Below are 144,179 nucleotides of genomic sequence, written 5' to 3' on the forward strand. Positions count from 1 at the left end.
TATTAGCATTATTATTAGCATTATTATTATTATTTTCTCTTCCTCTGGTGTCCTATTAAACCGGAGGAAGAGAAAATAATAATAATATTTATCACAACCCACGAGTTTTATTTTTTTTTCCTATTCTCTCCCCCATCCCACCGGGGGGGGGATGTGAGCAAGCAGCTGTGTGGTGCTTAGTTGCCGACTGGGGTTAAACCACGACAGGTACATTGTATTGCTTGAAAGCATAAAAAAACCCAAACCACCTGCGGTAACAGTCTGTATTTTTTATCACTTACTTATTACTTGCATAATGTACAAAAGGAATTGTTGAAAGTATCTAACACGACCAGCCTCATGATAATTAAAAAAGCTTTTAGAAATGAAATTGCAGGATGGTGGCTTGGTGAGTAAATTTGTTTGCAGTTTTCAAAAAAACAGATGCAAAAAAACCCCAGAAGAATAACATAAAGGGAGTGAAAAATGTTTATCTTTCTAGAGGAAAGGAAGAAAAACAGTCACTATTAATAATCTGATTAGCTCGAACGCTCTAACACAGAGCTGTTCTGACCTATCCTCCATAGAACTGTTGTATCACTGAGGTTAGCGAGAGTAAGGAAGCAGTTTTCTGATTGAATTAAAGAAAATTGCATCAGTATTATAGTGGCAAACCACTTAAGGCAAATGATTTTAGAATTTTCTAATGCATTAAATTTTCCCTGACACACAGGATCAGATTGCTTTTTGCATGAAATATGGTACATGAAAATGTTTTTAGCTAGAGTATTTACACATTTTGGGTAGCTTTTCTCCCTGTTGTTTGAGTACACATATCATCACAGGTCCTGATTATCCCAGGCCACATTCTGAAGGCAATGGTCTACAGGATATAAAGGTTTTGCAGTACTTGAGTCCATAAATACAAGGCAGAAAACCTGGCCTCTTTGACGTCAAGGGTAAGAGTTTCTAAGGGAAGTCTTCTAAATTTCGGAGCCTCAGATTAATGCTGCTGTCCTGGAGCCAGCAAGACTCATACTGTTCATTTCAGTAAGAGCAAAGCTACAGCAGCTTTAGATATGTCTAGACTATGCTGAATGACCAGCCAGCCAGCAAATCTGCTAGGTGCCAACCTCAAGAGCACATGAAACTTCGTTGACCTGAATACGGCTTAATGCTTAGTCCCCTAATATCACAGGCATAGATAGATGACATATTGATGGGCAGTTCAGTTTCCAAGCCATCCATGGAGACTTGTTTAGGCAGGATGGTGAGAAACCAGCAGAGCACACTCATGGGCACGTCCCAGAGACTGTGCAGGCACAGTTTAATAGAGCTAAAAATGATCCCCTTGTTTGTTGCTCCAACAGATCATATGGATCTGTGTCTTTTGATCAGCAGATTGTTCCTCATCTGTGAATACAGTGCGGTTTGCCTGGCAATTTCTTCTAAAGAAAAAAATGTACTTATATGCTTACTTTTTGCCACTAGAAAAAAGAATTGTTTTATGGATATATTTTTAATCTATTAAATTTGACCTGAAAAAATCCATTTCCTCTTTTTATTCCCTTCCCTTTTCTTCTTCTGTGTTTTATAAATACTGGTGAAACCCCTAAACCTTTCAAATAAATACATTGTCATTTGGGGAAAAGAGATTTATCATCACTATAATATATTATTTATATTTATTTGGTTACCTGTTATTGTATTAATAGTAATAATAATACACTCTACTAGAACATTTTCAATCAAATTTAAAACACCCTTGATTTCTCAAGTTTAACACTTTTATTTCAACATTACTGTTCTTATGTGTTTAATATGATTCTGTGTTATTTCCATTCTAAAGCTAAAGGAGGAGATTCTCAGTCCATGATTACAGGCCATGATTATACTGTGATTGTTAGTGTATGAAGAGAAAAAAGCAAGATCTGACAGCCTAAGTGTTGAACAAACTGAATTCCCAACATAGTTTGTATTTTTTAAGTGAATAAAGATTAAGGACATGGGCATCATAATTCCCATTCAGATTTGAACTTTCACATTTTGCTGTGCTCAGTTCCATAAGTTTGGTCCATATATAACAGTTGAGCCTTCATTTGTAATGTGGTAACTCTAGTCAGGATTAGTTGAAAAAGCAGGTGGAAGTCATGTATATGAAATATGAAGAAATGAAGACATGAAAAGGCACTGCAATCTTACCTATGTAACAAAAGAATTCAACAGAGAAAGGTGTATAACTCTTGCCACCTGATTTTATACTGCTTCCAGGTCCAGCACCCTCTTTAAAATTATTTAGGCATTCTTGAATAACCTGTTCCCCACATCATAGTCCATGGGGAGTAAAGAGGACTACTCAGGGTTGATCCCAAACCAAGTCAGAGCCACTTTCTAACTTAAATGGAAATTACATAAAAAGTAGATATGTTAGACAAGAGTCACAGTAAGAGTAACAAATATATTAAATTGTACAACTTGGTTCCAGAACAATTTAAAAGGACCCCAGTCCAACCTCATGCATCCTTAAGTACCTAGAGAATAATACATAGTTTCACATTGAACTGATGATGAAAGTGAACATTACAAGCTAGAAGCAAAGTTTTCCACTAAGTCTTATGTTAACTTGAATATTAAAGAAAAAACTCAACCAAACTGAAAAAAAATTGTCAGAAATTGTCATAGCCTTCACCCTAGGTGAAGGATAAGTACAGACTTGTACAAATTCTCCTCCCCAGCACTTGATAAGTAATTAGAAACATTCTGGAGGTATTCAAGCAATGACATTTGCACAGACCACTGGGATCATGCACCCTTTCTGTTTAACAGAGAGAAACTTTATCTCTAAAAGCTCCCTTATTTCAGAGCATCTGCAACTATAAGGCATAATTTAACAGATTGCTTACCCGGCTTGTACTGTATAAACCAAAGTCTCAAAAATCTATGTCAGTATTTGGTCTAACAGTCAATAGATGGAATACAAGTAGAAAAACTGCTGAAAACAGTCAAAGAAAGTGTATTATGGATTAGTTTTTGCTTTACTTTTGGACAAAAATGACTTCTTAACAGCAATGGAAATGTTCTTGAAAAATCCTAAGGTTTTGCAGAATTATAATTGACTTTTAAAGTAGTGTTCTGAGTCAAAGAAACAGATTCTTGTGGGTTTTATTCTACATTTACATCAAAATAAAATTGTGGAACTAGATAATTCTAAAAAAGGGAACAATTTTTTCTTTAAAAAAAGCACAAAGATGAGATGTGGAAGGAAAAGCTTAAACAATTCAAGCTCTTCTTTTTTCTTTGAAATCTTTCAAAGTGAGTAAAATACGTCTCTAAATTTCCAATAATTAGGAGATTGTAGAGATAACGGGAGGAAAATCTGTGGTGTGTGATTCTCCTCTGGTACCTCTGCTCTTATCAGCAATATTTACTTACCACAATTAACCTTAACACTGACTCAGGAAAAATGAGTCATGATTGAAATCACAAGCATTTTCAGTGCTGAAAAGGACTGAGACCTTTACAATGACATCTAACCAAGTTGTTTTAATACTGACAAATGTAAATCTCCATAAGCTGGTCTGGCAAACAGTAACAACAAACATATTTTTAAAAGTTAAGTGCTATTCAAATTGGTTGTCTGATGTGCAGTCGTACCATATATCAGCTCTCCGGCATACGACAGCACTTTTACAACCTATGATGGGTTGGAAATTTGAGGAATTCTGGAAATGGAAAGAACATAAAAGATTTTCATTTCAACAGGGATTGCTTTGGTTCAATTCACTGTCTATGGCTGGACATCAGCAACCACGGAGGAAGGCATATATACACCTGGTTTCCTTGGAATGGCTATTCAAATTGCCTTTAGCCAAGTGAAACCTTCATAAGATACTGTGTTTTGCAGCCCCTCCCACACCATCTCCCTGCCAAGAAGCACATGCATGATCATAATTTGGAAGAAATGAAGAGTCCACTATTTTTTATCCCATTTTTGGAAGTGCTGTAACTGCTCAATCAGTTTGCCATACCACTCCAGAAATACTGTCCCATTGTCTCCTGGGACCAAGTTAAGCCACAGCTAACAACAAAAATTCTGGTCTTAGAAAATGTTGATTTCATAGGCCCTCTGGAAGGCCAAAAGGAAAACCTTCCATCTCTTACTTCTTCTTCCTGTTTAGCTGTCCTTTCTCGTTACCTTCCTAGCTAACATGAACAGCCAGAAGCAGTTTCTACAAGCAGCTATGAGTGTAAGATATTGATGGGAGCTCTTTTGTGAGCTTTTACCACTGCTAACTGTAGGATGTGTAATGTCCATGATTTAGTAAAAATCGCATAAATTAAGGTGAAAAAGAGACTGCTAGATCATCCAGATCCTCCTATAAGCCACAAGAAAATATATTTCATCAAGACGTTTATTACAAAGTAAATGATAAGAGAAAGATCATGGACTAAATAATACTAAAGAGTCAAATCCAGGGAAGTCAACTGGACTCCTGTTCAAACTGGATCAGTCCTAAAATAACGGGAAGGAATAGCAAGGATCCATTGATCTTCTTCTCCAGACAAACATTCTGTCAGCAGGCAACACATTTCATCATGCCCTATAAACAGTGAGAAACATTCACTGACAGTATGATCCTGGTTCATACTGTAATTGACTAAGCTCAAATTTTGTATGTATTTGTGTTTCTCTCATCCTTAGATGTCATCTTTTAAGAACAGATGTTATCTCTTGTGTGTTTCAAGAGTTAAAATAAAAGTACATTTCATTAGTGAAAAGGCAATGTATATATTGCAGATAATACTGAGGGGTTTATTCCTTGCCTCCCAAAGAGAGATTAAAAGCTGCAATGCACATAAATTACATCATAATTTAAAATTTTCCTCAACTACCAAAAATGTGCCTAGAGAATGTTGGCATAAGCATTTCAGTGTGTGGTGTGTACTCATTTACATAAATAAGGAATCTCAAACAGATTGATGATACGCATTTGTGAACATTTATGTTCATATGCAGGAGCTAGCAACAACCCATTTTCCTTTTAAAAAATTATTGACTCTATCATCCTATTCTGAAGAGGGCCAGCAAATGGAATCTTGTCTTTATGAGGTGATTTTTGGCATGCAAAGCACAAGATTTAGGTGTGTTACCTTTGTCACTTAGGCCATCCAGAGCATTTCCAGTGGTAGATATTAAGACTTTTCTTTAAATACTACTATCATTAGCAACCATCATGTATGGAAGTTAAGAATCAGGCAGAGAAAGTGAAAGACACATTGGGTAGATTCAAACTAGATATAAGGAATAAATTTTTTACAATGTGGGTGGTGAGGCACTGGCACAGGTTGCCCAGAGAGGTGGTAGATGCCCCATCCCTGGAAACATTCAAGGTCAGGTTGGACAGGGCTCTGAGCAACCTGATCTAGTTAAAGATGTCCCTGCTCATTGCGGGGGGGGGTTGGACTAGATGATCTTTAAAGGTCCCTTCCTACCCAAACCATTTTATGATTCTGTGATTCCATGAATGATGAATCATTAGACAAGCAGTCCAAGTCTAACCTTTGTCTACAACCCTATGATACTTTAAAACTATTCAAAACAGCTATAGACTTACAAGAATGAATTAAAAAGTGGGACCACCTTCATTTCTTTCTCCCTTTTTCCACCTATCAGTACTTCCCAACATTTTATGCACATCCTTGGTTACAAGATACAGTGCCGCATCGGTGCGGCCCCTTTTCAAACCACCTATTAGCTGAATACAGCCCCTCTGGCAGACTGACAACCTAGCTGAGCCAGGTGCTGTCATGATTGTTATTTCAAAGGTGTTCCCAACAAAAGCACACTCCACTGTAGTCTCTCAAAAAACTTGGAGCTCAGCAGGGTATTTACTCAGTTTTTCAGTCAATTTTGTTACATGGGCTGAGTCTGTACTAGTAGCAATATAGCCACAATGGTGTTTACTGAAAGTACGGGCACAGAACAGGCAAGGTAAATATATTCACAGTAGCTCTGAAGAAGCTAGTTTAGGTAGCAGAGGCGACATTACCTGCATTAGAGAGATCCTGGCTAATATATCTTGATCCTATCTTTCAACTTTGCCAGGATTTACACTGTATTGATCTGTCTTTTTAGTAAGAATGATTGATCCGCTCTTCTGTGCAAATTCACAGTATCACTTCACCTTTGCATTCTGATCAGCTTTTCTAAACCATGCTCCCCTCACCTGTCGGTTTTCCTTCTATTTGTTTTTGAGCACATTCTTAGAACTGTACCCAGAATACCTGGTTACTGCCAGTCTTTCTTTAAAACTCTGTTTATATAATCAAATTTTATCACTAATATTTCTAGGCAAAGTTTTTATATACAGTTTTATTTAATAGAAAATTTTATATTTCTTTTTAAAACTTTTTTTACCAAGAAAAATTTGAAAACTAAGACAAATAATGGTGTTTTGTGACTCAGTGAAACATTGCATTTTGTTATGTGGTACTGCTTTAAGCGTGTTATGTGGTACTGCTTCAAGCCATAATAGGCTTGACTGTTAGCCTATTTCAGGTGAACAAGAATACCTTTTATTCAATTAAGAGTGAATGGAACCTTAGATGGTAACATTGTTCATCATCTGTTGAATCCAGGGCTATTTCCCTGAAATGGAAAGTCCTCCTAATATTCTAATTACAGTTTAAAAAACATCGGCTTTTTTACTGGAATATTCTGAAAACTCACTTTTAGAAACAGCATTTTTAAGTATTGTTAATACACTTATTCTTTATCCTGTAGAACATGAATGTTATTTCTATGAGTAGTCAATCACCTTTCTCTTATAGTTTATTTTTGAGAGAGCTTATTGTAGGAGTTAAGGTTTTTATACATTATTTCCCTGTTTCAAGTTGGAATTTCTTTGGTTAATTTTGGGTGGCTTTCCCTGGTATACAAGAAAAAACAATATGTTGAAAAAATGCAAGGAAAACTTATTTTGTTGCTCCCGTAAATAACAATAACCAGTAATTCCATCTCTTAATTTGATTTTATAAGCTGTTTGTATTTGTAATTACTGTTAATTAATAACTCCATTTATTTCCCCACATTTTGAATCTTGGAAAGCGTGTTGGTACAGTATTAATGGTACTCCACATCATGAAAGGCATTCTTTCACTGCACAGTATAACTTTGATGATGTAACTTTATACTCCATATCAAGACTCTGTCACCACTTGCTGAATAAAAGAAAGTCTCTGCTTCCAGTTCCTGATAGTCTTCACAAAGGATGGAGAATTCATACGTTGACAAGGTAGGCAATATCGACCTGTTACTATTAAGTCCTATTTGATGTAATGCATAGGAGTGTCATTTTATGAAAGGGCAGAGATCATCAGTCCATCAGCTCCTTTTATGCACCTGCTTGCTACATTGTACATAGCAGAAGTGACCTTCCACATATGGCAGAAACGCTTCTAGTATCGGTGCCAGCTAACTGGTGACAGAATAAAGATCAGCCGAGTGAGTGGGGAAGGATGGCTAGGCACAGAGTCCAGCAGTCTCTCTATTTTAGACAGTGGTAAAAAGCAGTAAATCAAGAGAGAAACAGGGGATTCCCAGGAGCAAAACAAAACCTTTCAAGGTTTTGAGCTTGGAGTTGAAGGCTCAGGAGTTAACAACTTTGAGGACAAAATTTCAGCAGGTCAAATTATGCAAAGCATCACTAAGAGAACCTGTGTTACAATGAGGATTCAAAATTGTGAGCTTCTAAAGCCAGTGAGAAAGGTATCACTGAAATCAATAGAAACACAATTCAAACTTTTCACACTGATTTTTTTAAAATATCCAACTCCCTCCTCTCCAATCCTCCCACCAAAGACCTTTTCTGAAAGTCTCTGCAGAGGTGGTACCCCTTAATCAACCTCCTTTACTTCTGGATGTACCCTGCCAGGTGGAGGCTCACTGCTCTTTTACTTAGTAATACGTTCCATCCCAAGTGATGTCTGTGGGCAAACTGCTGTGTTAGTTTGTGCCTTTGCCTTTTTTTTTTTTTTTTTTCATTTCTGGCTCGTACAGTGACATGTTGCACAAGTTCTGCAGACAAACCTTTGATGCATGTTTTGCTGCAGTTTTCCACTAGCATAGAAGTACATAATTAAAGCCCTGTAAGCACAGTAATCTGCAGCTCCAACTATCACCACAGGCCCATTTATCAGCACTGCTATTGCTTTCAGGCTTTTTTTTTTTTTATACGAGAAGCTGATAGCTTCCATATTTCTGAAACACCTTTAAAACTGAGAATAAATTCATCTGAAAGGAGGGAGAGGGGAAAAACAAGCAAGAAGAAACTTAAAGGAAAATAAGAGAAGACAGCAAATCTGACAAGGTTATAAGTGTGCAATGGTAATTATCCAGCTTTTTTATTAGCCTCAAGCCTATAATTCTGGACATTTCTTTCTTTAAAAAAAGAAAAAAACCCTATTTCCTAAAGAATCAAGGTTTAAGCAGTTTGCCCATTCACCTAATGCTTTCTACCAAATTGCATCGAAGCCAGGGTGTTGCAAAAATGCTAAATGTGGAACAGAGTTGTAAAAATCAGTGGCTAGGGGGAAAGGAGGAAAATAATTGAAAAAAAGGCTACAGGATGTTTGCAATAGCTCTTGGATAGGTGTGACCGACTCACTGCCTGCGTAGTCTTCTGCCTGTCTTCTGCCTAGCTGGTACTAGGAAACACAGAAGGGAGATGAAGTACTGTGGCAGGGTTATGAAACAATGAAAACAATGCAGCTGGAGAGCAGCTTTGCAGAAAATGCCCTGGAGGTCCAGGTGGACAACAACTTGACCTTAAGCCAGCAATTGCCAGCAGCCTCCTGGGCTGCATTAGGAGGAGCGCTGAAGCAAGTCGAGGGAAGCGATCCTCCCCCTCTACTCAGCACAGGTGAGACACATCTGGAGTACTGGGTCCTGTTCTGGGCTCTCCAGTACATGGACTTGCTGGAACAAATCCAGTCCATAGCCACAAAGATAATTAAGGACTTGCTGTATCTGTCATACAAGGAGAGGCTTAGTGAGCTGGAGTTGTTCAACCTGGAGAAGACAAGGCTTAGGGGAGATTTTATCAACGTGTTTAAAGACCTGATGGTGGGGTAAAGCTGAAGCCAGACCCTTCTTAGTGGAGCTCAGTGAAAGGACAAGAGGAAATGGGCAAAAACTGAAATACAAGCAATTCTGTTCAAACATAAGAAAAAATTTTCTTACTGTGAGGGTAATCAAACACTGGAACAGTTTTGCCCAGAGAGATTGTGGCGTTTCCAGTCTCAGACATATTCAAAACCCGACTGGACGCAGTCCCATGCAATCTGTCCTCGCTGACCCTGCTTAAAGCAGGGGGATTGCACTAGAAGATCTCCAGATGTCCCTTCTGAACTGAAATATTCTGTGATTCTGTGGGTTCTGTTCATAGGCAAGATGCCAAAGGATGAATTAGGAAATTATTAAATTTATTGCAAGCAGCTGGTCTTAAGAATTGCGACATAGATCCCCAGGAAAAAAGACTTTACCAGTTCATAAGTTAAAGAACAATCTGATTAGAAATGTAAATGGAGTTTGGATGGAAGTCACCATCTCACCTTGTCTGACACTTTTAGTTCAGCAACAAAGGTTCCAAAGAGCAGTGGAAAGAAGCTTCAGTCAAGGAACTACTCAGCTGGAAACAAGAATGGTTCCTTAACACTTCACTACTCATTACTGCCCTCTGGGATGTTGGTACTGGAGGTGGCCAAGATCAGCTGAAGTGCCCTTAGCCTTTGGATATTAGCAGTTTCCTGAATTGTTTCTAGGATCTGTTAGAATTTAAGTATTTCTAAAATCATTCTTTATTGCTCTGGTCTTCTTGCTACCTAGAAGCTAGAAGAGCAGCTATGTGTCTTAGATGAGCAACAGCCATCTTTGACCCTGAACATTTCCAAGGTCTAATGGGTTTAAAACAGCTGTTTCCCGAGTATTTGCCTTTCTAAAAAATAGCAGTAATAATGTATCTCTTTCAAAAATAATTAGCTATTTGGGAATTGATGGTTTCTATATTTAAGTAGTTGAATCAAATCCATTGTGATTTGCAGAGAGCAGAACATTACACGTTCTGGTAGCTAGATAATAGGATCTGTACACTGAGGACTTTTCTGTCTGTCCCCATGCACAGATGTTCTCATGACAGGAATCACAGGAGGTATAAAAATCATCTGTTTCACAGGAACACCAAGAAATGAATAGGCACAAAGGCCTGAAAAACAATGTTCCTAGATCAAGATAATGACTCACTGACAGAACTGCATTTGGGTAGAAAGAAGTGATAGCTTGGAGTATTTCTGTCCAGGGATTAGAATGTCCTTGGTTCTGTTCCCAGGGCTGACACTAGCCTTCTGGATGACTGTCAGTCACTTCGCAGCTATATGTCCCAGTTTCCAATTTTACAAATTATTCTAGTTCTTTGTAACACACTCATTGAGATCTGCTGATAAAGTCCTTTTATTCTTAGGAATAATTGCAGACCTCACATTATCATCTTGTGCATGTGCAAAATTGCCGTACCTCACTGAATGACAAGTTTTTGTCTAGCACTGCGTGTAGTAACTTTCCCTGAATGTGTTACCACATCTTCCTGTTGATCTACCTCTGTCATTATCTCATTGTTTAATTCACGAGGGCCTAATTATGAAAACTTTTATTTCAGTTTATGAGAAAAAGAGTTGTTTTCTCTGATGATGGAGATCCTAAATTTTGTTTCTACTTCTAATTTCAGTGTTTTAAGGTTCATCACAGTTCATCAGAGAGGTTTGTATTAGGGAAATGCCAACATATTTGTTCTAGTTAGATCTTCTGTACCCTTCAAAATCACTACTGTGCTGATCTGACAGCCTGGCTCTTGAGATATCTTATTTGTCCTGGTTTTGGCAAGACTGAAACCTGATGGTCAGACCAAGAGAGTAAAGTGGTAACCTACAAATGTTACAGACACTCTTTCATACTTCAGAAGTATTCTTTACTGGCTTTTCTTCTAGTTTCAGTAAAGATTTGGTTTTTTCTAAGGTTCTTTTGTGAAGGAGGTAGAGAGTAGTGCTAATGAAAACTAGGCCAACTAGCCAACTGATACAAAGAAAACGGATTCCTCTAATGTTAATAATTGACATGAATCTACTTTTTAGATTTTCTGTATGTACATATTTAATAACGATATTCAGCATGTATAGTCCTCTACTGCAGTACAAAATGGACCCACCAAACTGAGCTTGAAACTCTCTTCTTCGGACACAAATACCAGTAACACAAACATTACTAAGGTTACTTTAAACCAGTCAGCTCCTCATCTCACTACATTATATTTTCATGACCGCAATGTAAAAATGCCTTCAATCGTTGGTAGTGACTGTCAGTATCAGCATATCTGCTTTAAAGAAAGTGAAACAGAAAGTGGGAAAACAATATAACAGAACCAGATGCTAGATATAGAGCAGCAGGTAACTGCACTAATGAGATCTATACATTCTCTGTGCAGCAGAGATTAGCTTAGTGAGAGACTTAATTGCTTCTTCCAGGTGTGGCCAAGCAGCCAAGCAGGAACAGCTGTTATAAAAGACAATGTTTGATCAACCGATGTTAAACAAATTTTGTTGTTACAGAATGTAGTAGTAAAATCCAATGTGGGAGGGGAGAGACCAAGCAGTGAAGTGGGTCAGGGAAGTAATCAAAAGTAGAAGGGAATGAATCTCTTCTATATATTTTTAAGCAAACATGTAATGGAAGGTGTAGGTTTGGCTTTCTTTTATTTTTCACTCTTGAGGATGTAAAGGTCAGTAGGTGATAAAAAAAATTCAAGAATAATTTACGTATTGAAAATTACTTCTGAGGATCTCCTACTTTAGACAAGAATACAGATTTATCTTGTTTGTCAGCTCTGTGCTTGTTACTGGAGCCAGTGATGACTTATCTGCAGGACTTCAATAAGCTAGAATAGTGTAATCAGCGTTCACTTTAGTAGAGGGCTTCCAAAGTTTCTGTCTTCTTAATCTTTAGTAAGATTTGGGTACTTCTGGTATGTAATCAAAGATGGAAAAAACAGCGTTCTTTCTCTGTGGTCATAGAAACCTTGACTGATTAGTGACCACACACCCTTCTTAATGCAACAAGAACACCCTGATACAAGAAAGGCATGAACACACTGGAGTCCAGCAAAAGGCTACAAAGTTTATTAGGGATTGGAGCATCTGTCATTGAGGAGAGGCTGAGATATCTGGGACTGCTCAACCTGGAGAAAGGAAGACTCAGAGGGATCTTTTCAATGCATATAATTACCTGATTATATGCATTGAAAGGAGGAGTGAAGAAGACAGAAGAGACTCTCCTCAGTGGTGCTCAGTGATGGGACAACAAGCAATGGGCACAAACTGAAATACAGGAAATTCTGTTTAAACATAAACCCCCCACTTTTACCCATGATGGTAATGGAACACTGAAATGAGTTGATCAGAGATGTTGTGGAGTTTCCAAGCTTGGAGATGTTTCAGACCCAACAGGTCTTAACCAGCCTGCTCTAGGTGACCCTGCTTAGAGCAGGGGAGTTGGCTAGATGATCTCCAGAGGACCCTTCCAGCCTCAATGGTTCCACAACGACATTGGGCAGGAAGGTACCAACTAGCTTGAAAAATTGTAGGTTACACATTCACAGCTATACTAATGGAAATATATCTGATGAAGCCCAGCTTATGTCCACTGAATGACTTCACTCTGGCTTGCTGATGGCCAGGGTGCTCTGTTTCCAAACAATGTTCTGTCTTACATGAACAGAAGTAGCTCTAAATGATGTCACTGGCAAGTAGATACCTTGCTAATAAAGCTCTGAATTATAGAAAGCTTCCCTCATCTAGCTTGTTGCACATACAGTGACATCAAAGCCAGCTTTTTTACTGCATGTATCTCGTGTTTTGTTCCACATGCAGTGTCAGAGTTTGTTTGACACAATTAAAAAAAAGTGTTTCTAGAATCTCCAAAAAAGTCAAAAGCTAGGTTCACCACATTGAACTGTTTCGGTTGAAAAGATTCGGGGTCAGGGAGATGAAAATGTAAACCGTTTCCTTTCTGAATCTCCTTTTTTTTTTTCCTGGAAGTTGCTTGGCTGAATTGATAAAGATACAAAATAAAATCAAAGAATAAAATGTCTGTTTAACTCCAACAAGCTGCTGATGTGCTCAGGGTGTCTTCTAGACTTGCCCTCAGCCAGCAGCGCTGAGGCTGGAGACCAGCTGGTCATGCTGGTCACTGGGGGGGGAAACTGCTCTAGAAATAGTGGCAGCAAGAAATGTGAGGGAAAGAGTGAGACCTTATGAAACATAGTCCTTGACATTAGCAGAATAACATGAGTTCTGGTGGCTTGGCTCCCACTGTAGTTTATTAAGTGACTGAAAAATGATGAATTGCTTTAGAGATATTCAGAGTGGATCAGCATGGATCCAGCCCTTTTCATTACACAGAAAGTAATTACAAAATCCCAGACCTCTAGTTTTCTTAAATCCAATGCCTGTTTTGGTGTGTGTGTGGGGAGTTGTGTTAAATCAATATGTACACTGAGGGTAAAATTCATTACACCTCATAGAGCCAATAACTGAGAATGTTAAAGAAAGACTACTATAGATGTGTGTTTCTAATATACAATTTAATTTTTTTTTTTACATTTGTATAATTATGTACTTTTTAGCTTCCACAGTCTCATTTTAACTTAAATAAGTAGTTGAAGCAATGTAATCCTTCTGGCTTTTTTTCTTTCCTAGATTCTCTTTCAAACAAATTGATTTTTTTTTAAAAATGAGCAGTATGTACAGAAAGTTAAGCTAGATGTTTACTGTAGGTAATGTGACTAAGGAAAACACAATTCTACTTTTTTTAAAAATATAAAGTCACCTTAAATGGGAAGGGAAGCCTCTGGATTCTGTCGTAATCTTCAACCAACTAAACCAGGCAGCATCCTGTAGATCTGTCCTCAAAGGTATACTTTCCTATAATCTCCCCGTTTAATGCATTATAGTCAGAAACTATGGCACTAATGCCACAGACAGCTTAAGAGACCTGAACATCCACAACATCCACATGCAAGACTTCCAAGAATGTCTTTTCCTTTCTCTTGTTTTGCCTAAGCCTTTCCTGCCTCACTGCAGGGCTGACTTTTTTAGCCTATCCTATCAGGAAAAGTTGCATAGCTTTAAAGGATTTGCTGAATGTTTGCTCAAGATTTGACACCGCTATATTAGATCTGACAATAAACATCACACCCAGACCTTACTTCCATATAGTCAAATAAACAAGATCATAAAGACCTTTACAATTTTCCCACTTGTCTAACTTCCCCGTGTTTGAATTATTGCTATGCACTGTGTTTGCTTTACTTTAGGCAGTCAGTTAAGGATTATATGCATCAGTGCAAGACATTTGAATTTCTTTATAACTACATAGGGTGGGTGTCAATACTACAAATCAGAGTTGTTCTATCTGCAGAAAACTGACCCCCAGACTCCTAATGATGAAACATGTCTACAGAAAGCACGTGCAGGACTGCTTACCAGTGTGTTTTCTTATGCTATTAGATGCTCTTTCCTCTCTCTACTAGACAGTTTTCACATAGGTAATTTAGTTAAATCAACTTTTGTCCTTCTAGAAAGGGGATTCATTTATCCAGCTGGTGCCTTTGGAAAATAAGTTTTCTGGCCTCTGTCCATAGCTGGTGGAGACACAGGAACAGCAAAAGAGACTCTCACAGGCTGAATCATCTGATTTGTTTTTAATGGATTGGATCAATATATGAATGTGTCCCTCTCTGAGATGAGGGCACTTAGGGACGGTCCCCTCAGGGAGGGTCTAATGACCATGTCTAACTCTTTGATAGCCAAGACAGCACATTTAAGTTAATCTTGTGTCCTTTTCTGTCTGAGTTGTGGAAGTGCTCAGTATGCACGGCTGCAGCTGGAGGCAATGAGCTGTACTCGGAGCGTGGAGAGTGGAGCTTAATCCCAAATCAGCCAGGCAGGATTTGTAAGGAAAGGTAATAAATATCTCTTATTATATATGCTCACATCTGGGAAAAACAAGCAAGTGTTCAGATAGGCAAACCTTTCTTTGGATGTGTGTGTGTAAGTTTGTTTTGTTTTGCTTATGTATTAGAACATCTAATACATGATATTGCTACAGCCTGAAAATCTGTTTTTATTTATACCTTAGACCATCAAACTGCAAAGCATCACTGGAAAAGCATTACTGGAAAGGTGGTATCATTTTCAGCCGGGTTACTCTATCAGATGGATTCTACCCTTATAAAACTACACAAGTACAGATGGACAGTGAGGGGAAGTGATTAAACAAGTATTCAGTCAAGGGGTGTGACCAAGTCTGTAATTTAAATTATGGCATAACTTGATTTCTGTTTTTGTCTTTGTGGCTTTAAGACACTATGTTCCTACTTAATTATTAAAGCTATTTTTTACAATTAAGAGGGAAAGTCTTTTCTTACAAGTGCTATACTGTAAAATGTGTAACAAGGTGAAGAACCTTGAGTACCTGTTTTGGAAGCTGGTCTAAAACTTAATCCATTAAATTTGCCTTTTATTTCTATTGCTATAACTATCAAACACACCTAGTGCTTCTGATGGAAATGCTCTAAACTTCCTTTAAAAATTTTCCAGAGTGCATATTATTTTATTTCTACATAAATAGTTATAGCAGCTTTCAATCCTAAATTACAGGAGACGCTCAGTTTCAAAGCTACCATATACCAAACTTAACAACCCATGCTAATGGTTACTTTGAAGCCACATTCTTGACTTTCTGAAAAACGGTAGAGAAAGGACTTCCATTTTCTTTGACGTAGCTGTAAAACATGCATGTGTGATGTAGACCAGCAATTAGATTAAGTTATTGAGAGGAGGACAGTGTCACTCTCTTCTGCTCTTGTGAAAATCCTTCAAATATAGCTCAACTTTGATCCACCATCACCAAAGAAAATTGCACATTTATGGGGGAATTTGGATGCCTGGATGTTACTGCAATGAGAAGTGGGAGGGATAGCACAGCTGCCCTCAAGACATGTAATTTGCGGAGCTGCAGTTACAGTGTGGGCATCCCATCACAACGGCCACTCATCTGTGTGGTACCTGCTCCTTCTACACGCAGGGATCAGCATCAGCAATTCATCGGCAATGCCTTTGCAAAAAGCAAAAAATTGCTAAAAAATTCTGTTCGGTAGGATGTTAACTGGTTAACATCTGCTTTTGCCTGCTGTATGCCTAAATATAAACAGTGAAATAGGGTACAAGAAAGTCAGTTATCCACACCTTGGTTACATCTATAAAGCCAGAGGCAGAGTCCATAGATTTTTCAATTATTTTCCCTATGTTTGTGGAAAATGGGCTTCTTGTTCTGCATTAAGCTTCACACATATATCTTCATTATAATTTTTAATTTGTATTTCAAGCTTTTCTAAACAAACTAAAAAAACCTGTTTCACTTCAGAACAGCAAATGAATATGTTCAGTTTTGGAACCAAAAGGCTATCATGGAGATACCCTTCCAGTCTGACAAACATTCGTGTAGAACGAAAAGGCATGTGTCAAAGGGTTTCTGTTTTTACAAAAATGCAGTATTTCATTGTAAACGTCTTTTGATAGTGGAATTTCTCTATGGGCCTCAATCCACATCTAAAAGTTTCCAAATGTGGTAACTTCTACTACAACTACTCAGCTGAGAAAAAATTAAAAACCTTGCTTGTGCTTCAATCAAAACTAAGTAAGGATTTCAGGGTCCAGACCAAAGAAAATGCAAAGTGGAATATAAAACTTATTACTTATCCTCACTTCCTTCATCAGGACAAAATATAAGGCATCTCATCTGCATCTCTTTCCTGTCTCACACACTTTTCTTTTAGCATTTCCTTCTGTTTTCTGTATTTATCATATTCTACTTACCCATGTTCAAAGTGTGTGACGTGCATTTTGGCAAGCCAACATATCAGGTATCTAAGCAGGCAAGCAGCTCAACAGCAGGGTGTCTTTCTTTCATCAGCAGTCCAGTAAAGGACTTCCATTTTCTCCTTCTGTACTTAATTTTTGTGCTGCGACTCACAAAAAATTGTGTGCACAAAGTAGTGTTTCAAATACAGTTTTAGAAGCTAAGGATTAGTAAATCACTTTATTTTGGAGAATTGCGAAGGAGGCATTTTCATATGAGATTTGAAAAATAATTATACGGGTTTCCTAATATTATCTTACGACCATTACAACTGTTCGCAATTACTGAAACATGTTTAGGTATGCTGCTGCCTAAACAGGTATCCTTTATTTTGTGTTCTCATAGTCTAGAAGCCCCCAGAAGAGATCAGGGCCCCATTCTGCCAACTACAATACTGGCACATAATATAACAATGCTTTGTCTTAAAAGATTAGTACATGGCTGTAACACAAGAAAGCATCTGGTTAAGAGCTCTTGAATCAGTATTTAATCAGCCAAGAAAGGTAATGAGGGAGAGAAAATAAATATCATTACCTCCATCTTAGATGGGGATCTAGGAAAAAGAAACTAAGTGCCTACACTTTGCCCACAGAGTCTCGAGCAGTATTTAGATGTCCTGTGGATCAGACCAGCACCTCAATTAGAAAACAATCCCTTCTTTGACTGCAGTGAAAGGGTATAGAAAAAGCCACTTCTTTCATCAGGATTTTCTGGAACTGATCTGTGAATTTAATTTTTGTGGAGAACCTTTTCATTTTAAGTGGCTAAACTGGGTTAATGAGTAAAACTGAAAATATATGCCAGGTAGCCTGAAGCACTAATTTAATGTTGCTGGGTTTGGGTTTGTTTTTAATTCTGGTGGGATTTTTTTTTCCATTGAAGTGTATTTTATTTGCTTGACATAAGGAAAGCATAAGACTTTTTAAATGGTTTTACTACTTCTACTACTTCTTAATAATATTATCAATTCTAAAAATGAAGGAATTTCTCTGAAAATGAAAAATAATAGCAAAAAATATTGGAATAAAATCAACCTTCTGGTTTTTTTTATTTCCTAAAATTATTTAACCAATGTTAAATCCTCCTATTTTTTCCCAGTTAAAAAGCAAACACATCTTTAAAAAATGCTTTATCTTTTGACCAAATGACTATTAACTGTCACAAAATGACCTCCCCAAAAGCTAGCTTTACTACAGTCATTTTAAGACTGATGAATTAAAAATATGAGGAAATTTTTATGGCATTTAGTCTCATTTTTTATCTGACTTCGTAGATCTTACAGACCATACAATCATAGGGGGTTTTTTCACAATGCCTTATGTTTGTCTGAAATACACTCTGTCTTCATCTGAAGCAATCAAGAGATGTAACTTTGTTGTGGTTTAACCCCAGTCGGCAACTAAGCACCATGCAGCCTCTTGCTCACCCTTCCCTCTCCCAGAGGGATGAAGGAGAGAATTGGAAAACACAAGTAAGAAAACCCATGGGCTGAGATAAGAACAATTTAATAATTGAAATAAAACATAATAATAACAATAATAATAATAAATTGTAATGAAAAGGAAAATAACAAGAGAGAGAGAGAGAGACAAAACCCAGGGAAAAACAAAAAAACAAGTGATGCAACCGCTCACCACCTGCCAACTGATGCTCATCCAGTCCCCAAGCAGAGATTGCTGCCCCCTGGCCATCTCCCCCCAGTTTCTATACTGAGCATGACGCCATACGGTATGGAATAGCCCTTTGGTCAGTTTGGGTCAGCTGTCCTGTCTGTGCCCCCTCCCAGCTCCTTGTGCACCTGGCAGAGCATGGGAAGCTGAAAAGTCCTTGACCAGTGTAAACATTACTTAGCAACAACTGAAACATCAGTGTGTTATCAACATTATTCTCATCCTAAATCCAAAACACAGCACTATACCAGCTACTAGGAAGAAAATTATCTCTATCCCAGACAAAACCAGGACAACTGAAAACTTTGGTGGCTAACTTGCATTTTTAATCATTGTCACTTCTACAAAATTGTTACTTATTTATAATGTTATGCCATATTTATAAGTTCAATATACAAGCTCTAACTTGTAGCTGCTTGTTCCTGTTATGTCTGTCTTTGTTATATTTGAAATGAAGACATGAAAAAGGTAGGGGAAAGCCCTTTCAGAGTTTATTTCCTCTTTATTATGGTATTTAATTATACATTACAATCAACTCACTTCTTGATCTTAAATTAGAAGTCTTAGAGTTCCATTCATTTAGCTTTATGTTTAGCTTTTTGTTTAGCTAAACGAACGGAACTTTAAGACTTCTAATTTAAGAGCTATTTCTTAGTTTTAAATCTTTTTTTTTCCTATTTTTTCTTCACCTGTATGGATTTTTCGAATTATCAAAACTATGACAGAAGTCCTGGTTCATGCCTGTGTTAGCAGCAGTGTATGCAGAGGAGAAATCAGCTTATAGTGTGGTAATATAGTGTATTCCCCAAACATAATGGAAAAATAAGCCATAAATATATCCTAAATAGAGCACAAAAGCTGCAGGAGTTGTACTGGAAAGTATGTTAAGCGGTTTTCACAGACAAAGTGGTATGTGTCCCAGAGTCTGTGCCTGATTACAGTTTATTAATTTAACAATTAATAATAGATGTCCACTTCATCTTGCTAAATGGCTTGCATATATCTCAATTATTAACTGTGAATACATTAATATATGTACAATGCCAAGAGCAGTGACATATGTGTGTAGGTAAGCTAAACTTTTCTGCTTTTTTTTCCCTTTAAATTCCAAACTTCAAAGTTTTCTTGGTACAGAGACGGGTCTGTGCTTTTGTTAGACTAAAAAGAGAAGTTGTATTTCTTTGGAAAGCAGGAGAGCCTTTGAAGCTGTCTGGTTCAGAGGCCATGATGGGGTTTTCAGAAATGCTCTACACTGGGCTAATTCTGTTCTGAGTCAAAGCGATTCAGCACCCATAGTAGAGTAACTAGGCAAATGCTGAGTCCTTTTGGAGCAACTGTTTTGTGACATGGAGTCTGTTTCACATCCATGGAAACAAAGAGACCCTTCAAAAGGCAACAAGAACAGCATTGCTGCATCAGAGAAAAGATCAGTCTAACCCAGGGCGCTGTTTGTAGAAGTAGCCAACAGCAGATGCCTGAAGAATAATTTTATAGCAGGGCAAGCATCTGGTGATGCTTTCCAATAATATTCTTCCAGCCCTGAAATTATTTTCTTCCCAGACCTTCCCGAATTAAACTGTTTAAAGGCTTTCATTGTACTGCTTGGAGGTACAGCAACAGAGCCAATGGGGAACGTGTCAAACATGGTAGTATACTGAGAATATAGTTGTCTTCTAAACCTGCAGAGGACTTCTGCCCTCAGGGTGTGTTTGGCAACTACTGAGACAAATATGGATATTGTTGCATGCCAAATACAGCAATAGTCTGAACAGTAAGGAGAGGAGATGCACCCTATCAAAATCAAGCAAGTTACCCTTCAGTGGTCATGGCATACAATTATTCATGTAGCATGTTCCTGATGTATTGATTACACAACATCAAACTGAGAGAACAGTTAGTATCCTGGAGGATGGGGCTGCTATTCAGGGAGACTTCAGAAAGCTGGAGAAATGAGCTCACAGGCATCTCATGAAGTTCAAAAAGGTAAATATAAAGGCCTGCATCTGGAACAGAGTAAATCCTTGCAATGATCCAAACTAGGGATGAGGGAAGACCTGGGACTCCTGGTGAAGGACAAGCTGAACAAGAGTCAGCAGTGTGCTCCTGCAGCAAAGAAGACCAACTGCATTCTGAGCTGTTAGGTTCACAAGACAGAATCACTCCAGGAAATCGATCCTTCCCTTCTGTGTGGCATTTCTGAGACCACATCTGGAGTTTTGGCCTGGAAGAGTACAGTTTTGGGCTCACAGTACAAAGAAAGGCATTGGCATACGGGACTGAGTCCAGCAAAGGGCTACTAAGATTTTTGCTGAGGTTGACTTGACTTGCAGGTGTCCAAAGACCCTGGACAAGCAGCTGCTAGGCCTGTGCAGACTGACTTTGGAAGAGAGTTAGGAGTGTTCTGTGACTAAATCAGTGCCATGTGACTGGCAAGTTTTACACACAGATAGGCAGATTCTATACAGAAATGTGGAAGGACTACTTCCACTCTTTCCAGCCCATAGAGGAGAACACACAGATGATGGCTCAAGGATCACTATCCAGCAATACATTCTAATAATGGCCTTTTGGAAGGAAAATGTTTCCACCTCCCAGCAGTATTTGAAATATTCCTTGCTTCATTCCCAGTGTTCATGTCAGAGCTGCTGATGGCTCCATCTCCTAGGGAGACCAAATCCCAGGGGTGAGGGGTGGTGGACTCCTTGCTGTTCATGTCTTCTATAGCTGCTTCCATGGATCCCTTCTAATCCTTGTGAATAAGCATTGATACTGCTACTGGCATTTGATACATATTTGCTTATCATACTCCTGTCACTGAATGGTCCTGGTTAAATGAAAGATTTTGACAGAGTAAGAGCCGGATTAGCAATTTTGTGTGCTGCCCTGTTGCTTAAGGACTTACCTACCCTTGGAAAGTCAAAGCATTCATACGTTTAATGTGATTTTTTTTATCTTTGACCATGTTTTTTTGAAACATTTTCTAATATTCAGATTTAATGATTTGTAGCTGCTTAGATGGATTTCGTCTAGGGTTCCTAAAGGGGAAAAAGCACTACATGAAACTTTGCAATAGTTTATCTTTAAGTGATTTAAATTACCTAGACATAGTCGTGCATGAAAATATCAAAAAGAAAAGGCAAGAGTGAAGTGTCATCATCCCCTGAGACAGCAAGATGTCACAAATTATCCTTGTTCTTTGAATAAGAGATAGGACATTTTTCATGTATCATTAACTTTCCTATAGACTGAAAAAGAGATGTTAGGGAAGGATTTGGGTTCTAGGTAGCTAGAATACTGATTGTGTAAAAAATGGTGATAGATGTAAAACCAGTAGGAAATGTGAACAACGTGTCAGAGCACAACCCATCCAAACCACAAAAGGCGTAAAGTATTTTTTGGCTGTTGCACCCTTTCAATATGTGATGCCAAATGTTTCTTTTTTTACTGAAGTTGATAAACATCCCTCCTGCTAAAATAAGATTGCTGTTAAAATATCTACTAAATCTTTCTTTGAATTGGAAATATTCAAAATTTTCAGTTTCTAATGAAGCATTTTTTTACAAAAATACATTTTTTCTAATAGTAAAAAAAATGGATCTTAATAAAAATGAGTACTTCTCACAGCCAATCTAAAACAAAAATCACAGAAAGTATAATTGAGAGTTGCTGCTGTAAGCCTACTGTCGTGACAGCCTCCAACATATTTGGGCAGGAGTCGAGTGTTTGTGTGAACCAGTCTGAGACCAAACGAGATCACACTTCACAATTGAAAACTGTTATGAATCCTGCCAGTTTCCATGGACTGAAATTCAATGAATGCACAAATTCAATGAATGCACAAAGAGCAGGTTTTAACTGATCACTGTGATAAAATACACAGCGGTAGCGTGTACAAATTAGGCAATTCTCTGCAGAAACTTCCAGTCCTTTTGAAAGGAATGCCACTTTTTTAGCATTAGGGCTCATACATTGTTAATGAAGAAGAGAAACAATTAAATGGGTAAAGGGGACTATTAAAACAACACTTAATTCTGACAACTTGATAAAGTATCCCACTAGCTAATCAATACAGCTTCTGGGAGTCTAACAGGCTTTATCAATGTTACTGATGTCTGCATATTTGCTAGTTTTAAGTTCCTGTGCTACATCAACAGAGTGCCAGGGGAGAAGTTTTTTATTGTAAATGAGCTGAGAGAAAGGAGAACCCAGTGGACAGGAAGTTTTCCTTGGGACAGATTTTTTGAAAACCATTTGTATCATCCTGGTTTGTTCTCAATAAGGTTTTACCCTTCTTTTTTTTTCTTAGGAAAAAAAAAAAAGATCTGGATCAAAGCTAAATGGGTGATTTAATCTGTAATTTACTCTTTTGTAAGTAAAATTGTACTATTAAGTAAGCAAAACTACCATAAACACAACTGCATGTTGGCCACATAGATTATCAGAAGAAAGGTAAGAAGCTGGTCATATACAATGAAAAACCCATGCTGGTGTTCAGTGTACTTCAACACCATCAGCATCCATGACAAATCACCTTCCAGTTCTACCTCTTATTTCCACATTACCAAAGAAAGTGAAGTTGTCATTTAGTAAAACTACAAAGTAATTACTCAATTAAGCCATGTTCAATTGTAGTATATTAGATTTGGATCTTCATCAGTTTTGCATTAATTAGTCTGTCTGGCTATGTTAACAGACATTAGTTTAATGGTAAAAATGTTGTTTGGTATAGGTGAGCAGTGGATACAGTTAATAAAAAAGGAAGTGATGCAAGAGCGATTTAAGCCAGCAACAAGACTCAGGTGGACATAACATGAGATTTTATATTTGTTTGCATGTGAGAAGTTAGGGCAAGACAAGCATAACAAGCAGACTTTTATGCTTTAGTCTCATTTTACCTAAGGTCTCTGAAAAACAAAGCAGCAGCTCCCTTACTGTATTAGTGGTAACTATTTGCAGATTCTACCTTTTCTAGAAAAGCATAGGAATGATTATGAAGCTTGTTAGATTCAGATGAAGATTTTATTACCCCATGAATTGCAGACATCCAGTTCTAGTATCAACTTTACATGGTATTTGATAGTACTGGGATGAGACTACAAGAATCAACTTCTACTCATCTTCATTTTTTCTAGAAGACTTTTCCTAAGAAGTCTTAAACTGACTTCAAGATCAGAGTTTTCCATTTTGAGAATTTTCCAAAAATTTTTCTGTTGGGTCTCCAAATGTACAGGTAAATGCAAATGTTCAGCTTGATGGTAGAGTTAAGAGAAGGAAATAATCTGGGTCTGGTCCAAGAACAACATGTCATTTTTCTTCAGTATTCATTAAAAGTGATATTGATGATGGCAAAATAATTTTCATAACAACCTCTCCAAACTCTGATTTTATTGTATATTGATCGTAATTGTATTTTTTCGCACACTGTCATCTGAGTAGATGTTTCTATTTGCCAAGGTTTGTTGCCCCCTCTGTTACATGGGTATTAAAAAATCTCTGTCCCATGGGAACTAACAGCATGAGCATCTGTCACACTGTTGATATTTTCCCTGCTCCACAGTAGGGAAAGTTTCTCAAATTGCCTAAGTACATTAATTAAGGTAAACCAGGAACAATTGTTCCTAGCCTGTACTTAGCTTGACATTTGCTTGTGTCCCAGAGCAGAAAAAAGGCTGATGTGCTCAAAAGTTTTCTTTTTTTTTCCAGTTTTATGAAAAGCTATGACTTCTCTTTACAAATCTACACATTCTGGGTTTTAATTTAATTGAATGCAAGACTTGTTAGAACAAATTGTGACAGAAGAAATATTGAAGACATAGAGTCAAATAAAAAATGTTCAAGAATACAACAGTTCATCAAAGGTTGCATACAGATTAAACTATTGTATCTCTTGCTAAGAACTGATAGGTTAAATTTTCTAACTTTCCCTTGTATAAGGCTTTCCAAAAGGAATTTGATACATCTGTTTAACACTGTGAACCAAAAGAAGGCTGATTAATTTATTACAGTGCACATCTCTAGTGTATACCTTGATTGATTTTTGTGCACACCTAGCAGACTAGGAATACAGATGGAGGGATTGCGAAAATACAAGAAGTCTTGTTGATACTTAATCTTGAGGGAGAAGGGAGAAAATACACTGATACAACCCACAAGAGAGCTTCTTTTGATGGTCATCACTAAAATTACATTCCTAAATACCTTCTACAGGAGGAATAAATAAAGTGTTTCATAAAAGGCAAAAGTCTGAGATTAAAATAATTTCCCAGGATTTAAGATATTCTATGTTGCTATAAATTTTGAGTCTTGATGTGTAACCCTGGCCAAATGACTGCTGATAGTGTTCAGTGAGATGGCTGAGCTGATCTCACAGATCCCTGCTGTGGTCCTGTTTCCCTGCCCTTTTCCCATTCCTTCCTTTTGATTACATTTTCCTGCAACTTCCTTTGTAGCAGCTCTGGTACTCATCTGACCTTCAGTGAGCCTTTTCAGTTCACTAGACGGGCAGAAAACTAGGCCACCAAGAAAAAAAGAAGAAAAAGGAATAAAAAAGGAAAAAAAAAAAAAAAAACCAGAAATAGTTTTCTGCTGGTTTAGTAAGTTCACATTCTGTAGTTTTCAGGAGTCAAGTTAGCTATGCCTATCTGTTCTGACTTTCACTTATATTGATGTCTAGTTTGGGAGTCAAAACTCAGGAGGGAATTGAAATTAGAATGTGGGCATCCAGACACCTCAGACACATTTTAAATTGTTCAGCCCTACTAGTTTTAATGTATAATGTTTTTGCTCTCTTTTGCTGACTGCTTATGGGAAAAGGAGAAAAAGAAATAAAAGTAAGCATTACTTTATTCCGCGGGGTAGTAAATAGGAAGCAGAGAGCTTCACCAGTATCTGTATGGGAATCAAAATCACAGGTACAACTTGAGCACATTTCCTAAGTGGCACACAGCCATAAGGCATGCCAGTTAGACATAGTGAGGCAGGAATTCCCCGTCTTGGAGAAAAAAATGGTCAGGAAGGTCACAGGTACAAGCAAACCTTTCTGGATGCCTTTTCTAGCCTGCTCAGCAGCCTCCAGCACAGAGGCAAGCAATGCTGTAGAGTCAGGAAGAAATCTTGCAATAGCATGATAATATTGGTATTTTTACCCCTTGAGCACTATGATACCTGGTTTTTCTCATATGTCTTTTGGAGTCACTAAAATTATAAGCATATATTTGGAGAACATGCGAACGGAAACACATGCAAGCTGAAAAGGGAAATAGGAGGAAATGAAGAAAAGGAGTGAAAATAGGGGGGGAAAGTGTGCTCAATTTTATCACAAATACAGGAAGGGAAATGGAAATGTCTTCAACTGCTCATTTTGGTTGGAAATATCAGAAAAGACATATCACATGTGTGAGCTTATGGCCTTTAAGCTTGGAAAGATGCCTAAGTTCACTGTGGGAGCAGCCGGAGTAAATGTCATTTCCAGCCAGGTGAGGTGAAAGAAGGAAGACCTAATATGCTATGCTTAGTCTTAAAAGGAACTGTCACTTAGACACACTTTCTCATACAGTTCCTGATATGTGTACTAAGATGTTAGAAGTGTACAGGGTTCAGAAGCAAAGGCAAGAGGACTAATTTGCAATGCAAGATTTAATAAGAAATACAAATAGAGAAAAACGGATTTTTTGCTAGTAGTCTGGCAGCATATTCCATCAGTGGTTGCGTACTCTGGGGTTTCCCTACACATCTGCAGAAAATAAATTACAGCCCAATATTGGAAAGAATAGGTTTTTTTCTTAACTGGCTGGTTAAAAGTATACATTATTAAACAAACAATGAAAACCTATTTGACAATACCTATTTTTCATGACCGGACACTGAGAAGCATTACATATATCCTGTTTTCTGACTGTGAAATCCATTCTTTTTCCTCCAGACTGACCTTCCCAGTTCCCTGATCTCCCTCATTCCCCACACACAGGGTTTTCAGAACAATGTATTTTTTAAATGAGTGGTTAAATTGAACCAGCTGTTTTCTACAGCACTTGTGGGTGCACATTACCTCAAACAATTGATTCAGGAAACATAAAGCTTTATTCTATGCCAACTTACATCTTCTTCCATTCGAACAGAGAAATGTCTGTTTGATTTATCACACAGATTTTATGCATCTTCTGGCTTTGCTCTAAATACTGAATGTAAAATGCCTTCAGTGTTTTGCTTTTCCTTTACCGTTCCTTCTGGTTTTTGTCCTCTAATAAAGCAGGGTGTCAGGGCCTGTAACACAGCTTTTTCCTTAGTCATATGTGATCAAATGATTCCTTTAACTTTCCTCACTGATCACCTACATGAGTAAGGTTGCAATTTATATTCACTTTCATTAACTTTGTCTTTTCCTTTTGCATTAAACTCCACATATAAACATATGCAATAAATTCTACATGTTGGCATGCACATGTGCTCACATATTTTTATTAGTTCCCTCCTATCTCTTATTAGCTAAGGTGGAATTTTGCCGAGATTTTTGGGGGGATTTTTTCTGGGAATCCACCTGGCTGAAGTGTCTGCTGGCTTGTAACACTTCCCTTCTAACCTTCCAGGCTGGCAATTGTTTTGAGCTTTGGGAAATGGCCTTTTTCAAATTCCCAGTACACATGAGGCTCTTGGGGATGCCATAGCTTATTTCCACTGATGCAACCAGGTAGCACTATCTAGATAGATAAAGGAACTATTTTATTTTCTGCTAGAAGCTCAAATCAGGTACTTTCTTTAAAGAATTTATTCCCCAAAGGTAAAATAGAGTTTTATTGTCTATTATGAGGGGAGCTATATCAATTCTTTACAGCTAACCACTTGATCCAGACCATCTGTTCTTTTGCAAAGTTTCCTTGGCAATACGCTTTCCTTTGTTCGGTTTTCAGAGCACTCAGCTGTGCTCTTGTGCCACAGAAGCTCTGAGCAAGGAAACATCACGTCACACACCGGTACACCACTGGCCATTAAGCCTTTTTGATAATTTCTCTTCTGGAGTACTGAGTCTGTGTGGCTACATCAAAACTTTCCACTGCCACAGGGCCAAACACATGGGTTTAATTCTAATCCATTAGTTCTCTTAGGAAACGTCTGATAAGGCTAAGTGCAAAAGGGGCCAGAGATTATACCTAATATTAGTAAGAGCAAGGCTACCTTCTCCTGGAAGGAGGTGTGCCATGTTACTTGTCTTTAGGAAAGGAGAATAAGTCCTGGCTTATTTTACTGACAAATACAATACAATTTCTGATTCTGCAGCCATGGTTTTCTTTCCCCCTTTCAATTTTTGTTTCGGTAACTATTGTTCCAAACAGAAATTCCTATGGCGGTGCTACCCATGATGTTATAAACAGTGCAGACAGGTTGATCTGTGTAATTTTCAGCCTTGAATTGAAAGCTGTAACCCACGTCTGAGCCGAATCCTGACAGAGCTTCCGATGCACATTTCTAATAAAGTCACTACCTGATCAGTTAAAAGCCTGTAATAATGTGGGAGTCCTGGTAGGTTTTTATCTTCCCCTCATGGATGCTTTTTGAAAGCCCACATTAGACACTTTGATTGAAAAATCAGTTCTCCATAAATAAAATAAAAGACTGTATTAAGTCAAGTAGCTCCCCTGATGGCACTTACTTCATTAACACTCTTCGCTGGTCTCCAGTGGATGTTCAAGTTCTCCTTGGGGAAAATAAACACCTCTCTAATCTGTTTTTCACCTCTGCATTTTTTTATTTATTTACTAATTTCTGGTGAGCCTAGAACATGCTATCAAGGTTCAGGAGCTTTTACGGTGCATTTAATTTCCTTCTAACTCTTCTCTGTTGGATCCTCTGCAACATTGTAAGGGGTTTGTATTGAGATTAGTAGTTTCTAGCTAAACTGATTCCTTCTGGGGTACAATAAACTATATAATGAGTCTTTCAAGAAATGAGTAGCGAAGCATGGCTTGTGTTACTCAAGCCCTACCTGCCCTCTCTGCAAGAGTTGACACTAATTTTTTCCTATTTTCTACTGACCTTTTAAGGAAGACATTTCTATTTCAGTTGTGTTAGCAGCCTGAGGTAGGCAAGGGCCACAGACAGGTTAGAGATTCATTCTGTTAAAAGCTCTACAAACAGATAAAGCATTATAGCAGCTCTACCCATGAACTCACAGTCAAAAAAAAAAAGAAAAAGGAATATAACAGATGCATCCAACAAAGATGCTGAGCTATTTTAGCACAGCCTGGGTGTGTAGGCAATTCATAAGCCATCCAGCAGCAATAACCATAGCTCCTCTCCTGCCTTCTGAGTTTCAGATGGCAATTTTCTCCGGGCATTATGGCAGAGGTGATTTTGAAGGATTTGAAAGAGTCCTCTACAGAGAGGGTTTAAATAGCTGTAACATGAAAACTTCTGCAGCCTGGGCTTAACAATCATGTACAAATCAAACTCCAGTTTGGGTCAAAGACAATGTGATCAAGTGCAGAACTGGATGGCACTCTGCTTCACTCAAAATTTAAGAAATGTATTAGAAATAAAATTAGGGATGAGTCGCTGCACATGTTCTTCCACAGTTAGAACAAAACTAAACCGCATTATTCCCACTGTACTTCTATATGCTTTACAGCATCCATTATTCTGGCATTGTAGATGGATGATTTTCACAACTGAGATGTTAAATGTATGTTTGAATTGCATTACAAAAAAATTATTTGCAATTTCTTTCATTGGTTTCAATGTGTATAATAAACGTTTAGGGAACAAGACCTTTCTTTGGTAGTAAACCTGTGGGACTTACTGTAAATGTAGCTAGTTTTCTATACTTGTGAATGCAAATTTGCATGCTATGCATCTATTTACACAGGTGCAAGTGGTTTAGGTACTCAGTTGTTTGCCTGTCTTCTGACACCGGGGACCACCAGAGCTCTATCTTCCATGTGCTACAGGAACACAGCGGATCTAACACCTTAGCATCCACAGTCAACGTGTTTATAGCTCAGTTGATCACCCAGAGTAGGATTCAGTTGCCTAAAGCTGGATGTCTAATGGTCTATGAGTTGCCCTCAGGACCTACAAAAGAAGGATGCCCTTTTGGGCAGCTGAAAGTTTGAAAGGATGCCCAGAGCATAAAAAAAGCACTAGACAGTTATGTGTGGGCAACTAAAATATGCCATAAGCAACTCAGTGGAAATCTGGTAAATACAGCCAATAGGGTCCAGAGAGTCTGGTCAGTTGATGAAATGCAGTTTTCTTCTTTAGGGGGACCTGAATAACTTTCTGGTCTCTATTAGCTGCATTGACTAGAGTTTCTGAAACACCTTCCCCAGCCTGGTAGACATGATACAGAGCCCCACACCCTTCTGGAGAGCAGAGGGGGCCAAGTGGAATATTTTGGGAAATAAAAAGTATCATCACCAGACACCATTAATTGGTGTAATTGGGAAAATAAATCTGTGTTTCCTTGGTTTACTTTAAAAAATCCTCACTGCAACTTCAATTAGCACTTCAACACTCTTGAAAACTATTTTACGTGAAGTGGCCCAATTTTTTCAGCATAGAAGCAACAATACCTTCTTTCAGATTGTTCCTTTCATCAAGGACTTCAAAGCACTTAATGAAAACATATTTTTGTTTGTTTACATTACATAATGGATCACAGCACAGAAATGCTTGAGTTTACTGATGCTCAGGCTGAAATAGCCACAAAATTCAACCTCTTGTTTTGGGCTTATTAGCCCAAATATATCATATCTGTTTCCAGGTTAACCTCAGACTAAAGCTGTCTGTACCCACTTTTGGAAGAAAAAGACGAAGAGATGGCAAAATGCTGCAAATACCAAAAAAGTAGCTTGCTAAATAGTTAAATGAACGATTGTTGAAATTTATAAATTTATCAAACAGAATAATAAATAAATATAAATTAATCAAACAGAAAGAATCCTGATATCTATATCATTTTGACTCATTTGCTACCATTTCATAGCAAGTTTTTCCCTTAAGAACATTTATTCAAGATAGTTCATGATTAATTCATATATACTGGTTGCAGATAAGCATATATCTGGGGGAAGATCCCATATTGCAATTAATTCATATAATTTTTTTCTCAAGTCTTTTAGTTAGTTTGGTTGGATTCAGCTCACAGGTTGAAGACATATAAATTTAGCTGTGCAGAGGCAATCACCTGTAATGTCCCTCACTAAGATAAAAAAATGCAATTAAGTTTTTGTTGGGATTGAGTTTCTTACACATAGGCGTCGAAGCACATTTGACATTCCCTAGGCTATCCAACATATCCACAGAGGACCCACACATATGACACAGGATCTGTAGGAGATGCCAGACAGTGCATTGCTGTAACAAATTCTTCAGCTTTGGAATTAAAGTTACAGGCAATGACTGGTAACTTTATCTCACTTGCAGCAACAGTTTGGGTGTGAATCTCATCCCCTGCAAGTATATATGTGTATATGAGCACAGGCATGTGCACACAGGGTGAGGAATGCCTCTTCCACTGGCAGGCATTACCAGTATTTTACCTAGACATGAATGTCTGGACATAAAACTATTACAAAAGTAATTTTGCCTTTTTTCCTCCTTTGTTCTCAAACCCTCCCTCAAATGGGAAATTCAGTGTCATCACCCCCATTCTGCAGCTAAAAAAACGGACATGAAAAAGAGCAAGATCATTTGCTCATGATTATTCCCAGCCCTGCCACCGCCGGGCTGTGTTGAGCACGTTGCTTCCCAGTGGTCAGCTCAACAGATTTCAATGTTCCCCCTGTTAAAAGAAGACAGATCTGTAGGTTGCAGTGTTTCTGGTTTGTTTTGTTTGCAGTGGGGAGGGTGAAAAGAGGTTGCCATCTATGAAAATCCACTTTGTCGTTTCAACTTACACAAAATCTAAGTCTATTTGGATTCAAAGAATGCAACCTTCTTCTTATGGTTTAGGCTGTAGCTGAAATGTCACATTCACTATTGGGAACAACAGTACTTCTTACATGAGCGTAAATACCAAGTTATACTTCTGACTTGGAAATTAGCCCTCAATACTCCACCGGAATTATTTTAAGTGACTCAGGTCTCCAAAAAGCCTCTATACAAAGTATTGCTCTGCTAAAGAAATTTCACTCTTAAGCTTGCTCATTCACATCCCAAAGCCAACATGAAAATGAAATCTGATTATTTTCCCTTTGAATCACATGTACTCTGATCATTTGCTGCAACAATGTAATTCAGAATAAAATAGGGGAGGGATATAAATGTTCATTGACCATATTAAATTGAACAATGTGCATACTTGTTTGGTTTTAAATTTCATTACAAAGGAAATTGAATTGCAGAAGACAGCCATTTGAAGCTCTATAGATTTTTCTGCCCCATAAGCTGCAAAGAATATGTTTGAATGTGTTCATCCTTTCTTTATATGTTTATATGCATATATTTATGTATGTATGCATATGTGCAAACACACACACACAGATAAGTGTACTACAATTATGAGGAAAAAAGATTCATGGTACTTCCTTTGCTGAAAGATGCACATGTTTAATTTTTCTGTATTTTTTCCCGTGTTTTTAATTTTTACTATTTTTCACTATATTCTAGTCAGATCCTTGGGAGTGGGGAGAGGAGGAAAAGGGAGGGAGGAAGGAAATAAATGAAAATATACACTCAGAGTCTTAATTAAGATTTATTTAATCCAGCTACAAAACAGTATTTAGCATCCTGATGGGAGCAGATTGCTTTCCCATTTTATGTAATTTCCCATTTTTAAATGAGAAAAGTGGCACTGTATTAGACCTGAATTATTGCTTGGGTGCTGTGACATTTGAGATTTCAAAGCATGTACTTTCTTCAGTGGTGGGTTTGCCACAAAGCCACAGCAAACAGCCCAGCAAAGCTTGCCCTTTGCTGCAGATCTCCCTGTGCTAACCTCAGAGGAAGAACCTGCAGAAGGGAGAGATGGGTTACCAAAGGCAGCTTTCACTTGCTGCATGGATCTTTTTATAGCATGACCCTGAAGACTCATGGTATGCAATAAAATGTCAAATGGGACTTATTGCTCTGGGTTATATCTTCAAAAAAGCCAACCCATGGAAATAACAGTTAGATGGTATTTTCTAAAGCACATAGGAGTCCATCTCCCACTGAAGTGGATGGCACTTAGCTCCTAAGTTATTTCCAAAAGTATCTATATTCACCTGTAAGTACCTAAATGCTTTTGAATATATGGTCCTCAATACCAAGGGAGAACCATAACAGTGAGAAGTAATACGTGACCCAAATCACCTACAATACAATAGCTATGACTATACCAGTAAACTAAACAGAAACAAATCACAGACTTTAGCAGTGGCATGGGCCAGATTTTCTAAAAGCAGGTCTCCTTCCTTCCACAGTTTTGGCTTATGCCAGGTACTTTGGTACCTTTCGCAGGTGCGAAAGAGACTGCGACCCACACAGGTATGAGCTCTTGTGTGACATTTGTCCTCAAGGAACGGTGAATAGCCATGGTATTTCTTAGCCTGGATTTATTAGCATAGTCTTCATAGGGCTAAATGAGGGACCTGTAGACCTCTAACATCTTTCCTCCTCCCCTCTTACCTCTAGTAAACCAACCTTTGGCAGGGATTTTTGGACTAAATTGCAGATATTGCTGTTAACCTTCATTTTTAAATCCCAAACCAATGACAGAAGCTACAACACAAGGAAGAATTTTGGTGGTGAAAACAGGTGTAATATTTGGCCATTGGTCACATCACCATCATGTCCAAAGGAGAAAAGCTACAAACAGGTGCTTCCACAAGTATATACTGGCTCCTTAGTAGAAGCATCCATTAAGCACTTCTTTTGTAAATCTGCACCAAGAATCCCCCCCAAGCTCCCTGTATAGATCAAGCAGGAAATCTCTGCAAACATGGGGAAAAAAAAATGTTTTGCAAGACCATAATCTCAAGACAATCGCAGTTTACTCAGTTCTGAAGCCTTTCAATGGAAAGAACTCCATTACCAGACTGAGTGTTTTTTCCAAGGAAAGAATTTGCCACTGGCTCTTCCATCCTCACTGTTTATGTGTCCTCCTCCTAAACCAGGCAGCCTTGATATAAAAGTATATTAACTGGGAGGTCTAATACATTTTTGACAAGGCTCAGCAGAAATAATACCCCAGTATCAAGGAATAAAATGAGAAACATAAAGATGCTGTTTAAAATGCCAAAGAGCTCTAGGTTAAAAATATGAATATAAGGCCTGATCCAAAGTCTTTTGAATTTAATAGCGTCATGATGAATTCAGTGATTCTGGAATAAGGCCCAAGAAGAGCAAAGCACCACCATGTATTAAGCTACAGTTCAGCACTCTGCACATTTCGAACACATGAACGGTTTTCCACCAAGGCTGTTCAGCAAACTGTTCTTGGGTCAGTGCCAGCTAGCACATTGCCCTGAGAGCAGGACAAGTCACTTAGGGCATCTGGCTGTGTTTGACCTTCGGGACAAAAAAACATCTGGAGTCCTTTGGGGCTCCACAGACAAGTGCTTTGGGATGGAAATGGCTTTGCGAGACTATATGAGGCAGCCAGCAAGAGTCTGTGGTCTTGTGCGTGGCAGGCTCTGCCCTGCAGGCACCAGGGGCTTGGGAAGAGCATCCTGCACAGAGGTCCCCAGGCTGTGCCAAGCTGTCTTGCAGAATGTCACAAGGTCCTTTTATGTTAACTCAGTGTGTCTCCAGTTCAGGTCCAGTCACATTTGCTGAAATGTGAATTAACTCCACTATCAAACCCTGTGCATAGCAGAGAAAGCCCTTGTTCTAAAGGAAACTCACCATAAAGTAGGCATGCAATTAAAAAGTGAAATATTGAACTGTTTTTCATTTATAGAGAGCAACACAATAATCCTATAGCTGGTAACTTATTCACGGCGTAGATATCTTTTGTAACCGTCTATGATCACATATAAAATATTTAGAAATTGCTTTAGCTTTTCTAGACTGCAGTCCTAAAAATATCCCCCTAATTCTTTTTATAGAATACGCAGGCTTATTAGAATAATTTAGTCAGCAGGAATAAAAAGTAGCTTTATGATCATATAAAGGGTATTCCAAAAAGTCCAGTGCCAATTCCCACTCTCTCTGCTTCCTCTTCCTCCACCTCCTCCTCCAAGCAAAAAAAAAGAAACAAACCCCAACAACAACAATAAAAAGGTTTACATTTCCCAAACTACTATTATTTTCAGTGAATTTGGTCTTGAGCTGCTGCTTTTTCCATCATAGTGATCTTTCAGCTGCCTGAGATTGCTCAACCATTAATGGTAGATTGCCCAGTTGTCCTTTAAGCACTTGTGTGCTTACTCCCTGCTGTGGCTAGTGGCACTCTGTGTGTAACACTCAGCAGAGCTGCTCTGTTTCCATATTCCCTGTAACCCACCTCTGTGCATGAGATTTACGGAAGGTTCCCATCTGGTTACGGGGCATGTGATTAACTTGAACTCTGTTTCTTTTACCATTACCTTCCTACTGATTTTGTCTGCCTTTTACTGCCTCTAGGACTTTTGGGGACACAGACTGTCCTATTTCTGCCTAAAGAAAATGCTAAACTTTTTTTTGTTTGTTTTTTACAGAAAGGGGCCCTTTTGACAGATGAAAACTTCCACACAAATATCCATTTTTGGTTGTATTTTTCATGTTTTATGTTCAAACAGAAAACTTTATTTTTCCTCCTCTCCTTTCCCCCAAATAGTAACAACCAACATCTGTCGTGACCTAAAGGATTACCCAGCTTGCAGGTGTGTAGTAATTGTGACTGTGAGTACACAGGATTCCATAATACACAAGGACACAGAGGCTTCTAACCTCTAAAATTCTCTACTTTAGTACAGATTACCACAAATATTTTAAAAAATCAACACTAGCAAGTATACCTATGATTAATAAAGTGAATATATATATAAAGCTATTACAGATTGCTATCAGCAATTAATAATGCAGTATCAATCAACGGTAGGGGAGCATTTAATAATAGTAGCAACCAATCGTATAGCAAAACCAATAACAGCAACAACCAAGTAGGTATGTTATCGTTAGCGAAGCAACTTATCAACAATTTAATAGCAAATATCCTTACGATAGATTACTTATATGGATATATAATACCTGTATCAAGTGAATTAGATTTCAGAAGAGGCCAAACCATCCCAGAGGGAGGACAAACTGATCCCAGAGGGGGACCTAACCATCCCAGACGTGGGAGGGCAAACTGAACCAACCCCAAGAGTGGGCCCAGAGGGGCACCAGTAAGAGAACAGACAGACTCTCACTTCAAAGATAATCTGTGGCACAGGGTCTGGAGTCAGCCAGGCATCCCCAGTGAGAGTCCAAGATCTCTTATAAAGTTCATGTGGAGAATTCAACCTGTTTAGGAAAGGAAGAGTACATACGGCACAGGAAGTTCTCAGAGAGAGAAGCTTCATTTTGGATAAAAAATAAGCCCTTTTTATATCACAGAGACATAAGAGAGTGTAGGACACCATCACTTCAAGCAATCAATAGATGCTGTTAATTTCAATTTTTCACCTGTAACAGCCAACAGATGATTATGTTTTCTGTTCTTTCAGTCCCATTTTTATTTTCCCAGATTGTTTCCACTTTTTCAGATGATACGTTGCCATTACAGTTTCTTGATTTTGCATTTATTCATGGTATCTCAGGATGTCTCCAGTTTCTAGATACCTCAGCTGTACTTCAAAGAGGCCAGCTGCACTTTTCAAGGATGTTTCTGGTTCCAGAGCTGGGTTCCCAGGCTCACAGGTCCTAGGCTGGCAAGCCTCTCTCTGTTCAGTAATTTTCCCTTCTAACCAGGCCACCTTTATGGCTGCTCACATCAACATCCTACATTCGTATTTCACTGTTATAGTGACTGAATTCTTTTTCATTTGAGTTGGCCAGAAGAAAAAAACAAAGGAAAATATTGATCTGTTTTTCTCTCTCTTACTTTTCAGGTTTTGAAAAATGTTTTTGACAACAATGACAACATTTTTGTACTGCCTGAAATGTCCCACGAGAAGCAAACCTACTTAGGAAGGCCTTTATCCTCTAAGGATTTAGCAGTCTCAAACATGTTTTCTGTGAGGGAGGATAGCTAAAGAAGGTGGAGAAAGAGAGTCACAGGAGAGATGCCAGTGCCCCAGGGAAGAGAGGACGTGAAGATCTTCGTGTTGCTCTACATAAAGCCTCGCAAGACTCGGCACGCTTTATGATTTCTGGGTACATTGAGGTCTACATTCCTAAATGTGTGCCTTCTCTGATATTTGACAATTACCTGAAGGTTGACCTGCACTTATCCAGAAAAAGCAGTGCATCCTTCCTTATGCAAATCATTTAAAATAGTCTGTTAACAAAGCCCTTTATTTCAGTATAAATTTGATGTCTGTCATGCTCCTTTCTGTCGTGCAAACAGAGACCCTCTGGGAATCAGACTAAGGATTTGCTTTTCCCTTCTGGCAAATGGAGTTCAGAAAGGCTGAAAGACAGCAGCAATAAATTTGGGGCTTTCTGTTAATTGACTGTTAATTCTGTTAATTGACAAGCATGTGTTGGAAGCTGGTTTTAAAGGCTGAATAATTTGTGATTAACACGAATCTAATCTAATCCTATTAAGACAATAATTCAGGATTGTTAAGAATATAATATCTTCCTATGCTACGAAGAGGTTATTTTTAGATGCTGTGTGTAAATTTGCAGATAACCAACTTAACAGTTGTCTTCAGGAACTTAAAGTACTAAAATAATTTTAAGAACTAATAATCCTGGAGAAACTGGCTGCTCATAGCTTGGACAGGCTTACGCTTCGCTGGGTAAAAATCTGGGTGGATGGCCAGGGCAAAGAGAGGTGGTGAACAGAGTTAAATCCAGTTGGCAGCCGGTCACAAGCGGTGTTGCCCAGGGTTCAGTGTTGGGGCCAGTTCTGTTTAATATCTTTATCAATGATCTGGACGAAGGGATAGAGTGCACCCTCAGTAAGTTTGCAGATGACACCAAGTTGTGCGGGAGTGTTGATCTGCTTGAGGGGAGGAAGGCTCTGCAGAGGGACCTGGACAGGCTGGGTCGATGGGCCGAGGCCAACTGTATGAGGTTCAAAAAAGCTAAGGGCCGGGTCCTGCCCTTGGGTCACAACAACCCCATGCAACGCTACAGGCCTGGGGAAGAGTGGCTGGAAAGCTGCCTGGAGGAAAAGGACCTGGGGCTGTTGGTCAATAGTCATCTGAATGTGAGCCAGCAGTGTGCCCAGGTGGCCAAGAAGGCCAACAGCATCCTGGCTTGTATCAGAAATAATGTGGCCAGCAGGACTAGGGAAGTGGTTGTCCCCCTGTACTCGGCACTGGTGAGGCCGCACCTCGAATGCTGTGTTCAGTTTTGGGCCCCTCACTACATGAGAGACATTGAGGTGCTGGAGCGTGTCCAAAGAAGGGCAACGAAGCTGGTGAAGAGTCTAGAGCAGAAGTCTGATGAGGAGCGGCTGAGGGACCTGGGGTTGTTTAGCCTGGAGAACAGGAGGCTGAGGGGAGACCTTATTGCTCCGTACAACTACCTGAAAGGAGGTTGTTGTAGAGAGGGGGGTGTCTGTCTCTGCTGCCAAGTAACAAGTCATAGGACAAGAGGAAATGGCCTCGAGTTACACCAGGGAGGTTTAGATTGGATATTAGGAAACATGTCTTCACTGAAAGGATTGTCAGGCATTGGAACAGGCTGCCCAGGGAAGTGGTTGAGTCCCCATCCCCGGAGGTATTTAGAAGACGTGTAGATGTGGTCCTGAGGGACATGGTTTAGTGGCGGACCACCATGGTTTAGTGGCAGAAACCATGTTAGGTTAACAGTTGGACTTGATGATCTTAAGGGTCTTTTCCAATCCAAACGATTCTATGATTAATCAAAATTGCTAATGACAGAAATATTTTTTTATTATCCTTAAGTAAGAATGTACTTATATAACACAAATTTATACCTTGTTACTAAATATTTATGTATTTAAAAATTTGTACTTTCCCCCCCATGTCTAGTTTTTAATAAACTGCTGATTTTCAGGGTAACATAGGTAATCGATGATCATTCACAGTCATCTGTGTCGTGGTTTAACCCCAGCTGGCAAGTAAGCACCACACAGCCGTTTGCTCATTCCCCCCTGGTGGGATGGGGGAGAGAAGTAGAAGGGTAAAAGTGAGAAAATTCATGGGTTGAGATAAAGACAGTTTAGTAGGTTAAGCAAAAGCCGCACACGCAAGCAAAACAACGAATTCATTCACTCCTTCCCATGGGCAGGCAGGTGTTCAGCCATCTCCAGGAAAGCAGGGCTCCTTCACGCATAACAGTTACTTGGGAAGACAAATGCCATCAGTCCGAATGTCCCTCCAGTCCTTCTTCTTCCCCCAGCTTTATATACTGAGCATGACACCAGATGGTATGGAATAGCCCTTTGGGCAGTTGGGGTCAGCTGTCCCAGCCGTGTCCCCTCCCAGCTTCTTGTGCACCCCCAGCCTCCTCGCTGGTGGGGTGGGGTGAGAGGCAGAAAAGGCCTTGACTCTGTGTAAGCACTGCTCAGCAGTAACTAAAACAACCCTGTATCATCAACACTGTTTTCAGCACAAATCCAAAACATGGCCCCATACTAGCTACTATGAAGAAAATTAACTCTATCCCAGCCAAAACCAGCACAATCTACCTCCCTACTTTTCAGTGCTAATTACTGAAAACTGCTGAAGCAAAAACATAACCCCTTATTAGCAGCCTGTGTTAATGAAGAAGGTCTAAAGCATACATACTACTTAGCTCTTAAATGAATTACAAGTCCTGAGTGTTAAGTGGTTGAGTGAGTATTTTTAAACAATGTTTAAATAGCACCTCTTTTCTATAGCTGCAGTTGTTTACAAAATGCCTGTATTTTACCTGCACTTTTGCTCTAATTTCTAAAATAACATTTTTAAACAGCTGTTAGCTCTTCTGTCAATAGTTCTTGCTTTATAATCACCAATAATGAACCAACAAGATTCCTACTGCATTCCCTCAAGCTATAATACACAAGGAGGCAGAGTTTTCCAACTTATTTTTATGTAACTAACATTTCAAGCACAAAACTTGAGAAGGTTTTTCGATGGCATTTATGTGCAGAAAAGGGGAGAACTCATTGTTCTGTACAGATGAAAGCCCTGTTCATCCCTCACCTACCAATGAAATGAAATGATACCTGCAGGTGGGCTGAGGTTTCCTCCTTTGTACCCAGAGATAAAGTATTAGGTAGCTATTAAATGATTCTGTAATATGAAGGAAAGTAAAGAAACCTTTTATGTGTGACAGGGGATGTTTAACCTTATCATGATTTATTTAAATGTTTCAATGCCACATTTAGTGCCAGGGAAAATTCAAAGGTCTTGTACTTCTACTCCAGGACTATGGTATTTTGCAAGTAGCTCCATGGAAATGAATAGTAATGTTAAAAATGCACATCTATTTTCAATGTGAATGTTGTAAAATTAGACTCGAAGAAAGTCAGTCATGGTACCATAGATTAGTGGAAAGATTTGATACATCTGCTCACACTTAGTAACCCTGAGTTCTCAGGGTTGAAGAGCATGGTTCTGTTCAACATCAGAAAAGGCACAGAAATATGACCCTTAAGTAAGTGATATCAAGCACTTAAAAGTCCAGAAAAGAGAATACTTTGGGAGAATTGAAAGGTATTTTTATATATGCTATTTTTGGTACAGAGTTTATGACAGCAGCAAAATAAATGTGACTTAACAATGGACCTCAGTATAAAGCTTTTCTCCTCAGGGGTGTCTAGCTGTAGGAATGATGGACAAACCTCAAACAGAGGTTTTTGAGATTAAACTCAGACCTCCAAAAATTAGAAGTGTAACCAAATCCTACAAATGTCTTTGGATGTGTAAGACTATTTACTTATGTGCTTGAGTATTAGACTTTCCAGACCCTTCCTGTTAGGCTACAGGACTCTTTTCAGCACAATTTAAATAGCCCCAGACTTGACTGTATGGAAGGAGGTTGGTACAATAACAGCACACTCAAGTTCAAGAGCTCTGGAGGTAACGTTCAAATGCTATGATGCAGCTTCTGCACCTGGCACTTGGATGACATGTCCTTTTTCCAGCTCAGAGGAATTCAGTTTTCATTGCATGCCAGAAAACACCAATACCATGCTATAGGGCACAGACCATAGCTGGTTAGATTCATTCACAGCCACACTCCATCCCACAGCCACTTTCCCCTGAGGAATCTCCCAGTGGTATCATGGAGAACTTCAGGCAAGCTCGTAGCTTCACTGGCACAAATCCTATTTTGGGTTTAGTATCATAAAATGAGATTGAAGACAATGCATAAAATGGACTAGAATTATTAGAGCTGCAAGAGCTCAGAAATGTTTTGTGGCTCCTTAAATAGCTTGGAAATAAACTTAAACTACTGACAGATATCTTAAGGGTTTTGTGCTGGAATAAGCCCGACACTTACAGATGTTATGCTGAAAATGTGATTTTATTACCTGATTGAACTTGCATTTTTTCAATGAGAAGGGTCTGGAAGATAGGATGTAGGCTGCATGAAAATTTGCCAACCTCAGAACAAATTATTCCCCGTAGTCTTCATTCCCTCTGACTAAAGGGCAGCAGTATCAATGTCTCTCCTCATAGTCAAATTACTTTAGTCTTGTTCCTAGTGACACTTGGCTGTTTGCTGCCTACCAAAAAAGGCTAAGCAGGGTTCTACTGAATTACACTGGGGGGGGGGGAAGGGGTGGGAAAAAGCTATATTATAAACCACAAATCTCATAGTCAAAATTCTGAACTTTACAAGTCTGGATTTATCTCAGTATTTAAAAAGGCCATGCAAAAGATTGTCCATTGTCCATTGTCCAAAGTCAGTACCATAAACTATAAGCCAAAAAAATGAAACCTTATGCCATTACAAGAAGCTGGCAGTGAAACATGAGGAAAGCTGTGGTACTGGCTTGAAGAGTAGATTGGGTTTTGAAAGGATTACTATTTTTCTTTTCATAACGATTTTTTTTTTTTTTCCTAATGAAATCACAGAACAGACCAAATTAAATGTTAAGAATTATACGAAGATAACAGGCTATGTTTGTAGGAACAAGCTGATAATTTTGGTATGTTAGTTTATGTAACACTGAAAGGTGAAATAAAGAAACATGCTAAGGGTCAATGCCAACTAAATAATATGCAATTGGCTCCTGAATTATATTCCCATTTGCATTAGAAAGCACGCTCAGTGATACTGAGCACATATTAAACCATATTATCCATGGCCTGGATGGCAGTAGGCATCAATATGACCATAACACACTTTTTATGAATGAAAACTTTATAAAAGACTGAAAAATGTCACTCACTTCAGGCTACTGCTTCTTGTTCTTTCTCAGGAGCTTTCCGACATGCTAGCTGTAGGCAGTTTGCTGCTAAATGGCTTTGATGAATAGTACAGGACACTGTAATATGAACAAAATTATGTGACAGCTACATGGATGATGGCATGTATGTGGAGGGAAGTCAGTGACGGATTCAGACTGTATGTTCATTCCTCATGAAAGAGAAGACACTACAGCACTGAGGAATAGCAGTGAACTCACACCTCATTTTCTGTCTTTTCTGGGAAAAGCTTCCATAAAACAGAATTTTCTGAACAAATGGAAAGCCTCTGTTCTGGGAAACATATGAAAGAGATTATATTATGTTGGAGATACTTAATTGTGTCTGATTAGGGGGAGGGGGATAATATCAGGCTTGCCCGAGGGAAGCTGAGGGACAACGTGCCACAGTTAGAGGGAGAGGGTGCCAGCGAGGGCACTCGGCCTGTGTCTCTGAGATGTGCGGGGTACGCTGGGGCACAGCCAAAGTCGAACAGAATTGAGCTAGGGGATACTGAGGCAATAGGAGCCAAGAGGGAAATGCCAGTGAAACGCCTCAAAGCACACAAGGGGTGCTCTTCTATGAAGGAGACATGGACGACAGCTCAGCTGAAGTGCCTCTACACCAATGCACACAGCATGGGCAACAAGCAGGAGGAGCTGGAAGCCATTGTACATCAGGAAAACTATGATATGGTTGCCATCACGGAAACGTGGTGGGATGACTCGCGCAACTGGAGTGAGGCGATGGATGGCTATAAACTCTTCAGGAGGGATAGGAGAGGCAGGAGAGGTGGTGGGGTATCCCTATACGTCAGGGAATGTCTGGGTAGTTTAGAGCTCAATGATGGTGATGATAGGGTGGAGTGTCTACGGGTAAGAATCAGGGGGAAGGCCAACAAGGCAGATATTGTCGTGGGAGTCTGTTACAGACCACCCAACCAGGATGACGAACTATCCTATAAGCAGCTGGGAGAAGCATCACAATCGCTAGCCCTTGTTCTTGTGGGGGACTTCAACCTACCAGATGTCTGCTGGAAATACAATACAGCAGAGAGGAAACAGTCTAGGAGGTTCCTAGAGCGTGTGGCAGATAACTTCCTGACACAGCTGGTGAGTGAGCCAACGAGGGAAGGTGCCCCGCTGGACCTCTTGATCACGAACAGAGAAGGACTTGTGAGCCATGTGATGGTTGGAGGCCGTCTTGGGCAGAGTGATCACAAAATGATAGAGTTTTTGATACGTGGAGAAGCAGCGAGGGGGGTCAGCAGAACTGCCACCTTAGACTTCCGGAGGGCAGACTTCAGCCTGTTTAGGAGCCTGGTTGACAGAGTCCCCTGGGAGGCAGCCCTAATGGGCAAAGGAGTCCGGGAAGGCTGGACATTCTTTAAGGAGGAAGTCTTAAAGGCACAAGACCAGGCTGTCCCCAGGTGCCGAAAGATGAGCCGGCGGGGAAGAAGACCGGCCTGGCTGACTAGAGAGCTCTGGCTCGAACTCAGGAAAAAGAGGAGAGTCTATGACCTCTGGAAGAAGGGGCAGGCAACTCAGGAGGACTACAAAGGTGTAGCAAGGCTGTGCAGGGAGAAAATTGGAAGGGCCAAAGCTGACCTAGAGCTCAATCTGGCTGCTGCTGTAAAAGACAACAAAAAATACTTCTTCAAATCCATTAGCAGCAAAAGGAGAGCTAAGGAGAATCTCCAGCCCCTAGTAGATGGGGGAGGGAACACAGTGACCAAGGATGAGGAAAAGGCTGAGGTACTTAATGCCTTCTTTGCCTCAGTCTTTAATAGCAGGGCCAACTGTTCTCTGGGTACCCAGCCCCCTGAGTTGGAAGATAGGGACGGGGACCAGAATGGAGCCCCCATAAGCCAGGGGGAAATGGTTAGTGACCTGCTGCACCACTTAGACACACACAAGTCTATAGGCCTGATGAAATCCACCCGAGAGTACTGAAGGAACTGGCAGATGTGCTCACCAAGCCCCTTTCCATCATTTACCAGCAGTCCTGGCTAACTGGGGAGGTCCCAGCTGACTGGAGATTAGCAAATGTGACGCCCATCTTCAAGAACGGCCGGAAGGAGGACCTGGGGAACTACAGGCCTGTCAGCCTGACCTCGGTACTGGGGAAGCTGATGGAGCAGATCATCCTGAGTGCTATCACATGGCATGTAGAGGATAACCAAGGGATCAAGCCCAGCCAGCATGGGTTCAGGAAAGGCAGGTCCTGCTTGACCAACCTGATCTCCTTCTACAACAAGGTCACCCGGCTGGTAGATGAGGGAAAGGCTGTGGATGTTGTCTACCTAGACTTCAGTAAAAACTTTGACACGGTTTCCCACAGCATTCTCCTGGAGAAACTGGCTGCTCATGGCTTGGACGGGTGTACTCTTTGCTGGGTAAAGAACTGGCTGGATGGCCAGGCCCAAAGAGTGGTGGTGAATGGAGTTTATTCCAGTTGGCGGCCGGTCACAAGTGGTGTTCCCCAGGGCTCGGTATTGGGGCCAGTTCTGTTTAATATCTTTATCAATGATCTGGATGAAAGGATCGAGTGCACCCTCAGTAAGTTTGCAGATGACACCAAGTTGTGTGGGAGTGTTGATCTGGTTGAGGGGAGGAAGGCTCTGCAGAGGGACCTGGACAGGCTGGGTCGATGGGCCAAGGTCAATTGTATGAGTTTTAACAAGGCCAAGTGCAAGGTCCTGCACTTGGGCCACAGCAACCCCATGCAATGCTACAGGCTTGGGGAAGAGTGGCTGGAAAGCTGCCTGGTGGAAAAGGACCTGGGGGTGTTGGTTGACAGCCACCTGAATATGAGCCAGCAGTGTGCCCAGGTGGCCAAGAAAGCCAACAGCATCCTGGCTTGTATCAAAAATAGCATGGCCAGCAGGACTAGGGCAGTGATCGTGCCCCTGTACTCAGCACTGGTGAGGCCGCACCTCAAATACTGTGTTCAGTTTTGGGCCCCCCGCTACAAGAAAGACATTGAGATGCTGGAGCGTGTCCAGAGAAGGGCAACGAAGCTGGTGAAGGGTCTAGAGCAGAAGTCTGATGAGGAACGGCTGAGGGAACTGGCGTTGTTTAGCTTGGAGAAAAGGAGGCTGAGGGGAGACCTTATCGCTCTCTACAACTACCTGAAAGGAGGTTGTAGAGAGGTGGGGGTCAGACTCTTCTCCCAGGTAACAAGTGATAAGACAAGAGGAATTGGCCTCAAGTTGCGCCAGGGGAGGTTTAGACTGGATATTAGGAAATTTTACTTCACTGAAAGGATTATCAAGCATTGGAACAGGTTGCCCAGAGAATTGGTTGAGTCACCATCCCTGGAAGTATTTAAAAGACGTTTGGATGAGGTGCTTAGGGACATGGTGTAGTGGTGGTCTTGGTAGTGTTAGGTTTACGGTTGGACTCGATGATCTTAAAGGTCTTTTCCAACCTATACAATTCTGTGATTCTGTGATTCTGTGATTATTAGATAGATGTTAGGTAGGTTTTGGTAACTCCTTTTACACATTGACAGTGATTATTAGTGAAGAATCTGTACCTTCAAAACTCTTCTATTGTTGGGTGATTACTAACTGTGACCTACAATAAACCTTGTCCTCTTTTTTTATCCTTCCTTTGAAAATAAAAAGCAAGAAAAGCTGTCTTCTTATCAGGCCTTATTTTATAAAATAAAGTCAATTACATTTGACAATTTGTTGATATTTTTAAAATGAATTTTTTGAGAATATGCCTTTTATGACTCCCTGATTGAGCCATGCACACTAAAACTGTGACAATATGGGAAAAATTTCAAATTTAAATAATAAAATATGTACTGATTAAATTCAGTGTTAAAAAACAAAAAATTTGGCCTTTTCCCCTGAAAGGTTGGGGTCTACCTTGGAATTAACACCTACTATAGAAATAACTGCTCATTACCTATTCTTTTATGTTTCATTGAAGTGATCTAGCACACAACAGAATCAGAATAAGTTTTATGTCTGGTTTGGATTTGAAGGTCTTTTTTTTTCCTCGGTTAGTGGGTCTGTGTTTAGCCGCTAAAAATATCTGCTGACGAAAACTTGTTTAGAAAATTGACAAGAAGTCTCATGGAGGCTATTTTAATCTCTCCACTGATACCTTCCGCAAAACAAACGTCTGGAAAGTGTTGTAATATTAGTAGTGTATAAGTTGTAAGCTTAGTAGTGAATTATCCCACACACTTCAAGAAAGGGAGGAATTGTTAAAATTTTCTTTCTTCTCTTTCACCACAGTTTACATACTTCAATAAAAGTAATTCTTCTTTTATATCCTCTTTTCTAAAGTAGCATCTCCTAAACATATGATGCTTACATGTACGATGTAATTCGGTGAGCCATTCCACCCCTTAGATTTTTTCTACAATTATATTGTTAGTAAAAATATTGTCTTTTAGTTCCATAGAAGGCCAGAGTTAGGCTCCTAGACCTCTCTAGTGAAAACTATAATTTCATCTAAGGTTCATATAAGGACAGTCATTGCCATGCCTAGTCATTGACTGTGTTGTACATTAGAGGTGGATTTTCATTTTCAAATTACAGATTTGGATTGAGTCTCTAACTTGATGATTCATTGGCATGTCTCTCACAAATGCACATGTGCATGACTGTCTTAAAATTCTTGCTATTTGCTGTTGTATGGATTTCTACTGACCTGAGTTTGGACCTCCTAAAGAAAAACATCCTACAGAGCACAGCAGAGTGTATTGGTATTCACAGTGTTCTTCTATTTTCTCTAGGCAGTTCAATCTCCAGCTGACAGACAACTGCAGCATGACTCCCATTCAAAGGAAATTTGGGGTGATTGGAGACTAGCATCTTTTCCAGTAGTAGGAAAAGCTTCAGTCTGAATGTTAGCCTCCACTAAACCAATTCCTATTCAGAGTAATTTAATTTCCACTGGTGAAATCAAGAGCAGAATTATGCCCAGATTGTCTAGTAAAGAACAGGATGTAATGAAGGCTGGATTTACTTTTACAAATCCTCTTAGGGTATTGCTTCAGAAAAGATAAAAAAAAAATAATTTAATTTCATGAACAGTTCAACAGTTGTAAAATCCCATGCTATGAAACAGAACGGAGACTTTTGGAAAAAGGCTTCTTTGGGATAGCCAACTGCCACAGTGCATCAGAGTGTCTCACTGAAGTCCCACATCCAGCCATGTTAGACAAGTGCTGCAGCTACTGTGCTATTTTGAAATGAAACATGTTCTTCTTTTGACAAAAATGCCACCTTTACTTGAGAAATTAGTCCTTTTTTTCCCCATCACAATGATATATTATTTTTGTTTCAAAGAGAGGAAAGATGTTTTTTCCATTTTTATTCGGCATCTAAACCTATAAATTGCAGATAAACAATTTTGCTTTTTTTCTCCCATATGTCTTTTGAAGTATATATTTAAATCACTAGAACAAACTTTACTTCCATTTCAAGACTGCTTTTGTATTCTGGACCTACTCAGTTAATTTTCTGCTTTAAGGTATTTTAAATGTCTTTTAAAATTAGACAAAAGACAATGAATATGAACCCCAAATGCCTCATTTAAAAACAATTTGAGCTAGTATAATGAGCATAAATCATTCTAATACAGCAATTTTACATCAATTATGACACCATTATTTTTGAGCTTATTACTGATTTTATAAATAAAACAGTAACCTTTCATCACTATACCGTGTAGATGACTACACTGCATTGTGTCATGACATGAAATGGGTGTCATCTGGCACTCTAAAGGCTGTACAATTATTCCCCACATTATTTAAGTACTTGACAGCCTTGTGCTAAGTGTAATGCAGAATAACACCACGTGAAGTGTGTATCATTTCTCTAAACTCACAGGGAATAGGAAAGTTTTTCCACCACTCTCTGTTAAGTCAACTTCCTCCCTAATTAATGAGACACTCATTTCTTTATATTATTCTTTTCTGTCTTTCCAATTAGATCTTCTTAAATCATCTGATACTTGAATCTGTGTAGGACATTTTAGCTGTGGACTAATTTGTCTAATTTGAACTCTTCATTTTTTGCATTAAATTTGTGCTTCGTTTAAATCAGGACCTTGTTGTGCCTAACAATGAACATACAGCTAGTGTGTGATAGACTCTTCCCAAAGATGTCGATGAGGTAGAAAAAGTGGTGAAGGACCAGTTCAGTGTCACAATATAGATCACAAGCAGAGATTAATATTGAAGACCTGACTCCCAGGCTAGTACACCACTAATCTGCATCCCCTCCCAACTACGTTTGGAAAAAAAAAGAATTACGACGTAAATTTCAATGACATTACAGTAATTTTCTTCAAAAGTCTTTTCTATCTTGGTCTGACTACATCACTTTTTCTACCCCTTTGGACCATCCCTATTCATCTAAAAGTGCTGATCTTGAAAACAGCTATTCAGATAACCAGTGAGTTATTGAAATATGTTTGGTTTATATACAAAAATGTGGGTTCAGGCTGCCACTGGAAAAGGGAAGGTCACTGACAAAGGTGTAATGACGAATTGCTGAAGCATACTACTAAGGGCAAGGAAAGGTTAGAGATTAAGAGAGAGGGAATGAGAAACCAAGATCCTACCTGCCAGTAAAAGAGAGTAGCCTGTTGCACAAGGGGAAATTTGCTCCAGGAGCCCCTCTCGCTCTTGAGATGTGGTGACCCTGGTGTGCTCTTCGCCTCATCTTACCTACTCAGCATGTAACTGCATTGCTGCTCAAATCAGGTTATGAAAGAAATACTCAAGCCAGGAGTCTGTAAACATGACAGTACAGTATTCCCAGACCTCTGCAGTACTTGTCTAAAGTTATGCCTATGCTATTAAATAAAAGACCCTGTTCTCTGTCCTTGAAACCCAGTGGTATGTCATGATGGCTAAACTGTCTTCACTCCTTTGAAAACGGAGTTGCTTCGTATCTACTGAACACTAATAAATATCTCCAGCCCATGCTATCCTGCAAACCATGTTTGGGCACTGGTTGGGAGAACGCTTGCTGACATAGGCCAAAATCATGCCAGGTAGCATGCAAATAACTAAGCACTATGAGCCATCATGGGGTGGTTCTGAAGGCTGCTCCCTGGCCCTGATTATTTCACTAGTGTGAGTGAAGTGACTGTTAAAAGTCTTAGGCGATCCAGAGTACAAGCACAAGAAGTCACATCTGAACACTGGACCATAAATCACAAATGAGCCGGAGGCTTCCGTCTGGCCCCATTTCAACAACTGACAGACGGCAACAAAAAAGAGGTGATTGTTTATAAAAATGCCAGAGGGAAAGGAAAGCGCAGAGCAAAGGAGCATGGGCTGGAGACCCCCAGGCAGATCTCAGCAGACCGACACATCCAGAGTGGCATGCTGCTGGCCTAGGAAAAGGCCAGACTTTCAACATCACATTAACATGGTGTTGACAGCACCACTAAAACAAGGAGGGGTTTCTTTTCTAACTCTCTTTGGATTTCCAGGTGCCAGTGAGGACAATGACAAGAAACTGGGTGTCTATTTGTCCTGACTGTGTTTTGAGTCACACAGACAGAGCCAGCTCCAACCCACATGCTGGTGCAGTACTTCTGCTGGGGGTTGTGCCACAGTAACGCTGTAGCGTGTCTGTCTTCTCTGCTCAGTAATTCTCTGCACAGCAGTATAAATCAGAAGGAGCAGAAATCCCATAACACAGGGATTTTGCACTCATAAGATTTCAGACTTATTCATGGAAGCAAGCAGCATCCTGCCTCTCTCTCATTTTTTTTAGAAGAGGTGTTTACCTGAACTGAATCTGATGTCCAGACCCTTTCAAACTCCTCTGAGAAACTAATGGAGACAGTACCTTCTAAGACATATTAACCCTGACTGAGGCTAGGAGGTGGGGGTCAGGTCTGGAGAATGATTTCTTTCCAGAACCCTGATTTACCACCTCTTTATTACACTATTCCTGCACTATACTAAGCAGGAGGCATGAGACTCAATAGGGATTTTGATTATGCTCTTGCATGAGGACCACTTATAAAACTCTGCACTTACCACCACGCTGCTAGTTTTCTTAGTGGCGGACTTATGTTCCCACTGCCCTTTTATTCTGAAAAATAATAATTTATTACTTGCTGTGCAGCACTTCTCTTCCACCATTTTCAATGCCAGACATGATATTAGCCTCCTGACACAGCGAGTCTCATTTGCCAGGTGTTTGCCAAAGTATTGTGATACTGAATATCAGTGGTGAGGCTATTTAGATTGATGGAAGGGCTTAACTGATGGACTGGTGTGAGCAGGTAGGAGACTTGCACTCTATAAAGGGAAACAATTGCTCAGAAACAGTCTAACAGGATATGATGCAGACGACAAACTGCTTTCAGGCTTCAAACCAAGGTTATAAATCTTGAAATTTCTGCCTAGCATGGCTACCAGATAATAAAAAAAGATATATGAATAACAGAGGATGTGCTACTTGAACTGAATTGCCTGAGTGATGTGGGTTGGGGAAAAGACGATCCCTCCATAATAATTTGCAAGACTTCGCATAAGCCTGGGGTCCCATCTCGTCACTCACCTGCCATTGGTCTGAGAATGGGACTGAGTCCCCGATGAAAGGAGTGCTATGCCACTTCCCAAATAATATATCTGCAGACTGTTTTCTGAACAGCAGGGTTGATCTCTGTCCCAGGCCCTTCTTGGCCACATCACCATGTGTTACCCATGAAGATACATCTCTCCCTGGCTTCTTCCACAGGTACATCACAACACTTTTACCATACCTGTATGTATTTGCAAAGTGTTCAAAGATAAAACAGGAAACCACAGGTAAGACTAAGACAATTTATACACTTCAAAGAAGGCACAAATCATGGACTGTATTTATATCACCTCATGCTTGGAAGTAGATATGGTGAAGTAAAGAAAGGAATATTTATGGTATTTGCAAGATACACCTGTACTTTTGAGAAAATAGCTAGTTAAGCCTTACCCTATTTGGAGGCATATTCTTGTCAAGACATCCTTTCATTATTCCATGGACACTGCTACAGGTAGCTCAAAAAATATACTGCCCTTTGATGGATATTTTTGGTGAACTCCCCACTGAACACATATTTAGAAAATAGCAATGTGAGTCAAAAGTATGGGGAAGACTATAACTCATTCCCTAATCAAAAGCAGGTTGTACTTTCAATGCTATAGACTGGAGAGTGCTAAGCAGGTGTTGCATCATGTTATTTCAGAAGCATACTTACTGCATTAGCCATAGACCTGCTTTTAATGCTGTGCTCTACCATTGGCACATACGTCTTTGTGCTCAGTTCCTTTTCATACCACCAACCATAGATGCATAATATGGCCATCATGATTATTTCTCTTCCAGGAGTTTATTGAAATCTAAGATTTTGTAGCCCTTGATTACAGCTGGTCTCAACTATTCATTGGTCTCTTGACCAAAGACGTCAAAATAATATGATAGCCATAATTGTCACATACTGGAGGTAGTCTCATCATAATTTTTGGTGTCTGCCTCAGTTATCAATCTATAAAATAGTGTTTTCCTGCTTTACAAGGCTATAGGGATAATAATCATATATATAGGGATAGAAGGGATCTCAGTAGAGCATCACATCCATTTTTCTTGCTTTACATTAAAAATTAATGAAGAACTATGAGATGTTCTGATCTTACAGTAGTGATAGACATGAAAGCACCTAAGGTCCCTAGCAAGATAAGGATATACCTTAATTCTACCACTGGATTAATTTTCCAGTGGTAGAATTTTCTTCTTTATGGATTAGATAAAACTACTTCAGAAAGGACATGTAATTTATTAAAAAACACAAACATGGGCAGTAATTACTAACATTTCACATCTAAGCTCAGAAGAAAATGTCAAAACAGGCTCTTTCAGAAGTTTTTCTAATACAAGGCCCAGTAGCATGAGATATTGTCATTAAGATCTGGGAAGATGGAGTGAAGAGTGGCCCTAGTGTCATTCATGGTCAAGCTAGGGCCGGGAGGGCAAGTGAGCTATTCTGCTGAGTGTAGAGTTAAATGGCCGTGCTATATGAATAATTAAGGAAATGTGTTTAAATCACTCTAATCCAAAGCAATAAAACAATATTTTGAGTTCATCAAATGCACAGGTATGGAAAGGCAAGGATTAGTGCCTAAGCAATATTGTAATAAGGAAGTGTCTGAAGATAATGGCTATTGAATAGGAATTTGTCGTGGTTTAGCCCCAGACGGCAACTAAGCACCACGCAGCCGCTCGCTCACTTCACCCCCCCCCCACCCCCCACCCCGCGGTGGGATGGGGAAGAGAATTGGAAGAGTAAAAGTGAGAACACTCGTGGGTTGAGATAAGGACAGTTTAATAGGGAAAGCAAAAGCCGCACGTGCGAGCAAAGCGAAGCAAGGAATTCATTCACTCCTTCCCATGGGCAGGCAGGTGCTCAGCCATCTCCAGGAAAGCAGGGCTCCATCACACGTAATGGTTACTTGGGAAGACAAACACCATCACTCCGAATGTCCCCCCCTTCCTTCTGCTTCCCCAGCTTTATATACTGAGCATGACATCATATGGTATGGAATAGCCCTTTGGTCAGTTTGGATCAACAATACTGGCTGTGTCCCCTCCCAGCTTCTTGGGCACCTGGCAGAGCATGGGGAGCTGAAAAAAGCCCTTGACCAGTGTAAATACCGCTTAGCAACAGCCAAAACATCAGCGTGTTGTCAATATTATTCTCATATTAAAACCCAAAACACAGCACTACACCAGCCACTAGGAAGGAAATCAACTCTATCGCAGCTGAAATCAGGACAGAATTGTTCATACTACTCTCTCACAAGTAATCTACATCTACAAGGTAGAACTCAAGAGAATTTAGCATTCCTAATAGTGTTTTAGTCTTCTTTTTACCAAACGGCACACGGGGAACTTGAATTCCAGTGGATGTTTGAACATATTTCTCTAAATAAATAAAAATACCATTATCCCCATGTCTGTTCAACCATAAGCCCAATGACTCCTTTTGTCTTTTATCTGAAGGAATTTTCTTCTATGAGTGGTGAAGAGTAGAATGGAAAATCTTAAGCTGGAAATCTACTGAAGGTCCATCTCCATCTCCATATCTTGTAGATTAATATAAGAATCTTCCATTATTGGCTTCACTTTATGTTTAGATTTAATTGGAATGTTTCAATTAGGCTTTAGCAATACATGAAACATTTGAAGTCTGAACATTTGAAAGATGCAATATGGAGAGGTGGAAGGGAACGTCCTTATCTATCTTGTTTCTTGTGTGCAGAAAATGACATATACGCGTCTGAAGTGCCCCTGTGTTCTAACATCACATACTGGTCTTTTATAACTACTCTGTGTATATGTGTTTAATAGCCTCATGGTGAAGGAGAGAGCACAATTTACGCTGAGTGCTCCAGCTCTCTACTATGCCTTACACTCTAAGAAATTTTCAGACACAGAAGAATTATGATATACAAGGCAAGAAATTGAAAACAAAAAGCCACAGCTAAATTATTTGTAAAGTTACTACTACAGAGATATAGATCCAAATCTTCTGCAGTCATAAACTGATGGAGTTCTTACGTCTTCAGTGGAGCAATAATCTTATCCGCATGCAGCAAATTATCCTTTCCCCATTTCAAGGATAGTGCAGTGGAATAATCTAGGCAGCCAAGGCTGCCTAAAATATGGGATCCTTGTTCAAGGTGAAGTCAGAGAGTTTCTGAGTGTGGCTACATATGGAGTGTCCTAACCTCCCTCACAAAACTATCTGAGTCATCTGCAGCTCTACAGAGGGTATAAAGAAAGCAACTAAAAGGACTGAATTCAGTAAGTGTAGCAAGGAAAATTTTTAGATTTTTTTTTTAAACTCTCATCCACAGCTCCTTAGTGAGTTCCTAAGAGACGAAGTACTTTCAAGTCTTACGTTTCTTCATCTTTATGTCCTCCTCCTCCTCTTTTTATGTCCATAGGAGGGTTTGACTCTGAGGTACAATGTCAAATGATTTTTAGTTCTTTGTAACCAAAGGCAGGAGAAGGAAGTTTTTCCTCAGCCTTCTGCTATTCTTGAAACCTTCTCCAACTGCCCCATTTCTTTTTAAGACTTTTACTAATCAGAAAAAGGAGCATTTCAGTGTTTGAAGCAGGCTTAAAATGGGATGTTTCAATAACACAAAGGCACACTTCACCTGAAGGCTGACTTCAAAAGACACAGAGCCTTCTGTGAATGCATCAGGCTCAATGGGCATGTGGAGACATTCAGTGTGTTTTGGATTACAGATTTAACAGTTGTTTTACTATAACTCCTTGAAGAGGTTTTTAATGAATTTTCTGGGCACCTCATGAAGTACTATTGCCACAGATTGATTGCTAGTTATTTGTTGGTTGTAGTAGAAAAGTTTCCATATATCAAGACCAAGGATGGGATCAATCCTGTCCCCTGCATTCAACTTAAAGGAGGAACTAAATAAGGATCATATTGGCTGTAAGTAGTTTAATGCTAACAACAGTCTGGGGTTGTTGGAGCCCATGTCCTTTCCATTTCCCTCATGACAGAAACATCCAAAGGAAAAATTCCCTTTTTGAGGAAAAAAAATGTGTCAATTAGTCTATTTGATATCATTGTAATTTTGCTCAAGTTCAGAGAAATTATAAGCTCTGACCTGGCACTGCTGCCTCCAGTAGTTTTCAAATGGCCCATCTGTTACAAGGCAGTGACATTTATTTCTACTCCCTGAACATCCAAGGCTCATCCCTAACACGTGCAGAGCACAAAACACCCAAGCCATGAGTACTGCTGTCCTCAACCCATTTTTGTGTTGCCCATCCATGTGGGGCTACTGGGCAGCACTGAGGGACTGCACAGGTGGCTGATGTGGGTGCAGTGGGCACCAGACACCCCGCTGCTCCCCTCTTGGCTGACTCCGGGGGCTCTGGTTGGTGCCAAAACACAAGCAAAAGTTCTTTAGCTATCCCACTAGTGAACCTGTGTACGTTGTTGAATGCCAAAGCTCAGGCCTTACTCCTCTGTTATACAACAGTGCATTTTTTTCTACATCTTCTAGACTTACCTGACTACTCAGAAATCAGGATGTGGATTTGGTATAGGTAGGACATACCCAACTGACTTCTAGCCAGAAAGCACAAGTAAGTTCAAGCCACGTTGGTAAGGATTTAAAGGCTGTCTTCTCAGAGATTTACTCAGAGTCCTGAGAGGTTTTAAACAGTTTGTACTAAATACCTTTTTTTTTATGTTTACACTGTGACAGCTATGTCAAAGCCAATATGAGGAGCTCAGTACAGATGGCCATCGCATCTGTGAATGGAGTGGAAACAAATCCACAGAAGACAGATATTTAATTAGGGCAAATGGTGGGATTATTATTTTGCTGATATACAGACTCCCAGTACAATGACTTTGGCACTGACTGTGATCATTGTGAAAAGAGAGGGCTAAAGGAAATGTGGGGAAGCGTCTGAGCTCAAAATAACAAAAAATTAAAATTAAAGTAAGGAAAAACTGTCAGTCTTCTCCATTGAGGTTTTTATCGCAAAATTTGAAAATGCCAAAAGAAGGAGAAAAAAAATAGGTATAGAATTTCAAAATGTACTTCACATTTTTCACATTGTTACTTCTCCTTTAATGAGATGTATATAATATTCAACTCCAGGCACAGAGGCAGTCTATCAACATAACAATAAAAAAATCCCAAACTCTGAAGGAAATTAAAAAAAAAAGTTATTCAAAAGAGGCAATTATGCTATAAGAAACAAATTAAGCATAGAAATCACTTAAAATAATTATTTGCTTTGCTACTGTTATTGAGTGGACCAAACGCATGTTGTGAGTAGGATATTGTTACTAGAATTACACTGCCACATTGAGCAAGGTATTATATGAGCACATAAAGGGGCAATTGCCATTTATACTCTAGACAGATAAAGAAAAATATTTATGGAAAGGAAGTAATTTTTGCAAGACTATATTCAGTGGCAAATCCAGGAGAAGAACTCAGATTTCATGAATGCCAGAGAAATGCTCACATTGCCCAGACAATATCCATTTTGTCGTGTGTTAACCTTGCTACAGGTTCTCTTAAAATTTCAGCTCACAAAGACAATTATCCCCTTCATTTTTATCCGTCCTCTTACATTCATTCCAAATCCCTTCATTAGATAGCCTACATCTAATTCTGTTCTTTTCTATATTTTCTAAAACACTCTCATAATCTTTATATCCATCAAGGCTTTTGTGAGGGGATGAGCTTTGGAGAATAAACGTGATCTGATTCACTTAACAATTGTCCTAACTAATGCACTTTGTCAATGCAGCAGCTTCATGGACAGCAGCATTTGAAAGCTATTTATTAACAAGATCTATCCCTGGCTTCATCCTTCACTTGCTGCTTGCTACATGAAAAGATGCATTATATCAAGCATTTCCTCAGTGTAAATTCTCATGTGCCAAGAATGATTAAAGTACATACATTAATACAATCTATTCCTTAGTATATATTTTTTCTTTCCTTTCCTTTTCCCTTTTCTTTCCTTCTTTGTTGCTGTTTGACCTCCTACAAAGGCATCGTGCCCCAGTACTCTGCATGTGTCAGATCAAGATAACTGAAACATAACAAAATCAAAATCCTGCCTTAAAAAGTTGTTTGGGTGGGCGGAAAAAGAGGGGAATGAAGTTTACCTACTTCATTTAATTGACTTCTGTAGCTGTGTAAATCAAGTGCAGTGTAAAATGCTGACTAGATAGTAGACTGATAAAACTGTCACTCAGACAGTAAACTAGAATCTCAGATTAGATCTTAAACCAGTTTGGAAAATTGACTTTGTCCATTTTCTTACCAAGTTTCTCATGGGCAAAATTTCCTATTAATACTTGGAAAATAAAATGAGGGGAAGCAAGGGGGGGAGAAAGAGAGAAAGGAGTGGGGGAGAAGAAAGTTGTAACCACCAAAATGGTGCAGTAGCAGCAAACTGTGCTGCATTGCAGGCAATTTGAGCCAGCTCAGGTAAGAACCTCTTGCTTTCTGAGTCCTGGGGTGGTGAAGGTTGAATATATTCAGTTGTTCAAGTTCCTTCTCTTCTGTGTTAGGTAGACTCAGTGCAGACAACTTTAATCCGCAATAATTTAGATAAATTATTTTCTATAGGTCACACAGAGAATTTTTTGATATTGCTACAAACAACCTGTTTCATTATTTTGTTTTAGATGAAGGAAAGCTGAATATTGAAATGGAAGGGCTAGTTTGTCAGAAACTTAAAATTTCTCTAGTAGTTTTAACCATTTTGATAGAGCTAGGGTGATTTATAATAGCCCTAAATCTACTTCCTCTCATATTATAATGTTTAGCAGTTCGTATACGAAGTATAAAAGGTGAGCACTGAAGATTTTATGACCAAAAAAAATTAGACCTTGAAGGTCTAATCATCAGAAGGGATGCAGTGAGAAGGTAGAAGGAAATGGAAAAGAGGAAGGGAATATGAGTCTGTCTGCATGGATTACTTCCTTAATTTTACATCATCTGCTCTGTTGATTTCCTGATGTCTCTACTAGAGCTTGCAACTTGTTGCATGAAAAGGACTGGCAATTGTGGTGTTAAATACTTCTTTCTAATGTTGCAATTACAATTTCTATTGAGATGCAAATTAAACAGTATAAACTCAGGTATTTGAACTTCATGAGTTTTTAAAAAGAATTTCAGGCAATTAGAAAAAAGTATATTTTGTAGTAGCTCTTTCTGTAAGAGTAAGCTCTTTGCTTACTCAAAATGTGGTAGCTTTTACGTTATTCAGTCTCCATGCCCCTTTTGTATCAGAAAATTCACAGTGTCCAGTCCCAGGCAGAACATGAAGTTTAAATTTGCTATTCTACAACTCAGCTGAGGGCCTTACACCCACACAGAGAACCTGTCTCCCCAAAATTGCTGAACTATCTTGACTCTTCTGATGCCAGAAACTGAGGACTGCATCTTCAATGGCCACAAATCAGCATGGCGCAACTGAAGCCAGATGACTTAAGTCAAGCCTTAGCTTTCTTGAGATGTGGTCTGACACTGAATTAAAAGAGGATACAGGATGGCTAAATCTCTCAAAAAGTTATATTTTATTGCAAAAATATGCACATGGATGCATCGTCTGTACTCAACCAGAGATGGGAAATGAGACTGCAAAAGCATCAAGAGCTTATATTCAGTGAGAGCTGTGTAGTTAACTCCTTTAAATTCTTTTGGCTTATTTGCTTTAACTGATTTTATTTCACAATTTGCAATACATAACTGATGTTCCCAGTAAGACTGTTCAAGTGTTTTGCAGCTACAGACACTCAGTGATGCCTTCATGAGCACATGCCTGAAAGTTATCCAGGAACATTCACTTACTCAAGGCCCTAAGAAGTGCCACTCAGGTAATTTGCTTTCAGTGGTGGATTTGGTGACAGTTGCTTATTCGTGAGGAAAATCAAGCTGGAAGTTACAGTGTAGTTTCAAAGCCCAGCTGCTTCCATAGAAGGCTGGAGATCAAATGCAGTCAGGTTGTCATGTGAATTTATCAAAGCTAAAGTAAAGAGAGATTTGTGTTATGTCTTTATAATTCCTCACTTCTGTTCTTCTGAAACTGAAATGAAAGGTGTATGAAGAAGGAGGCTTCATCATATTGTACTTGCCAAGCTCCTTTCATCAGGGTCCCAGGATCCCACTCGAATCAAGGAATATGAAGGTATATCAGAGAAAAGATTCCATGCAGGGTGCCCATCCTGCTTTACAAGAGCTAACATTACAGATCTCTGGTAGAGTCCCTCCTATACTCCAGGAATGGGTAGGATGAGACACAGGAGGAAGAGAGAGTAAGTAGTACAGTAGTACGGACAGAGCTGTGACAAAGCTCATGGCTGGTCCTTCACTTCTCAGGGCCAATTAGGGCTGTTGGTAGTGGAATGAAATTAGAGAATACTTTAAATACACCCTGGGCAGCACTTGAATCTCTGGATACAGGATGTTCATTTTATCTCTCATGCTTCTTGATCCCTAGGAAAGAAATTCTGTAGGTAATTTTTTAATCAATAGAGGACTTCTACTGCCATCTTTTTCCCCACCCCATTAGTGTGGCATGGGAGAAATTGTAGTAAACATCTGTGAAGTTAGCTCCTGGAGAGCTAAGGAGACTGTACTGCATGACAAGTATCCTCCAACATCCCCTCAAATCCCTTTGCTTCACAATCAGCAATGAATTTAACTCATGGAGGGTGAAGCCTAGTGTTAGAAGCATGCCATGCATTCCTCCTTGCTTGGACTCAGCAGGCAATTCCCTCTCTGCAGTCTCCAAAGCAGTCTCCGCCACAATCTGCTGATGAGCCATTGCATGAATCAGACTGAAGCTTATTTCGTTTGCATGGGTGAGAACCCCTACATCACTGAAAGCAATTTGGTTATTTTCATTACAATTCATTGAGTTTTCAGTGGAGGGAGAAACAAAATTATATGATCTTTCTCATACAATGATATCTGCTTAGAATAACCTGTTTACTGTAATCAAACGCCTGGTAACAGATGCTGGATAACAAAAAAGAATAAAAGCAGCTCTTGTCAAATGAAAAGAGGGAAAAATCCCAAGTTTTGGAAGAAAGAATTAATTCTTGGGGGCAGGTACTCTAATTCTAAAAAGGATAATATTTCCAGAACTACCAGGTCAGTGTGATAATGTGAATGGTATAACTGGCTTGTTGACAGAGATGTCAGTCCTGTACTAGAACTGTGTTTAGGTACCTGAAGATCAGGACTCAGCATGACAAAGAGAAAAGATGCAGAAATGGCTTTGAACAACCAAGAGGGCATTCCAGCATTGAGTGTTCTCCAAGAAGAGATTCATTTTTATTAAGCATGGAAAGAGCAGAATCAGCAAGTGATGAACAAATAAATGAGGTAATCTGTGAAAGAAGTGAAGAAAGTATCACAAAAAGACGTTGACCTGTTAGGCATTTCTATCAGCTCAGGGGAAAGCAGACCCATGACCCTCTAAGGAAGAGTTCTCCTTTTTCATATCCACACATATCACAGAATCACAGAACAGCTGAGGTGGGAAGTCAGATTTATGTCTCCCAGGGCTCTTTCCCATTGTATTCAAAGGAAGTTCAGAAAACCGAAAACAATTACCCTGCTAAGCAAAAGCTAAGACACCCTCCTCCCTCCTCTTGACCTCATCCTCTCACACAGAAAGCCCGTTTTCAAGATTTTCCAACAAAATCTTAGCACCAGGTTTTATCTTAATGGGACAGGTATTGAATTCAGATTGCAAGTGCCTGACATAATAAATTTGCTCAAGAAACCTTCAAAAAAAAGAAAAACAGAGTAACACAGAGCTGGAGATAGAGAAATTAGACCCTGAAGATTTTATTATAGTGCTCACCACTGCAATGCTCTTGTTTCTGCATGTGCTTTCCCTGAGTTCCATCGGATTTGATGGCTACTAACCATAGGAGTTGGCCAGAGAACTTTCTGTATATTCATTTCTTAAAAACTGGTAGTACAGAGTTATATCAAAAGGCAAGGCAAGGCAAGGAATTGCAATGGATTGTTTCTCAATTGTTATATAAAGTAATGGAACAACAACTGCTTTATTAAAGTACTGCTTCAAAACTTAGGTTTGGGGAGGTGGAGGAGGAATTAAAAAAAAGAGAAAGAACCTATTTCAAACATTGTCCATGGGAATATTTACTTAGAGGAAGAAATAATTCAATTTCTTTTTTGTAAAAATTTTGATTACTATCTTCCATATGCTATAAACTCCACTGGGAAAAATCTATGTTTTTCACAGACACAGTTGACTCCTCCATAGAAATCTTTGGTATGAGAACGGAGATTGTCTGTGTATATAAGTACACATCTTTCTGTATATGTCATCTACAAGAAATAATTAAAAAGTACTTTGGATGACTTCTTGAACTAATGTAGTGGCTAGCAATTACAGAAAACAAGGTTGAATTGCAACAGTATATAAATAAATGAGAGAACTGGATGAATCCAATCAAAACAGAATGAGGTTAATTCAGATAAATTTGAAGTAATTTGCTTGTAATAGAAAATATACAGAAAATTTCTGAGTCATTACAGAAAAGATTTGTTATGAAATCATAAAGAATCTACAGCATTTTAACTACATTTATAATGACTAACTAGGATAGATGACTAAGGCTAGGAGAAGATCTCCCTCCTTTGGAGTCCTTAAATGTCTTCCTAAAAGACTTATTCTACCTATTTCAAGAGTGGATGGACAAATTTCAGTCCACTGAAAAGGGGCACTGCAAAAGAGCTAGTACTCATTACTTAATCTTGGAAAAAAATCTAAGAATCAGGCAATGCTGTGCTACAGTAAGAATCTGTCATTGCAGAGTGTCCTGGTTTCAGCTGGGATAGAGTTAATTTTCTTCCTAGTAGCTGGTATAGTGCTGTGTTTTGGATTTAGGATGAGAATAATGTTGATAAGACACTGATGTTTCAGTTATTGCTAAGTGGTGCTTACACTGGTCAAGGACTTTTCAGCTTCCCATGCTCTGCCAAGTGCACAAGAAGGTGGGAGGGGGCACAGCCAAGATAGTTAATCCAAACTAGCCAAAGGGCTATTCCATGCCATATGACGTCACGCTCAGTATATAAACTGGGGGGAGTTGGCTGGGAGACAGCAATCGCTGCTCGGGGACGGGCTGGGCATCAGTCAGCAGGTGGTGAATGGTTGCATCACTTTTTTGTTGTTGTTTTTCCCTGGGTTTGTTTCTCTCTCTCTCTCTCTCTTGTTATTTTCCTTTTCAATACTTTTTTCCCCCCCAATTATTAAACCATTCTTATCTCTCCCTCAATTTTTCTTAATTGTGCTTTTCAGATTCTCTCCCCCATCCCTCCAGGAGGGGGGAGGGTGAACGAGCAGCTGCATGGTGCTTAGTTGCTGACTGGGGTTAAACCATAACACTGAAATGCACAAAATGCACAGCAACATGGTACCCCAGAACATGAAGGAGGTATTATTCACCAGTGCGAATGCACCTGGAGACTGCAATGGTATTTTTGCTGTTAGAATTCACCTGCAATCAATTTACGTCGATACAATAAGGTATTGTCCTCTGAGTGATGGTAATTTTCTGTCTGCCCTCTTAAAGCCTCAGAAGAGGTGAGGTGATATAATTTAGCTAACTCTGTAATGAAAGATGGCTAAATCATGGGACTTTGCCTTTTTTGTCCACATCAAAAGTCCATACAGACACAGTGGCTTAGATAATCGCGAAGATAAGTACAATGGTTTATCTTTGAGAATATAAGAAATGTGTTTCTGGATAAGACCAATGGTCCGTTTGGTCCAGGACTGTGCAATATGATAGTCTGTTAAGGGACAGCATGGTCTGGTAACTCCTAAGACTTCCTTCTCCAACTGATTAAGGATGTTAGAAACTACATCCAAGTCTGTTCCTTTCAGCTTCTGTTTACAGACCTGTTGTTCATGAAGTTATATAATCTTTCCCCGAATCTGAAAAGACTGTCTTCACAACTTCCTGCAGTAAAAAAATTTTGGAAGTTCATTACCTGCTAAGTGAAGAAGTCCTGAAATCAATATCCTACTGATTTTACTGAGAACCCCTTTGTCTTCACACTGTAGGATTTGCAGAATAACAACAATCTGACTGCCCCCAAAAGCTCAGCGTCATCTGCCAACTAGACAACTTCCCTGGAAAGATGTTGGGTAAAACGGTACCAACAGCATTCCCTGCGTAACCCCACTGCTGACCCAGCTCCACCTTGAAAAGTGTCCCTTTGCTTCCTATCCTTTTACTAATTTCCAGCCTAGAAAATAATTTTTCTTCCAGTCCAGTAACAAGCTAATTTTAGTGTGATAGATTGTCAAAGGCCTTTGAAAAGCCAAGTAATTATGTTCACTGGATCCTCCTCACGGCACGTTACTGAAACAGGATTTCCCTTTACAGAAGCCTCCCAAAAGGCCATTTTTAGCCCTGTGCTCAGTGTTCATATTTTTATTACACATTTACATCTTACAGGAATGGAAGTCAGACTCACCAGCCTGCGGTTCCCAAGATTCCCTTTCTGTAGACAGGGCTTAATCTGACATGCTCCCCATTCTCCTGTGAACCTTGGGAAGGTAAAGTGTGCAACCTCTCAGTGACTGTGCAGACAGATTGCGCACCTTGGCCAATAGTTCTGCAATTGCACATTTGTGCTCCTTCTGAACACTTGAATCAAGGCCTCCTCCAAGTGACCCACTAAAATTGAACTTACGGATTTGGTCAATGCTTCCTCTATCTTTACTTCAATGCACATAAAACAGCTATTCAAGTTGTTTTGTTTTGTTTTGTTTTGTTTTTTCTTTCAGAGTTCTGAAGTTTATTTCTGTGTGTTTCATGGTTCCTTTTCAGTGTTGACTAATTTAGGCATCCTAGAGGAGACAACAAGGGCCAACCCTTCGTAAGCATGTCTATTGACTTCACTTGCTTCCAGAGACGAGCTTGGATGATAGATGCAACGAAAAGCCTGTCATGCAAATGCAACAAAAAGCATCAGAGTAAGAAAATATGAATGATTATTCATTTTTGCATCAGTGTATGATGTATGACTATACAATGAATAAATAGAATTTATTACAGCACATAAACATGGGCTTCTTGCTCATAGACTAGATGCCTATCCACTTCTGAAGTTACCATCATTTCTAATGAACATAGGAGGAGTTGTGGGTTTTATTCTTATGTGTCAAAAATATGATGTTTAGGAAGGCACTAGTCACAGCTGACAGCATGCCAGTGTCTCCTGTCCTCAGAGGCTGTAAGATGACACATATCACTGACACAACAGTCTGTCAACCTTCTTTTCAAAGCCGTACATGCATTCAAGAAAACTTGGAACTAAGGTGAGACACAAATTGATACTGGAATTAGTAACTTGACTATTGTTATTAAACACAGGTTTTTTAATCACTGGAGAAAAGGTGTGATAAGATGTTTAAGTTCACTTTAGAGTACTTTGATATGAAGGAAGGTTATTGCACAAAATGATTGAGGCCATTCATAAAACGCTGTGAATGTCAGTGGTGCAAGGGTATGCTTTTGCCCTGCTGTTCCCTGATTGTCCTGAGAACCGATCACCTACATGGAGAAGCAGAGAGAGAGGAGGTTTGGGCAGGGAGTTTCTTTTGTTGCTGAGCCCTCTCCTGAAACAAATTGTGCAGCTTATCAAAATACTTAAACTAAAATTTCACAGTACTCTGAGCCTCATTTTCTGGTGCCTGATTTGGTAACTCAGCATCTGATTTGCAGAACTATGCACTCTAACTCATGGTTTGAGAAAAAATAACTGCTCTGCTTTAAGTCCCCTAAGTGCTAATAACTTTAAAACTGTTCCTTAAATTAGGCATCCCAAATAATCAGTTAGTTTTATTTTCACCTGTCTCTCAGTTCTTTAGCTTTATAATGGGAAAACAGTGCATTGTTCCGTTCCTGGGGAAGTCATGAAGGTACCTTCTTTCATGTTTGAGAAACACAGATGTGAGATAGATGAAAAAAATGAAAAGGCTGGTGAGTAATTAATAGTTCTGCCTTCAAAGCCAGGCAGGCATAAAATGCACTTAAACAATGAAGAAAGAGAAGGCATCTGAAATAGCCACTTTCCACTTTGCACCTTCAAAGAAGCAGGGATTCTGTGGGGAAAAAAACAAACCCAGAAACCCAAACAGAATTAGTGTGTGATCATATTGAAAGGCTGCTTCATAATGCAGTTTCTAATTTCAAATGATTGATTTAGCAATAGAGCCAGTGTGAAATTCGTTGACAGAACCATTTGCTTTTTGAAACCACAATTCCATCAAAATGGAAATGATCGCAAAAAAGTGTTGATTTTCCTGACATTTTTGGGTTGGAGGGGGGAGGGAAAAATACTTCATCCCATTTTCACTTTTTCAAAGTTAAACTTTTTATATGACTTTTTTTCTATCATGTGTGATAATATACAAGACAAAGTATGAATGACAAAAGCAATGGAATGGTAAGTATACTTTCACAACAGAATTTCAAAATTATAGAGTAAATCATAGTTACATTTTAAAATCAGGAGGCCATTAACAAAACTAAATTTATATCCTTTACACTACAATATTTTTGAACATCTATACACATATATATTTCTGTATATAAAATGGGGCAGGAAAAGAGTCTAATTACAAAGCAGCAAGCTGTTGGTTGGTTTAGTTTTTTTTTAATTCCATCATGTGGCACTGGAAAGGTTGAATCATTTAAAGATATCACCCAGGGCACTCCATTTCAATTTTTTTTGTAACAATAATAGGTTGTAAACCTTAGTATAGGCTGCCTAAGTAAAAGAGGACACGAGGTTTCCATTTTGGAGATTATAGCAAAGCAGGCACAGACTTTATGAGCAAGTCCCTGTTGTCTTGTCTCAAGCAGCCTGTTCGTGCCCTGGTCTGATCTCCTACCCACAGGTAGGTGAACGTCATGACCATTCCCCCTCAGAGTCTTTCTCTCTTTCAGTGTTCATCAGTTCAACCCTTTTGTTCAGTCAGATTATACTTGCCAGTATTCTTCATGTATATCCTGTATATATACCATTTTCTTTCTGTGTAAAATGCAAAATATAGAAAATACAACACCCTGAATGCAGGGGTTTCCATGCATTGATTCTGTTCATTTATGTTCAACACTATTCTCACGGTGACTGCTGCTGCCTGCAGTACATATGAATTGTCAGGTTTGCAATAACGGAACCTTTATTGCTGTTGTGCTAGCTGTTCACTGATGTCAATGCTAATCTTGTTTCACAGAAAATAAGCAAAAGTTTAGTCTAGTGCTAAGGACTCGGTTATATTTACCGCCTACAAGACACAGCCCTAACATTTGTTCCAAAAATGTGTGAGCACTGTGTAGCAAGGTATTGCCACAAAGCTACAACCACAAGGACAATGCAAAGCTTACATATTTTTTGACTCCTTCTTTACAGAGCAGTCAAAACAATGGTACAAAACAATGATAAATTTCACCTAATCTGGATGGACACATTCCATCACCATCACAGAGGCCACAAAAGTCTAAATCCACCTTACACTTCATAAACATATCCCTTTTATTCCCTTTCTTCATCAAAAAGTATCTTGTACCAGCTACCAGAATTCATTATCGTGTTCTTGCTTGGACAGTTTATCTGTCGATAATGCTTCTATAGGATACACTTTGGCTAATACTTTAGCAAAGATTTTGTTTACTGAACATAACAAACATAACCAAAACTCCAGACAGGCTTATGGGTACCTGTCTCATAAGGAGATGACTCATTGTTTGGAAGTACTTATTGATCACCATTGACTCTAACTGAAACTTATTTGACTAGTTAAGTGCTTTGGCTACCCTAGTTTAGAGTAAATGTTAACTCTGAATGAACAAAGTTAGAGGAGAGGAACTTTATCACTTCTCAAGAGTTTTGAAGACTTTTATATTAGCCAAATTTGTATGGTTCATGGTGAAAGGGGGGAAAACACTCCTTTATAAAACCAGTTCTGCACTCTACTAGACACACATATATGCACACTCATTAGCTGTCAACCTCCCTTCTAATTCATCTAAGTGGATAAAGTAGCTAAAGAATAATTGCAATATGTTTTATATAAATATATTTATGCAAATCTGTGTCTTTGTTATATTTCATTGTCTCATTTCATCCAGTGTTATCAAACTTCATCATTTTCTCTGTGTTGTCTGGTAGAGCTAAATTATTTTGCATGAGATTTTGCAAAATAAATATGCAAATACATCTCACCAAGAAAGAAGGAAAGCAGCAACCTTTAACTACTTGATTACAGCCTTTGACATCCTTTAGAAATCAGTGATACTGACTGCTCTATAATATATATAAATGTGTCCTTATCTCTTCTTTAATATTCATAATATTTCATCTCATTCATCTGTCTCACCTCTATTCTGCATATATCACCCATTTTAATGACAACACACCATGAAACATCTGTGGTGGCTTCCTCTTCTGCTCTCCCCCTTAGCCTTCACTGACCCCATTTCTGCTGCTGAGAAAACTAATTTACTTGTATAGCAACTGCTGAACCTGCTAGAGTTTAGACTTTTAACATAACATAAGTGCTGGTTTATCTTTATATTTGGGGGAGTAATTTCAAGCAATGGCTTCACAAATAGCTGGCTACTCTCTGCAGGGCAGACAGCTGGAGATGGAAACCATTAGTACTGGGGAACAAATAGATAAGCTATTCACAGTCATATAAAGCCCTTGTAATTTCAGCTTTTTGACTAAGACTCTCGCCATAGCCTTGACCTTTCCTCATGGAGGATCAGTCCCAGTTGGGTAACAAAGGAACCACTAGAAACACTAAATGCCAATTTTTAACAATTCCAATATTCCTGATTTATTTCAATTAGTGAACATTTTTAAAAGACCATGCTTACCTTTGCTCTATGAATTGCAGTAAATTACAGACAGCAATCAGAACGAGAAGCAAGTCTTTTGGTTTCTCTTAGATTTTTTTTTTTTTTTTGCATTAAATCTTAGAGACCAGCAGAACATTTCATGATACATGCAAACAGAAGATGCAACAGAAGCAAATCAAAGATGCCAGGGTCTTAATAGTTAAGAGTAAACAGCTTATAAAAGAAAAATAATAAGTGCATAAAAAGATGAAGGTAGCCTATGGAATTAATATTCTCGCTCGTCATCACACACACACAAGAGGTACTGTGCCTTTTTGGCTTGTCGAGCCCACCTTAGCAGCAGGCTGCTTTATGCACAGTAGCCTAGTCTAGGTGCCTTTCATCAGTGCTCAGTTATACTACCTCTCAGGCAACACTTCAGGTTCCTGAATGAATCAATTTGCCAAGCTATAAATATGTGAGTGGTCTACTGGGTATGATGGCTCCCAGCTGAAAACACAAAGCCAAAATAGTAAAAAGAGAAGGAAATGAACACAAGAGGTGGACTGAAGAATAAAATAAGTTTCAGACTTGCCAGGAGTGGGGGAAGCTATGCTTTTCTTTGTTCATTAATGAAAAGGAAATACTATTGTTATTTGCCTTGCAGTGATGGCACAAAAATTACTCTTTTCTAATTTCTCCAGTGTTCTCTTCTTCTGTTTTGGTTACATATGATTATATTAATATCTTCTACTGAAAGTAGGCTGTCAATCAAAAATTAATAATGGCCATTAAGTACCATAATTTACGTTATTTTTCAATGAGATTCTGTGGGAATCACTCTCTCGAATCTGTTGCTTATGAAAGTCTGATAAAAAGGTCCAGAACTGTATGTGTGTTCATATAGGTGAGTGTGGATGTGTACGAACATATATAAACTCACACACTCCGGCATATATGTACCCATTATCTAGCTAACACCTGCGATGTTTTTCTTCAGATGGTTTACATAAAAGCTTCTCAAAGTGGACTTGATGCCTCCAAAGTGTCTTGAATGGCTTCATGTCTTTATCACGTAATTGTATTTCCCTCAATAGTGGTAAAGAAAAAAATATTACCTTAGCTGAAATAGCTAGAGATAGCTAGGTTGTTACTTTGGGCACAGATTTGAGTAGGGGTAGTTCTGGAGATATCCATTCCTCCAAGACCACACCATTTATGCTGTGCCCTCTGAAACCATGGTTACTTCTTTGAGTTAACAGTTTCCAGCTAACCAGTAAGAGCTGGAGGAAGGGCCTCATAAACTGGGGAACCATGAAGCTGTTGTATACGTAGTGGAGCAGAGCAGCATCACTGCTCCTATCCCATCAGGAAAGAGAGACATGCAGACAAATGATGCAGTAAATGGGAAAACAGCCCCCAACAATTTTTTTCTGCCCCTTCTTTCTCCCCTTCAACTGCAGTGGCTATGAGAACTGCTTGTTCTCAGGGTGCTCATTTCTCCTCTGCCTCTTGAAGCAAAATTCTTCTGGTTGATAGAACATGTCTCACCCACAGTCTCTAAGCTGGTACTGGCCTTTGTAACCTATCTGCTGTGGTGCCTTTTTTTCCCATGCTAATACTGGCTGGCCCAGATACAAAGGTCAATGAGCAAATAGAGAAGGCTTTCCTTACCTAAGGCAAGAGAGCTCATGCATTAAGATCCAGAGTATTGCGGTTCAATGTCTGTTGTCTGGCAGTTCAGCCACAGGCACGTCAAAACATCTGAACCACTTCCTTTGCAGAGATGACTTTAAATGATGATATATTCCTACTTTGAAAGCCTCAAGGCCAAAGCCTATTCCTCTTAAATTCAGTGTCAAGGATCCTATTGATTTCAAGGGATTGGTTTTCAGCCATCAAACTAGAAATGTATGCCTTTAATGACAGGCAGAAATATAAGGTGGGATAGAAACAGGAAGGGGAAGAATCAAGGATTTCAGTCATTCAGTAACGTGTGCTGGATCCACCTTTGTTATCTGAATGTCAAAGAAATGAATTTTATTCCTTAAAGTGCAAACACCCTCAAGGTGAAGTTCTAGCACATCTATAATGGGTATTTCTCTTGAATGTAGGAAGCTTCTTCCCATTTTGTCTTTTCAATAATAAAGAAATTGATGATAGTATTAGACTCACAAGGCACAAACTTTGTTGGTTGTGTTCCAAAACCTTGTTTGGGCATTTTAAACAGAGAGGGTCATGGAATAAAACATAGATTCAACTGATACTTTTTAATACATATCATGCAAAAACTGTGTACGTGCTTAAATATATACAATTTTATCACTGAATTCAATGACGCTGCTTGATTCAATAAATTCATGTGAGAGTGTTTTTGCAGAATCAGATTCTCAGCCTGAACTCTGTGAGGCAAGGACGTGTCCTCACCATACTTGTCTATGTAGAGGTTAACAGTTTTTGAGCATTCTATAAATAATAATTCACCACAAAGACTAACTGACTCCTGTTAAAGATCCCACTTGCTATTCAACAGACAAATGACATTTAGTAGTGAAGAATTTAAAGCACTTGAGGTAAGATCAGTCTGCTACTAGTAAAATTTTAAATCATAATGCCCCTCAAAAAGGTCCACTGAATTCTTGTAATGTGGTCACCTGTGTGGATGAAATTCAGGGCTCTCAGATTTATCATGGTGGGTATTTCCATAAAGAGTGTTTTGGTAGGTAATGAAACTTATAAATGACCTCTGATTTCAGTATTTTTTTGTTTGTTTGTGTAAATATGCATTGCATATTTGGTAACTATATTGAGGTGGGGAAGGACGAAAACAGTTAAAAAGCTGGTGCGGGTGAAATAATCTTCATGCTAGAGATTAAGTATATAGGAAGACCAGTTTCTTAATTGCATTAAAGAACTCCTTCCTTTTCTTGTAATACTTGCAAATTATGGTCTGAGATTGAAGGTGTGCAGTAGTTGATCAGCCTGAGTGTAAAAGCAGTCAAGGGGTTTGCTTAGTTATCTTAGTTAGTCACAAGCCAGTTGGTAACAGGCAAATTTAGGGATAATCCTAAAATCTGATGTGGAAGCAAGTATGAAAGAAAAAAAATATACTGGCATTAGTCCTCTCTCAGAGCATCACTTCATGTCTTTGGGTCAGTGTTTGAGCTACTCTCTAATCTTAGAGTAACAGTTTTGTTTTGTACAGAGAAGAAAGTTCCTTTGTTTAAAATGTCTTAAAAATCAGCCCAAGTTAACATTAAAGCTTGTTGAAACTGGAAAAAATGTGCTGAGTAACACATTGCTAAAATATTTTGGTGACACAGAGCGTAGATATCCTTCTTATACAGACAATAATGTCCAAACCTTCAGGATTTTCACCTTAAGGAGTATGAGGCTACAATCCCAGACCGCAGGGACAATTTGACAGAGGAGTTAGTTTGTTTTTTCACAGACAAGGAGCTATCCAATGCCACCCAGAGTGCGCTACTGCCAGGGACCACAGCCAAAGATGTCTCATGGTCTTCAAAAGCTGAGCACATAAATACAGTGTATTATCTTGTCCAGGTCAGCTAAAAGGTTTTTCCTGCAGAAGGCATACTGAAGGATTTCATGTTTGTTTAGAGTAGTCCTGGAATTTAGAAGCACCTGGTGTCATGGTTTTCACTTTGTTTTCTACCTTTGCTTTTTTTTATTTTTTTTTTTTATGTTATTCTACCTATGTTTTCATATTTGATTTAAAAGACACTATTATGCCACTTAGAGCATTTAGCTTAGGCATCCAATTTAGCTGTTTAGAAAAGAGTCTTGCCACATTAGATACGCAGAAGAGAAAAGAAGGCTACTTAGTATTTTTGGTGATTAGAAATGCCCTTGAAAGGGACAATTTTTTTCTTCCATTGACTACATAGGTATTTTACAGTCTAAGCTTTGCTACCTAAATTAAACACTTTAAATAAACAATAAGAATCAGTATGGGCTTTCTACATCATTATTTACAAACTGTGTATATCTGTATAGAAGATGGACTTATATATCACTTTATTTAATATTCTTTTTATTTTTCTACCTCTGCCTCTGATAAAGTATATGGGGTTTTTGTGAAAATTTAATATAAAAAACGGTCTTACTTAACGTTATTATTATTTAACAATAATGTTTCATTTTGCACACATTATATCATTTAAGCATCTCTTGATTGCTGATAAGGATTTTTATAAATTTTGTGAGAAAATATGCTCTATAAATGCAACATTTATGAGCAAATATTTGCTCATAAATTTGCTCATACTCTCCACCAAATATTTCTTAACTGGCTAAATGAATAGTATTATTTAGTATTTGAATTGCCAAAAAATAATTTTGGGGTTTTGCCTTTCTTTTTTTTTTTTTCCCTGTGAATAATTTCCTGGGGCACAGTCTGAAGAGTGAAATGCGTTGTCTTGTGCATCATTTATCAGTAAAACTGCCAGTAGAACTCTAATTTCATATTCTCTATTACTGGAGATGACACAAAATGCAGAACAAAACAGCTTGATTTTCAGATTGTAGAGTAAGTTTGAAACAGCATCAGTTACAGCAAGTTGACTAAATTTCAAACAGTCATATCTGGGAGAGAATAAATGTAGGACACTAGTGTCATCTTACTAAGATCCTATTCTTGCCTTTGAATTGCAAAAATGTTTTGAACTAAAAGAATTGAGGATTACCATTTAATTCTTTTTTCTTTTCTTTCAAGGCACAAAAGAGTGAATACCTTAATTTATTGCATTACTTTGTGCAGATTTCAGAAGCAGGTTATATTAAGTAAGAATTTTCCATGAGAAAAGGTATTAGTCGACCTGGTAAAGTTCAGTGCACAATCACAAACTTTCTGAAAATGTTCTGTTTATTAGCCCTCTGGAAAAAAGGAAGATTATTTCTACACCACTTTCCACCACTATTCCTAGTGTAATTTATTCATCCATACTTCTGCCTTAAAAGCTTTGTCTCCTCCCAAAGTAGGTTTTTCCACTATAGAGTTGCTTGAAAATCTCACCTTTTAGATGTGATTTGGAAGGTTTTGCTGAAAGTATCAACTTGTTGAGTGAAATATTTCACAGACAACTCTTGCCTGGAGCAAAGATCCAATTAAAAAGTTTTTCTGGTGTTTAGTTACATTTTCGGTCAAAGTTGTGAAGGCTGCACTGACCTGTCCAGTCCACAACATTCATCTGGGGTCAGATGCATGTAGGAAGTCCAGTTGACCTGATCAAGCTAAGCATCTCAAGCATCAAAATACAGAAGAACATTTCTTTCTCTTGAAAAAAAATATTGTCTAGGGCTTTGAATCTACCATGATGCAGGTCAGAAATTTTTATCTTTTGTGGTTTTTTTCCTAACTAACAAAGATTATTCCTGTATGCTTACTTCTGCATTTACATCCACCCACCCATCCACATCCACACACACACATACACATGCGCACACACACAAAAACATAGTAAGAGGTGGTGTAATGTTGTTAAAATCACAGCTTATTTTAAACCTATGGGTTTAATGGAATTTCTTTCCCTATTATAATTTACATTACTTCTTCTTAATCCAAGTATTTCAATCTTCCTGTAAATATTTACTTTCTACCCAGCTTGACTGAATGTAGAGGTCTTTCATTCTCTCGATTCTTTTAAGCCCAACACGCAGTGTTGCAGATATCTGAACCATAAAACATCCTGTCAAATTCATTCAGGAACACAATACAGGTGCTATGCCAAGACCTAAAGATAGACCCTGTGATCATGTATGATTACAGGCAGTGCTCTGACACAAACCTTTCAAATGTCATACCAAGAAAGACAAGCTGGAAATAGGAGGATAATTAGGCTCTTTCTTTAGCAAGAGTACATTTCTGCAGTGATGGGGTAATTGCAGCCCTACTGTGATATGTAGAAACTTTCTCAGAAGGCAGAAAAGGCCCTGGAAATTGTATCCATTGAAGAAATCACTGAGTCTCTATTTCTGTTGAATATTTAGGAATATAAGCAAATACAAGCTTTAGGTAATACAAGCATGCACAAATTAATATCATCTATAATATTTGCAAATATTGCTCAGACTGAATTGAATTTTCCCATCAGGGTTTTTTTACAAGAAGTTGTACAGTGTTAAGGCATATTGTTTGGGCACAAAACTTTGTGGTTTCTTCTCTGTTGCCTAATTCTTCCATTTGTACTCTATGATTCTGGCATGCTAGGAATCACTAGGAGGTTTCTCCCAAAAAGTTACATGGGAACAAAATCAAACCCAAAGTCTCTGAAATTTATGAGTATAAATCCTTCAGATTCAGCTAGAGTGAAATATCTATACCCTTTTGTGGGTACACTAACAGTTGGCTTCATCTCGCATAACTTTAGCTAACTAAATATTAGAAATAAAAGTTACTCATTCGGTGCTTGCTCAGAAGATAGAGAATATTTTTCTCACACAGCATGGGGATGGAGAGATGAGGGTTCCTACAGGAGCAACTGTCTCTTTACTGATTACTGAGAGATTTGAGATTTCTAACTTTCTATTTTTAGGCTGCAGTTGCAACTGGGATGTAAGTAAAAAAAGAAAAGCAAATAAAAGCACAAAGGGTTTGTCCTAGAATTCCACTGTTCAATATTTAACAAAGTGTTTCAGTCTCGTAAGTGAAAGAAAAGAGATCCTCAAAGGGGCAGTACGTAACACATTTAAAATCTGGTGCTTGCAGATGTCACAGCTAAAAGTGAAGAATCCAGTTGTGACTTTAAATTGCATCTCTAGAGTTAATAACCTCGGCCTCATTCTTAAGACGTTTGCTTTGATACAAGAAAGGCAATGGAGTTATAGTGATTTGAGTTTTGTCAGATCAAAATCAAGACTCCACATCTTTATTAAATGATTCAAAAAGATACATGTTAAAAACAACCGGGTAGATAAAATAAGTCTTGAAACAAGGCCCTGAAAATAAGCAAATGTGGCCTGTGTGTACCTATTAGTATAATTTTATGCTCCATTTCCAACATGGATATTACAATAATATTTCACACAAATTATAGGTCAATTTTCACATAGATGCTGCCCTAAAGGTGCATGAAATTACATTAGTAGGGGAAATTCACATCATACTTGGCAATGACAACTGAACAGAAAAATAATATTTTAGTAACCTCACAGCTTTGAATGCGATGGTGGGTTTCACAATGTAAAACAAATGTTCCACCAGAATGCACCAGCTGTAATTAAAATGGTTTGCATTGTTCTTAGCTCTATGTAACCTTCTGTGAATGTTAACGCATGCACCTGCCTTACCAGGGCTTATGTAGTTTTGTTATATTTTAATTTTCAAAAAAAAAACCCCAAGCCAAAACACTATGTCCTATGCTACTCCCCATGACCTTGTAGCTTTTTTTCATTAGTTTAAAAACTTGAAGATGATTACAGTTCACTCCTTTTCTTGAGGTTTGACTGTGTCAGCTGGCCAAAAAAGAAAATGATGAAGTCCAGGTCAGGCCAGATTCCCAGACTGATGGTCAATGGACAGTCAGCGCTCCTTCTGATGCCCAAATTTATCTGGCCTAAATTCCTGTGCTCGGTGTTTCTTATTAACTGGCTCCAGGATTCCAGATGGACTTAATTAGTGAGGAACATTAGTCCCAAGGACTGAGATAGAATTAAGACTGGATGACTTTTGGCTCAGTTTCTTTCAGTTTTTGACCCAGAGTCCACGTTTCTGGGCAGCCAATCTATACTACATTTTTTATATTCCTTTTGTCAAGAAAATTTTCCTTCATGGTTCCTTGATGTTGGTAAGTGCCATACAAAGCAGCACCAGATTCTTTCCCTGTGGTACATTTGTCCTTATATTTGTCTGTCTACTCTTTTCCACCTTATCTCCAAAGGTCTGTATAATTAAGATCTCTATAACTAACAGAGGCCAGAGAATGAAGTAGGTGAAATTCCTGGCTTTACAGCTCAATTGCTGTTAGAATTTTTCTTACTCAACTACATTCTATGTGACTCAGTTTATCTATCTAATAAAAATCTAGATTTTTGAGAGACTTAATTCCTTGCATTCTCCAGAGGGCAATTTGAATGTAATTCAGCTGTGACAATAGAAAAAGAGCAATTATGATCACCTACATGGTCTCAATGAAATGAGAGACATGTAATTTTGTTCCAAAATTAATTGTCTGATCTGAACTGACTTCCTAGTGAATACATCATGTCCACACCACCCCGCACACCTAATTTTGTGTTTCAGAGAACAATTGACATGCAAACCATAAGCAAGGCTGGCTAAGAGATTTAATGTCCTCAGATAACATTTGCATGAAGATAGTAGATCATTATTTAAATACTGTCAGCCAGAATGTGGATTTTCAGATGGCACTAGCCTCCACTTCTATCCCATTGGTGCTAGCATTACAAATTTAGAGAACAAATAACTGATGAAATGTTTTTATCAATTTAAAGAACATGGAAGACATGATTTATATGCACCTTATGGGAGAGTCTTAGCTAGACTGAAATCAATTTTTAATAAGCTGTGTAGGTCGGTGCTGAATTGCGATTATATGACTCACTGCTGTGAGACGCGTTATAGATGGAAAGGGCTGTCCTTAGAAAACTGACAGTCTTTTCATTGGTGTTAGGTTTTTGTTGTTGGTTCCTACAAAGAAATTATATGTAAACTTTTTTTTCAGGTCTCTTTAAGAAGCAATTGCTGTTTACCTTTACTCCTTGAGATATGGAAAACAATAGTTTTCTATTGAATGCTAAGTAGGTGACTGGCAAAAGAACATGAATGAAGGAATTCATGCATCAGTATTTGAAACCTCATTAACATCTTCCCTTCTCCAAAAAACAGGTGTACCTTTTCACAGAAAACTGTGCAAGTCAGATGCATCACAATAAAAAATGTTACATGCATTTTCTGTCACTGGGTTTGGAGAAATCCTTGGATTATGGAAATAAATGTCTTTTTCTTTCTCATGAATTTTATGAAAGGAGTCCCAGTATGTTTCACATTTGGCTTTATGCTCAGTGCTTTCCAAAACAATGCCTAGTTCCTTTGCGTTATAACAAAGAAAACTACAAATGGATTATTTTTTCTTTTTTTTTTTCTAATCAAAGAACTCCCTGAAGACTGGGATAACTATTTCACATAAGATAGAATGCCCATGCTCATAACAAAGATGAGTGTAAAGCAAACCCTTCACTGCATACCTACAATGTAGTTCACTTTCATTTCAATTTATAAGAGAATAGAAGACAGCTTGACAGGTCACCTAGTCCTTCATCTGCACGATAGCAGAATTACCTTTACTCTTTTCTTTTGACAGATATTTACAGATGTTTTGTTTGTCACAGATCAACCAGTGACTTACTGGCAGATACCATAGCCTGGAACTTTCTGTCAAACCTGTTTCTTCTCACATCATGAAGACGCAGAAAAACCTCTGGGCAATATTGCTGTCCCAGTAGCTGAATGCCCATGCAGCACAGAAGTGGAACACCTGCTAATGGCTGGATCCACAGGACAGGCTGGAAGCACTCTCCTTTGTGTGGATGCATATTTTGTCTCACAGCAGAAGTTGTTGCTGCTCCACAATAGGCCGTAAAACTGGGAATTTGGACTCCATGACTGCCAAGGTTGAGTTGTTCATCTTCTACTGATGGATAAATATGAGCATCCTTCATTCTGACTTGTAACACATTTGATAGAAGTGAAGCCCATTACTTGTTCTCTCTGATCATGGTGACTAGATCAATAATGTATTCTCCTCCTCTTCTCAGCAAGGCTACTGAAAACTCTCAGTAGGCAACTGAAAATTTCATTAGTATCCCTCAACTTTTTCTTCTTAACCTGCTTTTTTTTTTTTTTCATTTTGCTCACTTTTTTATTCATATATATTCTAACACTTGTGTGGATGATGTTCTGGGACATTCATAGAAAGACACTGATACAGATTTCTAATAAAGAAAGCATGCCAGCTTGTTGAAGAAGAATCATATGCTTGAATTATCTAAAATCAAGGGCTGGTTTACATAAACTGGAGAAAAATATGTATTTGAAAAGGAGGTTTAGCAAGCAGTATGAAGGAAATAAACTGATTTTTCTTTTATATTTAATGGTTGCTAGTAGTTTAGTAGGTATGTGAGTCTTCGCTTACAATCAGTTTGCTAAAATGAAGCTGCAGTCTCACTTCAACTGCTCTATTAAAGCTAGCTGGAGAAGTTTTGTTGGACAGTGTTCAACCACAAGCAATTCTCCTGCATGGTATTTTCTGTTCTGCACCAAACTTCTGGCTCACATTGGCACCAGTGATTTTGTAATCTGAACCACATCACAATAGCCACTGTAGAAATACCATCTTCGACAAATGATGGACTAGGACTTCACAATTATGCTATTTTGGGCCTGACCAGAGCAATGGGTATTGGAAATCTGTCAGCTGTGATTTGTTTCAGGAGATTTCCTGCCCAGTATTCCAAAACCTACATTGTGACTTTTATCACAGAATTTCTCCAGACATTTATATCTCCCCAGACAGGCAACTTGCTCCCCCAAGTAAGGACACTACTTGAGTGCTCCAGGCTGCACTACCAGAGATTTGCTGGTGCTACCAATAGGTGTAACCCCCCTAATTCACCCTGGGAGGTCTAAGTCTTAGTTCTTCTTTAGAATGGATGAAATTACACATGCTAATTCACTCAGTCTCAGAGTTAAGCAACAAATGCCCCATGGACAAGACTTTAACTGGGGCAGCTGAGTCACAACTGTATTCTTGATGGTAGTAGCAAAAGGCCCTTTGCCCATCAGCACAGAGAAAGAATTGCAATGATCACTCAGCTGCCAGTCCCTCATGCACAGATTGAGGTTCTGCCTACTGTTCACTTCTAGACTAATATGTGAAGCAAATATTCATAGATTATTTTTCTGTAATTGGGGTATTACCTCTGTATTGGTAAGATCACCTGCAAGTTCCCATAAAGTTAGATACCAGTAAGACAGAAACTGGCAAAAGCCATGTCATTACGCTATGAAGCAGAATTCATTTTTCATGCTGAACTGAAGGAAAATCCCAACTAGAACTTGACTGTTTGTTAATTAGTGGTGTATTTAGACAGTGAAAACATTAATGCAGATATTAACTTTATATTTTTGAGCAGCACCTAGCATACAGATCTTTCTTGGCCTATAGAAGTTGCTGCATTTCAAATGTTTCTAAAAATGCTAAAATTCTTGCCTTTTCCAGAAGGAAAAGAATCACCTAAATAAATTTTGTTCATTTAATTTTGTTTTCTTTTCTTTTTGGAAAGATCACTTAGCATATTGCAAAGACAAGAAACACCTGCTTAAGTAATTTATTTTTTTTTCTTGAGGAACACTACATTGAAACTCACATAAAAATGCATGTCAAAACACTCTTAAAATCTCAATGGATAAACTTGGAAGAGATGCACAAAGTAAATAAAGATTTTTAAGCTTTTCCAGATAATTATGTTTTAAATGGATTCTTCTCTATTACAATCAGTAAAAGACCTAGCTAAAAGAAAAAGACGTAGCAGAATCTATAGGAGAGATGTAGACAGAAGGAGGAGGGCAATTTAAAATGTACATTATGCTCAGTAAAAACAGTCATAGCATCATAGAATCATAGAATTTTTTAGGTTGGAAAAGAACTTGGAGATCATCAAGTTAAACTGTTAGCCTAACACTGCCAAGGCCACCACTAAACCATGTACCTAAGCACCATATATACACATCTTTTAAATGCTTCCAGGGATGGTGACTCAACCACTTCCCTGGGCAGCCTGTTCCAATGCTTGATAATCCTTTCAGTGAAGTAAAATTTCCTAATATACAGTCTAAACCTCCCCTGGTGCAACTTAAGGCCAATTCCTCTTGTCTTATCACTTGTTACCTGGGAGAAGAGACCAACACCCACCTCTCTACAACCTCCTTTCAGGTAGATGTAGAGAGTGATAAGGTCTCCCCTCAGCCTCCTTTTCTCCAAGCTAAACAACCCCAGTTCCCTCAGTCGCTCCCCATCAGACTTCTGCTCTAGACTCTTCACCAGCTTCATTGCCCTTCTCTGGACACGCTCCAGCACCTCAATGTCTCTCTTGTAGTGAGGGGCCCAAAACAGAACACAGTATCCAAGGTGTGGCCTCACCAGTGCCAAGTACAGGGGGGACAATGACCTCCCTAGTCCTGCTGTTTCTGATACAAGCCAGGATGCTGTTGGCCTTCTTGGCCACCTGGGCACACTGCTGGCTCACATTCAGATGACTATTGACCAATATCCCCACGTTCTTTTCTGACAGGCAGCTTTCCAGATACTCTTCTCCAAGCCTGTAGCATTGCATGGGGTTGTTGTGACCCAAGGGCAGGACCCAGCCCTTAGCTTTTTTGAACCTCATACAATTGGCCTCGGCCTGTCAATCCAGCCTGTCCAGATCCTTCTGTAGAGCCTTCCTACCCTCAAGCAGATCAACACTTCTGCCCAACTTGGTGTCATCTGCAAACTTACTAAGGGTGCACTCCATCCCTTCATCCAGATCACTGATAAAGATATTAAACAGAATTGATCCCAATACTAAGCCCTGGGGAACACCACTTGTGACTGGCCACCAGCTGGATTTAAATCCACTCACCACAATTCTTTGGGCCTGGCCATCCAGCCAGGTTTTTTTACCCAGTGAAGAGTACACTTGTCCAAGCCATGAGCAGCCAGTTTCTCCAGGAAAATGCCGTGGGAAACCATGTCAAAGGCTTTACTAAAGTCTAGGTAGACAACATCCACAGCCTTTCCCTCATCCATGAAGTGGGTCACCTTGTCATAGAAGATCAAGTTAGTCAAGCAGGACCTGCCTTTCATAAACCCATGCTGACTGGACCTGATCACCTGCTTGTCCTGTACATGCCTTGTGATGGCACTCAAGATGATCTGCTCCATAACCTTCCTCAGCACCGAGGTCAGACTGACAGGTCTGTAGTTACCCATATCCTCCTTCTGGCCGTTCCTGTAGATGGGTATCACATTTGCTAACCTCCAGTCAACTGAGACCTCCCCAGTTAGCCAGGACTGCTGATAAAGGATTGAAAGCGGCTTGGTGAGCACTTCCACCAGCTCCTTCAGTACCCTTGGGTGGATCCCATCCGGCCCCATAGACTTGTGTGTGTCTAAGTGGTGTAGCAGGTCACTAACCATTTCCCTTTGGATTATGGGGGCTTCATGCTGCTCCCCGTCCCTGTCTTCCAGATCAAGGGGCTGGGTACCCTGAGAATGGCTGGTCTTACTCTTAAAGATTGAGGCAAAGAAGGCATTAAGTACCTCAGCCTTTTCCTCAGCCTTTGTCACAATGTTTCCCCCCACGTCCAATAAAGGATGGAGATTCTTCTTAGCCCTCCTTTTGTTGCTAATGTATTTATAGAAACATTTTTTATTGACTTTTATGGCAGTAGCCAGATTAAGTTCTAGTTGGGCTTTGGCCCTTCTAATTTTCTCCCCGCATAAACTCACAATATCCTTGTACTCCTGAGAGGCCTGCCCCTTCTTCCAAAGGTCATAAACTCTCCTTTTTTTCCTGAGTTACAGCCAAAGCTCTCTGTTCTGCCAGGCTGGTCTTGTTCCCTGCTGGCTCATCTTTTGGCCCATGGGGATGGCCTGCTCCTGCACCTTTAAGATTTCCTTCTTGAAGAATGTCCAGCCTTCCTGGACTCCTTTGCCCTTCAGGACTGCCTCCCAAGGGACTCTCTCAACCAGGCTCCTAAACAGGCCAAAGTCTGCCCTCCAGAAGTCCAAGGCAGCAGTTCTGCTGACCCCCCTCCTTACTTCTCCAAGAATCAAAAACTATCATTTTGTGATCGCTATGCCCAAGACAGCCTCCAACCACCACATCACCCACAAGTCCTTCTCTGTTCACACACAACAGGTCCAGCAGGGCACCTTCCCTAGTTGGCTCCCTCACCAGCTGTGTCAGGAAGTTATCTATCTTCCACACACTCCAGGAACCTCCCAGACTGTTTCCTCTCTGCTGTATTGTATTTCCAGCAGACATCTGGTAAGTTGAAGTCTCCCACGAGAACAAGGGCTAGTGATTGTGAGACTTCTCCCAGATGCTTATAGAATATTTCATCTGCCTCTTCATCCTGGTTGGGTGGTCTATAACAGACTCCCACCATGCTCCCTGCCTTGTTGGCCTTCCCCCTGATTCTTACCCAGAAACACTCAACCCTATCGTCACCATCATTAAGCTCTAGATAATCAAAACTCTCCCTGACATACAGGGCTACCCCACTGCCTCTTCTTCCTCGCCCGTTCCTTTTGAAGCGTTTATAGCCATCCATTGCAGCACTCCAGTTGTGCCAGTCATCCCGCCATGTTTCCATGATGGCAACTATATCATAGTTTTCCTGCTGCACAATGGCTTCCAGCTCCTCCTGTTTGTTGTCCATGCTGTGTGCATTGCTGTAGATGCACTTCAGCTGGGCTACTAATCCCGCCACCTTTTTGGGGGAGAAGCCCTAATTCCTACGTGACCATTCTCAGGCACTTCCCTGGTTTCTAACACATCAATAACCTTTGCGTCTTTGCTGCCACATGGATCTCCATCCCCTACCTCCACTGAGACAGGAAACCGAAGGACCTCATGTCGTAGTTTAACTCTAGCCGGCAACTAAGCACCACACAGCCGCTCACTCAACCTCCCCCCAGTGGGATGGGGGAGAGAATCAGAAGAGTAAAAGTGAGAAGCCTCGTGCATTGAGATAAAGACAGTTTAATAGGTGAAGCAAAAGCTGTGCAGGCAAGCAAAGCAAAACAAGGAATTCATTCACTCTTTCCCATGGGCAGGCAGGTGTTCAGCCATCTCCAGGAAAGCAGGGCTCCATCACGCGTAGTGGTTACTCGGGAAGACAAACGCCATCATTCCGAACGTCCCCCCCTTCCTTCTTCTTCCCTAGCTTTATATACTGAGCATGACGTCATATGGTATGGAATAGCCCTTTGGTCAGTTGGGGTCAGCTGTCCCAGCTGCATCCCCTCCCAACTTCTGGTGCACCTGGCATAGCATTGGAAGCTGAAAAGTCCTTGACCCAGCACAAGCACCACTTAGCAACTACTAAAACATCTCTGTATTATCAACACTGTTTTCAGCACAAATCCAAAACATAGCTACTATGAAGAAAATTAACTCTACCCCAGCCAAAACCAGCACAGCTCACTAGCACACCGTCCCTCAAATATTGGCATGCCACCCCCAGGCTTATCTCTACGGAGCCTGGTTTTATCCCTTTTCCCCTTCAAATCTAGTTTAAAGCTCTTTTCAATGAGTCCTGCTAACTCCTGTGCAAAGATCTTTTTCCCCCTTTGAGACAGGTGTACCCCATCTGTTGCCAGCAGGCCTGGTGTCATGTAAACCGACCCATGATCAAAAAAACCAAAATTCTGCTGGTGACACAAGGCTTGGAGCCAGGTATTTATCTTCTGTCTCTTCCTGTAAGTGTTTACCACCATTTGAAAAGCACATGATTACCTCAGTTCAGCGCTTTTTCTTATATTGTTTCTTTTCAGACCCAATGAAAACGGTCCCATTCCCCCTGAGAAACCAGAAGCAGTTTATCTATCTGTGAGATTTTTTTAGTAAATTTTATTAAGTTTATTACAAATATTTTGTAATGCTGCTGCTGCTGCACGATTTTCATTGGGACGTTAACTATATCAGGGACAGAAAAAGGGATATTTTGTGATATTTCTCATATTTTTGTAACCAAAGAAAAAAATATCTTTCCAATGAAGCATATTCCTAAATTTTTTGTTGTTGATTATGTCTATGCTAATGTCTATGCGATTATGTCTGTGCTAACAAAAGGGGAACAGGGAACAGTTTTAAGGCAACGTAGCATTGACTGGGTTACATCTGTATTCCTCTGTAAGCTCTAAAATGGTTTGTTTGGGAGATAGCTAGTTTGAGAGGTGCAAAACAGAAACAGAGAATGAGTTAATAGCTGAACTGAGCAGTTTATAAAATCAGAGATCCAGTTATGAGCTCACTTCTAGGCTTTCTTTTATTTATTGTTATATTCATTAACAACTAAGCAAACATTCATCTATTTGAATATTAGTTTATTTCTCCCACTACATTAATATGCTTGAATGCATACATGGAGTTGTGTATAAATTTGTTTTTACAATTGCAATTATTTTCTGGATCAGGTCTTATAGATCTTTTTCATCTCTTACAACCACAAAGACTAAAAAAGCAATGTCGTAGACACATGTTCTGCTTGTATGTAAGATCAAACAAGGCAAATCAGCGCCTAATGTAAACTACACTAATCTAACCTAAACCTTTTCTAGTATATACAAAAAAGAATTGCTAGTGCACATGGAGATTCACAGCTTTGGTGTTTGGTTTTTAAAGCTACTGCAGTCTCCAAACTGCTTAAAACCAATACAATTGTATTTTCTCCGGCTGTGTCTGAAATACAGATCAGGGATCTTAAATGAATGGATTACACTGATTATAGTGGTAATTACTGCTATGGCACGAGATAACTTTATTACTTATGCATGAGAAAGGGGCCATTGGTTTATTGTCATCTACCATTCATCTACATTATCCAAGTCAGAATGGCTCAGGCCAAAATGTTCAGAGAGATATCTAAATGGAGCACCTTGCTCCTTGTTTTGACCAAGCCTTCCTTCATGATTTATCTACTCTGTCCAGTCCTTTCAACTTCACAGTAATGAGAGCACTCTCAATTGCAGTTTTATTCCATTTAGAGTTTATAATTATAAATACTGGTTGGATTAGTCCCTTAGGTACAAAAACCCTACAGTAATGATGTTTTCAGCAGGTGGTATGGTGTGACCTGTAGCTCCCTCAGACTCAGCACCATTAAAAATCCCCTCCTCTCTTTTTTATTTTGATGCTTAATGCAGTTAAGACTTTTCCTCAGTAGTCTCAACAAAATGAAAAACTCATTCCATTTTCTATTTCTATTTGGTGTATATATATGTATATACCAATATATATATGTAATCATAAAATTGAATATTATCTTTTCTCCCTCCAACCTCCCTGTCTCTCATCTTCCCTCCCTACATCCATATTTATTGCATTAACTTTATCAGCCAGCCTTGAATTTTAGTGTGTCACCGAAGGAACAATCTATTTCATCAGTAGAGGAGGAATGCAGCAATGCTTCTGAAGAGGGTTTTTTTCCTATTAAGAAAAAGCGTTTGCCTGGTAAATGTTTCCTTTGGGAGTTTTTCCAATAAAGGTGTTTCCGGAGGCCTGATTTTCAGCTGCTGAGCACACCTGGCCAACACTGGTGTTGACATTTACTGGGACATTTTATAGCTTCAGCAGGGAGGGATTTGTATATGTCTATTTAAAAATATATTATTTAACATATTTATTCTTCTGAAATGTCTTGGTAGAACTGTATTCATCCTTTTAGACTATATTAAGGTAACTGGCCAGTGGATGAAGACTCATGAGATAAATTTGTAAAAGATATAAACATGAAGAAGCAATCTGTCTGACAGAAAGTGCATGTAAGCAGATATAAGGGTAGGCAAGAGGAAACAACCTCTAGCCTCTTTTAAGCCCTCGTTGATTTTGTTACCATAATCCTTCTTTCCATTTTGAAGCAATATAAATTAGAATTAAAGATTAAGTCGTGTCTGATTTCCCACTATGAAAATTAGCTTTGACCTAAGCTTTGAAGCTCAGCCACAGAATATGGGAGACGTGTCCCAGAGTTAGATATCCCAGTGTCTCAGTGGACATAAATGAAGCTCTCCTGATTTTTATAAACTCAGAACTTAGACCTAAAGGTGTAATTGCTCCAAATTGCTTTGCCTTTAGCCTTAATCAACTCATGCTTTATAACTTTGAGACTGTCCTGGCCATTATGGATTGGAAATATATTTTCTCAAATACACAAAAATTGTGCTGGAAAATAAAATGTTGACTAACACTCATTTAATTCATGAAGAAGAATCAGAAAACATAAAGATAAGTTACAAAGCCTGGGGAGAGTATCCTCTAAGAGAGAAAAAAAAGAGATCCTCAAAGGGTTAAAAAAAATTAATAAAATCAGAATGTTTCTGTTGCTGTCACAACACTACATGAACTGCAAGTTCTTCAGGCTTTCCCTCCTATCTATCCTACTTGCTAGATTTCAGTCCTTTGGGGATAACTATTGCTGTTCTTCTGGTGTGTTTTGCCTTGTTTTACATTGCCCCTCTCAAGACTTGGTCTTGTATTTTTCTTCCCTCTTTCTCAGTTTCATATAAGGATCAGCTTACACTATTTCTCTATGAGGGCTTTTATTTAAGGGAAAAATTCTTACCACATAGCACTTTTTTTCAAACAGTGGCTGTGGAAGGCTGGCCTCATCACTTTATTTAGTTATCTTTATTTTGATGCAGAGCATTAACTCTTAAATAATTCGGATTTGGATTTTTTGCGCATCCCTAGGCAGCTACATGCAAAAAAACCTTTGCATTTAACACTACATCCATTTCTTCCTCTTTCCTGGATTCCAAAACCATACTTTTACATTTTAATCTGCCTCAGGATATTTTCTTATCATATTTGCTTGTGTCTAGGCCAGAATTTCATCTAAGGTATTTCATCACATTTTTTTATATGCCAATGAAATGTGCCAACACGTAGCGCTGGAAAATTTGGGTTATCTTAATTTTAGTTGAAGGAGGTTATATCCATGCTGTCACTTTAGCTCAGCTTGAGTTCATGCCCATGCTCAAACTCCCTGGTCATCTGCAGTGCCTACCTGTTGGCTCAATCTTCAGCTTTTACTGGGAACAAGACAAATAACTCTGCAGGTAGAGAGACTCAGGCACTCAGGGGCACAGGGTAATTCAAACTGTTCCTCTGAGTTTCATATAGGTCTTGTATAAAACTCCCAAGTTTAAGAAATTGCTGCACAGAATCATAGCTACTTAAAAGTAAGGGGAAAAGGCAAAGTTTTTATTAACAAAATAAAACCAAAATTTTTTTCACAGCCCCAACATATTTGATTTTGAAAATATTTGTATATTTTTCCCACTTATTCTGATGTCAGTTTGTTTGCCTTTTTGCTCCTTCATCTTCTTTTCCCCCAATTTTTATTCATTGAAAAATAAGAGTAAAAATTTTTTTAAAAAATCTTTTTGATTCATAAAAAAAGAAAAATACCAAAAAATAATTTTACTTAAAAAGGAAGATTAGTAAAAAATATTTTCATTCACTTTATACAAGACTGCTTATGGAATTATCAGCTGATTCAATGTCTCTTACAATGTGAATATGTGAAAAGTACTTACATAGAATCAGTGATTTTTGGGTACACAAAAATTTCCTCCTTGATGTTAGGTGGTTAAGAACTCTCACTCTTAAAGATGTTTCCATTTCTTTCAATGGCTCTTGTGGTGGGTTGACCTTGGCTGGATGCCAGGTGTTCACCAAGCCACTCTATCACTCACTTCCCTCCTCAGCAGGATGGGGGCGGGGAGAAAATAAGATGGAAAAAACTCGTGGGTCAAGATACAGGCAGTTTAATAAAGCAAAAGCAAAGGCCATGCATGGAAGCAAAGGAAAACAAAAGATTTATTCTCTACTTCCCATCATCGGGTGCTGTCCAGCCACTTCCCGGGAAGTAGGGCTTCAGTCCGCGTAGGGCTTCAGGGCTTCAACGTCCTTCCAGAGGTTGCTCTGGAAGACAAACGTCATAATAACGAACCCCCCCCCCCCCCTCCTCCTTTTTCTTAGCTTTTGTTGCTGAGCAGATGTCATATGGTATGGAATATCCCTTTGGTCAGTTTGGGTCAGCTGTCCTGGCTATGTCCCCTCCCAAGATCTCGCTCACCCCCAGCCTACTGGTGAGGGAGGAATGTTGGAGGGACAGCCTTGATGCTGTGCGAGCACTGCTCAGCGGTAGCCAAAACGCTGGTGTGTTAGCAACACCTTTCGAGCCACCAATACAAAGCACAGCATTATGAGGGCTCCTATGGGGAAAATTAGCTCCATCTCAGCCAGACCCAATAAACTCTTTTTCAGAAAATATGGTTTCATATAAAATTTCTGACCAATATTTGGGCTCATGGTCTGTCACGGAGAAGGCCAGAAGTAAAATCGATGCTTGTCCTTTGGAGTCTAGATATTTAGGATAGGTGAATCAAAGCTTCTAGATAGAAACTATCTTCATGGAATTTGAACATCCAAATCCCAGCAGTTATTTTAATGCCTTTTTCGATATAGTTTTATATATATATATATACTTGTATTTATTCCTGTGATGTTTTTTCCCTCAGATTTCTCTTTTCTGATGGAGAAACAAAATTATTATTTTGCTGCTGGTGCCAGTACTTGAGGAATTTTCCATTCCTATGCTTGACAGAAGTGGATTTGGTTTTAAATCTCGTACTATATTCATGGCTGCAGTTTAACGTAACTTCTAAAGATCATCGGAGAAATCTGTGTCCAAACCAACAAAAACAGTTTTATGTAATTCTTGACAACATATTCTGACATAGCAGTAACAAGGAAGGAAGAATTCACTAGTAACTAATATTTTTGCTCAATCTCTTCCTTAGAGGTTGTGAATAGCAGCCTCCACAGCATTGATCAGTAGACTTTGAATGAATTCTTTTTTAGTGAAAAACTTATGCTGTTCATGGTCATGAAGGAATGGAAATGAACAGACCCATTGTGGATGCAGGGATAAGGGGGACCCTCTATTTCCCCTTTGAACAGTACAGAAATGCTTTGGAAAAATATTACATGCTGAAGTTCAGAGGAAATTATATTCCCATCAACTATAGATCCTTACATTCCTTCTTCCATTCTTTCTTATCTTCTGTTTGCAATTTATAGACAACCATTACTTTTTTGTTTTTCTGTGCATACGTGTGTCTCCGGTACGTGTGCCTTTCAACTTTCAACTTTCCATAGGAATTAAATTATGTCTGTAAACTTTTTACATTTGTGTAGTTTGGCTCCCCTAACTCTCTGCAGACTCTGGTTTCCCCACCACAGACACACAGTAATTGCATAATATTGATGTTATTCTCCTATTTTTCAATTCTAATTCTCTGCTGCCATACTTCAAAATACCAATTTGTTTCTTAGCATCTACAGTGTATATAGAATAAGACTCTACTGTTAGCCAGGCTGTCCAAAGTGATTTGTTCCTTTTCAGGCATGTTTTCTGTTTTAATTAGTTTACTTCCTTACAGTGGATACAAACTTTATTTTTTTAAAGTCTACAGTCTCCCTATTTGCCACATCCCTTCTGCCCATTAAATTCTTTCTGTTTTTTTAAATTAAATCATTGATAGGGTCCTTGTTGGATCATGACAGCTTTGCTTGTTGTAGTTGTCATTTTCAGTGTATCAGAGCTGACCCAGAGTATGGCTGACAATGACACTGCTCTGAAATGAAAATTAAATGGGGATGACAACTCCAGCTGGATAGATAGTTTGTTTGAGAATATATTTTCAAAATAACTAGTGCTAAATCACGTTGAATGAGAAGGGAAAATAGAAAGTCTTACAAAAGGAGATGGGCTGTTGTAACAGTGAATAAAGCAAAAAGCAATGTGGTGATATAGAAATAGAGCAAAACAAGTGATAATAGCAATGTTGTTACTAATAATGTAAATTATGAATTATAATAACTGGTAATGCAGGATGGCACCGTGAAGTACCATGTATAAGCAGAAATAATGCCCTAAAGAAATTCTAGTCTAGGCTTATTGGTAATATGTAGCTAAAATTAAATAAAACGGCACATAGAACAAGTTGTGAAAAAAAATGTCTATGAAGAGCCAAAAGCCTAAGGTAAGACATGGGAGGTTGGAGAGTACCTGAGAGAAAGACGAAAGAAGGAGATGCCAGACCGAGGGAGTCCCAAGGGCTGAAAGGAGGACTAAGGACAAACATCCTCTTGTGGAAATCTGCCCTGATATCCCTCCTAGTGTGAGAAAGAGGACTTGAGAGGAAAATTTGTCTTTGATTTGAATTATATTCCAATATATTTGAAGCTTAAAGATGTGTTTTGCTGCGTGCCTGGACTCTGTCTTCCCTGGGAGGAAAAGTCATTTCTTCAGATAGATAGAGGAAAAATACACAGAAGCAGGAGGGAAGCTACCATACTGCAAAAAGGACACTATTGACCAAGCAACACAGCTCCAAGAAATGATCACTAGTTCATCCAGACCTTTATAATGCAGGTTGAACACACTGGAAAAATAAACCATCGCAGTAAAAGTGCTATGTGGAGGAGAGGAGGACACACTTTGGCATCTCTATCGGATCACATAGAGTCCACGCTGCATGCAACATCAATAATGATGTGGGGAGGCAACAGGTTCCTTTTTTCTCCCACATTAACCTATGTTAAATCAGTGTTGATTTCAACCACAAAACATTCCCTCTGGACATGGAAATCCAACTCAAGTAAAATATCAACACTTAAACTAAAAGACAATGTTATTTTTTCAAATACTGAACAATTAAAAGGAAGAATCTTCTAATAAAAGTAGGAAAAATTGCATGTCAGTAGCTGTAAGGAAGATCTTTCTAAGTTGTCTCTTCAGCCAGACTTGAAGTTTTTCTTTTTATGGTTTATGAATAAAAAAATATAATTTATTAGAGGGATACATACATGTACAGATGTACGCACACACCTTAATCATTCTTTTCATCCTCTTCAAGGAGCTTTGTTAAAAAGAGTCCAAATTACACTTCCATGAAACAATTCAACTGATTAAAAGATGCAAAAAATGTAAAGGTTGTGGAAAATGTTAATTAACTTTTAAAGATCAGTTCAGGACTTCAGACAAATATCTGTTCGGTGGAACAGCAGGAATGATTAGCTGACCCATGAAGATTCCTTCCATCCACATATCGCTATAAAAATGCTTAAAATTTGTTTAGCTTCAATGCATAAATATTTATTTTGGTCTTAATAGGTTTTACACACACTAGAAGATAAGTACAAATGCTGCTGATTCCTATCCTTGCAACACAGCTCATTTTATAGAATGTTATTTTAACCAAATTTTGACTTTGAATCAGCATAGAAACAGGGTACTCTTTGGAGCCATGCCCAGTGAAATCCCAATATCACACTCACAGTTTTTTCATTATTAAAAGAAAACTCGCCTAGGGAGTCTTAACAGAGACTCAAGACTTGCAATAGTATTTTCACTTGATCCTATTCTCGCTACAAATGCTGCAGAGAAACAAGCTGAACCAAAGACCAACTAAGCCAACTGTGTTATTCGCGGTGTGGAGGATGGTTTTTATTTAGTCTTTACTCCAAGTTTCCCTTCTTCACATATGCTTATTAATAAGGTCCTATTTAGCAACAGGAGAAGTCTTTGTTGACTGACATGTTTGATGTCAGTAGGAAAGACAGATACCTGACAAGCCGGACTTTTGCTTAAGTAAATTAAGGACTGGGTGAACATAATCTTGGTTCTCAGATGCTGCTTATAAAAAAACCATACTCCTCTCAGACAAAAAAGTAAGCAAGCACGACTGATCAGTAGAAAACACAAATACACACTGTTCAATACAGTACAGTATTTCAAAAAGCAGTGGGCTGCTGAAGCTACGTTAATGTGCATCAGCTGAGAATTTGATCTTTAGTTCAGTTTGGTAGCAAGGGGAATAAGTTCGAAAAGGTCCTTATTTTCAGCATGCAACTGTAAATCCTGTGTCTGTGCTGCCTTAGCAAATAGTCTTTATAATAAGTGTGCATTTCATTCCACTTTCATTTATTCTCATTTTCAGAGAGAAGAACTTACTCATTTGTATTATTATTCTAATATGGAAAATTATATAGATATGTTCAATAAAAGCTGTTTCCCAAAAACCACAGTCGCTAAACCTTAAAAATATTGTCCCACTGTTTTTTAAGTTGCTTTGAAAATGCATTTAGAAGAAATGTGAAGTACTGGAATGTCAGCCTTGGACAGCCAATCCCTTTATGGGTTCTGCAGAGCTGATACAGTGAAGATGGTGGCTTTACAGGCTCCCCCATTAACCTAGCTTTAAAAAATTTGAGCTTCTTCCTTCCTAAGGTTGTTTCCTGAGTTGTTATTTTCTATCTATCAACTATCAGAAAGTAACAACTTCCATTTACATTAAATTTAAAAAGCTGATTTTCTATTTATTTGTTTAATTTCTTTTTTAAGACTTTTCCCATTTCTTCCCACTTTTTTTGACCAGAATCTGGAGTTTGACTTTCCTTCCAGAACAAAGCAAAAGTCCTTGATCCTTTACAGAAGTTAATGGCACATGTCATTTAACAGCATCCGGGGTCCTGCTCATCTACTGTGTGTGATTCAAATGCATCCACACCACCAAAAGTCAGTGGAGCCAGGTAGACTTATGTCAGCTGAGCTTTCCTCTGACCCAAAATCTTATTACCTGAACGCCTTTCAGGGCTGGAGGACACAGGGTAAACAAGCTGAACGTTATAGCTTAGTGTTGCTAACAGTAGTTCTACTTGTTCTCAGATGAATAAATAAATGGAAAGGTATTTTTGTAACAATTTGGAAAGTGACTTCTCCTTTCACAATGAATGAGCTAACAGAGTCTGTATTGTAGTTACTGCTTAAAATGTGTTTGGATTTTATACTCCCTAAACTAGATTTGTTTTTGTTGTTCTTATTGTCTAATCCAATTCAGAATGCTGATTACTGAATAGTAATTTGTACACCTTTGAGTTTGTTGAGATGAGGACTGCAAAGTTTGTTTAAAAGAAGACAAGGTAAGACAAGAATTGTAATAGCTCAAAGGGAATAAATTGCCTCACTGCAGTGTGCTTATGCATGTTGTATTGCACCTGGGCTTTAAATCAGCTCTGTGCTCCTGCTGCTGAATTGTGCAGCACCACTCTACTGACAGCAGAGCCAGCGGCTGAGAAGCAAAAAGGATGATTGCAGACTCACGGGCTGCGTTAACCAGGAATGTGGGAATGTGGTGGGATACAGCTGGTCTGTGAAGCATCATCTGTGATGCTTCTGCACACAAGATTCATGTCGGTGGGGATGTCAACACAACACTGTCCACAGTTTTGGTTTGGTTCAATTTGGTTTGGTTCCTTGCATGACATATTGCAAAGACTGTTGGGGTGCCATCTATCTGGATGAGCCTCTAGTGTAACGTTTGAAAATATTTCATCCTAGAGGAAGACCAATACTTCTGTTGACAAAGACACAAAGGCATATTAGGATTTCTGGAAAATGGTGCAGAGCAACCAACATAATATTAGACAGATTTGCAACTGAAGGATGAAATCCATAACAGCATCTGTATTAATTGATAAATGCACCTACTGATTAAGTGAGGAGTGCTTTGAGTTAACACCTACGTGGCACTGGCATGAGCATTTCCAGTCTGAATCCTCTTCCTATACTCAGGGAACTAAATCTCCTTTTGGAAGAGGAGTGATCTCCCTTTGGCACGGGAGTGACTGGCTCCCTCTTTTCTCTCAAAGCCAGGCAGGGATGGTGCCACCGCCTCTCTGTGCCAACCCAGTGGTTAGAAATCCCAGGACACTGAGTTGAGGATTTGCTGAATACATTTAAATGCATATCTCCCAGCAAGGAGAATGCACCAATTGCCTGCACAGGCATTAGGCTGGACCAAAGACATTTCATCCCTCCTGTACCACAGTGCTACCAAAAAAGCAAAATTAAAGGAAAAAAGATAGACAGTTTCCAAACAAAACCAGTGTAACTCTGGAGCCTCATGGCTAGTGCTCCCTTTCTGGGGTTGGCAATGTCAAACTCTGTTACCAAGACTGAATTAAATAGTCTTTGAATAAAACATGTGAACAACATCAGGAACATAAACTAAACCCTCATGTGAGTGACTGTATCACTGGGCTACAAAATCAAGCTGTTTTTTCCCTCTCTCTCTGCCCTCATGAATCTTGCATTACTGAGCATAGTAGCCCAGCTTCTATGTATGTCTCCACACAAAACCTGCACGCTGTATAGGCATAATTCAGGACAGATATCAAGAGCAAAGGAAATACTGATTCCTTAAACAAATGCTGTTGTTTTTTCTGCTCTACAATATTCCTCCATCCAGGACTCCAGCATGTGTCCAGACTTTCCTGTGTTATGTTTATTTCCTTTTCACATTTCAGCTACAATAAGGGGAAAGATTCATCCTTTCCAAGCATGTCTTCCCATATTCATTCAGATTTCATATTTCAATACTTAGTTTTTATTAGCATTTTCAATTAATCTATTTCTCACAAGCATCGGTCTCTCTATATGTGGTATATTCAAGTGCTTCATACTGACATAATATCCAAATAACTCATTTAACCTTGTGTCATTCTGGCAGAGGTGGACTGCACTCAGCAGTTGGTGTATTTTAATAGTTCATTTTGTTGCATACATTTCTTATGAAAAGAAATTACAGGATGTTAAGCACTTACAGTTAATATTTAAAAGAGTGTGATATTCTATTTGGATTATTCCATTCCATATTGTATTGGTCTATTGAACTATCCAACCCAGGAAATAACTCTTGGCTGTATGTTCAATCTTTTTTTCCATATGGATGGGTTTTCAACTGTCTCATTCCTTTGTAATCTTAATCAAGATCAATCTGATTATTTATTTATTTTATAATGCCACATGAAACATTACTCTCTTGTCTTTGACTTCATGGTACTGCAGGGAAATCTTCTCTTTCTAAAACTTGACTCTATTAGTGCTGGTCAAAACTTGTATTTTCCAATAGGATTTTTTTGTATAGAAAAATTATGTACACATACACAGACATACACATATATATTTCCATAATAATAATAATAAAAAAAATAGAAGCTCAATGCTCATTAACTCAGAAAGGTTGGCTGAAAATTGTAAATAATCTCCACACACACACACTGAAGACCTTAAAATCTAGAAGTAATTCTCCAAAACAAATACTACTCCCAGCATACATTCTAAATATATATGCATTGCCATTTTCTGAGCATAGCAGCATATTTCTCCTGTAATACATTCTTCTATGCTGGTCAATGGATTTCTGCAAGATGATGCTTTGTAAATAAACTAGAACTTTAAATTATTTTTAACACAATTATTATTAATAATTTATTATATTATTAATATTTTTGGCTATAAAATAAAAATTATAAATATAAACAAAATTATTATTTTTTGCTATAAACAAATCTTAGATGGTACACATCGCAGTATTAGAAAATATCATTATGATCTTAAAAACTGTGAGCAATAGTCCATGAGTAAGAATGTTCGTTAATTACTCCTTTCATTATTGTCTTGTGACCTCTTGTTTTTCTCCTGCCCTTTTAACATACTGTGTTAAGAAACCTGAAAACATTAGAATCCTCCAAGCTAAGATAAAGAAAATGCATGCTTATTTGGAAAAAGGTGGATATCGGTGTTTATAATGAGTCTAAAGCATTTTAAAAGGGATGTACTCTCTCACATTCCAGCTTGCAAGCAAACTTCTGCCTAACAAGTAAGTGGAGGAACATTTCCCTGTGGTCAGCTTGTTTCCGTAGCTTTTACTGTGTTTTCCTCACAAGCATCCGGGATTGGCATCAGGATAGTGCCTGAGCACATTACAGGAACCATCTACCAAGGCATATCCTACAGATCTCATAATATGAAACTACTATATCACATGCAAAGCAGGTAAATTTCCATGTATTTTTCTTCTTCCTCCTATTAATAATGATAATTTGCAGCATAATACGTCCTTTGAATTCTCATATATCTGATGAGACTCAAAACTGGAAACTTCTAAAAGACGAATCATCCCTAATTTGTGAGAGCTCTGGAGCCACTCCTGTCTTTTCCTACTAATAAAGACTGTATAACTGGAACAGATACCTTAGGAAGGAATTCACTTGTTTCTGTTGCCATTTCCTATAACCAGTTCATTGTGCTCTAAACCCTTTGCTGCGAATACTAAAAGGAGAGGCTGGTCCTCTGGCAGTTCTCCCTGCTCCATCAGATTCCAGCCCATGCACAGCTTTGGCACATATCAAAACAGCATGTGGCCACACAAAGAAGCCTGCTGCTGCAAAAAACCTCAGCTGTCACAAACTCCAAGTGGGAACTGGTCCTATAGAGCAAGTGGACATTGTCAACCCATGCAGTGACTGGCTCCCTGAGAGTCACAACCCCAAGAGCTGTGGAAGGGACCATGGCATTAACAGGAGGCTGTGAGCACAAATAAAGTAAGGACAGCTCTGCAAAAGCAACAAAGAGCCTGGCTGCAGCCCATTTGCATGGATGGGTGTCTGAATTAGCCTGGAAGCAGATGGGGTGGGATGGGATGGCAGCAGCACTGGTTGTAGCCTCAGCCTGGGAAGCCATTCAACAATATAGTTCTGATTATACCATTTCAGAAGCACAGGTTGTAATTTTCATGCGTTATTTTCCAATCCTTTTTCAAGACCACATCTCCTTACCCGTCAAACAGCCTCAAAGATGGCCTTTCCATCCTCTGGTTGGCTCTCACAGCACAGATCTCCTCCAAGCTCTTTAGAAGAAAATGGCAGACTATCACAAGTATCGGTCAGACTCCTAGAAATGATGAACACCAGAGATCCCAGAAGTTATTGATATCAGCTTGATCTGAAAGGGTTACAAAGATGAGAGTGATGGTAAGAAGATTAAAATGAGTAGTGATCAGTGGAAGGCAGAACTTGCTCTAAGCATCCTGTCCTTTGACTTTAAGTGTTTAGAGGATTTCTGCAGCTGCAATCCATTTCTGTGAAATTTAATAACAGGGCCACGTTATTAAGTTCCTACTACCTAAAAATAATGTTCCTACTACCTAAAACTTGCAGTTCTGCATTGCAGGACTTGGTTATTCACCAAAACTTTGGGGAGAAGGGTGCCAAGAAAAACACAGGAAAAAAAACTAGTGGACAAGAGGACCTAGAACTCTCTGTATTTGCCTTGCCATAAGCTTCAAATACAAAAGCACTGAGTTTGTCTCTGTAAAGATTCCTTAGACTTTATGTTTGCTTTACCCAAACCGATCACATTTACATGGAAGGAATAGGAGGAAAGTATCTCGTTTTAACAACTTTGAAGGGTTTTTTAAAATATAGCTCTAATGTTTATATGATCCATCCAAGCAATTTGACCTTCATTCTTTCAAAAATGTGCTCCAATCCTTATTCCTGCAAACATGTAAATCACTTCTTTATTCCAGAGAGTACAGTGCACAAGGGGACATTCTCTGCATAAGGAAGATGCAAAGGGCCAGACCCTCATTTTGTGTAAATTTTCAAAGATTCATTCGTTTCAAAGAGTTAAATGAATATACTCCCCTGAAAGTGTGAGCTATGGTTCAGATGTAGGAGTGAGCTACTGTGGCTTAATGAGTGGCTGCTCATCAGGTGAGCTGTAGTAGCTCACCTTTCTGCACATTTTTGTCATTTCACAAATGCAAAATGAGATATGTAAGCTTAAACCTCTGTCACTAAGTCGTAGGCTAATGCATTTGCTTTGTTTTCTCTGTGCTAAGAGCATGCACTCAGTCAATTACTGCAGTCCAGGTGATGAGTCATAACTCATGAAGTCATGCTAACTCAATTGTGTCAGAGTTGATGATGACTTGTGAGGTTCCCTGCCATAAAAATGGCATTGCAGCTTCTGCATGATAACACTGAAATAGCAGTGAATAAAATGTTCACACATACATGAGCTTCATCTGATCTGACTCATCTCTTATATTCTGTGGAGGTCTACATCTGAACCAGCTGCCTAAACTCCTCACTGCAGTCAGTGAAAATCTCGTCAATAGAGTTAAAAGAGTTTGGTGTCTCAATTCAATTCCCATACATAGGTACCTATGGTGTCTGAGCTGCCATAGAGTATGTCAGATATCTTCAGGGCTGATATGATCCAGACCCATGCTCCCACATGCTTGTGCTTTCTGTAGTGGCAGTTGAGGGCCAACCAGGAATCTTAAAAAACAATGAACGTCTATGTGTGAGCAACTGAATGAAGCTCTGTTGTGCACTTATCTCACCAAATGAAGGGATCTGCTTTTCCTACACATCCACTACTGTCTACTGCCAGAGACAGGACAGTGGACTCAGTGGATCTTTGATCTGGCTAGATGCAACCATTTCCATTTTCCTATTAAAATGGCAATGGAACTTATTTTAAGGCTGAGTTGTTACAAGTCACATAATTTTCTAAAAATTAATTCTCTGCTATGATGTGTTTATTGGGAATGGTGTCTCAGGCGCGGATTTACCGTTCAGAACAAGATCACATCAGGAGCAGAGACAGCAAAGCATCTGACTGGCAGGGTTTGGGTTATGGACTAGGCTGTAGCGGAGGTGACTGGACTGAGCTGCCAACTGAGACCACAGCCTGAACCTCCTCCTGAAACCTTTCTCCAGACATTCTCCTTCCTGTTGCTTCTGCCCCCTCTCCTGGTATGACATTGTCACGGAGGTACACTGAAACTAACTCAAATGAGGGACAAGCTCAAACAACTTTTTTTCACAAAACATCTAAAACCACACAACAGAAACCAATGAGAAACAGGGGTAAACTAAAACCAATCAACACTCCAATAACATTTAACATGTAACAGGTTCAATGTGTCAGTCGGGGTATGGTCACTACACGGCAATCCACACAAGAATGATGATCCAAAGTACGCACACACGCTCACTCGCAAAGGGGGAAACTCTCTCGTGGGTACCCAGAAGATGTAATCGCTCACCCCGGGGCAGGGGGGGAGGGCTCACTCAAAGATATATATCCAGAAGAAATCACTTCACCACAGGAGGTGAAGGCACACAATCCCGGGAAGTTTCCTCAGGCAGCGTTCCAACCCGAGGGGAGAGGTCCCAAACACAGGCCCGCTGCTCCAAGAAGACCACACTCAAAGGAGGGGGTCTCCGGCAGCACCCCATTTACACCCTGGGTCAGATCTCAGCTGTGGTCATAACTGGTCATGATCTAGAAGCTTCTCTGAGCCAAGGTGCCTCACTGGCTGTGGACCCCGTCTGGTGACCAAGGGGTCCCGCCTCTCCTGCTCCCCTGCCGAGGTGTGTGCGTGTCTGGGGACACGGCAGAGCACAAAAGGCGTGAAAATGAGGCACGAAAGGCTGGTGATTGCCATGCCAAAACCCCCGATCTTTATCGGGGGGTAAGCATACCTGTCACAGGCATCCACCTTTCTTCACTTGTCAGGCAAATCCTCCCTCTCTCTAGAAGTCTGCCCACTCAGCCTTGACCTCAAAGTCTCTATCACTCTGCATCACTGTTTCAGAGACCCTCTCTGTCAGCTGCGTGTCCCAGTCCTCGGTCCTTCCTAATAGTCATGGGGCCTGCTTCCCAGAGCTCCTAACACAAAACGGGCTTCACGTTGCTGGGTTAGGAAGACTCCTATTCAGCTCTATGAGTTACACAAAATACAGAGTCTCCTATGGCTCAGGTTTATTTTGTCACATCTCTTGGGTGAAACAATCCGCCTCACAATTAATTAAACCTCACTCTTTTCCTATCCTCGCAAGCACCGTCCATCTCCCCCTTTCTTTCCCTCTTATTTTGACCCTCGTCCTCTTTATTCCAGGGATGGTTTGTTGAGTTTTTTTTTCCAAATGCATACACTCATGTTTGCTCCTCTGATATTTGTAGTTTATAGTAGTTGGTTCTGTTTGAAAACTGAAGCCTGAGTGTTGTCTCAAGATTTTTCACTACATTTCTAACTGCTGTTATCTGCTTTCCTTTTTTATTTTACTGCCCCTAGGACTGTGGCCACATGCAAAAGGACTTTGTAGGACAATTCAACTAAGCTTTGTTTACTTGCATGGGCAATACTCTTGCTATAAGTGTCTGTCATCATAAACCTTTAGAAAATATGTCATGAAAAGAGAGAATGAAAAGAGAGAATAACTGGGGAAGACAAGAAAGAGAATAAAAGAATACAAGTGGCTCTAGTTTTAGAATTAGAAATTGAGTAAAATATCGTATATAATCCATCAAAAGGGTTTTATAGAAGTGATTTATTGGGTCTATTTTTGTTCTAGGGGTTCAAAGTTATAAATAACAACAAGATGTCTTTCAACCAGAAATACAACATATACCTTGCTAAGTTATAAACTTTTCTGATTCTCTTATAAGAAAGATTAGGTGGTGCTGGATGCAAGTCTAAATTCTGGCACTCCGTCAAGTATTTCCTCAAAAATAAGACTTGGAAACTGTAATTTACAGCTTTGGAAGTTAAAGGATAGTTGCAAGTACAAAGAGTTACTTCTCTTACAAAATTCATCTGGATTTCTGCCGTAATCCTATCACAAGCCCCAGAATGCCAGCTTCTCACTTTACTACGGTGTAACCTTTCCATTATCATCCAAGCTGCTACCCGCTTCCTCACCCAGAAGTGGAAGTCACTGTGGTGTTTCATCTACAGCACAGGACAAATGTGGGAGCGCACATGGGAGCAGATAGCAGCAGCCTCTTTGACAGAAGAACAACTTACTGTCAGCTGCTCCCTGGTAAATATTAATATTCAGTTTTACTCTATGGGGTATGCGAGGTAGCTCATTGCTTTCTCATATCTCATGCATGCTCACAGTTAACAGGGAGCAGCTGGCACAGGGTAACCTTGTTCTCTGAAGCCTCTTGTTAGAACTGGTTCCTGCATTGGCTTTGCATTTATTCAAAATTATTGCTGCCTGGAAGTAGGTGTTTTCTTCCCACAAAACAAAATACTTAGAATCGCTACAGTCCTAGGGACTTTTTTTACTACCTCATTTGGAAATGAAGGAATTAAAAAAGATAATTTCAGAAGATGCTTCAGTATTCTCACTCTGGACAATCCCCAGACCCCCAAATATTTAATGCCATTTCTATACCTTCACTTAACATAATAAATTTTTTTAGTCAGGTTTCCTAAGAATACAAAACATATTCTACCCCTACGTTTCTGGATCACTTTGACAGCAAGTTAGAGGGAAAATCTCAAGCTCATCACATTATTAGACACAAGAAAATCTGCCAGGTGGAGTTTCACAGAAACAAGGAATGGTAAGTTCAACTGGTTACAAATCTGGTAGCTATTTTCTGCACTCCAAAGAGTAAAATGGACTCAAGCCTCAAATATGGTGGTTGTTCTCTGGAAAAGTTATTTGTGTAGCTTTTTAACAAGGTGAGCTAGTTCTTAAAGACAGTTTAGATGCCTTGGTGAAAGAAGTACATCCAAAGATGATGAAGTAGACTGTTTCAAATAAGATTGTGTTGAGCTATAGAGGAGCAGGCAGAGCTTGGGAAAGAGTATTTTTTCTTGATGTTCAAGCATATGACAAGTATGTATACATTTTTTTTTACTAGCTGCCTTGAAAAATTAAACAAAATATGAGTTAATCTGTTGATTTTTTTCTTTCTTTTTTTCTTAACAAATGGAAAGTAAGTTTGAACAATTCTTTTTTCCAATTGAAGTTAAATATTTTCTCTTCTTTGTACATCTTTCAAAAATTAATGACAATACATTTTCAGACAAAAACATTTCGAAATACTGATGAAAATGCTTCAGTTAAAAATGTCAAAATGAAGACATTTATTTTTTATTCTTTTTTCTGTGATGACACTTGAAGGCAAAAGAAGAATGGGAAAAGAACTCTGCTTTCTTAGCTAGTATATTATTGTCTGACACAAGAGTTTACTAACAAAGAAAAAAAAAAGCATCTGACTACCTGCACCCATACAAAACTCATGTGAGAAGCACCCTCACCTGGTAAGTGGGGTCAGGTTCTTCTTGATCAAATATAAATGTCTATAGAACAGACACCAACTTCCTGAGAAGGCCATCTTAAACTGCCTTTCTAATCAATGGAGTAAAATAGGGAACAATTCATCCAACATATTAAAGTGTCTATTTTAGAAGGTTTTTATCCTGAAAGATATATCAGAATAAAGTGAAGGAAATCATGCCCTAATTATTTAGGTTTGATTCAGTTGCCCATTGATTAAGAACTAGCACCATTTGAGAGAGAGATACTTTATGGAATCTCACATGGTCTCCATGTGAAATGGAGATAGCCACTCCAGCAGCGTACAAGCCTCCTGTGTGCCCTATGTCATATTGCAGGCTGATGTGTTAGATACCTTATGGCATCTCATACAGCACCAGACACTGGAAATAGATATGGGCATATGACACCTGATATCTGTGCGGACAGCAGAAACAAGCACCTTTTTCCCACCACTGATTAGAAAGGCCACTGAGGATTACTTTCCCAAAAGCACACAGAATATATAGAAGAATCCAACCAACACATCTGAGAAAACAGATTTTGGTGGGAGCAGAACAGAAAAACTCAAAGGGAACAGAGACTTGTGCCATGCAGAACAGTTCTAGATGATCACAAGCAAGTATCACGTAAATATGATTAATTGCTTACAAACTGATACAGTGGGGAGAAATGTAATGCAATCTCTAAGCAAATGAAATCTTCTTATCAGCTTTAGCTATTCAGTTTTTTTGCTGGTGAGTTGACCTACAGATTAAGAGTGTCAACATGCACTTTCTATGCTCAAAGGCAATGTTAAGGTGAAATAAATATCTTTATAACCTGATATTTAGAATTGAAGAGAGTGTGACGGGAAAAAACAAAACCAAAAGCCTCAAAGGAAAAATATAACTTGTTTCCAAAAATATTGATTGATGCATTGCCTTTTGAAATCAACTTGGTTCAGTCAGGAAGGTGGCTGGATGAGCTGAAGCATCATGCACTGTTTTGACAGGAAGGCAAACATATCAGTTTAAATTTAACAATCCCTCTACTCAAGTTGTCATTCCAAAGCTTTCTTATGCCATTGACCTGACATTAGATCAATAACATTATGACATTTTATGGCACATCAATGACATAACAAAAAATATTGAGTGAAAACCCTAAAGGATGGAAAAATGCTAAAAACCATATATTACATGTGTGGGATTTTTTAAAAAAGTAATGGCCTCTTACACATCAAAGATGTTAACTTGCTTCATATTTACCATGTCACTTTATTTAGTAGTTATTGAAATTGTATCAGGGGGATCACTTCTCCCTGAAGAAATTTGGACTTACCCTAAAGAAGGCAGGTTAGATGAACTCATTTCTTTTTGTCTGAATATACACATTGAAAGATATTTGTTCTGCTTGATTATTTCTACTTCAATCCTATTTTCATCTTTCTATTATTTCTCTATGCAAGACAGTATTATTACAATTTTCCTTGAAGTGTAGCTGGATACAGACTCTATTCATAAAACTAAATCTTTATGAACAATGACCAAATATATGTTAAAATGTTATATTTTTAACAGTACTCTCAAAGTCTAAATGGGAAAAAAATAACCTTATTTGAACCTGACCATAAAACACCCTCTGCTCAAGACAGCCTAGTGCAAGTTTAGAAAAGTGTAAGAAAAAAAACTTTGTAAGACATAACACCTGGCACAATATAACTGAAATGCAGAAAAACATTGTTTTGTGATGTTGAGAAAGTACAATAGTAACACAAATTATATTTGGTGGACTCAAAAATTTAATTTCCATTACCCTGGACTTTTTCATAATTTGAAAGAATGCATCAGTGAACTGATTGCAATACAGGATACAAATCACAACAGTATGATGAGAGAATGAGTTTTGACTCTCCAGGGGCAATTTGATCTGAATAAAACAGCTTCATGTTTTACTTCTGGTCTGCAGATCCTCTGCAACATAGGCTGGTGATCACAGAATTTGGACATTGGGGTTTTCTGTTTATGGCAGCAACATGCATATTATCTGCGTAACATTACCTCTAAGCCAGTCTCCTAAGAGTAGGTGGAGAACAACGGGTGCTTAGAAGTGTGATTTGCCTAACCTATTTTGGACATATGCATTAGAAAAAGTTAAACTGATCTACAGACACCACTGGCAACTTCATCTAGCCCCATAACTAGAGAGCCTAGAATGACTAAGAGAGCGCTAGACATATGGTCAAATGAATCCCTACTTGAATCATTGTCCAAAGAAAGTAACCCTGCTCTTCATATTATTTGTAGGAAAGACATGGCCTTAGAGTGTGACATTCGTATTTGCACATTAAGGATCTTTTCAGTGAGGGAATAGTCATTGAATAGCTCATGTTCCAGATTAGATTGAGATGGAAATTGTGGATCTTAACCTTTCTTCTAGGCTATACAGAGGTTAACTTGAGCAACTCAAGATTAACTATGCTCTCCTCCATGGTATCTCTTCTCCTGACAGTAATAGTTGGTCATTTTTAGGATGAAAACATCAGCTGTGGCTCCACAACAGCCTAAAGCTTAAAAAGTAGCAGGGCAAGAGAGCACTCCAGGGAATACCACCTTTTTCTTATGCGTGAATCCCCAGGGTTTGCTGTTGGCTAATGCCAGAGACAGGAAACATGAATATTTAATCTTACCAGCTATGTATGTTCCTGTGCCTCAAGACCTGATCTTTTTCTAACTTCTTCATGGTTCATATATCTAGGATTCTATTTATGTTGGAAAGATGTTTGAGGGGGGGAGGAATTAGGCCAGGAATAAGCAACTTTTATTTAGATTTCAATTTAGATTTCTCAGGAATATTGATTTATCCTAAGATCTAGCTGAAGTGTCCTCTGAGTGGCTTGTTTATGAATAGGTACATGGGTACATTAGCACATTGGTACGTTATGGTAGAAGAAGATTCTGCCCACCTGGTTTGCGAACATACATGGTACCACTTCAGAACACAGTGACTCGCCAAAAAAGGGTGGGTTTTTCATGTTGTTTAAAAAGAATAAAACAGATTGGAGCATAATTTCAATTTCCAAAATGCATCACTGTGTGAGTAGTTCAAATTAAAGTCGTATTTTGAAGTTGTATTTTGCTCTCAAGAACTTGATGGATTCCTCCAAATGGGTCCATGGAGGCCAGAAAATACAGATAATTGAAACCAAATTGAGCTCTTGATTTGAAAAAGTGGGAAGAGATATTTCAATCTGTTCCTGTGATGTATGTATGTGTTATGTGTCTCTGCATAGATCCACACTTGTGTTACTCTTAACTCTTCTGCATAGTTATAACCTAATTTTTAATACATGAGACCCTAACACAAGAAACAGTGTTTACATATGTTTTTTGCACTGCTTTTAAATTTTCCCATCACATGTGTGACAAGTCTAAACTGCAAAGGTAAATTTTCCCAGACAGATACAGGAAATTAGTGGAGTCTATTGTAGCCCCAAGATGTATGTTTTAGTGAATTGCAACGACCTGTACCAGACCAAGACCTCCTTACACAACGCACTGTATTGCTCATTAAAGTCTGTGCTTCACTGTGCCTAAAGACTAGTTAAGAACAGTGGGAGAGAAAACAGATATAGAGGAAAAGTGATTTACACATGGGTGCATGGCCAGTGAGTAGCAGAGTAGAGTACAGGACCAACCTTCCTGCCTCTCAGCCGTGTCCTTTTCATGAGGAGAAACTGCATCAGTTGAACAAAAACAGAAGCTAAGACAATGGCCTTTTAGAACCAGATTGCTGCTTATTTGATCATGAAGTTCTTCTTCAGTTTTCCTCAAATTTAATGCTTAACTGCCATTTTACCTTCCCAGCTACAGAAATATTAAAAATATTTCTCTTTCTCTACTAACTTTTGATCCCTACAATTTCTTAACTGACTGCAGTTCTGCCTCTGAGAGTGCCACAATGCAGATAAACTTTGAATAAGATTAACTGCCTAAAATAAGCATGCTTTCAAGCACCACAAACCAACATCGTGCATTTCAATACAATAACTCAATAGCTGGAGTACTCATCTCAGATGTAGGGACTCTTTGGTTGAGAAAATTTAAATCTCATTTAATCAGCATGAGCTTTCTAGCATATCTGGCAGCCTTTACAGCAGAATTTTTGCAGACCTCTTGGTGAAGTTATTTCACTCTGCGCCAAATGCAGAAAAATTAACTGGACTAGGGACAGGAGAAAAAGTGAGTCTGATTCTATATATCCACCTGGACATCTTTTCTCCTACTGGAACCACACTGACTAATGGCCAGGAGTTAGTGCCAACCTCAGTATCAGTGTAGTGGGTCCTGTTCTGCATTGTTCCTTAAGTGTTTGGCCCTTTTCTCAGCTAATGAAAACCATCCAAACTCTAATGTAGTCAGAGGATCTTGGCTGACCAACAGTAGTCTTTGGAGCAGTAAGCATTGTGCATATCCTAGGTCTCCTTCTAACTCCAGTTCGCAAAAACTAAGGGCTTGATTCAGCTGCTCACATGTGGACATCTCATGCCATTTTGGACGTTGTAGGGTATTGTGTGTAGCCTCCAACTGCTGCCTCCAAGGTGCATGGATATCTGTTGTAGATCATCTGTTATATTTGCCAGCCCTATGTGAGTGACTCAGTGTTGTGGCTTAACCCCAGCCTACCTCAGTCGGTAGTGCATGAAACTCAGGGACATGGGTTGGAGCCCCACATTGGGCAACAAAAAGGACTGTGGTGGTTTAACCCCAGCTGGCAACTAAGCACCACACAGCCGCTCGCTCACTCTGCCCTGCTGGGACGGAGGAGAGAATTGGAAGAGTAAAAGTGAGAAACCTCATACATTGAGATAAAGACAATTTAATAGGTAAAGCAAAAGCTGCACACGCAAGCAAAGCAGAACAATGAATTCATTCACTACTTCCCATGGGCAGGCAGGTGTTCAGCCATCTCCAGGAAAGCAGAGCACGCGTAACGGTTAATTGGGAAGAAAAATGCCATCCCTCCAAATGTCCCTCCTCCTTCCTTCTTCTCCCAGCTTTATATGCTGAGCATGACACCATATGGTATGGAATAGCCCTTTGGTCATTTGGGGTCAGCTGCCCTAGCTCTGTCCCCTCCCAACTTCTTGTGCACCCCCAGCCTACTCGCTGGTGGGGTGGTGTGAGATGCAGAAAAGGCCTTGACTGTGTGTAAGCACTGCTCAGCAGTAACGAAAACATCCCTGTATTATCAACACTGTTTCCAGCACAAATCCAAAACATAGCCCCATACTAGCTACTATGAAGAAAATTAACTCTATCCCAGCCAAAACCAGCACACTCAGGTACCCTACAGCATCTCACAGCAAGGGTGCATTTACAGCTGCAGCTGAATAGTTTCTGTTTAACCTTAACTTTCTAGACCAAGCTGTTGCTTTTAGCTCTGGAGCATGCTGTGTTCAAATCCCAGTTGTTTAACTAAATGGTATTTCTCAGACTTGGATACTAAATGAACAGTTCTTCAACTGGTACAATCAGATTAGCTTCAATGGTTTCCATGGAACAATGCCAAATTACATCAACTGAGGATCTGATCCACTGGTAACTGATATAAAAAATCAGCAAAATCTTGCTTTGAGTCAAAGATGCTGGCACCCCATTTCTGAATGTTTGCATATGATCATATTCTTACACTTGACTGGAGACAATGGAAATAATAAAAAAAACAGTGCTTGCAGTAAGAAAAGACAGAATCACTAACCCTGGCAGAAACTTGAGCTAAAGGAACCTTTATTATTTCAGGAAATCAACCTCAGTGTCCTAGAAAACTGGTAAGAAATATGGATCTTCTGTATGTATATGGAGATAAATCATACATTTGATGACACCTCAGAAAAAAATTACTGGCAGTCTGTGGATTAGAGTCTACCATTTCAGTATTCTTGCTTATTCTATAACTTTAAGGAAATATTACTACAGATAATCATTGTAGGCATTGGCATCCAGAAGCCAGTGAAGTGAGGTAGAACATAGGAACAACAGAATAACTTGAAATAAGAATTATTAAAGTCATGCAGAAAGGTTTTAACAAGAAATGATTTAGCTTTGCTCATCTCCTGAAACAGTCTCTTCTTTCATTTTTCTTTTTTATGATACATTACACTTTTGCAAATAAAACATCATCCCCAAATTATCAGGAAGGGATTAGCTTGCTGATTAACGAGCTGACACTACTCACAAGAGTAGTTTTCAGGTGCTTCATTTGAAAAAAGAAGAAAAAAGGATAATATTGACATTTTAGAAGGTTTATTAAACTAGAAGAGATATTTCAAATGCTTTGCAGCTCCTTCTTTACATATTCTGGGGGGTTGACCCTGGCTGGATGCCAGGTGCCCACCAAAGCCGCTCTATCACTCCCCTCCTCAGCTGGACAGGGGAGAGAAAATATAATGAAAGGCTCATGGGTCGAGATAAGGACAGGAGATCACTCAGCAATTACCTTCACAGGCAAAACAGACTCGACTTGGGGAAATTAATTTATTACCAATCAAATTAGAGTAGGATAATGAGAAATAAAAACACAATCTTAAAACACCTTCCCCCCACCCCTCCCTTCTTCCTGGGCTCAACTTCACTCCCGAGTTCTCTACCTCCTCCCCTCCAGCAGCGCGGGGGACGGGGAATGGGGGTTGCGGTCAGTTCATCACACGTTGTCTCTGCTGCTCCTTCCTCCTCAGGGGAGGACTCCTCACACTCTTCCCCTGCTCCAGCGTGGGGTCCTTCCCATGGGAGACAGTCCTCCATCAACTTCTCCAACATGAGTCCTTCCCACAGGCTGCAGTTCTTCACAAACTGCTCCAGCGTGGGTCCCTTCCACGGGGTGCAGTCCTTCAGGAACAGACTGCTCCAGCGTAGGTCCCCCACGGGGTCACAAGGCCTGCCAGCAAACCTGCTCCAGCATGGGCTCCTCTCTCCATGGGTCCACAGGTCCTGCCAGGAGCCTGCTCCAGCGTGGGCTTCCCACAGGGTCACAACCTCCTTCGGGCATCCACGTGCTCCAGCATGGGGTCCTCCATGGGCTGCAGGTGGATATCTGCTCCACCGTGGACATCCATGGGCTGCAGGGGGACAGCCTGCCTCACCATGGTCTGCACCAGAGGCTGCAGGGGAATCTCTGCTCCGGCGCCTGGAGCACCTCCTCCCCCTCCTTCTTCACTGCCCTTGGTGTCTGCAGAGTTGTTTCTCTCACATATTCTCACTCATCTCTCTAGCTGAAATTGTGCAGCAAGTTTTCCCCCTTTTTAAATATGTTATCCCAGAGGTGTCAGCAGTATCGCTGATGGGCTCGGCCTTGGCCAGCAGCAGGCCCATCTTGGAGCTGGCTGGCATTGGGTCTATTGGACATAGGGGAATCTTCTAGCAGCTTCTCACAGAAGCCACCCCTGTGGCCCCCCTGTTACCAAAACCTTGCCATGCAACCCCAATACACGTGTTCAGGATTGAAGTGAGCTTCTGACTTTACCACCTGTGTGCTGGGAGTAGAGTAGAGAGAGGAGGGAAAATGCAATGCTCAGAACACAAAAGAAACCTTTTAATATGAAGATTAAGGGATTCATTTTTGGACGATAGGAATCCTGATGGTACAAATCACAATAACACCATTAAATAAATCTGACCCTCTTCTTTCACTGATCCATTTTGCTCCATGATACCCTCTAACTTATTCTGGAATGGTCAAGCTGTGTTCATGTCAGCATTCTTCCTCGATGGATTTTCCATTCCTATAACAATCTCTTCATGCAAAAAATCTGCTTTTGTGCTGCTACTGGGGGGTATGTTTTCTTTTCATAGCTCAGGTTCTCCCAGTCTATGCTATTGGTTCGTTTGTTTTTAAACCAGCAGTCTGGCATAGCTAAGAATGCCAGAATTGCACATAAATAAAATCTATGCCTAATGGAATGAGCTATTGGTTCTGGCTGTATGAAACAAAGGTCTGAAAACACAAAGTTAAGACAGAAATTCTGCATTGCAGAACTCTCCACTTTTTTTTTTTTTCCCCAGAAGAAATGTGATGTTGACTCATAAGATGGAAGAAGACATGGCCTAACATGCAGGTCATGTAACAGGGGAAATACCACACTGCACAAAGGGAGATGAGAACACAGACCTTGTGAGTGCTAGTGGAAACTATTGTTGTATGAAAACTATTCCTTATTTTTGTACATAGAAGAAGATTTGAGTTAGGACGGTGTGTGAAACAGTGCTGTCTACCCAAGATAGTTTTAAGACTTCAATGCTGCTGCCTAAACAGCCAGATTTTTTTTCTGTAGTGATGTTGCCTGCCTACATTACTCCATTTGACTTTGCACATTTGATTTCTAACATGTAGTGCTTTTCTCCATATTTGGCTGAATTTAATTTCTGTTTCTCTATCTGTGAGTTTGATGACTGACACTGGTCTGACAGCAAGTGGAGCTCAGCCAGCAAATGGGCAAGTGATTAGCAAGATCTGAGTAAGGATATGATGAATTGTATCATGCCAAGAATTTATACTACCACCCGTGAGATTTGAGACTGAGCAAAGGAGCTGAGTGACCACATTTAGGATCACCAGCTGTGTTGCCAGTGACCCAAGGGAACACCGAGGATGCTGTAGCTTCCACTTGCCAATTCCTTTTCCTTTGCAAAACCATACAAATACACCTGTGGCTCTTGGACCATAAGGAAAACATAGCTATTTAGCTGATGCAAAGAAATGTCACTTAAACTGAGTGCTATGACGGCTGTGATTTCTGTATGACTATTTATTTAATGCATGACTAAAGCAAACTAAATAAATAACCCATGTTCATTAGTCACTTTTCTAACAAGGTGTAATTTCATAACTGTCCTCTCCCCAGTTGCCTAGATTGTGATCAACTCCTTAGGCCCTTCAATAACAGAGCCGTTAGTCAAATAGAGTTTGTATAGTTATACACAGGCACACACAAAAGTTGTGTCCAGGGCTTGGAAGAGCAGGAGCAACACACTGAGCATGCCAGACACTATGATACATGTTAGGGAATGCAGCACCGTTCATGGGGAGGGAAGCAAAGAGACTCCCGCTGCTCTCTTGATTCCAGGTTTTTCCTTAGCCAGACTCAGACTCAGGTATAATTAACAGGAGCCTGAAATCTGTATGCCAGGCTTTACATCTGCATAAAGGCTAGACATAGACATGAGCCCTGCAAAGAAAATGGGGTGAAATTCAGTCACCATTTAAGTTAGTGATGAAACTCCTACTGATTCCTCTAGATCACATTTTCTTCCCTGAACTTTACTGCTTTATCCCAGTGATATGATTGAGGACAAAGTGAGCAGAATGTCAATGCCTTGTTTTATAACCAGACAAATTTTGGCTGCCATAGCAGCTACTTTTTTACCTGACATTCAAGCACAGGGCAGATATAGGAGTCAGCAGGCTCAGGGGAACTGACCTGTGTCTTCTCCTTGCCCCCATAGGTGAGCAGACTTAGTGACCAGGCATGATTCAGCTCACAACCTTTCTGTCCCTTTCTTTACAGTCTGTATTAAACAAAATATGAGCTAGACAGTAAAGCTAGAGTGGATTTGAAATTAGGCTGTACAAGTTCACCCACCACTAATAAACCATTTGAAAGGGTGCCATTTCTCCTCAACACTTGACTATACATTTATTTAGAAAATAAATGCACTAATCTCAGGCCAGTTAGAACAAATTGCCCTTTTAGAAAGCATATCTCATACGGAACACTCATTCATGTAGCCATTTGGACTCAGGAATCTTGCTTTATGTGGCTGGCCGGAAAGAGAGCACATTTAAATGGATCATGTGGATATCTTTTCACAAAAGATTTGACTAAAACACTAGTGAGGGAATTTTGAAGAACTGGATGTTGAAACTACTACTGTGACCATGTGAGGCTGCCTCCTTCCTTGAGCTCTCATCAGAGAGAGATATAAACATCCAGATAATTTTCTCACATGTACTGAAACATTTAGCAGTGTGAGAACAATATCACATATTTCCCTGTTATACCTTTCCCTTGGCATCTGATTTTGACCACCGCCAGAGACAGGATACAGATCCAAAGATGGAACTTGTGCCTGACTCATTAGTACAGCCATTTTCATGTTCTGAAAATACATTGTCTACCATTTTTTATGGCAGCTGGATGGCTGCCAGTAACAAGCAGTTGCTTATGAGAATTATTTCTCCACATGTTCTTAAAATAGAAAAAGCAAAGTATGCATTGCCAGAGAGTTTCTCTGCTTTTAATTTGAGATATTTAGATTTCAGGGCAATGCTGCAGCTTAGTGAACAAGAAAAGGCACATCTGTAATATACTGTAGCACACATTTTGTCCCATGGCATTTCTACCATGATGCCTTTTACATTCCAGTTAGTGGTGTGAATAAATAGAAAAAGGACATCAAGTTATTTACTGGATGTGACTCAGAAAGCAGAGTCAAATCTCACAACCAAGGAAAGGCAAATGGTAAGTTGATCAGGAACAATTTTCTCGGGACTTTGTGTGTCCTGTGCTGAATGATAGTTTCTTCCGGACCTGTCCATCCTCTGGTCTTACACATCCATTTATTCCATCTGATTTACTCTTTTCACTTCTTACCTTGTCCCTTCACTTTGCACTAAATTCAGGCCTGTGGGATATATTACAGCAGCTGATTCCTTTGTTATTTTCCACCTGAACGGAGAGACCAATGCTGAGCACAAAGGCGGCAAAAGGAGAGGTGCTGCTGTGTTTTCAGCTGCTCACAGTGACGCACTATCAGAGCTTGCTACAGTAGGAGGGCAAGAGATCCTTGTTGCCTAAAGGAGGACAGGAGCTAAATCATTTCCCAAGTTAATTAAACTCCTCCCTAGTCCACCACTTCCCAAAAAAGGCAAAATTCAGGAATAATACAGAGAATCCATACAGAGTGGTTAAAGATTTCCTGGCCCTCATCCTCGCACAGTCTCAATAATTTAGTTTGTTAAGTTTTGGACACAATGAAATTGGTTGATTCCTTAGGCACAAGAATAATAAATATGATTAATAATAACAAATGCTTGTAAAGCTTTGTGCAAAAAGATAGTTGCTATAGAAACATTAAGCTGTTCACATATACAACCATTATTGTAGCTTATTTAATTTGAAAAAGTGAAAATAAGAAAATCCATACATGGCAGAGGTTAATAATACAAGTGTGTTTTTTTATAAAACAGACACCTGAAAGTATTTTCTTTACTTATTAAGTTGCAGATAACAGGCTACCTTCATCACTTAATTATTCCGGTCTTGTACATATGTTATATCAACCTGGGTTTGTAGCAGAATTGGGCTGGAAAAACACAGAAGTGAATAATATCCATAATTCTTACAGTTCCTTAGGGAAACGTGGCTGCATTTCAGTGTTCCATTTGCATCCGTGGACAAGGTGAGGCCATTAGCAAAGCACAGGTGCTAGGGTGTATTAAGTACTTTGGTGGTCAATATTTCTATCCGCTAGCCTATTAACAGATCACTTTGTTTGGAAAACTCATTCCTGAAAAGCTTCACAAGTGCTTTATATATTTTTCTTTACATTCAGAAAATGGTTTCCACTTTTAAGTACAGCAACATCTGAAAATAAAAATACATATGGATGGGTGCTTCATTCCTTCCTCTGCCTCCTTATTTGAAACAAAAGTGCCACACCAGCAGAAAATAAACTTAAAGCCCCTCTCTGTTTGAGCGGAGCTTCCTAGGGGCTGTTGCCTATGGGGAATGCTGAATCTTCAGGTGACCATCTGGTGAGCCACGATTGTAGACACTACGTTGAAAGAAGTAAAATGCATCAAAGACAAGATTTCTTCTATTTCCCTTACCACTATTTCTAGTTTGTTCACAGTACAAGAAATTAAATCTTAGTAAAATTGTTAGGTTATCCACAATTCTAATATTTAATTTTGTTTTCCCTATTTTATTTTGCTCTTCATACTTATTTTCAATTCACAAATAAAGTTTTCATTTGAAGATATCTAAACCCATCTCAAGGTCATCTCTAACAGTGTACCACAATTCACAGAGCCTTTGGAAAGACTTCTTTTTGGGCTGAACAAATCATAATTTATCATCTCAAGTTTTTATAGCCATCTGTTTGAAGAAGGCATTAAATCTACACTATTTTTATCCAGCAACTACAGCATCTATTTTTATTTTTGTTATGGTTTACAGGAGCTCTTTTGTTAGCTTTTTCAAAGTCTTCTCAAGAGGTTTAAGCTTTGGATGACCTTTTTTTTTTAACTTTCTGAATTGCTACCTGTTATTATATTTACCTGCATTTATCTATTATGGGGTAACTCAATGTGTTCAAACTGTCAGGTTTCCTTGCATCTTATAGATGACCTGTTTCCCATTTGATATATCTTTATTACTATATTTACACATAATGTTTGAAATGAAAATTTAGAATGAAAAATTATGTTTTCCATTCAGATTCTGAATATACAGATCATCCAGTATATACCAGTCTGTTTTGACTCTATGGGTACACACTAAGAGACAGGGAATGTACATAAACCTTCTATACAATAGGGGGCAGACCTTTATTATTTCATGATATAAAAATCAGAAGGGACAATTTCTTTCAAAGAACAAATGTCTGGACCCAACAGAGGAGAGCTGGATTGGTTTGTTAGAGAGCAGAGGGAGAAGGATTTTGACATCCTTCCCTGAAGAAAAGGAAGAAAAAAGGTAACAGGAAAACAAAGTAAATAAATCTCAAATTAATTCAGACAGGTGTTGCAAGAATTAAGCCTGAAATACATGAAATACATTACTTATAAGTACTTCCTTCTTCCCCATTTGACTGGATAAAAACTGTCTTAAAACTGATGATATGGCAGGAGTACTACAGGATACTGGCCCTGAAAAATAGAAAACAGGTAAGTATACAAACTCTTGAACTCCTGGTGAATACCAGGTTTCTTAGACAAAATCACAGATAAAAATATATGGAACAAAGCAACCAGTAAATTAACATATGGTGGGGTAGCTGGATGTAATGACTCAGTAAAAACTCCAGTGTCAATACAGTCAATAGCAGTTTTGACATTGATTTCATAGGGACCAATAGCTCATCTTCAAGTACACATATTTTAGACAGTAGTTTTTTAGAAATATGTATGAATTTAAATGAAAAGCTTCTGGTTTGAATTCAGACTCAGTCAAAAGAGACCTACAGTTGGAGTAAATAGTTCAGATTTGAATTTCAACACTTTTCTTTCTGGACATTTGCAAATGTACAAAGGGTGATATAAATGGTGTAAGGGTTGCTGGCCTGGGGTTTTACTGACTAAATAGTAGATTTGAATTCTTTTACTAGGTTGCTAGTCTTAAATCATCTCTAAATGAAGCAATTATTTTTGGTTAGTCTAAATGTGAAATTATGCAGAAAGAGATCCCCACAAGAGCTGGGCTGGGAGGTCCTTTCCTTTTTCAGGCCAGTGGATGAATTCCTGGTAAAGAAGTCTTCTTAGAAGAGTGACCTTGTGGTAGTTCAGTCTCAAGTTCTGGAGACCAGCTTGAATCACTGTCTGCTGAGGAGTGTACAGACACAGCCACTCACCTGGCAAAGGAAAAGTCTACTGCAGACCCAAAAAGTAATGGAAACTTTCTTCTGCTGTGGTCCAGTGCTCCACTGGACTCTCTTTCTTGACCTGAAATTATGTTTACTATTCCAGGATATTCTAGTATATGTGTATACAGTGTCCTGTTCATCAGCTAGGATGGGGATCTTGACCTGTATCCTATATACCATGCAAAGGACAGGTACCTGCCTGGACACCTGCCTGGACACCTGCCAGGACAAATGATGGCCGGTGACCATCATGTGGTGAATATCTTTATTGAGGATAACTTAGAAATGCTTGGCTGAAAATAGTCTAGCTGGTGAGCAGTACTTTTTAATAATAGGTTTGACCTTTAGAGCAAACGACTCAAAAAGTGTCTGATGCCTCCTATGCAGATGAAAGCTGATATTCAGTATTCTGGATTTCATCCTTCTGAAATTTAACCATGAAAGTTAAGCCCATATTTCAGTAATTTCTGAATTCAGGATATTTTTTGTTTGTTTGTTTGTTTGTTTGTCTGTGGTAAATAAAAGGTTCCTGCTTGTCTGGACATTAATTTGCAGCTAGTACATCATTAATACTAATAATTGCTTCTCTGCAATTAGTAAGTAATAAGAAATAATCCATATGAGGTTGGCTGGACCAAGATTAAAAAAAGAGTTTCAGGGTTGAAAAAAAGAACTGGTGTATTTCTTGAAAAATGGATTAGAGTCCCTGTGTGTTATGTTCTATATTCAGCCAATAACCACGTTTTGGCTGTATAATACAAATTTATGTGAGTAGTACAAATCCAATAAACTCTTCCTTTCCTTCTCATTATTAGGTACCACTTTATCACCTGTTTTAATCAAAGCTCTCCCAACATAGAAGGAAGAAGCTCTTTTATTTTCTCTCAATTTGTTTTATTTTCCAATAAAGGGTAAGTTGCTGTTTTCTTTTTTGTTAAAGGTTGATTTTTTTGTCGTTTTCTGGTTTTCATTTGCCAGTGCAGTGCTGTATGTCAAACAATCTTGATAGCCAACTCTTATTTATTATCTTAATGAAATGCTTAATGTTTACAATTCCATAAAAAACCAAACAAACAAACAACTAAACAATTGTTCTTAGTTATTTTGGTCATTATTATTAAATGAAAAAAAAAAGAAATAAAGGCACACAAACTATTATTGGTAAACACACTGTATCAAGAAAACAAAGTAAAAAGATCTTGAATATGACTTTGTGATAGAATATTGCATACAGGGGTGTCTAATGTCATCTCAGATAACACCCAGGCAGATATGGTCCTATCAGAGATCCAGACTGGCAGCTGGAGTCCAGGTTGGATTGACAAAGTTTTCTCAAATGCCATTAGACATCTACGTGTAGGTAACTGATGTGCATATACTTCAGGGTGAGGCAAATACCTTTCTAGGTTCCTTTGTATTGATTTAAAACTCCATGGACTATAACAGCTGCTTACGCACCTAACTTGCATTTAAACTCAGGTGTCTCCAGTCTGGAGCTGAGTCCTGCTCTACAGTCCCAAAGAAGGAATGAGGCCAGATAATACTCCAAAGGCAAAAGGAGGTAGGAACAGTCTTCTATATTTACCTACACTTCTGTAGGATAGGGTTGAGATCAGCAGTAAATCTCCCAGGTGCCATCACAGACCATTGTACACCAATGAGCGAGTGCAACAGGTTAAGGCATTCATTAGCCAGCCTAGTGTTTTGTTATTAAAATGGGAAAAAGAGAGAAAAAGAGAGAAAAAGATGCAAGTCTACCCAACTGCTGCCGATAAATATACACATTCTATGTTGTCTACCTTGATATAATTTGCCATCCACAAGAACAGAAACAAATTAAAAGTCTATACTTTGGATATGAAAGGAAATAAAACAATAAACACTCCAAAGTCTCACCTAAATTATTATTCTGTTCATAAAGACACTATTGATTAAAGCTATGACTATCCAGAGCTAAGATCCTGTCACCATCTCCTTTGCAAACCTGAGCTGGATAATGTATTATAAAAGAAGAGAGAGAGGAAATAATGACACTTCCACTTTAAGTATTAAAAAGAGGTTTGGGGTTTTTTTCCTCTTAAGAGTTCAGACTCTCTTCTTCTGTGGTGCAAATAATAAAAAAACTCCTAGAAGCACAAGATTAGATCAGAGCGCTGCTGTTCTATATCCTGGGCAAACACAAATTAAGCTTTAGAAGTCTTAACATTGCACTGCTGAATGAAGGCAAAACCAGATGGGTAGAAATGTGAAAAGATCACTAAGCAGATCAGGAATAAAGAGCCCAGGTGCTAAATCCATGTATGAGCTTAGACACAGCAATGCCAAACCTCACACGCTGATGTGACAGTACCCAGGACTAGATATTAAGGAGCTTGAGAAAATATTTTGGTGACAGCTGAGTTCGTCGGAGATAACACGGAGGGAATGTTAATCTTTAGTCCTAGACACTAAAAAGGATTGGATCCTTTTTAGTGCTATTAGCTGGTCTTTTACTTCCACATATGATTTCTCACCCTATATGTGACAGGGTCTCATTCTAAGGTCTGGCTGGAGCTTCCTTTTGACTTTATACCCTGACACCATTTTTTTAATTGGGAGGTTTGGGGAAAAAACATGGCTTTCTTTTTAACAGCAAAAAAGATGTTTCACCAAAAAGATGTCTCTTTCCAGTGCTGAAGGTGAGTAAAGGAAAAACTTAACTGAAAAAGCCCCTGACTGACAGATTCTAAACTGCCAACTACATACGAGCTTTACTTATACAATTCTATCACCCTGCTAAGCACTTCACCATCTTTTCTTTCTTTCTCTTCATCTTCTGCAGGTCCGTATTAAATCCATTCTGTGTATCATGGGCTTTATATTGAAAGCCACCTGACATGACTTACGATTTCTCAAAACAGGACAGCAGGTTTTACCTCATGGGTCAGTTCCTTTTCAACACAAATACAGGCATCAGTAAAGGAGGTATCAGGGCCATGGCTACCTGTAGCTGTCCTTTGATAGCCTGTCTCCCCAAACAGCTGCTTACTTGCCAATGCCCAAGGGCTGTTGAAGGGGAAATTTTAATTGTAACTACTCAGAAGTAGTAATTTGTGACTGAGGTCCTGTCCCAGCATTTCTCATTTGAGTAATACCATCTCTAACTTGGAATAGGAAAGACCTGAGGTGTGTCTTAATGTCCCTTGTAAAATTACATCTGACCACAAGACGCAGTGCAGTTGCATGTGGGACGTTTGTGGAAAAGTTGGATGTTAGGAGTGGACAGAAAGGCTATCTTTTGAATATCAGCCATCCCAAATCAGAGGCTTCGTGAATAAGGGAAAGACTTGAGCACGACAAACCACTGGAGAGGTGAGGATGTCCTTTTTCCCCACATACACACCTGGAATTGAGCATTCTTGAGTCCATGCTTGAGAGAGTAGGGAAAGAAGGAGAAAGCTAAAGTCTGCAGGCTCAGGGAGCAAAGTATGTAACTTTATCTTCTCATTATTTTCTCATAATTTTCTCTTTTCCCTGAACTGAACAGAGAAAGCTTTCTTCTCTCCTGAGAGAGGGGCAACAACAGCAAGGGGCAAGGCATGCAAGAGGTACGTTTTAATAAGAGGTTACAGAATCAGCAGCAATTTCAACAGTCTGATGTGGACCAAACCTCCCACAGGGCGGCTTTGGCCAGGGAATATAAAGGAGTTTTTAAAGAGAGAGTGCATGGTTAACAAACAAGATCAAGCATGATAAAGCAAATGTAGAGAGCCTGTAAGAGCTAGGATGCCTCTTGCAGGCTCAGAGCTTGGGTGAGAAACAAAGAAACTTCAATCAATAGAGCACGAGTACTGGAGTAGGAGGCACCCTCAGGGTTATATTTTAGGAAAAAGCAATTGCAGAGACTGAAAAGAAAATAAATTCTGATTTCTAAATGCTTATGGATAGCTGATAGCTTGGAGTTTTAGCAGTTGCTTCCATTACTGCCATTTCATGCAAATATTGCAGGTGAATCATTATCATAATCGCCCAGTTTGGAATATAATCATCTGTGTGGTGTTCCATGTGAGAAATATGAATTCTGTTTGCTTGCCTCTGCCAGTGGTGCCAGATGAGAAACTCCACACTATTTTTTTATGTGTAATAATAAAATCAATTGGATTCCACAATTGTTCAGAAATAAGGAACTTAAATATTTTAAGAGAAGTTGGTCTAAAATAAGGGTAGGAAAACAATTCTCTCCAACTGTAATTTCTTGCTTGACTGCACAACAATTTTCTACAAACTATCTTCTTCTGTAGATTCAGCTGGAATTCAGCCAGGGTGGATCCTATTAGAAAAACACTTACATCCATCTCTAAAAGACTTGACATCAGCCCTATGCACACTTCCTTCGCTTTGTCCAACCAGAAAGTCAACCAGGGTTTACCTGCCTCTGAGTAGCTGGGTGGGGAAGGCCCCATACACGGCACATCTTCAACAGCTTCTCTTGTAGAGCCTTTTTACAGAAATACAACTCTTGTCCATATGGATTAGACAGGTTGGATGGATTCTAGGGAGCATCTTATGTTCCCCTAAATGAGGGGAACATGGGAGAAAAACTGAACATGGTAGACGGAGAATTGACACAACAAACAAGCAAAACAAAACAGCAGCAGCAAATCTCCCCACATGTAGCAGCTCAGATTCTTACTTCATCCAACAGGTAGGAATCTTCCATGGAAGTCGTTCTTCATCTTCACTTACTACGAGTGCTGATGAGAGTTATTTTCCCATGGGATATTTCAGTTTGTCACTATTTTTCCTGTTTTCAAGGTAATTTTTCCTAGGAAAACCTTAAGGGATGAGGCTCTGAGTGCTGCAGTCTCCCTCCTGAAAAAAAAAAATAGTATATTGACTTAGTAGCCTTTTTTTCTTTCTTTCTTTTTCCTGCTGGGAATCTTGACAGGACAGATCAGCTGGGTCTACTTAAAACCTTTTTATTTCTAACCGTATTATTTTCAGTTAAACTTAACAGAGACATGTCTCTGGTCTGCAGTCTAAATGCATCGATACTCATTTCTGAGTTACACAGTTGAAAAAAGCCTCATTATTCTTTAAATGAGACATATTCTCTGTCACAGTGTCTAAAAAAATACATAGTTCAAATTGCTTCTTCTAAATTATTGAATATAAACCAAACAGTAAAGGTGTACAATGTTGTGTGTATATAAAATGTGGAAGTCTTTTTGGCCGTATTTGTCAACCAGTGCATTGAATTTTCCATAAATGTAACTTCTGCAAAAGAATATTGACAAGAAACTATTAAATAGCAGTGTTTTGCAGACAAACTTCCTCCGTCTGGATATATTGTGAAAAAACAGAGGTGAAAAGCATTGGGGAAAATGTGTTTCCATGTGCATTTGCTAATGATTAGAACTCTGGTTAAAGTTTAGTAATTGCTGAATATGTCGAAGATTAATATAGTCTTAAGGACATATATATGTGAACATATATAAACATGTTTTATATACATATAAAACAAAAAATTCATGTAATTATTTCTTCTTGTGGACACTGACACAATCAGCCTGTTTTTACTTTCTTAATTTTTGTTGGTCATTTTTCCATCTCTTTTTTTTACATTGGAAATAGCTTTCCATGATTTCTAGGTGGAATTATAAAAATCCAATTTCTTCTCTGTTTGAATTAAGGTGTTCTGGAAGTTGAAACTAGGCACCCTTGGATTCAGCAAGCTGCCAGTCCAGTTCCTTCTTTGCACACAGAAATGTCCACATAAGCATCAAGCACTAAAAAACACAGTTGGAAATGGGTATAAGATTGGATGGAAAACCAGTAAGGGCAAAGCAGTCACAGGATGAAAGTCACAAGAAAAAGCTAGTGCTGTATGTAAAAGAAAAGTACACGGAAATAGTGTTGTACTGATACGAACAGCAAGCATAAACAGGAGAGAAGAAAACAGGACAGATCAGTATGAAGCCTGATGTTTCAACGTTGTTATAGAACAAAGGCCAAAAAAGCAGTATTTTCTCATTTTCTGAGACAAAGTACTCTGAATATTTGCTGTTATCAGAACGGAACACAAGGAAGAAAGCAAACCAAAATAGTTGACACTTTTTTCTAAATATAACTTGTCAATAAGTATAAATTGTTCATAACTCTTCTGAAGGGTTATGCATGCATCTGGATGGTAAAAAATAAGGTAAAGCCTTCTTTTCTAAATACTGTTACAATGTCTGCATATACAGTTCAAGTACTTCCATATTCAACTAAGCAGTTGAGCCTGGACTTTAAGAAAGCACTTAATGATTTACAGGGCAATCTCCAGTTGGAATATGTTTTTTACACATCAAGAAGTTCTTAAAAAAAAAAAAAAAAAGTAATTCAATATGTTTGTAAAACATGGGTGATTATTTAAGCCAAGCCATTTCCATACACATGTATGACTTCAAGGCATTCAAATTAGCTGCACATTTTTTATTAGGAAAAACAGGTTTTTTTCTTAGTGATAACAAGATTAACAGGTTAATAATTACTAGATCTAGAATACAATCTTTGTTTGACAGTCTAGTCCAATGATTTACTTGGCAAGTACTCCATGACGAGAACTTCCCTAGGAAACCGCTAAATATCCTGCAGCACTTCCCTACGTGCAGCATAAGCAGAGGCAGCTGCAGCAAATACCGTTATAACACTTCTGGAAGAAAAATGCTCTAGTCAGGTTTGGGACATAGTGAAGTTAGAAGATGGAAATTTCAAATTCTATCTGTTTAGATAAACAGAGAAACAACAAGAAATATAGGAAATAATAGTGGCAGTGGCAATTCTTGAAATGCCTCAATTAAAAGTATTTTAATCACTTGTCATTCTTTTAAATTGTAATTGGTTTAGGGTTTTTTGTGTTGTTTTCAAGACAATGTGAGGTAAAACTAATTGGGAAATTCCATAAAAGAGGGAAGATTTGGAAGGATACTCTTGCAAAGAGGTCACTCGAATGAAGGGAAAATTAATGCTTTTATAACTAAGCAGATATATGAAGCAACAGCCAAATGGATAGAGCTTACTATTTTTCTCACTCAGCCCTGGGCACTTGCTGGGTGTCCCTCTGCAGCCTTTAATGAATATGACTTCCAGAAAGAACAATCTCATAATGTTATGAAAATAGGGTACCTTTCATGTACCTTAATTTTGACAATCAAAATCAATGATGCTGAAAACCTTAAAAAGTAAAGGATAGCTTGGACTTGATTATCTAAATCCAGTTTTGGGGACTCATATACTTTTGAGACTCTTTGTCTTTCTGGACTTTCGGTCCCCAAGACCTCCGTTATGGAGAAAATGACACATGATGATCCTACAATTGCTTTGTGAGGATAATCGTATTGAAATACGTGGGCTCCTTGAAAACTGTGGTGATAGTTTACAGGTTAGTGAGGGATGGTGCAAGCTGAAATCCTCCATATCTTTTCCCTGGTAGGGAGGATATAATGCCCTGAGAAGGCAGCTTGATCGCTGTAGGAAATTTCCTTCTGAAAGACAAGTTTTGCGCTGCTTGCTTTCACTTCCAGCGACGGTGACTTCTCTCCTCTATTCTCCTGGCCCAGAGATCCATGTCTCCCTCCTCTCATGGTAGTTATGGCTGGTAGATAGTGATGCAGAGGGAAGTCTGTTATGGGAAACTTCACTTTAGAGTCCCTGACTTTCCAGAATGGTACTGTTTGTCTGTTTATTACCGTGTGACATTCTACTAATGCCGTTCTATTCACATTATTTTAAAGGTCAAAATAGAGTTCTTTAAAAGTCAATAGCTAGATGCTTTGGACTTCCTTTTATTTCTTGGTTTTTTTCTTTCTTTTATTTGGGAATTGTTTCTCATTATTATTGAAACCAGCTGAAATCAGATAACAGCAGAGTAAAGACAGAATGAGGGCTGGAGCTCATAAAACACAAAGCTCTATACAGCACAGAGCATCTGCTTGAGTCAAATAAAACCTCAAGCTGTGTAACGTTTCTCACAAGGCAGTAAGATGCCGTAACCACTCATATCAAAGCTATATTTTGGTCAAACAGAACAAGCGTTCACAATTTATCAGGAGTTGAGCCTAGTAAATTATTTGTCACTCTCCCCAGTGCTCCCTAAGCACTGTCAACTTTCCGTACTTTGACTGTTTTATAGGCCTTTTCTTTCTTAAATGACATTTGAAAGGGTGGTAAAAGCAGCTTTCTCTTTTTGACATATAATTGTATATTGTTAATATTTGGTACACCGTCCCAGACAGTTGATAAAGTACAGAATCCCATTGCCTGTAGGGCCAGTAAGGGGGAAAACAGAGGGAAAAAAAAAGAGCTGTTAACTGTTGTTGTGAAAGGATAATTTATTTTCTACTTCAAGAATAGATGATAGTTGAATGAAGCAGACACACACCTAAGCTCTTACATGCTTATTCAGTCTCACACACCCTGGGATTTGAAGCTACATCCCCCATATTCCAGAAAAGTATTCAGATTACTGAGTTATTTTTACATGACTCTCTCATTTGGCCTTCATTTTGACTTTCATCTCAGTTTGCGCTACAAGATCATTTCAACACAGTTTTGGTCAAATCAGTACACTCAAAAACATTTAGGCTTTTATGACTGACATTTTCAGAGGGAAAAAGTCCTTTTATGAAAAAGCACCTCAGCTGGCGGACAAGCAGAGTCAGAAGAGCTGTTGCTTTCAAAGCCCCAAACTCTATACAATATTGAAAACCTCCTACTTGAATCAAGAAAACTCTGTACCAACTCGAACTGCAAAATATGCTATTAAAGGATAACCATGTTGAGGATGGAAGGTCAGAGTTTCTGGAGAGAATATACACAATACAGGGTTCTCTGAAGTCATTAAGGATGTTTCTTAGACAACTGTTACTTCCAACAGTTAATAACTGAGTTTCTTCAAACTACTGTTAGCATAGAGTTAATGGTGAATTTGGGGGAAATCCTTAAGATATACAACTGTAAAGCATACAATAAAGCATAGCTAAAGGCCAGGAGTGAATGGTCTCCCCTGTGATGCCACTGGAAGATCTTTTCTATTGGGAATCCCAGCATCAATTTAAAACAGATATTTTTTTGAGAACAGATCTTACTGTTCCATCTACAACTCCTCATGATTCTTCCTACCCAAATTTAAAAAGTACTACATGGATGTCTATTTCTGAGATAGTCACTCAACCTTCCTTTATGATCAAAAGAGAGAAACAGCTATTTTTCGAGCAGTTTATCTGACCTATTTTAGATGTGCATTTCTGATCGACATGAATTAAACCCCAGTTTCCATTAACTATACTGACTACCATATTTCTGCTGCCTGTAAGAGGGAACAAGAGTGAATTGCTCAGATGTTGATTCTTACCAATAAAATGAAGCCAACTATGTAACTTAAGTTTGGAAAAGAATCTGTGAATCCCAAGTGATCTGCAGAGCAGGTCCTAAGGAATGGTAGTCCAAAACGATGCAGCAATCTAACACACTGCCAAGAGTTCTCTCCAAGGATTTTTAGGCTCTTGTACATTGAACTGTAAAGAATTACTTGTAAGACCATAACACTGACTATGTTTGAATGAGAAGGGAACTAAGGACATTTCTGACTTTCCTCAGTCTTCTTGATCTAATCTCATGAAGATTAGGGGAATTGACAACACCTTTTGCTTTTCCTTTTCTCCTTCTCTCTGCATCATGATTTGCATAGAAAAATCACAACACATGTCTAAAAGGGAGATGTGGTGTGCTTTGGTTAAATTCATCATCCAAATGATTGAGAAATGAAACATCTGTATGTTGTCAGTAAGTCATCCAGTGACCTCTCCCAGGGGCAAGTGCTAACTGAAGTTGCTTGGGTGACATCAGGACAGCAGGCAGAGAATGTGGGATTTTAACATCTGTAAAGAATTGTGCTAATGAGCTTTAATCAGGTGTAACACAAGATTAAACCACAATTGGTATGTGTATATGTTCATACTGAATGAAGAATTAATGAAAAAGCATAGTTTTTCTATGCAAATATAAATTACAATGTGTATGGGTGAGCGAGAAAATTTAGTTCTGCCTACGGATTACGTCAATATTATCGATGAAGTAAAATTTTGTTTACTGTCTAGTTTTAAATTATTTATTTGTTATATGTAGTATATACATAGCTTGAAGAAGAGAGGAATATTGTCCTCAGAAATAATTAAAGCACAAAAGCAAGTAATCTCTAAGGGCCTGTCTGCAATTCACTAGGTGATCATATCACAGTGGTAAAGCGCCTCTAATTTGGACTACTTCCATCCTAATAGGACAACCAAGTGCCAGATAAAAAAACTAACCAGGGAGGATGATCAAGAAGGTATTTTTTTTCCAAGACACATAACACAATTAAGTGTTTTAAAAACATTAGTTCTGCACAGGAACTACATCTTCAAAAGAAAATTAGAGGAGAGTTAAAATGAAATTTCAGTGAGGACAACTTCATACGTCAGGGCCCTTAAGGGTGATAAATAATGAGATCTTTCTGAGGAGGAGAAAAGCACTAAAAAAACTTGTACACTTATGGGTAATTTGAAGACCTAAAGAATGCAATGTGTGATGCTACATGAAGTGACTAAACCAGGAGCATGACCGTGACTGCAGTAAGCACAAAAATGGACTGAATCAGACCGTAAACATTCTCAGAGCAATAGAAAATCTTGTAGTGAGTGAATCAAATGGATTATAAACTTAAATACTGAACTCCCTCATGCCATGATACTCTCCAATTTAAACACATGATAGTCAGAAAATCAGAAAATTGTGGTAAACAAACAGAAAAGCTGATCTGATGAGAGTGGAGAGGTTGTTTTGACATCAGTTGAAGCAGTGACTACGGTCAGTACTTGGAATGGAGGAGTTGCTTCTGAGATATGAATTTCTCCCCAAAAGCAAATAAGTGGGTAATAAGACATAAATAAATTTAATGCAGAGTAAGAGCGCTCATTCTTTGAGTAGTGAAAAGCTCCTGTTCAACTGACGTAAATGTTTTCAACAGCAAAAACTTAATCTACACTGACAGTTCACCTGAGGCTTCAACTCCACAGGAGTTTAATACTGAGGCTTGATTTGCTTATCATCCATAGTTCTTCCCTTCACGAAAAGTCACAGGCTGGATCTGCAGACACCTAACTGGTGTTGCTGGAGGGAACGTAAGGACATTACTGATTACCACCTGAATCCCATCTGTCCTTGCAGTGGCATGGACATGGGTATTCATCTTGCTCAACACCAGGCATCTCTATGTGGGGTGGTTACCCTAGGTTCCCTTCATAATTAGCAGACAAAAATAGACATCTCCAAGGTGCATTTCATCTGAGACAATCCTGATGTGTGGTACTAGAAGTGCCTGTTTCCTTCCACTGTGAAAGAAACCTGTATTGACTTGCTCAGAGGGAGCCTTCCTATCTTTTAGAAACTGGCTTTTGCTATGGCAGTGACCAGTGTCAGAAGGAACAGAAAAGTCCATGGGGCTTCCTGGAGTATTCCTAGTCACAGGGGCAGGGAGGACGTATAGGCAGCCCGAACTTAGGGTGAAGTTACATTCCTTGTAAAGATGCTGTGGATACAAGTTTCACACAAGGCATTACATCAATTCTGGGACCAACCAGACAAGGCAGACTACAAACACAGCTGTGACCGTGCATCTGTTTCAATCTAATGCTTGGACCACATAGAGGCCTGTGATCCTGTAATAGCAAAGCAGGCTCATCTATGTCAGGCAATTCCAGGCTTGTAATATTCAAGCAAGTATTCCCATTTTTAGTCTCCTTGTTGATGAATTCAGGACATTTCACCTATGAAGCACATGTGAAATGCTTCCAGATCCAAAACAATAATATTTTATGTTCTTTCTGCAAAGCTGATTGACTACAGTTTCAACTCACCTCATACACAGCCTGCATCTGGACACGTGCAGCCCTACTGCAGTCAGGTACTGAAAGAAAGTATTTCATTTACAAGAGCTGAAAACCTAAATCACTATGTAAGAAATTATCTGACAGGCCAGCTAAGCAAGACCTTACAACATTTTCTGATAAGTGACAGAATATAGCCTTTTACAACTTAGCTGTGTTATTCCTTCATTCTGTTGGCCACCTCAGGTCCATGGTAGTCTCATGAGGAAAGAAGGGGAGACAAAAGGAGAGGGGAGGGGAGTAGAAGGGACAGGAGGGAAAGAAGAGAGGTTGGTCTTTGGTAATTCCCATTAAATTTGTATTTCTTTGCTATGCTAATGAATTGCATAGCCATTCTGAGATTTTTCTGATAAAGGCACTATATGATGTTCCTAAAGAAAATTGAGTCGAAGATTGATTTTTTCGTACTACCTTCCCTTTGGGAACTGGGATTAGCTGGTAATATACCTCCTGCACCTTTTGTGTGCTAGTGGCTGGAAAAAAGCAGTTTTCTCTTTAGCTGGTCACTTTAGTTCCATCTGGCCCTAACTTTCAGGTTCATCGGATCTTGTCCATATGGTTTCTCCATTGTGCTTCCTTTATTTCACTTGGAGTCCAAAAATTCTATTTCTCTCACAGTAGATCTTGCTCCTTCTTCCACCCATAACGATTCTGTTGTGATTTTTCTTCTAATAAGAATAAATAGCTATGGCCATTTTTCTATCAATAAAAATAAATAACTAAATAAAATTAAGACAGGAAATAGCTGAAGCCAAATGATCACAAAAGCCAAGTGTCTCCTGTCTTGCTGAAAGGGAGGGAAGAAGTGTGTTCTTTAATCCAAACTTTGTGATATTCAGTTACATTCAAGCTGTGAGGCAGATGTTCCCTGATGAGCAATTAGTAAAAAATCTGTGACTTGAAATCATAAATCAGTACTTGTCTCTGATCTACAGGGTTGAGAAGTACGTCAGGGCATAGGAGGCTACAGACATCACCTTAATGAGATCTGCTAGGTAACTGTAAAACTTCTTTGAACAAGGAGTTTGATCCCAGGGTGTGCTGGAAGCCTCCTGAGCAGGCTCCATTCCCATCAAGACAGCGCTCCTCAAATATCTTCAAGCCCTTTTCACAGACATAGAAAACAGGCTGCTGAAAAGGTCATTCCTTTACCCATTGCAGGGTCAAATACCCTCATGGCGTGTTTGTCAGATTTTTGTTTAATGTGTTCTGTAAACCTCAAGCAATGGGAGTCTCTCACTCTTTCTAGGCAATCTATACTAGTGTTTAACTGTATTTGTCATCCGCAAAAATTCCCTATGAACTGCAGTATTCCTTAGTGCAATGAACTTAGGCCTGTTATTTCTTATCCTAGATAATTCCTATCCTCTCTGCAACAATTTCTGTTACGTGTAGTTGTTGTTTAACCCAGCAGGCAGCTAAACACCACACAGCCGTTCGCTCACCCCCCCCATGCCCACAGTGGGATGGGGGAGAGAATTGGGGGAAAAAAAGTAAAATTTGTGGGTTGAGATAAAGACAGTTTAATAGGACAGAAAAGGAAGGGAAAATAATAATAGTAATAATGATTAAAAATATACAAAATAAGTGATGAGCAATGCAATGTCTCGCCACCCACCGACCAATGCCCAGCCAGTCCCTGAGCAGTGGTCGCTGCCCCCCAGCCAACTCCCCCCAGTTTCTATACTGAGCATGACGCCATATGGTATGGAATAGCCCTTGGGCCAGTTTGGGTCAGCTGTCCTGGCTGTGCACCCTCCCAGCTTCTCACTGGCAGGGCATGAGAAGCTGAAAAGTCCTTGACCAGTGTAAGCACTACTTAGCAACAACTAAAACATCAATGTGTTATCAATTATTCTCATCCTAAATCCAAAACACAGCACTATACCAGCTACTAGGAAGAAAACTAACTATCCCAGTCGAAACCGGAACAGTAGTATTACACAACAAATAGTACAAAGACTCTTGGGGTTATACCACATTGAGGGACTAGTGAATGGAAAGAAAATGTTGAGGAGTATAACTACACTGCAGCATCTATTTAAAAAATAGTACAGAACCTTGGATGGTAAAAAAAAATTTGTTGATTGTGTCACTGCAGAGATGCCACTGAGACATTAGCCCAAGCAAGTGATGAGAGCTAATTGCTTGAAATTAATGGTATGGTTTCTATCTAAGTATTCCTTTCTAAAAGAAAATAACCAAGCAATAAGAAGTAAAAACACCCAAATGAAAACATCAAGCTAGATATAAAGCAGAAAAATTAGAATGAAGAGATTCAGGGGAAATTAAAGGATGATTCAAAGATGACCTAGGTGTATGCACTGTCTTTACACTAATGCTGAATTGGCTTTAAACAGCTGTAAACATAATCATGTATTTAGAAAACAGAGCTGCATGTGTAACAGCTGCCTTCCAAAAACCTGTTCCAAGGACTTACACAGCTAGAACTAAATAAATTCATAGCCTGCACTAATGGATTGCATTTTGAACTATAACTGATGACTCATGTCATCTGGACCTGTAAAAGATAGCAAAAAAGCAATAAACATAGACCAATGTGCCACAGGAACGTTTCCTCATGCTACGGCTTAGGATGAGTTCTCAAAGCAGCTTGCTCACCAGACAGCAACTAAGCATAGAAAAAGAAGTCAAATTATGCAGCCTTTTTTTTTTAATGCACCTCACACCTGTTTTCTTTTTTAGGAAAAAAAACAATCCAGGAATCAATGTTATGCTGATTTGAAAGTACAACTTTCATTGATTGCAGAATACAAATATCTGTATTGATTATTCTACCTCCCTCCCCTCCTTGCATTTCTAACATATAGTGTCTCTATGGACCTTTCAAACTTGAACACATATCACCTAATTAGCTGGTCAGAGAAGTAAGGTGCATTTGATCAAGATTTCATCGTGACCTTTGATGTGCACTTCATCCTTCCTCTTCCATGCCATTTCACTTTCAAAGTCTGCTGGAGGTTGTTAAGGACTTTGAGCAGCTGTTTGGATTCAGTGTCTGCTTGCACTCTAACAAGATTTCCCAACCCATAGGGAGGGAACAGGAGAGAACTGCCAGGCTGGGGACTGGAGGAAGTCTGACATTTCAAATCATCTTCAAGAAACTTCAATGCAGCCAGAAACTGGGTTGTTTTGGGGGGTTTTTTTGGTTTTTTTTCCGAATAAAGTGGAAACCAGGGTGAAAAAAATGGCTGTAAATGTAAAGCATAATTCCAAGATACTATAAGGTGGAAGATAATATAATATTTCCACTTATACCATTGCTCTCACAGATGCAGTAGTAGACTGGAGAAAGATCATAAAACATTAGCACTTTTAGGGGAATAGAAAGATTTTCCCATTGAATATCCACTGTAAATTGAATCTGCTAATCTAATGATGAGATGGAATAAATATTCTGTTCCAGTTTAGAGTGCACATAATGATAAAGACATCATTTGTTGCACTTTTTGTTTTATCTTCTCCAGAGAACAGTTGATGGGAATGAGGAAATGGGTATCAAACGAGGATGAAATAACTGGGCTAAGATCTGGGTAAAGTCATTGTGCATTTTCATAATGCTTAAAAAGTTATGTTTGAGACTATGGAAAAATTAGATAAGGACATACAATTAAGACAAATTCCATAGCAGAAAACCATTAAATAAATCTGCAGCAAAACCAGCAGTATGTATTTTGGGAGACAACACATCTTTACTGCAAACTTTCTTTTATTTGGTTGTCCTTATCCTCTTTACTCCATTATGGAGAAACAAGACACAATTCATGCACTCAAAGATATCTACTTCACAGTAAAATAAATTGTTCTTTAGGCTCCATCAGCTCTACTGTTTACCTTTCCATTTGATGATGAAGGGAGCTCATGGTGACTAGCTGAGATGGAGATGTCATCTTCTTTGATGCCAGTCAGATAAAATTCATTCTATCAGTCTGTCGTGGTTTAGCCCCAGCCAGCAACTAAGCACCACGCAGCCGCTCTCTCACTCCCCCCTGGTGGGATGGGGGAGAGAATCGGAAGAGCAAAAGTAAGAAAACTCGAGGGTTGAGATAAAGACAGTTTAATAGGGAAAGCAAAAGCCGCGCACGCAAGCAAAGCAAAGCAAGGAATTCCTTCACTACTTCCCATGGGCAGGCAGGTGTTCGGCCATCTCCAGGAAAGCAGGGCTCCATCACGCGTAATGGTTACTTGGGAAGACAAACGCCATCACTCCAAATGTCCCCCCCCTTCCTTCTTCTTCCCCAGCTTTATATACTGAGCATGATGTCATGTGGTATGGAATAGCCCTTTGGCCAGTTTGGATCAACTGTCCTGGCTGTGTCCCCTCCCAGCTTCTTGTGCACCTGGCAGAGCATGGGAAGCTGAAAAGTCCTTGCCTAGTGCAGCAACAACTAAAACATCTCTGTATTATCAACACTGTTTTCAGCACAAATCCAAAACATAGCCCCATACCAGCCACTCTAAAGAAAATTAACTCAATCTCAGCTGAAACCAGGACACAGTCCTGACTACCTGCTCTCTGCCAAGGACCAACATCAGTTTAGAGGTTCTTTAAAGCCAACATTGTAATTAGCAACATTATAATTATACAAGATTGAATGTGGTCGGAAGAAATTCATACATTCTCAGTCTTCTAGATGACTGTGTGGTGAAGACAAGGCTATAGGTAAAGAAGCTCCATCAATTTAACAATATCATTCTGTGATGTGGGAGGAATGGTGTAACAACACTCACTAAAAAACAACCAACCAAACAACGTACTTGCATTGTCACCTACTGACTCTATGTAAGGGAACTCCAACTTAGCCATGGTGGAGTAGCTGTTCTATTAAGACAACCAAGGCCTATTTGCACATGAAGGAAAGACTGGAGAGGATAATGGTCTTGAGTGAAAAGTAGTTTGCGCTGTTTTATCTTCTACATCTCTATTGGCTCAAAGAGTTCAACATTTCTTCACTCCATGGGCTAAAACGCAGCTTGATTTTGAAATATAAAAGCTAGCCTGTGGGTTGCATTTGTGCTCCTATATGAGCAGAATGCTATTCCATTGTCTAAATAAATGTATACAAATGAGGCTGGGGAGCAGTGAGGTTCATAAAGATTTTGGTATTAGCAAGGAATAAGATACTAATTCTTGTAAAAGTGAGGACATGGAAAGGAATTGTGAGCTACCCTGGAGATCTCCTACACCAGCTCAGCCACATACCATACTTCTACAAATTTTGTCTTTGCAGCACAATCATCTCCTTACACGGTGTATAAGTGAATTCCATTACAATATGGTTTAATTTCTACAAAATTGCACTACTTTAACTGGGTACAGTTACAAACACTGGATAAAGTGTTTTTCTTTCTGCAGCTTTTTCCCCCAAAGTCCCATATTAACATTGGCTCAGATTTTATCTGATTGCCAAGGTACTAATGATTCCTCCAATCAAATAATGCAGGCACAGTGTTGACCCAGGATGTACCTCAGCTCAGAACTGAAATGAATTGGTTAGCACAATAGTGTAAAGCTCCCATCTGAACTCCCTGTTGATCTTTTTATCAAATTTAATCTAATCTATTAATCTGAAATCCTTTCACTTGTTTTCACTTGTTTTCACTTGTTTTCACTTGTTTTCACTTGTTTTCACTGTTCTTCATTCTTCCTTACTTCTCTCTCTTAATATCCTCTTCTACAGCCATGTTGCACCTTTTTCCATTTCTCCTTAGCCACTAAAATTTCAGTATGGATTGGGCATTTACTGTATCTTCAGATAGAAGCATGGGAATTAGTGACAGATATATTTTTTTTCCTTCAGTTTCTCCTTCCCATTATGTTTCTAAAATAATACAATGGCATAAATGTCCATGCTAACTGCTCATTGTCCATCAGTGTAATGATGCTTCTCTTACCTCCATTTTACTTAAATGTGCTGCTGCATTTTTCTCTTCTAGTCTGCAGGCTCCTTTTTGTAATATTTCAGTTTGAAATGGGGGATTTTTGAAAAAAATTTAAACTAAACAATTTCTTGTACATCTCTTATCTGTGAGTCCTCACCTGGTTTTCAGAAAATGAGCAGAACTTAGTAACAGTAAGACATTGCTCCTACATACATGCAGGCCTTAACCTTGACAAAGTTGGAAGGAGATAATGGATCTCTAATGCCCTGTACAGGAAACTATGCTGCTTTTCTATTGCCTATGGATTTTTCAGCATCATATTTAAGTGTTTCACTTTTTCTTTTAAATTCCAATAGAATAAAATAATAATACCGTGATAACTTTGACTGCCTTCAGTGGGATAACTTCAACATAATGGCATAGAAGAAAAGGCAGAAGAGTTCATCCCAGTAAAAAAAATGCTTATCAAAACTATAGCTCCATACTACACAAGAGCACATAAGATTACTAAATCTCTTGTACAGATTTTTTTGTTCTGCAAAATAAATAAGATGCTCAAGTCTCATAACAATGAGTAAGACATTCAAGGTAACAGGACTAAATGTATCCACGTTACACTAATGTTCAGCACATTATATTCCAACATACTAACTCCTTTTCCAATGCCTTTTTTTCTTGAACTTTTCAGACATGAAAATGAAAAGCAATATTAGTGCTTCCATTTTTAGAAGCCCTTTCTAGGATCTTTCTTCTTTCCTGAATGTTAACAAACCATCAATTTAGACATCAGGTTATCCCTCTAGCCCCTAGCTCTCTGCCAGCCCAGAAGGACATAGGTTTCTGCAAGACTTGCAACTTCTGTCAACCCTGTGTGGATGTCTTGTATATCCTAAAGTGTCTCAGATAGTACTAGACAACTATATTCAGACAACTGAACAGAGAGATATTCAGTTGGCCAGATGCAGACATCTCTCTAGGGCGAGCTGAGGAGCTCCCAAAGCTCCAAAGGCTGTATTGGTGACAGCTCCCTCACCTATGGCTACCCCACACATGGACACCTGCACACAAATATGAGGATGTGTTTTATTTTTGGAACTGAACTCCCCCTTCTGAAAGCATCCTCCTCCTTTACTGTTAGTGGATCTTTGCATATATCCAGAAGGTGATTCGTCACATCCAAAGATAGTTGCAACATAGATGGCATAAATTGTTTTTCTATTACTAATGGTGAATGAGTTCTATAGTACTAGGCTAGACGAGGTGCCTAGCTTTTAGAAGGTGAGACTTGGCTGAGTCTGAAACATAAAAGAAAAAAAGAAGCTTAAGTATACCTAAATCATTGGCCACAATGGTCATATAGTGATATGTTCAGGGAGAAACTGGACAAATTAATGGAAGATAACTCCATTGAAATTTTTTAAATATGTAGAAACATCCAGCCTAGGAAATCCTGAAGAGAAAATGTCTGAACACTGGGAGAGCGCCAGGAGAAAGGACCATATATTCTTGTGCTGTTCTTATGCTTTTCAAAGCATCTACTTTAAGTCACAGTTGGAGACTGCGTCAGAAAGTGGTTTAACCTGTTCCAGCACAACCATTGCTCCATTTTAAGGTGTAATGTTCTCTGCTTCCATTTGAGTCAGCTGTTGAAATTCACTTTATAGTCAATGACGAGAAGCTGAAACTTGCAGGGCATGGCTCATCTCACTCTAAAGTAGATGTCTAAAATAAGTCAGATGGATTGTGCTCTCCTGGGCCAGTTCCTCTCCACTGGCTATTAAAGCATCACTGGATAAGTAGATTAGGTGTAGATGTCTATATCTTAGCTACCTAAGATTAGATCCCGTTTAAATGAGAGTTAGGGTGTATATAGGACTTGTCCATTTGTACACTTGTACATTTGGAAAAAATGAAAAATTAAAATAAAAATGCATGAGCAGTTAACTGTATTCACAAGAAATGCAGAGAAGAAGAGGAAGCAGTTCATACTTGCCAAATGGATGTCAGAAGACTGACAGAAATGTTGTACTCACTGGGTTGTATCCAACACACAAAAGCACCATCCTCCCAGCCTATATGCATCCTGATGCCCTGTTCATCACCCTTCTTTAACATCCACAATTTAGGTGCAAACAAACTGGGATGTGATCCCTTCTTCTTCTATTTGTTCTTCATGGCACCAATCCAGCTTCAATTGAAAGTCACTGCTAAATTTGGATGTATTTTGATGGGGATTGTTCAGGCCCTAGATGTTGAGACTTCAGGGGAGAGGAGGACTGTAAATAACTAATTAGTTTGTTTAGTTAATTCAGATAATTAATCTATTAACAATCAAAACCATGTATTGATTGTTTTAGGGATTGTAGATTATCTGCTAATTATACCGAGAGACTTGACTTACCAGAGATGCACAACATCAGCAAGATCCAAAACAAAAGCATGTCTATTTCTTTGTGGAATAATCCCCTTAAAAAATTGAATTAAATGAATAAAGATAAAATTTAGAGAGGGTCCTATCAGCACCTCTGGGTCTAGTGGTTTGAGTCTGGGGTGAGGGTGAAGGTTTACCATTCTGAGGTCTTCAGTGGTAGGAATAGGATATTTGCATCACAGATGAGATGAGTTCATATCATGTATGATACCAATATTGTGTACAAAGCAAAACAAAACTAAACCAAAACACATGTACAAAGCTAAAGAAACTAAAAGAAATTAGCTAAAAGCCACCTGGCTGCTAGACAGTTGCTGTTACAACCATAGGAAAACAAAGCTCCAAGAAAACTGAGGCAAGTCCAGGCAAAACCTGAACACTCCAGGGCCCTGCAGAGTTTGCTTAATACAGAGCCTGTGGGCTGGCACAAGCAATGGCCATTTACATTTCTGTGGCTACTGGGCTACAGGCTGTTTCTGCTGTCTAATGGAAAGAGACCATTAAGTACACTACACTGTCGAGTTTGAAAAGTTTTTTTGAAGAGATTGATGAACTGACATTTTCATAAAGACCTTCTGTAAATTTCACTACTGATACCTACGAAAGCATATCCTTATTTCTTTTTTGGAAGATAAGAGATGACTCAAACATTATTCTTTTTCACTACTTTTTCTGCTCCAGTTTGGTTTTGTTTGTCAAATGTAAGCCACTGTCAGAACTAAAGAATATCAGGCTTCCTGGTTCTTTTTCCTTTTTTTTTTACAGCCTAACCTGCTGTATGGTCTTGAGCTCATATTTCTGTACCTATCTCCTCATCTGTAAAATCAGATAGCAATTTGTAAGGTATTTCCATGATCTGGAAAAGAAGTTATTTACCAAAACATTTCATAGAAATATTCAGTGCTTGTTATATATTTGAGATACTTTGCAAAGAACTGTCGGTGAGCTCTGCTTGTGGAATTTTTTAAAATGTTGTTGCATGTGAAAATAATTTAAAAAGTAAGAGCTTGAGCCCAATCCCTTGGAAGTAAGATGTGGTCTATTAATTTATTTATTTCAAGCCCTAAAGGCCATGTTATTATTGGAACAGTTTCCTGATTCATACCTCTGAATATATAATCAACATTTGTTTAGTGAAAAGAGAAGAACTGGCATGTCTTGTAGCAGTGGAGGCTGAATACTATTTCATAAATGTAGACACTGAGCATTGATATGAAGATGAAGAATATTATGAGGAAAATGTTTTGAGAAGTGGGCAAAAGATTTTTTTTTTGGTCTTCTGTTGATGTACATAAAATCATTCTTCATTGTTTGCGTTGGAAGAAAGTAGTAAAATTCCACAGTTTTTCAATAATTCTGTATTTAGGTGGTACCTTGCAAGTCCCCCAGTTATTCATTATATTGTTTTGCCTATAGTCAATAAATTATAGCAGCTAATTAAGTCATCAATTTTAGTATTGCTACCTGTCCCTTGTTGCCCTTGGGATTCTGACAGGGAAATTGTCTGTTATTTCGGGGGGAGGGGAGAGTGTAAGGGGGAAGATGTAGAAAAACAGCATGTCCAAGTTTTAGTTCAGAAGCAGTTTATGGATACTATAAAAGAAAATTGAATACTGCATTCAATCTGTCCTCTATCTTTTCTCTTTAGCAGTTAGTTGCTCCTTTCATTATTTAGTCTTAAAGCATTCCAAAAGACATTAGAAATGGAAACAGTGTACAAAAATCTTTTTACATATTTTGTTTCATCACAGAGAAATGCCATTCTATTCTACACCATTTTCATGGGCAAAATATTTTTGCAGAAAACAAACATACATTATGCAGTTTACGAAGACCCAGGCTGAAATGATGCCTTCTGCATTATCTCTACTCAGGATACCAGACCAGAATTAATGTTTACCTTAGGAAAAAGATGGTTTGTGTCTTGGCACAAATACCGGAGATTCCAAGTCCGAAATACAGGACTTTTACACAAGTGCCAAGCACTAAATAATAGTCTTGCAAATAACCTGCTGGAAGGTGGCCAGCTCCTTGAAAAATAACAAGTCACATGGGGACCTGCACAGTGATACTAACATCTTAGATATATCCCCGTTCAGTGCTCCAGCCATCTAAACACTAAATGGGGAAGGAAGCACAGCCTCCTGCCCAGCTGGAACCTGGCTTACAGGGCCAAGCATATCCCAAGCACACTCAGCAGCTTAAAAGGCCACCAGTTCATCATTACAAAGCTTGGAGACTTCTCACCGGTTCAGAATAATTTGTGAGGTTCCAGCATGACTGAAAGGAAGCAAGCGTGGGAGCTCGTTGGGCTTTTGTCTGGCTGCTCCTGACTCATACAAACACAGCCAGCTGCCAAGTTTTGAGAAAAAGACTAAATGTGAAAGTCAAAGTCTGTGAATGAAATACATACATAGAGTTTACATTATACTATTCAGCCAAGCAACTAAATACAGGATTAATCCTCAGTAGACGTAGTTCCATTTGTTGGACTTTGAGTCAAAGGCAGATATATTGACAAAAAATATCTGAGGTCTAATCTTGTGTGTGAGGCAAGACATGTATTCAACCCTTCCCTGTGAATTAAACCTGTAAATTAGGGATCCTCTGCAGCTTTCTTAAGCCAACAAAATGATGGGCCATGGAGGCTTCTATTAGGAAAATACATTGGCTGTAACCAAAGATTCTTGTACTGAAAGAAGACAACATGCCATAAATATAAATATATGTGTTTAAGTATTTTAAAGTAACTAAAAAATGACGTTTTTCTATTTATAAGAGCCACAAAAATACATGAGCCAACTGACTCCCACCAAACAAGAGTGAAATATTCTGTTTGATTTTTTTATGCATACGAATTCTATACTTCCCTTCATCCTACACCCAAGTGATTCTCGTCTGTTGCTCTGAAACATCTCTTATGCCTACCAGATTCATTTATTTTTCTTCCCATATAGGCAGATATTCCATACTCAGTGTGAGACATCTGTTTCTACCACTAGTGGGCATAGAGACCATTACTTAAATTTCATCTTGATGCCTTTTTTTTCAGACCATCTATTGGATATCTCCACATACTCAATATGCTCCTTATTTTTACTCAGGAGCATATGCATCTTATTTTCAATGCAGGAAAAGAATACAATATATTCCATTTTTCTCCCAGCTCTTCTATGAGTGCAAAGGCATCTTCAAATTATTTTCCTGAGCTGAACGCTGTTTTATTTAATCTCATCCTCTCCCAAGAGAGTTGCAACTGCATTTTTGTACTGTTTCCTTTACTACTGGCTACTCTGTTGCAATGATGATTGTTTTCCAAGACACAGGGAGAAAAGGAGAAAAATCATATTGAGATAGCCCTGAAAGACTACATTTGGCTGAAGGGACTTGCTTTTGATTTCTCTTCTCCAGTTGCACTGCAAAGGTCACAGGAAAGGTAAGCTCCCTGATGCTCCTCGGTGACAGTGATCCAGACTCCTCACTCTAACTCGGATGTATACTCCTCCCTACTTTCCTCTGTTGTCCTAGGAGACAGAGATTTGCAAAGCAAGATTTGGCCTCCCTAAATAGGCATTGGCCTCTGTAGGTGCCTTTGTCAATTGTGCAGGAAAAGACAATATATCCCTAATACAGACCCTAAGTGAGGTGTTTAAGACAGGATGGACACAGACGTGTGTCCCAGTCCATTAAACATACGGATTGAGAACCATGGAAGTGATGTCAGATAATATGCCAACATCACCTTGAAGAAGGAAGAGAAGCTATTGGAAAGGAATTCTTCTGAGTATGCTGGACATTTGTGTCATCAGGCTTCTATTTCTTGAACTTATGCTCTTGTGGGGATCATTTGGGTACAGGTTGTTGGGTTTAAAAAGAGCATCTGAGATGGCTCGACACTAGAATTATATGGCATATGCCCGAGCAATTTTTTTTCTTAAAAAATGATTTGTCAAAACTGACATGTTCTACTGGAAAAAGATTAATTTTAAAGAATTTTTGCAGTAAAAAATCAGACAGTAAAAAATTGTATAATACTTTTACAGCAATGTGACCCTTTGGTTTAGAAAATATTTTTATTTCTTTACTTTGAAATATCTTAGTTTTTTGTTGTTGGAAGTAGGATAGTGTATTCAGCCTCATACAGAGGAAAACTAGGGGATTTTCTGTGTAGGAGCTATTTGAAGATTTTAAATTTCTGAATCCAAATTTGAAATGATAGAGGGCTATCTTACAGTCATGAGAAATAACCAATGCATTAGTCAGCTCAATGGAGGACTTGACTGCCTTTATAACCTCCCATTTCCTTTATGCCGTATCAGAAAAGGTTACTTATGCAGCCCCAGTGGTAATGACTCTGCCTGACATTTCAAGGCACATCTAACAAACATCAGCATAGAGAAACAATCTTCTCAGCATGGTTTCAGGCGATTAATTTGTCTTCATCCACAGTAACTAACTTCAGTGTCACAAGGATTAATTAATCAATGTTGGTAAACTTGTTATAGGATGAAATGCCATTAGATAGTTTTAGTAAATTTGGTTTGTTTCTATGCCTGATATTTTAATTTGGTGTTGGTTTTTTTGTTTTTGTTAAAAGCATGATAGTCTTTGTGCTGCATTTAAAAAAAAAGGGGGGGGGGGGTCTTAATGCTGTTCTAGCACTACAAAAATCAGTAAAACATTTGTCTTATCCAGGGAGAAGTCCTCTTGGAAGTTATACTGAAGTAAAAATGTTCAGATTCTCTTGGGATGAAAAATGTGTAGTAGCATGGACTGTGAACTATTATGACATGAAACATTACTATCCCAGCATTAGGCTCTGAAATACTGTTTCTCATAATTTTATAGAATAAAAATGTGAATTGGCAAATGATTCTTTCCAGTGTAAGCATAAGAATATTGTAAGTGGCAAAGTCCTCACAGTGATCTTTGATGATCCCTTAAAGAAAAAGATTAATATGCCCAATTTACAGTGTACCTTCCTATGAAATTTTTTTGTTAGCCACTATCTCAACCTCTACCACTAAACAGAAGCAGAACATTGGACCGTAGTGAGATTTTAGTTTCTCCATTCAGACAAACGTATCAAGTTTTCTCCCTTTCTTGCCTCTGTAATGTAATATGTATCTGACAAAGATATAAAGTGGTATTGAGGGAGAAAAGGAGAATTTTCTACATATTTTGTACTGGTTGTAAGGAGTCCATTAAGGACAAGACAGGATAATCAACTTTGAGTTCAGTGGTAACAGATTCACTCTCCTGTGTTCCCACAGAGAGAACAGAGAAAGAGAGAGAAATTAATGTGTTCAAGCTTCATTGTGAAAAGCTGGGGGGTGAGGGGGGGGGAACAACAGATTATTAAATTTTAGCCTACATAAGACCAGTGAGAGTTTTACCATTCAATTCAATGGGATCAAGAATGTACCCACTGCTCTCTAAAATCTAGTGCTGAAACTTCTGTTAGAAGACATGTTCATATAAGGGCCATCACAGAAACTTACAGAAAATAACTTTTGCAGCATCAAAAAGTATCAAGACCAAAAGGCCAAAGTTGTTATGCATTCCTGGAGAGCCCTCCCATTCTCTTTTCTTTGTGCCAAAACCAACAAGTAAAAACTAGTGAGAAACTACAAAAGAAGCTCTGGAAGGGAAGGAAGCTGTATTACCTTTAGAACAAAAACCCCAACAAACCTGCATTCCAAAGTGAGCAACTAAGAGATTCAGCCATTTCCATACTTCCAGATCCATTGTTGTCCCACCTACCCCATAATCCTCACTTCAATTCAGTTCAGCCCAACAGCAGTTGTTTAAAAAAAACCCTGTATGTAGCTCAAACCAGGAAACTGCTGTAAATTTACTGGAAATGGATGTCTTAAACAGAAAGGGTATACTGCAGGCAGCATGATGAGGGGAGGGTGACACAATTCCCAAGGAATTGAACTTTATTTAAATTTAATTCAGAATCAAGGTCACCATTCTTATTTGCTATTCCATCCATTAAAACACTATACCTGAATTCTGTTCTCCTAAAGCTGTTGGATCCTCCCATTGGACTTACATTGTAAGAAGTATTTTTCTTCTTTTCTTCTTCTTCTGAATATGAAGGAGCATATACTTAATAATGATCATATTTTTCTCTGTCTGTAAATTCTGACTTATCTTTTTGGCCATTTGTAGCATAAACAAGAAAACAGTAGAAATGTCCTTGTAAAACTTTGGTGAAACAGTTTTGCTCCCATGTCAAATTTGTATAAAGACTTCACTGTCTATTTTCTGTCTTCTTCCCTTCTTTCATCTGGGGGATGTATTCAGTATGAATCAATATAATCTGAGGTTAGTTTAACTGTCTTGTTCTTCATATGACTAAAGGTTGGTACAGATTATTTCATCATCTATGACAGCATTTTTGGAGTGAGGAGTAAGCAAAACATGCACATGAGCTGTTTAAATAGTGAAACTCTCATCACCTTCCTCTAAGCTGACTTTATGCCAACCTAAAATAAGAACTTCCCTAACAAACCATTTCAGACAGAAGAATCAGGACTTGAAAGATTTCTGCTGATATAGGTGCTTGCTTGGAAAGAACCAAGTCAATATTCTTATAAACTTCAATAACTCCATATTACAGGGAAAGAAACGCATGCAGGACTGACTCGTGGTTTTATATTGTATGGCTCTAAAGGGGAAAAGTGGTGCTATGTAATCCATTCATATAGTGTGCAAGTACGGGAAAAAGTGTCAGTGTGTTTGTCTGCAAAATTGATATGACAAATTAGGTCATTTGCAGCATTGTGCCTGGCTCAGCAGAGAACTTGAGTACATGCTTACCTTTGGTAAATCGACTATCCATGTAGTTAAAGAGTTAAGCACGCACTTGAGACTTGTGATAAACGAGGTTATAAAAGCAATGTACAACTGTCCTTCCTACTTCTAGCACTGAAGAAGCAGAATGGATAACAGGTTATTTGACTGATTCTGCTTGCAGAGTTCATAGGGCAGCACTCACTCCACAGTACCTGTAGCCACATCCTGAGGTTCTTCCTAAATTTTTATCTAGTCCTGAATTTAGATTCAACTCATCTTCCTTTCATCTTCTGGGGGCATTTTGTAAGATTCTTAGTATTGTCAAAGTCTCAGTCAACTTCACTAACATTAATTCAGGGCTTCATAAATTTATTAAATGGATTACATGATGAGCTGGTAGTTACAGAACTTTGACTTGGGTGTGCCTTTCATGCCTGTTTATTTTCTTATCATTTTTTTCCAATGAGCTGTAGCTACCATTGGTGCTTAACCTTCATCTAAAAAATGCATGCCTGGATCAAGTATTCAGTCTCAGTAGGAGGCACTTCAGTAACTGATTAATTCTCTCCCCCTTCATCAAACCATGATCAATCTCATTGTAGGCCTGGCACTATGCATCCAAGAATGGAAGAAAGATGGATTGTGGAGACTGCAGTCATTCAGATGCTCAGAAAGGAAATTCTGACTGAAATCCACATTCTCAGACTTTATGTCTAATGTTTGTTCAGACCAATGACTTTCTGCTATATAATTTGAGGACAACACAAAACCCGAGGAGTGAACCCCAGTATTATTGTTATCCTAAGTACTTAATTAAAGGGCCGAAAACACACATATTTTTGCTCACTTGAATCTAAAGATAAAAGTTGTTTTCTTTCCTGTCTCATTTTCAGGAAAAATGGAAATCATAACATCATGTAGTCTGGTAGACAGGGCAGTACAAGGGCAGGCATCAGCTTAAACCTATTCACACTAATCCAGAAATCAATCCCACGTCTTATAATGAGGAATTATACAAACAGTGGGTGACAGTCCTGCCTTCATTTTAAGGATTGTGAGTCCTCATTAGCTCAGCTATATGCTCCATCTGGTCCTCTGCAGGGGGAAACTGCAGAGCTGGTCATGAAATCTAAGCTCGAGTGTAAATTAAGTGAACAAAGATGACATAGTCTGAATACCTGGTAGGGACTGATATGGAGTTTGCCTATAAAATTAAAGCCTGATTGTAAATTTTATTTCTTGTTTCTCTTTTACTACTATTAATTTCTCTCAACCCCTAATTCTGAGCACAGTGGCTGATTTCAACTGAACTTCAAATAACAGTAAATATCTCAGAAGTCACTAAAACCCTAGAAACTCAGTAAGAGGGAAGCTTAAGATCAAATATTTGTAAGTTTACACCTTAGTATAATTTGGTGAACTACTGAATCAAGCAAAAGACAGAAATCCACAGTAAAGCAGGTTACATTAGTTTTGATGCCCAGAGGACTACTTAGTTATTATGATGCTTAACTTAGAGGTCTCTAATCAGCTTCTTTGGTTATCTCTAATTGAATTGTTCAGCAGCAAAACTAATTCACAAAGCAGGGGCAAGAGCTAAAGCCTGAATCACATCTTCGGTACAGGGATATACTCTCTCCCTATACATTAAGGTCTTATCTTCTGTACCTTTTCTAATGAGATCAGCCACTGCTGCTGTTAATGCACTAAGGACAATTAATGAACAGCATCCCAGCAGTGATCTTTTTTTACTGATGACATTATCTACATTAGCATCATTTCAAGTCTTTATTGTCCTTTCAGATTCAATCTGAAGTTTGCTGGAGTCAATGGAAACTAAAGGTAGCAAAAAAGTTGAAATCTTCTTCTCTGAAAAATCTCCTACTTTTATTTTTAATTTCAAATTTTGACAAAAAAATGTTTTCCCTGAAAAGCTATTTTTAAAAATCCATTTTAGGATTTTTTCATTTCAACTAAAAATCTATCTTCCTAGATGCCTGTTTTGAAGAATATTGTCAATTTATATTTCTTTTTTACCCTGGTGGCAGAAAAAAAACCACAAGAGAAGACCTTTTTGGGCTGGTATATGTTTTGCTAGCAGTGTATTTTCC

This window comes from Ciconia boyciana, chromosome 5 (genome assembly GCF_034638445.1).
Source record: "Ciconia boyciana chromosome 5, ASM3463844v1, whole genome shotgun sequence".
Taxonomy (NCBI): domain Eukaryota; kingdom Metazoa; phylum Chordata; class Aves; order Ciconiiformes; family Ciconiidae; genus Ciconia; species Ciconia boyciana.